The following is a 133,649-nucleotide window of genomic DNA, read 5'->3' as shown; positions in this document are numbered from 1 at the left end:
TCTAGACATAAAGACCAGATCACCAACATCTTTTCTGGGTTTGCGGGACTCCTCGCCATCCTCCTGGTCGTTGCAGTTTTCTGCATCTTGTGGAATTGGAATAAACGGAAGAAGCGTGAGTCCCTTGTTTGTCCTGAGTTGAGACACAGTAGGATTATTAATCTAGCCTGGAATTTAAAGCCAGCTTATTTACCAGGGATAAACTATTGGCCTGGGGAGTCCTCAGTTCTTACCCGATACATTGGCCATTGCCTCACTCAAGATCCTGAACTGTGGCTCCAAAAGCCCAGTGCTGATGGAGTTCCCCTGGGAAAGACATTGCCCTGGTGCCCCGTGTCCAGTTTCCTCTTTACGTTCTGTCCATCAAGTCCCCTATTCCTCTCACTCAAATGAAAAGTCCTGTAGCTTGAGTCTGAAAGGGTATTTTTGTGAGAACTGGCAAGGATGGGGAGCATTTTCAGGGGCCATCTCATTCCCATGAGTCTCTTCACTCTGTGCAGCTGGCCCCCGCCATGACTCCCATCTCTCTCATTACCTTGCAGGACAAGTTCCTTACCTCCGAGTTACTGTCATGCCCTTGCTGACTTTGCCACAAACCAGACAAAGAGCCAAAAATATTTATGACATCTTGCCTTGGCGACAGGAAGACCTGGGTAGGTTTTTCCTTCTAATCTGTGGAGTCCAGATATTCGAACTTCTACTCCCAGAATGTGCCTCTCACCCTCCAGAAGCAATTTTCTTTAAGTTCTCAAACCTGTTTGCCCTTCAGAGAGTATCAGGGAGAATGGGATAGATAGACTGTCAGCTGCAACTCCAGGGGGTTCTGGAGGGCTCCAAAAAGGGAGCAGAGGGTCATCTGGGCTGGGAGTTTTGTTTTTTCTTAATGTTAAGGCAACAGAAGAAAGCCAAGTGTGTCCAGGCATGGGGGAGACACCAAGGAAGAGAACTCGGTGCCAGCATCACAGGCAGAGGATGGGGTGGGGAGGAGGTTCTCACACAGGAGCTTGTTTCTCAGCCTCCCAACCCCTGTGATAGCATCCTCCAGTGCCACAGAAGCTGAGGGGCTTCCGGTTCTCAGAGTGTCATCCCCATAACTCTGACCTCAGAACATGAGAGAACACCAGACCCAAGGCTGGAAATTCCAGACACCACGCAAACCCGCTTCATCCATGATGCAGGGATTATTTGGACTGAAGCACTCAGAGGACTGGCTATCTTCAGGATTTGTTCTCTGTCCTTTCAGGGAGACATGAGTCAAGGAGTATGCGCATTTTCAGTACTGAGAGCCTCCTCTCCAGAAATTCTGAGAGCCCGGAGCATGTGGTAAGAGTCAAGCTTCTTGGGAGAATGACATGTCTCTGGCAGAAGAACTGCAGGGAAAGAGTTATAGGGCTTGGATCTGGTTTCACTGCAAACAAACAGCATGCCCTTTGGCACTCGCCCTGCAGTCCTATTAATAAATTGGGAAGACTAGCCTCAGGATCTCCTATACCCAAAAAGAAAAATTAAGGACGGAGGCAAGTGCTTGGAGTTATAAAAAGGGCACCAGGGTACAGATATTCAAGTGCATAATGTCAGAACTAAAATTGATTGGTATATATATTTCTTTTTCTTTTTTTTTTTTTTTTTGAGATGGAGTCTTGTTCTGTCACCCAGGCTGGAGTGCGGTGGTGCAATCTCGGCTCACTGCAACTTCTGCTTCCCAGATTCAAGCAGTTCTCCTGCCTCAGCCTCCCAAGTAGCTGGGATTACAGGCGTGCGCCACCACGCCCAGCTAATTTTTGTATTTTTAGTAGAGACGGGGTTTCACCATGTTGGCCAGGATGGTCTCAATCTCTTGACCTTTTGATCCACCCACCTTGGCCTCCCAAAGTGCTGAGATTACAGGCATGAGCCACCGTGCGCAGCAATTTTTTTTTCTTTTTTTGCTCACTCCAACCTCTGCTTCCTGGTCTCAAGCAATCCTCCCACCTCATCCCCCCAAGTAGCTGGGACCACAGGCACACACCACCACGCCTGGCTAACTTTCGTATTTTGTGTAGAGATGGGGTTTCACCATATTGCCCAGGCTGGTCTCAAACACCTGAGCTCAAGCAATCTGCCCGCCTTGGCTTCCCAAAGTGCTGAGATTACAGGTGTGAGCCACCATGCCCTGCCAATTGATTGTTTTAACAAAGACATGACAACATGTTTATTGCAATGAATGTTGCTCCCTTCAAAGTGATCACCTCAGGAGGGTATGCAAATATTCCAACAATGCCATTGGTGCTCAAAACACACTTAAAAACCTGCTTTGGATATTACTTCCAGGGCTTATGTCAATTATTTCAATTACTCTCAGGAGCAGAAATATCTGTTAAGTCATTCAGCACTGTAGCTGATATAGAAAGTGTTTGATCAAATGAGGTTGTTATAGGACCAACAGGTTTGTGTGTCTGCTGCCTGGTAACAGAACATACATTGTCGCTACTAAAAATACAAAATATTAGCCGGGCAGTGGTAGGAGGCACCTGTAATCCCAGCTACTCAGGAGGTTGAGGCGGGAGAATCGATTGAACAAGGGAGGCAGAGATTGCAGTGAGCTGAGATCACTCTACTGCACTCCAGCTTGGGCAACAAGAGCGAAACTCCTTCTCAAAAACAAAAATAAAAACAAACTTATGATGTAAATATTATGATAATCTTCATTTTATAAATTAGGAAATGAAGACACCGAGAGATTAGGTCAGGTGCTCATACTCACTTGGCACAAAGTGGTGAGGCTAGGATTTGTACCTTTAGTCTAAGCCTCACCTTTAGCCACTATGTTGTACTGCCTCTCAGTGGGCTCTTCAGTTGATAATATTTTCGTCCCACCCGCACCCCGCCGCCAATTGATTCCCATACTGTGGCCAAAAACTAGTTGCGATTTATCATCACATTTGCACTGTTGCTCTTCTTTTTTTTTCGAACTATGCCAGTGGTATTTTCCAAGAAGAAAGGCTTTGTCCATATTTCTGCTTGCATCTGACCACAGGCTTCCTTTTCTTCTTCATAGCCCTCCCAAGCAGGCAATGCCTTCCAGGAGCATACAGCCCACATCCATGCCACAGAGTACGCGGTGGGTATCTATGACAATGCCATGGTCCCCCAGATGTGTGGGAACCTCACTCCCTCAGCACACTGCATCAATGTCAGAGCTTCCAGAGACTGCGCAAGCATTTCTTCAGAGGATTCGCATGATTATGTCAATGTCCCCACAGCAGAAGAGATTGCTGAGACTCTAGCTTCTACCAAAAGCCCTTCCAGAAATCTCTTTGTTCTTCCCAGTACCCAGAAGCTGGAGTTTACTGAGGAAAGAGATGAGGGCTGTGGAGATGCTGGTGACTGCACCAGTTTGTATTCTCCAGGAGCTGAGGACAGTGATTCACTCAGCAATGGAGAAGGTTCTTCTCAGATCTCAAATGACTATGTCAACATGACAGGGTTGGATCTCAGTGCCATCCAGGAAAGGCAGCTCTGGGTGGCTTTTCAGTGCTGCAGAGACTATGAAAATGTTCCAGCAGCAGATCCCAGTGGAAGCCAGCAGCAGGCTGAGAAAGATGTGCCATCCTCAAACATAGGTCATGTCGAGGACAAGACAGATGATCCCGGGACCCATGTCCAATGTGTCAAAAGGACATTCGTTGCTTCAGGGGATTATGCAGACTTTCAGCCATTCACACAGAGTGAGGACAGTCAGATGAAACATAGAGAAGAGATGTCAAATGAGGACTCCAGTGACTATGAAAATGTGCTAACTGCCAAGTTAGGAGGCAGGGACTCTGAGCAGGGGCCTGGCACTCAGCTCCTTCCTGATGAATGAAGACCCAGGCATCCAGCCGTAAAGCCACATTGAGTAGTCTATCCCATCGGATAGACTACTGCAGAGTCTAGTGCAGACCCGTGATCACCTTAGTGCTTCAGTGGATTCACTGGTTAGATTAAAAAGAGGCTGAGATGAGCATGGAACTAAGAGGCCACACAAAAGCAGAGGTTTGGGAATTCCAGAAGGGAATTCTTCTCAAGCAGAGTGTGGTTATCTCCTGTACCAGCCTAAGAATGTTTGCTGAAACTGCTTCCTAGAACTGTGAAGAAAGCAGGAAAGTAGTGCACAGTAGTCTAAGATTATTACCTTCATTAATACCAACAGGCTGCAAAGAAAGAGTATAGATTATTGTATAATCCAGGCAGAGGTCAAAAGGAAGGAAGAAGTTGGAGTGGAGTGGGGTGGGCAATTTCCATTTTAAAGAGTGTAGGCAGGCCAGGTGCAGTGGCTCATGCCTATAATCCCAGCATTTTGGTAGGCCAAGGAGGGCAGATCACTTGGTGCCAGGAGTTCTAGACCAGCCTGGCCAACATGACCCATCTTTACTAAAAATACAAAAGTTAGCCAGGCGTGGTGGTGTGCCCCTGTAATCCCAGCTACTCAGGAGGCTGAAGCAGGAGAATCGCTTGAACCCGGGAGGTGGAGGTTGCAGCATGCCGAGATTGTGCCACTGTACTCCAGCCTGGTGACAGAGCGAGACTCCCTCTCAAAAAAAACAAAACAAACAAAAAAGAAGTGTGGGCAACCAAATGTAGGTGAGGATGCAGAAGAACAGGAACTCTCACTGGTGGCTGATGGGATTGCAGAGCGTCAGGGCCACTTTGAAAAACTTTTCAGCAGTTTCTTATAAGCATAACTTATCATATGGCCCAGCCATTTCACTACTAGAAATTGACCCAAGTGAACTGAAAACTTATGTTCACACAAAAACTCGCACATGACTGTTTATAGCAGCTTCATTCATAATTACCAAAAACTAGAAATAACCCAGATATCCTTCAACAGGTGATTGGATAAGCTGTTGATATCCATTCCTTGAGTTTATCCATACTCAACAGTAAAAAATGAACTCTTGGTTCACACAATAATATAGACATATCTTAAATCCATTTTGCTAAGTGAAAGAAGCTAGGCCTAAAAGTCTACATGTTGGACGATTCTATTTATATGACATTCTGGAAAAGGCAAAACTATAGGGATGAAGAACAGATCAGTTGTTGCCAGGTTTGGGAAAAGGAGGGAAGTTTGCTACAAAGGGGCTGCAAAGGGAATAGGCTGATGGAGCTGTTCTGTATGGTACTGTGTGGTGGATACATGACAATATCCATTTGCAAACACAAGAACTATACACATGGCCAGGTGCGGTGGCTCACGCCTGTAATCCCAGCACTTTGGGGGGCCGAGACAGGGGAACACAAGGTCAGGAGATCGAGGCTGTCCTGGACAACATGGTGAAACCCTGTCTCTACTGTCTCTAACATTTGTAAACCTGTCTCTAATTTGTAATTTGTAAACCCTGTCTCTCATATTTGTAAAAATACAAAAATTAGCTTGGCATGGTGGTGTGCGCCTGTAGTCCCAGCTACTAGGAGGCTGAGGCAGGAGAATCACTTGAACCAGGAAGGCGGACTGCATTCCAGCCTGGGCAACAGAAAAAGACTCTGTCTCAAAAACAAACAAACAAACAAAAAACAAAAAAACTGTACACTAGTCAAAGGGGTTTTATTGTATGCAAATTTTTAAAAAATGAACAGACTGTCAAGGGAACCCAGGATGGTATGCAAATTGTGGCAAATGAATCTAATTGTATCATAAATGTATGATATCAACTCACTGAAAGGGATGGGGAAAAAAGAACTGACAAAGTTGGAAAACAATGTTTTGACTTATAACTGTAGATAAGGACACAAAGAACTGTATACAAAAACTGCACTCTGGTTGGTAAATTTGTATCTCACAGAGGCATGGCTTAGCAATTCTAAAATGACTTTATATGTATATTTGGGTTAAATAAGTCAATCTATTGTAGATAAGGAGAGACAGGTTAGTGTAAGAATTGAATTGCAGGGCACCCAACTGGTGTCCAGACAGCTGGAAAATTGGTCAGCTGTTGGGGGTTGATAACCCACACATCTGGTGTCAGAAGTGTCGTGAGTGAAAACAGACCATCACTCCACCAAGTGGCCAGCATTTAAATTCATGCCACACAGAGGGAACCATGACAGTCTGGTACTGATGACCAAGCAGGGTTAGCCAGGGCAGCAGCAAGCACATCGAAAGGACAATCCCATAGTCAAGTAAGGAGAAGTTTGTATCATATGTGAGAATGAAGCTTAAATGGACTGAACAAAATCTTAAACATTGGCATGACAGAATTCTCATAACTAAGAGGGGATGAAAAGTTATGGGATCTAAATTAGAAGTTATGAAGACATCTGTCACCCAGTAAGGGTGGGAGGGACAACGTATCAGTTGGGGGCAGGTCCTGGAATAAACTAAGCCAGCTCTTTTTTATTTTTTGAGACGGAGCTTTGGTCTTGTCACCCAGGCTGGAGTGCAATGGCATGATCTCGGCTCACTGCAACCTCCACCTCCCAAGTTCAAGCAATTCTTCTGCCTTCGCCTCCCAAGTAGCTGAGATTACAGGCGCCTGCCACCATGGTAATTTTGTATTTTTAGTAGAGACGGGATTTCACCATGTTGGTTAGGCTGGTCTCGAACTCCTGACCTCAGGTGATCCACCTGCTGTGGCCTCCCAAAGTGCTGGAATTACAGGCGTGAGCCACCACACTGGGCCTTAAGGCAGCTCTTGCTTGTTTACACACCAACAAGCTGGATACCTCAATCAGCCAGTCACACTTACATACTCTCCCAAATCAAGAATGATTAATGCACTGTAGATTGTCTCATATTTAGATACGTAACTTTTCTGTTTATTTCTTGTTTTAAGAAATTTTTGCAAATGAATCAATGAAAAATTTTTTATTGAATGTTAATTTTTTTCTTTCCATTTATGGTTTTGTTTTCTCACATTAGTTGCCAGGAAATGTTGACTAATTGTCTTATCTCATACACTCGATGATGCTAAATATGAGGAAATTTTTTCAAGATTAGGATAGGATGAAAAAGTAGATATAAAGATAACCAAGGCCAGGCACAGTGGCTCACGCCTGTAATCCCAGCTCTGTGGGAGGCCACGGCAGGCAGATGACTTCAGCCCAGGGGTTCAAGACCAGCCTGGGCAACATGGTAAAACCCATCTCTACAAAAAATACAAAAATTAGCTAGACATGGTGGTGCCTGCCTGTAGTTCCAGCTACTCGGGAGGCTGAGGTGGGAGGATCACTTGAGCCCAAGAGGTTGAGGCTGCAGTGAGCCATATTCTTGCCTCTGCATTCCAGCCTGGGTAATAGCAAGACTCTGCCTCAAACAAACAAAGATAACTAACCCATTTTGATTCCTTAATTAGTTAAATAAAATGAATTAATTACCCAAACCTACATTATATTGATTGTGTCTTCATTCAGGATACTGTTTAGTACAAAATACAGAGGTTTGCTAAGTTCCCTCCTTCCCTCTAGAAGCACCCACCCTCTAATGGTGAATGGAAGATGAGGTCTTGCTGTCCCTCTGGCATCTGTTCTCCTTCAGCACCCCCTTACTATGACAGGCTTTATCGTCAATTCTGGGTTTCCTGTGGGCTGAGGGCCTATACTGACTTGCAAATATTTCCAGAAACTCTCAGTCAATAAGCTGGTGTCCTGCTCCCCCGAAGTTAGAGAGAAATGGAAGTAAACAGGCCTCCCCTTCCTCTTACCAATCATTTCCTTCAGCATTCCCAGCTCCAGGCTGGGAAGGTAGATGTCTGTTTCTACCCTGAAGAGTTAGGATCATTTCAGAAGAATATGACAACATAGCCAGAAAACTCTAACCTTTTCTTTTATCGCCGATGCTTCTTTGACTCTCCAGGGGAAATGAAAGGAACCTGAAGCCCTTCACAAGAGCACAATTTCCCACGCAGGGCCAGCTTCCTGGGCGTGCTGCCTAAGCAGTTGCATGGGGCCTGGCACTCCGAAGGGCCCTACACTTGGTTTAATATTGTGATGTTGCCATCTTGAAATTCTTACCTTTGAAAGAAATTCTTATCTTTGAACTCGTGTTTTGTAAATGAAGTCTGTTGGGACAATGGAGAATGCACATGGGAAGAGAAGATACTCATAATATGCATGTCCATCATCCATTGCCTCCCATTTATATATAGTTTTTGCAGTGCCTTATGAGTAAAGAATTCTGGCAGACCCACATTTCATAGAAGTTCAGCATGATTCAGAGTGGGTATGTCAGAGGCATTGGAACCAGAGCGACTCCATCTTAAATGGCAGCTGGGTAAAATGAGGCTGAGACCTGCTGGGCTGCATTCCCAGAAGGTTAGGCATTCTTAGTCACAGAATGAGATAGGAGGTCGGCACAAGATACAGGTCACAAAGACCTTACTGATAAAACAGGCTGCGATTAAGAAGCCAGCCAAAACCCATCGAAACCAAGATGGCGACGAGAGTGACCCCTAGTCATCCTCACTGCTCATTATATGCTCATTAGAATGCATTAGCATGCTAAAAGACACTCCTACCGGCACCATGACAGTTTACAAATGCCATAGCAATGTCTAGAAGTTACCCTCTATGGTCTGAAACGAAGATGAACCTTTAGTTTTGGGAAATCTCCACCCCTTTCCCAGTAAACTAATGAATAATCTGCCCCTTGTTTAGCATATGATCAAGAGATAACCATGAAAGGCCAGGCGTGGTGTCTCATGCCTGTAATCCCAGCACTTTGGGAGGCCGAGGCAGGCAGATCACTTGAGGTCAGGAGTTTGAGACCAGCCTGGCCAGCATGGTGAAACCCCGTCTCTACTAAAAATAGAAAAATTAGCCAGATGTGGTGGCACACACCTGTAATCCCAACTACTTGGGAGGCTGAGGCAGGAGAATCACTTAAACCTGGGAGGCAGAGGTTGCAGTGAGCCAAGATCACTGCACTCTAGCCTGGGTGACAGAGCGAGACTCTATCTCAAGAAAAAATAAATAAGTAAAAAATAAAGCTGGCATTAGGCTGGGCACTGTGGCTCATGCCTGTAATCCCAGCACCTTGAAAGGCAGAGGCAGGCGGATCACCTGAGGTCAGGAGTTCGAGACTAGCCTGGCCAACATGGTGAAACCCCGTCTCTACTAAAAATACAAAAATTAGCCAGGCTTTGTCACGGGCACCTGTAATCCCAGCTACTTGGGAGGCTGAGGCAGGAGAATTGCTTGAACCCAGGAGGTGGAGGTTGTAGTGAGCCGAGATTGCTCCATTGCACTCTAGCCTAGGTAACAAGAGTGAAACTCTGTTTCAAAAAAATAAAAAATAAAAAAATAAAACCATAAAGCTGGCATTGCACGATATAAAGATGAAGTCATGCTAACTATGTTAAATGCTAATTTTCTTGGCTGGGCGTGGTGGCTCATGCCTGCAATCTCAGCACTTTGGGAGGCTGAGGTGGGTGGATCACCTGAACTCAGGAGTTCGAGACCAGCCTGGCCAACATGGTGAAACCCCATCTCTACTAAAAATACAAAAATTAGCTGGGCATGGTGGCGTGTGCCTGTAATCTCACCTACTGAGGAGGCTGAGGCAGGAGAATTGCTTGAACCAGGGAGGCAGAGGTTGCAGTGAGTCGAGATCCCGCCATTGCACTCCAGCCTGGGCAACAAGAGGGAAACTCCGCCTCAAAAAAAAAAAAAAAAAAAAAAAAAGTTAATTTTCTTTACTTAGAATGGCATTAAATAGTAAATTTAAAACACCATGTCAAGAAAGACTAGATAGGCTGGGCGCGATGGCTCACGCCTGTAATCCCAGCACTTTGGGAGGCCGAGACGGGCGGATCACGAGGTCAGGAGATTGAGACCATCCCGGCTAACACGGTGAAACCCTGTCTCTACTAAAAATACAAAAAAAAAAAAAAATTAGCCGGGCGTGGTGGCGGGCACCTGTAGTCCCAGCTACTCGGGAGGCTGAGGCAGGAGAATGGCATGAGCCCGGGAGGCGGAGCTTGCAGTGAGCCCGAGATCGCGCCACTGCACTCCAGCCTGGGCTACAGAGCAAGACTCCGTCTCAAAAAAAAAAAAAAAAAAAGAAAAGAAAAAAGAAAGACTACATATAGGGATGTCCAATCTTTTAGCTTCCCTGGGCCACATTGAAAGAAGAATTGACTGGGCGCAGTGGCTCACGCCTGTAATCCCAGCTCTTTGGGAGGCCGAGGCGAGCGGATTACCTGAGGTCAGGAGTTCGAGATCAGCCTGGGCAACACGGTGAAACTTCATCTGTACTAGAAATACAGAATTAGCCGGGCGTGGTGACACGTGCCTGTAATCCCAGCTACTCGGGAGGCTGAGGTGGGAGAATCGCTTGAACCTGGGAGGCGGAGGATGCGGTGAGCCAACATCACGCCCTTGCACTCCAGCCTGGGCAACAAGAGTAAATCTCCATCTCACCAAAAAAAAAAAAAAAAGAAAGAAAGAAGAAGAATTGTCTTGGACTACACATAAAATATGCTAACACCAATGATAGCTGATAAGCTAAAAAAAAAAAAAAAAAAAACAAAATCTCCAAAAAATCTCATGTTTTAAGAAAGTTTATGAATTTGAATATGTGTTGGGCTATTTTCAAAGCCATCCTGGGCTGCATGGAGCCTGCAGGCTGTGGGTTGAACAAGCTTGGACTAGAAGAAAGGGGAAAGCTTTATATTTTAGCACCTTTAACAGTATGTGTTTTTTTTTTTTTTTGAGACGGAGTCTCGCTCTGTTGCCCAGGCTGGAGTGCAGTGGCGCGATCTCAGCTCACTGCAAGCTCCGCCTCCCGGGTTCACGCCATTCTTCTGCCTCAGCCTCCTGAGTAGCTGGGACTACAGGCGCCTGCCACCACGCCCGGCTAATTTTTTTGTGTTTTTAGTAGAGATGGGGTTTCACCGTGTTAGCTAGGATGGTCTCAATCTCCTGACCTCGTAATCCGCCCGTCTCTGCCTCCCAAAGTGCTGGGATTACAGGTGTGAGCCACCACGCCCGGCCTGTTTTTTTGTTTTTTGTTTTTTTTTTTGAGAGGAGTTTTGCTCTGTCACTGAGACTGGAGTACAATGGCACGATCTCGGCTCACTGCAACCTCTGCCTCCCGGTTTCAAGCTATTCTCCTGCCTCAGCCTCTTGAGTAGCTGGGATTACAGGCATGTGCCACCATGCCCAGCTAATGTTTGTATTTTTAGTAGAGGAGGGGTTTCACCATGTTGGTCAGGCTGGTCTCAAACGCCTGACCTCAGGTGATCTGCCAGCCTTAGCCTCCCACAGTGCTGGGATTGCAGGCGTGAGCCACCATGCCCAGCCAACAGTATTTTTCTTCTATTTTGTGAACAAGTGTTTCCACATTTTCATTTTGCACTGGGCCCTACACATTATGTAGCCAGCCCTGGGCCCACGGGCCTGCCCTCCCTGCCCTCATGCTTATGTGCTTATTTGAGTCTCTTCTCAGGAATGTGGACGTCCCACCTCTCTACTCCAACTGAGGAAAACACATCCTTTCTCACAAAAAGAGCTCCTGCTCTCTTTCCTTCACTCTCCCCAGCACGCTGTGCCCCAAGCCGAGATCACACCACTGCACTCCAGCCTGGGCGACAAGAGTGAGACTCCACCTCAAAAAAAAAAGAGGACTTTGCAGGTATGAGTAAAGGTCTTGAGATGAGGAGACTATCCTGGATATCAGAGTGGGCCCAATGTAATTAGAAGAGACCTCCCAGGTTCAAGCAATTCTCCCACCTCAGCCTCCTAAGTAGCTGGGATTACAGATGCATGCCACTATGCCCGGCTAATTTTTGTATTTTTAGTGGAGACAGAGTTTCACCATGTTGGCCAAGCTGGTATCGAGCTCCTGACCTCAGGTGAGCCGCCCGCCTAGGCCTTCCAGAGTGCTGGGATTACAGGCGTGAGCCACTGCGCCTGGTCTTACAAAATCCTTTTTACCATGCAAGGTAACACAGTCACAGGTTTCAGGGATTAGGATGTGAACATCTTTGTTGGGGGGCATTATTTTATCTACTACAATGACATAATTTAATATGTCTGATGATAGAAGAACATGATAATATCTGAAGCCCTGTGGTCAGATTCAGAGAAGTAAAAAGATATGAGCATATGTAGGCATGCACACAAATCTAGGTTTCTAAAGGAAAAACGAGGGCCGGGGACAGTGGCTCATGCCTGTAATCCCAGAACTTTGGGAGGTCGAGGCGGATGGATCACGAGGTCAGGAGATCGAGACCATCCTGGCAAACACAGTGAAACCCCATCTCTACTAAAAATATAAAAAATTAGCTGGGCATGATGGCACGCACCTGTAGTCCCAGCTACTTGGGAGGCTGAGGCAGGAGAATCGCTTGAACCCAGGAGGCAGAGGTTGCAGTGAGCGTAGAGTGCACCACTGCACTCCAGCCTGGGCGACAGAGCCAGACTCCGTCTCAAAAAAAAACAAACAAAGCGAGAAAAAGAAGAAACGAGGAAGTGGAAAAAAAGGCTGTTGGGCCTGAAACATTTGCTGGTTTCTTGATAAATTAATTTCTTTTTTTTTTTTTTTTGAGACAAGGTCTCGCTCTTGTTGCCCAGTCTGGAGTGCAATGGCACAATCTCAGCTCACTGCAACCTCTGCCTGCCAGGTTCAAGCGATTCTCCCATCTCAGCCTCCCAGATAGCTGGGATTACAGGCGCCTGCCACCATACCCAGCTAATTTTGTATTTGTAGTAGAGATGGGGTTTCATCATGTTGGCCAGGCTGGTCTCAAACTCCTGGCCTCAAGTGATTCGCCCGAGTCAGCCTTCCAAAGTGCTGGGATGAGAGGCATGAGCCACCGCAGATGAACTGTCTTATATTATGTATCAGATACGGCATTCATTTAAGGAAGATGTTTCTTCCCTGGAGCTCATAGCAAACATCAAAGCAGAAGCCAGCCATGTAAAGCCGTCATTGCTCAGAGAGACACCAGGCAGACACATCAGGGGAGGTCTCTACGTGGCTAAATAAATGCTAGGTCCATAAGTAAGCTGTACTCAGAAGCAGAGAATCTCTGACGAAGTTTGAGTTTGCCGCAGGTGTCCTGGAAAACTGACTCTGTAAGAGGGGGAAGCCCATTCTTGACAATCTCAGGTCAAGACATAACTCTCCAAGTTTCTTGTTGGATTTCACATGAAAAGAATGTGTATTCAACTGCTGTTGAGCAAAATGCTTTGAAAACATCAGTGAACTCAAGTTGGTTGACAGTGTTTTCTGTTCAGGTCGTCTATATCTTTACTGATGTTCCATCTACTTGTTCTATCAATTGCTCAGAGAAGAGTGCTGATGGATTCAAATATAATTGTGGATTTCTCTGTTTTTCCTTTCAGTTCTACCTGCGTAAAGCCTTCACGGGTTTTGAAGCCCTATTGTTAGTTGCATGCATATTTAGGATTGCTAATGGCTTCTTGGTGAATTGACTCCTTTGTCATTATTTAATGCCCCTCTTTATTGCTGGTAATATTCCTTGTTCTGAAGTCTATTTATCTGATATTAATATAGCCTCTCCTGCTTGCTTGCTTGCTTGCTTGCTTTGACTTAGAAAATGTTTCAAAGGGCCAGGCATGGTAGCTCACCCCTGTAATCCCAGCACTTTGGGAGGCCAAAGCAGGTGGATCACTTGAGGCCAGGGGTTTGAGAAAAGCCTGAGCAACATGGTGTAACCCCATCTCTATGAAAAAATACAAAAATTAGCCAGACGTGGTGGTGTGCACCTGTATGTAGTCCCAGCTACTCAGGAGGCTGAGGTGGGAGGATCACTTGAGTGCAAAAGGTTGAGGCTGCAGTGAGCCAAGATCACACCACCGCACCCCACCCTAGGCAACAGAGCAAGATCCTGTCTCAACAACAACACCACCACACAGTTAAATGAGGGGAGAAAGAGGAAACTGCCAAGGAACTAGAGAATGAGCAGCCAGAGAGTTTAGGGGAAAAAAAAAACAGGATAGAATTTTGTCTTGGCCAGGCACAATGGCTCACACCTGTAATCCCAGCACTTTGGGAGGCTGAGGCAGGCAGATTACTTGAGACCAGGAGTTTGAGACCAGCCTGGCCAACACAGCAAAACCCTATCTCTACAAAACATACAAAAATTAACCAGGTGTGATGGCAGGCGCCTGTGGTACCAACTACTCAGGGGCTGAGGCATGAGAATCACTTGAATCTGGGAGATGGAGACTGAAGTGAGCTGAGATCATGCCGCTGAACTCCAGCCTGGGTGACAGAGTGATACTCTGTCTCAAAAAAGAAAGAAAGAAAGAAAGAATTTTGTCTTTTAAATGAAGGGAGGGGAGTTTAAAGAAAATGGTGGATGAGGTCAAATTTTTGCATATTGATTTGTAGTTGGACAGACCTGGTTTACAACTTTCCTTTGCCACTTCCCAGCAATGACACTTTTAACAAGTCACTAGAAGTTTATAAACATTTGTAAGAAGAGGTTAATAATCATACTTATTTTATAAAGTTATTGTGTGGATTAAATTAGATAATGTAAATAAAGCTATTAACACAGTGCTGGCACATAATAAACTGTCAATAAATGCTGGCTAATAACATGAAGAAAAATAAAAACTGAAAAGGATCTATTCAATTTAAAACTAATGACTTTACCACAGTAATTTCAGGGACTCCATGAGAACATACACCCAAATGAAACAGATTAAAGAGTGTATGAGAGCCAACAAAGCAGTCAAGGAAATTGGAAGGAAGATAAGATGAGAAATTAGGAGTGCCAGAGGGAAAGGCAAGATTGAGCATAATAGAATAGGATGCATGTATGTTACTAGGCTTTGGGGAACAACTAGAGTGGGATAAATTAAGCTGTGAGAGAAAGAGGGGATAACAGATAGGACCAAGAGGGACCACTCATTGATGCTTTCACTGACTATTGCAGTCACTTCTGCCCAACATCACCACTAGTTCAGTCTTTCTGAAACACAACTTTGCTAATGTCACATCTTCTACCATTTTGTCTCCATTTCAAAGCCTTCCAGGAATTCCTGTTGCCAATGGAGTATGATCCCGATGCCTTCTCAACATTCAAAACCCTCTACAATCTAACTCAAACCTACCTTTACAATGTCCTCTCCTCCTGTAACCTGTGAGCTCTTCTCCATCATCCCTTCAGGGATCTCCGTAATATAATTTCTTTCTTCCTTGAAGTGGTTTGGCTATGTCCCACCCAAATCTCATCTTGTATTTCCACGTGTTGTGGGAGAGACCCATAATTGAATCATGGGGGCAGGTCTTTCCCATGATGTTCTCATGATAGCAAAGTTTTAAACGGATCTGATAGTTTTAAGAAGGGGAGTTTCCCTGCACAAGCTCTCTTCTCTTGTCTCCCGCCATGTGAGATGTGCCTTTCACCTTCTACCATGATTGTGAGGCCTCCCAAGCCACAATTCCCTTATATTGGAGTAAGTCCAATAAACCTCTTTCTTTCTTTTAAAGTGCCCAGTCTCAGGTATGTCTTTATCAGCAGTGTGAAAACACTAATACACTCCTCTTCACTTACCTCTCACCTCTGCCCAGGTTAAGGTTAAGCTCAAGTCTCACCTGCTTCAGAAAGTACTTCCTGAAACACCAGTTTCCAATGACCATCTCCTCCTTTCTAACTCTGCTAGTACTGAAGTAAAGGGTGCACATGCCCATAAAATGATTATTTTGTTGTTCTGTTTGAATTAAGTGCTAAATTTACAAATCAGAAACTTTCACTAAAAATCTGAATTCTTAGCTTTTCTTGAAAAATCAGAAGATGCAGCAACACAGGGACTGATTACCTCTCTTTTTTTTTTTGAGATGGAGTTTCACTCTGTTGCCCAGGCTAGAGTGCAGTGCTCCATCTCAGCTCACTGCAACCTCTGCCTCCCGGGTTCAAGCAATTCCCCTGCCTCAGCCTCCTGAGTAGCTGGGACTACAGGCACACACCACTATGCCCAATTAGTTTTTGCATTTTTTTTTTTTTTTAGTACAGACGAGGTTTCACCATGTTGGCCAGGCTGTTCTCAAATTCCTGACCTCAAATGGTCCAGCTGCCACAGCCTGGGATCACGCCAGCTGCCTCAGTGGTGGCTCACGCCTGTAATCCCAGCACTTTGGGAGGCCAAAGCAGGCGGATCACCTGAGGTCAGGTGTTCGAGACCAGCCTGACCAACATGGAGCACCCCCGTCTCTACTAAAAATACAAAATTAGCTGGGCATGGTGGCTCATGCCTGTAATCCCAGCTACTTGGGAGGCTGAGGCAGGAGAATTGCTTGAACCTGGGAGGCGGAGGTTGTGGTGAGCTGAGTTCCTGCCATTGCACTCCAGCGCAAGCAATAAGAGTGAAACTCCATCTCAAAAAGAAAACTGTAATCCCAGCACTTTGGGAGACCGAGGCAGGCAGATCACTTGAGGTCAGGAGTTCAAAACCAGCCTGGCCAACACGGCGAAACCTCATCTCTACTAAATATACAAAAATTAGCCAGGCGTGGTAGCAGGTGCCTGTAATCCCAGCTACTCGAGAGGGTGAGGCAGGAGAATCACTTGAACCTGGGAGGAGGAGGTTGCAGTAAGCCAAGATCACACCACTGTATTCCAGCCTGGGTGACAGCAAGACTCCGTATCAAAAAAACCCCTACATACAGTAAGGTTCTCATTTAATATTATCAATATGTTCTTGGAAACTTCAACTTTAAGTGAAACAGTGATAGCAAAACCAATTTTACTATAGGCTAACTGATATAAACAAAAGTTGAGTTCCTACAGCATACTTCTGGTCATATAAATGTCCTCAAACATATTTCTTTTAATTTTAATTTTTTTAGAGATGGAGTCTCACTCTGTCACCAAGGCTGGAGTGTAGTATCATGATCATAGCTCATTGCACCCTCAAATTCCTGGGTTCAAGTGATCATCCTGCCTCACTCTCCCAAATAGCTGAGGCGACAGGTGTGCATCACCATGTCCCACTAAATTTTGTATTTTTTTTTGTTTTTTTAAAGACAGGGTCTTGCTGTGTTGCCCAGGCTCAAACTTCTAAATAAAGACCAAAACATTGATCATTAAACATTCAATATTAAACACTGAAATAAATGTGAGTTATAGATACATTTAAGAAAGGTCAGTAGGCCGGGAGCAGTGGCTCATGCCTGTAATCCCAGCACTTTGGGAGGCTCAGGCCAGTGGATCACTTGAGGTCAGGAGTTTGAGACCAGCCTTGGCCAACATGGTGAAACGCCCTTGTATTAGTCAGGGTTCTCTAGAGGGACAGAACTAATGGAATAGACACACATATAAAGGGGAGTTTATTAAGTATTAACTCACACCATCACAAGGTCCCACAATAGGCTGTCTGCGGGCTGAGGAGCAAGGAGAACCAGTCTGAGTCCCAAAACCGAAGAACCTGGAGTCTGATGTTTGAGGGCAGAAAGCATTCAGCAAGGGAGAAAGGTGTAGGCTGGGAGGCTAGGTCAGTCTCTCTTTTCACATTTTTCTGCCTGCTTATATTGTAGCCATGCTGGCAGCTGATTAGATTGTGCCCACCCAGATTAAGGGTGGGTCTGCCCTTTCCCAGGCCAGCACACTGATTCAAATGGTTTTTTTTTTTTTTTTTTTGAGATGGAGTCTCACTCTGTCGCCCAGGCTGGAGTGCAGTGGCACAATCTCGGCTCACTGCAAGCTACGCCTCCCGGGTTCACGCCATTCTCCTGCCTCAGCCTCCCCAGCAGCTGGGACTACAGGTACACGCTGCCACGCCAGGCTAATTTTTGTATTTTTAGTAGAGACGGGTTTCACTGTGTTAGCCAGGATGATCTCGATCTCCTGACCTTGTGATCCACCAGCCTCGGCCTCCCAAAGTGCTGGGATTACAGGCGTGAGTCACCGCGCCCAGCCTCACTGATTCAAATGTTAATGTCCTTTTGCAACACCTTCACAGACACACCCAGGATCAATAGTTTGTATCCTTCAATCCAATCAAGTTGACACTCAGTATTAACCATCACACCCGTCTCTACTAAAAATATAAAAATTAGCTGGGCATGGTGGCAGGCACCTGTAATCCCAGCTACTCAGGAGGCTGAGGCAGGAGAAACACTTGAACCCAGGAGGTGGAGGTTGAGTGAGCTGAGATTGTGCCACCACACTCCAGCCTGGGTAACAGAGCAAGACTCTGTCTAAAAAAAAAAAAAAAATTAGTAAGAACAAGCTAAGTATTTACCCAGTTATTCCAGTATATACCAAATACTTGGTAGCTGGATCTTATCCCAGCAGCTCAGGGAGAAGAGCAGAAACCAAACCTGGACAGGCTGCTGCTATTCCATCACAGGGTACACTCACATCCAGGCTCACTAAGACTGGGATCATTTAGACATACCAGTTCACCTAATTTGCACATCTTTGGGATGTGGGAGGAAACTGGAGTACCTGGAGAAAACTCACGCAGACACGAGGGAAATGTGTAAACTCCACCCAGACAGTGTACTCGGCCTGGAATTGATTTATTTTTTCCTCATCATCGTTTTAATGAAATGACATTGAATGAAACAATGTTATTTGAGGACCAAGTAAAAAATCCTTATGAGGAAATAAAACAGGAAAAGGATGCATTGGAAGCATTGGAAGGGGAAGGCAGGCCTAGAAGTGTTGATTTTTGATGATACCAGTTCAGATCCCACAGTCAGAGAAAGAAGTTTAAACTGTGTCATCCGCAGTTGGTAAGTTATTTGTGACTCCTGTCTAAGGCTTCTCGGTAGAATGCTCTGTTAGTCACTATCTTCTCACACATGTCAGACAGCTGAGACCCAAAGGCAGGGATAAAAAGAGGCAAGATGAGACTGGGTGCGGTGGCTCACACCGGTAATCCCAGCACTTTGGGAGGCCAAGGTGGGCGGATAACCTGAGGTCAGGAGTTCAAGACCAGCCTTGCCAACATGGTGAAACCCCGTCTCTACTGAAAATACAAAAAAAATTAGTTGGGCATGGTGGCAGGTGCCTATAATCTCAACTACTCGGGAGGCTGAGGCAGGAGAATCGCTTGTACCTGCGAGGCAAAGTTCGCAGTGAGCTGAGAGCGCGCCATTGCACTCCAGCCTGGGCAGAAGAGTGAAACTCTGTCTCAAAAACAACAACAATAACAACAACAAAAAGGCAAGATGATGGACAGTGGTGATGAACACTGTGGGGGAAGGGACTAGCTACTCACATGGTGGTTTCTCTCCCACTCCAATCTCTCATGTCGGGTAGTACAAACACAGGGCTACCCTCAGTTTGTAAAGCCCGCAGGGTTGACTAGAGCCTCAGGGTGAAGGCTAGGTCAGCATTTGAATCCAGATTATATGAGAGTCAACACATCCTACTACCGATCTGCTATGCAAATAATGAAGCTTAACCTTCAGGTACCCTTTCTTTCACAAGCTCACCTTCAAGGCTCTGGGCAGGGCCTTAGCAATGCAGTCATTCTAAAACTTGCAGAAGTAAGATTTTAATGACAATGGTTAAAAGCCCTGTTTCTTTTCACTCAGCTGTCCTTTCTAGTACCTTCCCCTTATTGGGCATTTTGGGATCTGGCTAAAAGGGGGTTGGGATGCAATTATTTTGGGTTATATTTATGTGATTTACAGTCACTTTCATGGGGCTAGAAATAGTTTTCAAGAATACCCCTGTTGCCCACTGTAGTGACTCATCTAGCATTATGACCCAATGTTGTAGGGCCAGAGGTCACATTTTGTTTTAAACCTGCCCTGCAGCATCTGGCACTGGAAGAATGTAAATCATTGAGGAGTGACAAGGTTTGAAACATATGGCATCAGAGGCTAGTCTGTGGAAAATTCTTCACACGTCTAAAATTTTTTTTTTTTTTTTGAGATGGAGTCTCGCTCTGTCGCCCAGGCTGCAGTGCAGTGGCGCAACTTGGGCTTACCGCAACCTCTGCTTCCTGGGTTCAAGCAACCTCTGCCTCCTGGGTTCGAGTGATTCTCCTGCCTCAGCCTCCCAAGTAGCTGGGAATACAGATGCATGCCACCACACCTGGCTGATTTTTGTATTTTTAGTAGAGAGGGGGTTTCACCATGTTGGCCAGGCTGGTCTTGAACTCCTGACCTCAGGTGATCCACCTGCTTTGGCCTCCCAAAGTGCTGGGAATACAGGTGTGAGCCACTGCACCTGGCCACACATCTAAAATTTTATTTTTTTTTTATGTTTTTTTCAGAAGGAGTCTTGCTCTGTTGCTCAGGCTGGAGTGCAGTGGCGTGATCTTGGCTCACTGCAACCTCTGCCTCCAGGGTTCCAGCGATTCTCCTGCCTCAGCCTCCTAGGTAGCTGGGATTACAGGCGCATGCCACCACGCCCGGCTAATTTTTGTATTTTTAGTAGAGACGGGGTTTCACCATGTTTGGCAGGCTGGCCTTGAACTCCTGATCAGGTGATCTGCCCGCCTCGGCCTCCCAAAGTGCTGGGATTACAGGCATGAGTCACTGTGCCTGGCCACATCTAAAATTTTAAATGGACGAGTCAGTTATCACTAACAGCTGGCATGGTAGCAAGCCTCCAAGAAAGACCCCAATGATCCCTGGCTCCTGTTATCATGCCCTTGCTTAGTCCCCTCCCACATAATGCCAGTGTTAATCTGTGTGATCAATAGAATACAGAAGAAATGGTGGTATGTAATGCCCAAGGCTAGGTCATAAAAGGCATTGCAGCTTATAGTGTCTATCTTTACTATTTCTCTCGTCATTCACTCTGGGAGGAGCTTGTTGCCTATATCCTGAGCAGCCCTACGGAGAGGCCCTCAGGGTGAGAAACTGAGGTCTCATCTCCTGTTAACAGCTATATGAGTTGACTTGGAAATGTATCTTCTAGCCCCAGTCAAGCCTTCAGATGACTGCAGTCCTGGCCAACTTGATTGCAAACTCATTAGAGACTCTGAGTCAGAACCATCCAGCCAAACTGCTTCTGAATTCCTGACCCACAGACATGTGAAATAACAAATGTTTGTTCCTTAAGCCACTACGTTTTTGGGTGATTTGTTACATAGCAATAAATAATAGATTTAGTAAAAATGGTAGCTCTTGCCTGGTCAAGAGGGTATTAAATAATTCAATAAAGTCTTAGTGCTTATATATATCTAAGAAACTTGATAGAAGCTGTACCAAATTTGACAATAATCATATATATATATTTTTTTCTTTTTTCTTTCTTTTTTTTTTGACTGAGTCTCACTCTGTCGCCCAGGCTGAAGTGCAGTGGTACACAATCTCAGCTCACTGTAATCTCCACCTCCCGGGTTCAAGGGATTCTGCTGCCTCAGCCTCCCAAATAGCTGGGATTACAGGTGCACGCCACAACATCCAGCTAATTTTTGTATTTTTAGTAGACATGGGGTTTTACCATGTTGCCCAGGCTGGTCTTGAATTCCTGGGCTCAAGTGATCCACTGGCCTGGGCCTCCCATAGTGCTGGGATTACTGGCATGAGGCACTGTGCCCAGCCACAGAGTTTTTTTTTTTTTTTAATGTGTAATTTGTTGTGATTTCCTTTTCTAGTCTAAATAAAGATTCTCTTGAACCTAATTTTGTCTCAATAATTTTGCATTTTTTTTCCAAACTTTTGCTCTCAAAGCAAAAACACACTGAACGTCCCAAAAGGTTTTGTCATTCACTGAAGAGGTCTAGAGACTGTTTAAAATCCATTTAGAATTTGAAGGGCAGTATGAATAGGGGGAATCTGGCATTGTGTCCTTGGTTTAGATACTTCACCCCCACTTATAACATACAAAGGGCAAGCCCAGCCCCACCCCTGAGAATTCTGTGTGTATATATGGGGGGGTGGGGAAGGTTGGCATGTGCACTCTCCTGACTCTTAGAGGGTTTCCCAACTAGTTTTCTCTCTCTGCAACAGCCTTAGGCTTTTTCGTCTGCCTTTTTTTTTTTTTTTTTTTTTTTGTGAGACGGGGTCTCTCTCTGTTGCCCAGGTTGGAGTGCAGTGGTGCAATCTTGGCTCACTGCAAACTCTGCCTCCTGGGTTCAGGTGATTCCCTGCCTCAGACTCCTGAGTAGCTGGGATTACAGGCGGGTGCCACCACACCCGGCTAATTTTGTATTTTTAGTAGAGACAGGCTTTCGCCACGTTGGCCAGGCTGGTCTTCACCTCCTGACCTCTAGTGATCTGCTGGCCTGGGCCTCCCAAAGTGCTGGGATTACAGGCGTGAGTCCCTGCCCAGCTTGCCCTCTTCAATGTCCTTATTACCCTATTATTTTTTCTTTCCCCCCCTTGAGAGATACTAATGGAAAATGAAACATGATTGTTTCCATCAATAAGGGACTGGTGAAATAAATTGTAAAAAGAGGCTTACAGAGAGCAGGATGGGAGCTATTAAAAAGAATGTAGGCCGACGTGGGCAGATTACCTGAGGTTAGGAGTTCCAGACCAGCCTGGCCAACATGGAGAAACCCCGTCTCTACTAAAAATACAAAATTAGCCTGGCGTGGTGGTGCACTCCCGTAATCCCAGCTACTCAGGAGGCTGAGGCAGAAGAATAGCTTGAACCCGGAAGGCGGAGGTTACATTGAGCCGAGATTGTGCCATTGCACTCCAGCTTGGGAAACAAGAATGAAACTCCGTCTCAAAAAAAAAAAAAAAAAAAAAAAAGAATATGGTAGGCCTCTAAGTGCTGATGACCATTAAAAGATATTCAAGATATATTGTAAAGTGAAAAAAGCAAATTGCAAAACGGTATGTATAGTTTTAGCCTGTTCATATTTTCATTCATTCTAAGATGTACATCCTTTCCTAGCCTGTCACCTAGGCTGGAGTGCAATGGTGCGATCTCGGCTCACTGCAACCTCCAACTCCCAGGATCAAGCAATTCTCTTGCCTCAGCCTCCAAGTAGCTGGGATTACAGATGCGTGCCACTGTGCTGGGCTAATTTTTGTATTTTTAGTAGAGGCGGGATTTCACCAAGTTGGCCAGGCTAGTCTCGAACTCCTGACCTTGTGGTTCGCCCGCCACAACCTCCCAAAGTGCTGGGATTAGAGGTGTGAGCCACCCTGCCCGGCCGGCCTGTCAGTTTAATTGGCAGTTGTTGGTTTTTTTCTTCCACTTAGAGGCTTGTAAAATAAAAGTGTGTCTTACAATCAATGATACTTTAGGTTTACTGAAATATAACTATAAACTATATATAGCACACTAGTCAGGCCAGGGCTGCATCTTGGAAAGTCCTAGGTTGGAAAACCCTTAAGCTATGTGGAGAGCCCTCTGGTAAATTTTAAAAACCCTAGGTGTCGTGGCACAGACAGAAATTGGTCACCAGTAAGAGTCACACATACCAAAAAAATGAAGACCAAAACAAAAGAAAAAGAAAGAAAAAAAGAAATTGGCTACCAGGAACTTGCTTATTAGGTCTGTTGACATGGGAATGCCAGAGCATTGCCACATAAGGCAGAGATTGGAGCTAAGATTCTAAAGTTGTGGTTCTTACTTTGAAAGGAGATAAAAGCCCAGATATGAGGAGGCTCAGGACCCCTCTGCTCTGATAAATTCCCAGTCTTGGGCTGCCTGGGACTTGCACACCACCAACCCGGCAGCTGGAAGAACAAGCACACGAGGAAATAAAAGGTGCCTGAAGTCCCATCTGCTTTATCATCAAGTGTTTCCTTTCTTAGTAGCATCACTATATCCTTTACCGAAGTTAGGTAAGATGTTGCCACCTAATTAGAGTTCTGCTGAGCCACTACCCCAGGGGGACCTTGGGCTCCTATTATATGTGTAATATATTTAAGTATATTTTCAGTGTAAAAGCCAGAAAGGATATATGGTAAGTTAATGAGAGCTATTTCTCAAGAATGAGATTAATAGAGATTTTAACTTTCTACTCTCTATATTTCTGTATTGTTTCTAAAAAAACTTACGTGTATTAAGTTTTTTACGTGTATTTTTTTTTTTTTTTGAGATGGAGTCTTACTCTGTCGCCAGGTTGGAGTGCAGTGGTGCGATGTCAGCTCAATGCAACCTCTGCCTCCCAGGTTCAAGCGATTCTCCTGCCTCAGCCTCTCGAGTAGTTGGGACTACAGGCGCGTGCCACCACGCCTAGCTAATTTTTGCATTTTTGGTAAAGATGAGGTTTCACCATGTTGACCAGGATGGTCTCGATCTCTTGACCTTGTGATCCGCCTGCCGAGGCCTCCCAAAGTGCTGGAATTACAGTCGTGAGCCACCGCACCGGCCACGTGTATTACTTTTATAACCGGGGGAAAAAGTAAAAACATTCAAAAGGGAAAATAAGGGACAATGTTAATAATGAAGCAGGGATGAGACTGCTGATTGCGACCTCCAACTAACTCTCCTGAATTTTGTCACGAGCATGAATTACTTTTCCAATACACAAATTTGCTTTAAGAAATCAAAGAAGCGCCCCAAAGCCCAATCTCACTTCTTCAAATAAAAATAAACTAACAAATCATTCTACATTGCATGCTTAGGAAAAGTACAGTTTATTTCTAAATTAAATGTATACATGTTTTGGGAGATTTACTCATTAAGCAAACACTTTGGTAAGAATAAATTGAGCGCTTACTGAATGGCAGTCTCAGTTCCTGGGGCCCTCCCGCTTATTACCTCATTTGATTTAAAAACAAAAACAAAACGTTATGAAAGCCGGCTTCGAGGCATTCCTCTGAAGGGAAGGGACCCCCCGACCCAGCGCCTCCCCCGTCACGTGACCCTGTGACCCAGAGCAGCCATCTTAGGCATCGCCTCATAGAGGAACTACATCTTCCAGAATCCTCGCGCCCTGCGTCGTGCTGGCACTTTTACCGGCCGGGCCTTAGAGCGGAGCCTGTAGCCAGGCGCCATCTTTGACGCTGGCAGTCTTGGTTTTCTGCTAGTGCTGCTGCTGCTGGGAGGACGACGGACGGCAGCGGCCAAGCAAGAAGAAAGACGTGGCAGCAAGCGGGAGTCGGGGATAGTGTCATCGGTTCGGTAAAGTTTCTGTTCTCTGGTAACTAGACCCGTTTTTTTGATTCCCGGGTGGCTTGGGGCCGGGGAGGTGGGGGAGAGGGCGAGGGGAGTGGCAGCGGCCTCCCCTCGCCCCTGGGTCGCGGCCTATCCCGGGAAGTCAGAGCGGATCCTTCAGCTTCGCCGTAACGACCCCTCCCCCCCACCTCCCGGTCGCGGCCATCGCCGGGGCTGGCTGGGAGCCCCAGGCTCCCGCTCACTTTTCCCATCCTCCCCACCCCCACCCCGTTCACCCCACCCCCACGGCGCCTGCTCCTTTCCCAGCCAACCTTCCTCCCCTCCCCCACATCCGGTGTTCGCTAATCTCGAGGAGCCCGGAGCAGCCCCCGAAAACCGACTGTTCCCCGAATCCCGAAGAGAGAACTGACACTAGATTGCTTTCTTCGGGGCAACAGTTTCTCTAGTTGAGCGGACCCTCACTGCCTAAATCAATCAGACTGAGTGCCGGGCGCTGAATTTACCTACTCTCATTCCTCTCCAGGGTCCCAGTACTTTGGAGCTTGTCACAAACTCCACATACAGAAAGCCACCGACCTTATTCCGGTATCCTACACCCATTCCCCACTCTCATTACACTCCCACCCCTGGCCCTCAGCGTCGGAGTCAAGAGCAACAGGGACACTTCCGTTCTCCTTGTAGGATTGGTGAAACCGTAATGAAGAACACCCCTAAACTCCCATAATCGGTGCGGATTCCTATGGGGAAGGCCTATATTGTTGACATCTTCCAGGCCTTGGTTCTGGACCTTGAGAAGGAGGCTGTGGAACTAGAGATAGCGATGCTTTTTAGGGTAAATGTGTGTAGGTATTGGGGGAAGGGGAGGGATCAATCGAAAAGAAATGGAAGTGGTTTAAAGTTCATATTTCACTTTTTGCTGTCTCTATAGCGTACAACTTGTGAGTTACTTACAGGCTGTAAAAGCTTCTCCAGTCTAAAAATATCTGAAAACTAAACTTGAATTAACTCTTAATACAAACAGTACTTTGAAAATGCAGCATTTAACCTTGTTTTAAAATTTTTTTCTCAAAGCATTTTTTTCCAGCCACTCGCATTTTAAAAGGTTGTATTACTTTTAGTTAGAACTGAAAGGGCTCAACTAGCATTTGCTGTGACCAGTATGCGGAGTCTGTGTTGGCTTTCCAGAATTGACTTTTTGGGTTGTATTGGCAAATCACAGTCCTAAATGATGAATGTTGAATGATGCACTATGTTTTTGTTTAAATGAGATTTCCTGAAAATAGTTAATTTCAGAATTAAGGGAAATTGATGTCGCTATCATGAGGCATCATAAAAATATGTATTTTACAAGGTGAAGGCATTTCAAGTAGATATAGTTCTTGATGAAGCAGGAAGAACATGGATCTGGGATTTGGAAGACCTGGCTTCTAGCTGCTACTAACCAACTCTGTGACTCTGGGAAAGGGGGACTCAGTTCTTACTTCTGTAACATGAGGACACTGGACTATTTGAATTCAGAACTTAGAAAATTGGAAGGGACCTTAAAGCCCTCTAAGAAAGAGTTCGGGAATGTTCTCCATTGCTGTCAGTTTTCCTCCAAAAATAACCTGGCTTGGAAGTTATTGGTCCAGTGGGAATTTGATTCCCCGTAGAAACTGGAGAAAAGGTAATGCAAGTAGAGAGGAACAGCTGTATTTCTGCTTGAGTAATAAACCCACTAACAGATTCTGGTACGAATTGTGGAGACATAAAGAGAATGAGTGTATGTACTCTAAGTGTACCAGTTTCTTCACTCTCTCCTGGCAGAAGATGCAGCACTTTTAGTGATTCTGGGATTCTGGGATGTGTTCCTATTAATTCTAATACAGATGAAGAAGATGTGGTAGAGGAAAAGATGGTAGCAGAAGGAGTGAATAAAGAGGCAAAACAGCCTGCTAAAAAGAAAAGAAAGAAGGGTTTGCGAATTAAGGGGAAAAGGCGTCGAAAAAAATTGATTCTTGCCAAAAAGTTTAGTAAGGATTTGGGATCTGGGAGGCCTGTTGCAGATGCCCCTGCTTTGTTAGCTTCCAATGACCCTGAGCAGGATGAAGAAAGTCTTTTTGAGAGCAATATAGAAAAACAGATCTATCTACCTAGTACTAGAGCCAAGACCTCCATTGTGTGGCACTTCTTTCATGTTGACCCCCAGTACACCTGGCGGGCCATTTGTAACCTCTGTGAGAAAAGCGTCAGCAGGGGTAAACCAGGTAGCCATCTTGGTACATCTACTCTTCAACGACATCTGCAAGCAAGGCATTCACCTCATTGGACCAGGGCCAACAAGTTTGGAGTTACTAGTGGAGAGGAGGACTTTACCTTGGATGTATCTTTATCTCCCTCTTCTGGAAGCAATGGAAGCTTTGAATATATTCCTACTGATCCATTAGATGATAATAGAATGGGTAAGAAGCATGATAAATCAGCATCTGATGCCCTAAGGGCAGAAAGAGGGAGATTTCTCATCAAAAGTAACATTGTCAAGCATGCTTTAATTCCTGGAACTAGAGCCAAGACATCTGCCGTTTGGAATTTTTTTTACACTGATCCTCAGCACATCTCAAGAGCTGTGTGTAATATATGTAAAAGAAGTGTGAGCCGGGGTAGGCCAGGGTCCCACTTAGGGACTTCAACACTTCAACGACACCTGCAAGCCACACATCCTATCCATTGGGCTGTTGCCAACAAAGACAGTGGTGCTGTTGCAAATGGATTAGATGAAGCTGAGACTGAGAGAAGTGATCTCTTGAGTGATACCTTGCATGGAGAAAAGTCTACAGGCAGCCAAGATTTAACAGCTGAGGACCTTAGTGACTCTGATTCAGATGAACCTATGTTAGAGGTTGAAAACAGATCTGAAAGTCCTATTCCCGTTGCAGAGCAAGGCACTCTGATGCGTGCGCAGGAGAGAGAAACAACATGTTGTGGAAATCCAGTCTCAAGTCACATAAGTCAGGCAATTATCCAAATGATTGTGGAGGATATGCATCCTTACAACTACTTCTCAACCCCAGCCTTTCAGAGGTTCATGCAGATTGTGGCCCCTGATTATAGGTTGCCATCAGAGACTTACTTTTTCACTAAGGCTGTACCTCAGTTATATGATTGTGTCAGAGAAAAAATTTTCTTGACTTTAGAGAATGTTCAAAGCCAAAAGATACACCTGACTGTTGACATATGGACCCATGACCCATCCACTGACTATTTTATTGTGACTGTACACTGGGTTTCTTTGGAAACTGCGTCTTTTCTCAATAATGGCAGGATCCCCGATTTTAGAAAGTGGGCAGTGCTTTGTGTTACAGGTTTGGCTAAAGACTGTTTGATAACCAATATTTTACAAGAATTAAATGACCAGATTGGTCTGTGGCTTTCTCCAAATTTCCTTATCCCTAGCTTCATTGTTTCTGACAATTCCTCTAATGTGGTACATGCAATCAAAGATGGTGGTTTTACCCATGTGCCATGTTTCCTGCATTGTTTAAATATGGTCATTCAGGACTTTTTCTGCGAGCACAAAAGCATTGAGAATATGTTAGTGGCTGCCAGGAAAACTTGTCATCATTTTAGTCATTCGGTCAAGGCCCGTCAGATACTGCAAGAGTTCCAAAATGATCACCAACTTCCATGGAAGAATTTGAAGCAGGACGAAACTGGCCATTGGATTTCTACTTTTTATATGTTAAAATGGCTCTTGGAGCATTGCTACTCAGTTCACCATAGTCTTGGTAGAGCCAGTGGAGTTGTGCTCACCTCCCTTCAGTGGACTCTAATGACTTATGTTTGTGATATTCTTAAGCCATTTGAGGAGGCTACCCAGAAAGTGAGCGTGAAGACCGCAGGATTGAATCAGGTGCTACCCCTAATCCATCATCTACTCCTTTCCCTGCAGAAACTCAGAGAAGATTTTCAAGTCAGAGGTATTACTCAGGCCCTCAATCTGGTGGATAGTTTATCTCTGAAACTTGAAACAGATACCCTACTAAGTGCCATGCTTAAATCCAAGCCCTGTATCTTGGCTACTTTGTTAGATCCTTGCTTTAAAAACAGTTTGGAAGACTTTTTTCCTCAAGGTGCTGATTTGGAAACTTATAAGCAGTTCCTTGCAGAAGAGGTCTGTAATTATATGGAATCTTCACCAGAGAGCTGCCAAATTCCAACTTCAGAAGCTTCTTGTCCCTCAGTTACAGTGGGAGCTGATTCATTTACCTCATCTCTAAAAGAAGGCACCTCCAGTTCAGGTTCTGTTGATAGCTCAGCTGTAGACAATGTTGCCCTTGGAAGCAAAAGCTTCATGTTCCCTTCTGCTGTAGCAGTTGTGGATGAGTACTTCAAAGAGAAGTATTCAGAGCTCTCAGGAGGTGATGACCCTTTAATTTACTGGCAGAGGAAGATAAGCATATGGCCGGCTTTGACCCAGGTTGCCATCCAGTATCTAAGTTGCCCCATGTGTAGTTGGCAATCTGAATGTATCTTTACTAAAAATAGCCACTTTCATCCAAAACAGATCATGAGCCTGGACTTTGACAATATAGAACAACTGATGTTTCTGAAAATGAACTTGAAAAATGTTAACTACGATTATTCTACGTTGGTTCTGAGCTGGGATCCTGAGCAGAATGAAGTTGTTCAAAGCAGTGAAAAAGAAATACTGCCTTAATTTCTTTTTCTCCATTTAAAATGGGCAACTTTTTGCTGTGTTACTGTATCTTAATAGCTGTAGTTGTTAAATATAATCATTATCTTTATAAACACATCTGGGGAAACCTGAAATCACACAAGGGCTGAAAATTCCTCAGAGGCAATATAATTTTGATAAAATGAAGATTAAAGATTTCATAGCTATAACTGTGGCGCTAGCACTTGAAAATTTTGCTTATACCAATGAGAGAGAAGATATTTTTAATTAAAAAAAATATAGTGCAGCATTGAAAGGCCTTAGGCTTTCTTCCTGGTAGATTGAACTAGTAATTGGTTTTAAGTAAAATTTCCCCCACCATGGGAAATTTTATTGCTCTGAAATCAACGAAATGAGAAAAAAGTACACTGGCTGGCATTCTTCCTGCCCCTGTTTTTCTGTTTCCTTAAAAACCCTGATGCTTAATTACAACTTGGCAAAAAGAAAACCCGTGAAATTGTTTTATATTTGGAAATTTCTAATTGCCTCCTCATACTGGTCAGCTTTATAATTTCAAATTGTTGAGTGTGATAGTGTTACCCTTTAGAACTGGATCTTATATAAAAGGGAAATATTAGAAAACAATTAGGAAAATATACTTTTAGTCTTTGAAATGCCTGTTTTAACCTTTATAAAATATTATAAAAATAACGAAGATTGTGTAGGTGCTTTCAAATAATTTATGGGTAAAAACAGACTAAAACGTTTGCAAGAATTGGAAAAGGTTGAATGGGAATTGTAATGAGAGCCCTTTGAACATGCTTGGAAAAACCCAGTAGACATTTCCCAAAGATTGTTTCTGTAATTTTAGGTAATCTTTTTAAAAACATACTTAATGACCCATAATACTGTATTAACTGTGCAGTTGTTTTGGCCACTGAATTCTTAATGAAAACTAAGCAGTCGGTATTTTTATGTGTTAGGAATCATTGGTGAAATGAGTGAATTGATCTCATTTTAAGATCCCTTTCTACTCTGAAAGTATGTTTCTGAGATTGAGTAGGAGGCCAGAAAATGATGACTTTTAGTAAAAGTCTATTAAAAGTTTCAGACTGAATAACTAATGTGAGATCCCAATTTTTCCTTTTTTTCATTTTAGATTTGGGGATATTCCCTGCCCAAAAAATTCCTGGAAAATTGACTAGTATTAAGTGTGAGTAAAAGGTGTCCACTTTTTTTTAAGTTTTGATTTTAGTTTTGTCTTAGATAGTATTTGGCAAGATTTAGCCTAGAAATTATGTAGTATTTATTACATAAGAATCAAAATTGCTTTGTTACTGGGCTGGTTTCAAAGTTTAGAACTCATTTCTATGTATCAAAATCGGGTTTTTTTTTTTGTTTTTGATTTTTTTTTTTTTTAATTCTTAAATGGTAAATATGCCATTGTGAAATGAAATCTCAACTCCAAAAGTTTACCCTTTTACTAACTGGAGTAAATGTATACTTACAAAGTCTTTAGCTGTAGCCGTTAGTAGTAAAGAATTTGGACCTAGGCTGCGTAAGCAAGCCTTTCCAGGGCCACTATTTAATGGCAAACCAGTGATACTGGTGTTGATACAAAATAAGAAATAAATTTTCCCTTAGATAAAGCTTTCTGTGTTTTGACAGTGCCAGTTTAGAATGGCTATAATGCTGCTCTGCCTTCTACAGCTTGCTGCACCACTCTGTAGTTACTCTATTACCATACGTTTCTATCTTTTTTGGTTAAACACTCCCTGATGACGATGATGGATATATATACATACATCCATATTATACATAATGATATATGTGTAAGGATTTACCTTCATCTTTATTTTGTGGGCTGGGCAAAATTTAGTGTAACAATAACTTCATGATACTTTGGTATAAGAGTAAGTTCTTTATTTTTATAATGAATCCAAATCTAAAGTCTTTTATAGTGCATTTTAAAAGGGGAAACTTATCCAAATGTTATATTTCTATACATTTTTATGTATATGTGTGTGTGTGTATAAGCCAGTTAGTATATATCTGTATGTATATTATATACATAAAACACTATATTTTTACATACAAGTATGCTTTTATTATACAGATAATAAAGATGGGGGAAGGTTTCTGTTTTTTTCTTAATAGGTGAAGAAATCTTGAAGACCAGAAATTGGATCTTACTGAAAAACTGATTTTTTTTGTTTTTTTTTAAATTATATTGTTCAGCTATGGAAGATGGATTTTTTTTCATGATCCTTTAACTCTCAAGTTCATCTTTAAATGAACTCTTTTTTTTTTGTTTTTTTTGTTTTGTTTTGTTTTGTTTTTGAGGAGATAACTAACCCTAGCTGTCTCCAGTCTGGCAAAGGTTATTTGAATGGACTTAATCTCCCAGTAGTTGGGAGATGTTTTAAAAACACATGCTGTGTTTGAATTGTGGCTGAGAGGTTTTCTTGGCAATGTGAGGAGGAAAATTTTTTCTGCCTCATTATTATTAATTCATGGATTGAGTGTTGGTTCGACCTACAGGCGTAATAGATTGGAACTCAGTGAAGACACAGACGTTCCTGTTCAGAGCAACCAGCTAATGTAAGTGGGGAAGCAGGCATTTTTGGCATGAAAGGAGTGAACATTCTTGTCATTTAAGGCATAATTTTCATGGATCAGTAAGAAGTTAAAAGGCCATTGTTCAGACATTTTTCTTGTACATAATTGTTTACAAATTTTTAGTTTTGGGATGGAAACATATTTTTTTCTTTCTTTCTTTTCTTTTTTTCTTTTTTGGAGACGGAGTTTTACTCTTGTCCCCTAGGCTGGAGTGCAATGGTGCGATCTTGGCTCACTGCAACCTCCTCCTCCCAGGTTCAAGCAGTTCTTCTGCCTCAGCCTCCTGGGTAGCTGGGATTACAGACGTGCACCACTACACCGGATAATTTTTGTATTATTAGTGGAGATGAAGTTTCACCATCTTGGCCAGGCTGGTCTGGAATTCCTGACCTCAGGTGATCCACCAGCCTCAGCCTCCCAAAGTGCTGGGATTACAGGCATGAGCCACTGCCCCTGGCCCATAGTTTTTCTTTCTTTGTTTTGATAATATATGTACATTGTAAAAAAGGTAAAAACAGCATAGCCAAAGTGAAATCTTCCTGTAATTCCATCTCCTTGGAGAAAAGCACTGGGTTATTTTGTTTCGTTTTGAAACAGGGTCTTGTGCTCTGTCACTGAGGCTGGAGTGCAATGGCATGATCATAGCTCACTGCAACGTCAAACCCCTGGGCTTAAGAGATCCTATTGCCGAAGCCTCCTGAGTAGCTGGAACTACAGGTGTGCCCCACTGTACCTGGCTACTTTTTAAAACCTTTTGTAGAGATGGAGTTGCTCTCTGTTGCCCAGGCTGTTCTCAAACTCCTGGGTTCAAGCAGTCTTCCTGCCTTGGCCAACCAGTGTTGGGATTACAGGTGTGAGCCACCATGCCTGGCCTCCCATTCCTTTTTAAGTAACGATTCTAGATGATTTTATAATCAAGTTCCAGTAATAAACTCTCATTGGGATTTTGACTTGAATTACATTCGATGTGTGCATTATTTTGGGGAGAAGTAATTTCTTTAATCCTCTATTTATTCATTATCCAGGTCTTCTGTGCCTTAGTAGTTTCATAGTTTTTTGGTTTTGTTTTTAATTTAATGTGGGTCTTGCATACTTCTTCATTTTCTTCCTGTATATGTTTTTTTTTTTTTTTTTTTTTTTTTTGAGACAGAGTCTCGCTCTGTCGCCCAGGCTGGAGTGCAGTGGCGTGATCTCGGCTCACTGCAAACTCCGCCTCCCAGGTTCACGCCATTCTCCTGTCTCAGCCTCCCGAGTAGCTGGGACTACAGGCACCCGCCATCTCGCCCGGCTAATTTTTTTGTATTTTTAGTAGAGACGGGGTTTCACCATGTTAGCCAGGATGGTCTCCATCTCCTGACCTCGTGATCCGCCCTCCTCGGCCTCCCAAAGTGCTGGGATTACAAGCATGAACCACCACGCCCGGCCCTTCCTGTATATCTTTTTATTGTGAATGGTCTCTTCCTGTATATCTTTTTACTGTGAGTGGTACTCTGCCATCATCTGAATGATTATTGCTGGTATGAAGGAAATTTACTGCTTCTTGTAGATCTTACATTTTTATTATTTTCAATTTGTTGTAGTTGATAGATTTTCTAGTTTGCAAGCATGTAATCTGCAGGTTCTGGATTTTTTTTTTTGCCTCATCTTTTTTTTTTTTTTTTTTGATATGGAGTATTGCTCTCGTTGCCTGGGCTGGAGTGCAGTGGTGCTGTCTTGGCTCATTGCAACCTCTGCCTCCCAGGTTCAAGTGATTCTTCTGTCTCAGCCTCCCAAGTAGCTGAGATTACAGGCGCATGCCACCATGCCCGGCTAATTTTTGTATTTTTAGTAGAGATGGGGTTTCATCATATTGGCCAGGCTGGTCTCAAACTCCTGACCTCAGGTGATCTGCCCAACTCGGCCTCCTAAAGTGCTGGGATTACAGGCGTGAGCTATTGTGCCCGGCCTGTCTCATCTTTTTAATATATGTTTGTAATTTATGCCTTTTTTTCCTTTTGAAAAAATTGAGTAAATAAATGTCCTATTCATCAAATATCAAGAAATATTCATTATTGATTTCAAGATGTAGTATTAAGGAAACCACAGAATCAAAATACCCACTTCTGATACAGTAGTGATTTTTTTTTTTTTTTTTTGAGACGGAGTCTTGCTCTGTTGCCCAGGCTATGGGGCGATCTTGGCTCACTGGACCTCCGCCTCCTGGGTTCAAGCGATTCTCCTGCTTCAGCCTCCCAAGAGTAGGACTACAGGCGCCTGCCACCACACCCGGCTAATTTTTTGTATTTTTAGTAGAGATGGGGTTTCACCATGTTGGCCAGGCTGGTCTCGAACTTCTGACCTTGTGATCTGCCTGCCTCAGCCTTTCAAAGTGCTGGGATTACAGGTGTGAGCCACCGCGCCCTGCCAGAATCAAGTTTTAGTACAAAGAAAGCATTTCCCAAGCAATGAGTCTCAAAGGAAAAAAATAGAAGAGCAATGTAATTAAGCTTTCCTTCAAAGAAAGGACAGAAACGTATCTGTTATGGTAAATTTGGAAAGATCAGTATTTCATAGTCCCATAATATGTTTTACATGATGTACTTAAATGCAAATGTATGCAGCAGGGATCTGTGGCAATCCAAATTCATCCACCAGAACTCCATCCTTGTTTTTTGTGACAGTGGGAACACCTTCTGGAATTGCAGGTGCAGATGCTGCCTCATCTAAATAGAACTCTTGGTCAGCCACAAGCTCATCACCCAGTGTATCCAACTCTGCTTCTAGGTCGTCTTCATCTAATTCTGGGCCGCCATAACTGCGACTCAGTGCTTCTTGGATTTCATTTGCATCTTCCATCATGTCCACTAGCTGGTCTTGTAAATTCTCAATCTGGTCAGTTTTCACTTGCTTGTCTACCTTCATTTCCTTTGCTCCCAGTTTCATAGCATCAACCGTGGTCTTGGTATCCTTCAATGACTGGATGGTGTAATTGACTTGTTTCATGTTGAATGACTCTTGGGTGCGATTGTCCTGCTGCTGCTCGTACATCCGCTTTTGTTTTAAAACTCGCAAGGCTTTCTGCGTAATCATATTCTTTGTAGGACCCCCTCTCATCTTGATCTGGTCCTTATACTTCACTAGCTCAGCATCCAATCTAGAAATCTTGTCAGTGGATTCTGCCCTGCTGTCCACCATGCCAATGCAGTCATTCAGGCTGGGCAGCGGAGCCTTAATTTCACTTTCCTGAAGAATCAGTTTATCTTGAGTGGCTGTAAAGGAACCCATACACCTTTTTTTCTTTTTCCTTTTTTTTTTTTTGAGACGGAGTCTCGCTCTGTCACTAGGCTGGAGTGCAGTGGCATAATCTTGGCTCACTGCAGCCTCCGCCTTCCGGGTTCAAGCGATTCTCCTGCCTCAGCCTGCTGAGTAGCTGGGATTATAGGCATCTGCCATCATGCCCGGCTAATTTTTGTATTTTTTAATAGAGATTAGGTTTCACCATGTTGGCCAGGCTGGTCTCGAACTCCTGGACTCAAGTGATCAGCCCACCTAGGCCTCCCAAAGTGCTGGGATTATAGGCATGAGCCACCGTGCCCGGCCTAACACCTTTTTTTCTTAATGCATATACTAGAACATCTGGAACAGTGTTGAAAGATGGTGAAGACTGTTGAATGGGTGTCCTTTTTTCATTTATCTTGAGTTAGTTTACCTCTAGTGTTTTACCATATTGCATATGCTGATGATTTCTGGTGATTATGTGCATTTATGCTAGGAAGTACCTTACAATTTACCAAGTTTTTGTTGAGTGGATATTGCACCTCAGGTTCCTTTTTTTTTTTTTTTTTTTTTTGCTATTTTACTTGATAAAGACTACTTCAAGTACTTTTCTTCACTTTTTAACCATTTTTTCTTTTTTGAAGTCTTTCAAAAATTACTACAGGATTTTGTTTTTTGTTTTTTACGCCTTTTACTCTAGTAAATATAATGAGTTTCCTAATGTTAACCCATTCCTAGTCCCAGAATAAACCTTTTTGATTATGTAGTGTTATTTTATTTATTTTATTTCAATTTTTATTTAGAGATGGGGTCTCATTGTGTTGCCCAGGCTGGTCTCAAACTCCTAGCCTCAAGTCAGTAATCCTCCCAAAGCTCCGGGATTACAGGCATGAGCTACCATACCTGACCATGTTACTATTTTAATATACAGCTGGTTCAATTTGCTAATGCTTTATTTAGGATTTTTTATCTGTGTCATAAATCAGATGTCCAAAGCAGCTGTTTTAAACATTTTTAAAATTTTTATTTATTTATTTAGAGACAGTGTCTTGCTCTTTTGCCCAGGTTGGAATACAGTGATGTGATCATAGCTCAGTGCAACCTCAAACTCCTGGGCTCAAGGCTTCCTCCAGCGTCAGCCCCCTGAGTAGCTGGGATTACAAATGTGACTCACTATGCCTGGCTATTGGTAAAAATATTATGACTGTTTTTTGTGTTTGTAATATATGTGGCACAAAGTTGTTTTGTCTTACTATTTTTTTGTTGTTGGTTTTTTAGAGATAGAGTCTCGCTCTGCCTCCCAGGCTGGAGTGCAGTGATGTGATCATAGCTTACTGCAGTCTCAAACTCCTGGGCTCAAGTGATCCTTCCAGCTCAGCCTCCCAAGTAGCTAGGACCACAGATGTATGGACCATGCCCAGCTAAATTTTTTTTTCTTTTCGGAGAGAGACATGGTCTCACTATGTTGCCCAGGCTTAATTTATTTATTTTTTGAGAGAGGGTCTTGCTCTGTTGCGCAGACCAGAGTGCAGTGGGGCAGTCACGGCTCACTGCAGCCTCGACCTCTTGGGCTCAAGCAATCCTTCTGCCTCAGCGTCCCAGGTAGCTGGGAGTAAAGACATGTGCCACCATACCTGGCTAATTTTTTAATTTATTGTAGAAACTAGGTCTCATTATGTTGCCCAGGCTGGTCTTGAACTCCTGGGTTCAAGCAGTCCTCCTGTCTCGGCCTCTCAAAGTGCTGGCATTATGGATGTGAGCCACCATGCCTGGCCTGTTTTGTTTTTTTCCTACTTTTATTGAGTACTTTTTTGTAAATTCTTTTTCTTAAGTTAGAATACTTTCTTGAGTATTTTTCAAAAGTATAAGTACATAGGTGATATACTTTTTGAGAATTTTTGTATCTAAAAACTTCTAAGTTCTGAGCTATCTGTGAAATGTAGTTTGAAATTCTAAACTTAAAGGTCATAATCTCCTTTACATTCTGGATGAATAGCATTTTGTCTTTTGGCATTTAGAGATTCAGATGAGAAGTCTAATAATGTCAAGTCTGATTTTCTTTCCTTTGTTGTCAATCTGATTTTTCCTGAAAGTTTGTATGATTTTGTCTTTACCATTGGAATTCAAAAATTTTACCATGTCTGTGTATAGCAGAGATGTCTTTAAAGAAAAGTTCTGCCTGGCATTTGATGATCCCCTTTAATGTAAAGACTTAAGTCCATCAAATTTAAGGAAATGTTCTTATATTGTTTCTTTCATAATCTCTACAAATTCCATTCCTTTTTAGGATTTCTATTTATAGAAATTGAGTTTTCTGGAATTATTTTCATTTCATATACAATTTCCCTCTTAGTGACATATGTTGGCATTTTTGCTTTGGATTCGTGGAGATGTCGTGCCAGTAATCTCTTGTAATTCAGTTATTATGTTTTTCATCAGTGTTTATTCTGTTGTTTCCTCTACTGAAATCTGTTTTTGAAGGTAGGGGCTGGAAATTTGAGTCTTCATCTTCGTCGTCGTCATCGCCATCTTCTTCTTTTTTTTTTCATTATTATCATTATTTTATTTATTTATTTTTTTGAGAAGGCATTTTTCCGTTGTTGCCCAGGATGGAGTGCAATGGCACAATCGTGGCTCACTGCAACCTCCACCTCCCGGGTTCAGGTGATTCTCCTGCCTCAGCCTCCCAAGTAGCTGGGATTACAGGCATTTGCCACCACGCCCAGCTAATTTTGTATTTTTAGTAGAGACGGGATTTCACCATGTTGGTCAAGCTGGTCTCGAACTCCTGACCTCAGGTGATCCATCTGCCTCGGCCTCCCAAAGTGCTAGGATTACAGGCATGAGCCACCACACCCAGCCTGAGTTTTCTTATTTTTGAAGCTTTGTTTTCTTCCCACTGTTTTTTTTTTTTTTTTTTTTTTTTTTTTTGAGATGGAGTCTTGCTTTGTCTCCCAGGCTGGAGTGCAATGGCATGATCTCGGCTCACTGCAACCTCCGCCTCCAGGGTTCAAGCGATTCTTCTGCCTCAGCCTCCCGAGTAACTGGGACAACAGGCGCACACTACCGTGCCCGGCTAATTTTTTATATTTTTAGTAGAGATGGTGTTTCACCGTATTGGCCAGGCTGGTCTCGAACTCCTGACCTCGTGATCCGCCCATCTCCGAAATCCCAGGTTGCTGGGATTACAGGCCTGAGCCACCGCACCCAGCCCCACTCTTTTTTCATAGTGGTATGTTCATTTGTAGCAATGCTATATCCTTTAAAACTTGCTGAGAGCATGAAGATTTTAAAATAATATGTCCTTTTTCCTACATTAACTTCTAGAGAGTGGGTTGAGAAAGGTCCCATTATTTTTCTTGGCTTCATATTTTCAAACGGTTATTTTCTGTTGAAAAGTAACCAGGTTAACCGGGTGCGGTGGCTCACGCCTGTAATCCTAGCACTTTGTGAGGCTGAGACGGGCAGATCACTTGAGGTCAGGAGTTCGAGACCAATCTGGCCAACATGGTGAAACCCTGTCTCTACTAAAAATACAAAAATTAGCCAGGCATGGTGGCAGGCGCCTGTAATTCCAGCTACTCGGGAGGGTGAGGCAGGAGAATTGCTTGAACCCAGGAGGTGGAGGTTGCAGTAAGTCAAGATCACGCAACTGCACTCCAGGTTGGGCAACAGAGCGAGACTCTCTCAAAAATAACAAAACTAAACAAAAAAAAGTAACTGGGTTTTTCTTGGCAACCTAGATACTTTTTTTTTCCTTTTAAACTTAAGAAATTTATGGATGTGCATCTTTGTTTTGTGTTTTTGCATGGGATAGTATTGATTATAAAGTCATTGGAGCATCATTTAAAAGCTGGAGTGGTGTTTTTTTTGTTTTTGTTTTTTGTTTTTTTTTTAAGAGATGAGGTCTGTCTGTTGCCCAGGCTGTTCTTGAACTCCTGGTCTCAAGTGATCCTCTTGCCTTGGCCTCTCGAAGTGTTAGGGTTATAGGCATGAGCCGCTGCACCTGGCCTTGCCGTTTTCTTGAATGGCAATTATATTTGTTTTTATCCTAGTGAAAGTTACAGAAGCTTAGTGTATAAAGATGATATATAAAGAAACTTTTCTTTTTTTCTTTATCTCTTATTTCCTTTCTCTTGTTTTACATTGTAGCTGTTAGGTTTTTTTTTTTTTGAGACAGTCTCACTCTGTCGCCCAGGCTAGAGTGCAGTGGCGCGATCTCAGCTCACTGCAACCTGCACCTCTGGGGTTCACGCCATTCTCCTGCCTCAGCCTCCAGAGTAGCTGGGACCACAGGCACCCGCCACCACGCCCAGCTAATTTTTTGTATTTTTAGTAGAGATGGGGCTTCACAGTGTCAGCCAGGATGGTCTCGATCTCCTGACCTCGTGATCCACCCGCCTCGGACTCCCAAAATGCAGGGAATACAGGCGTGAGCCAGCGCGCTCAGCCAGCTCTTAGATCTGACGGAGGAGTTTTTTCTGTTGAAACATTAGTAAGGGAGTGTTATCTACTCAGGATTCCATTTCTCCACACTCTGCCCAACTTTGAGGGCTCTTTGCAGAAGCTGATTTGAAAATTAGTTGTGGGCCAGACGCTCACGCCTGTAATCCCAGCACTTTGAGAGGTTGAGGCGGGCAGATGACCTGAGGTCAGGAGTTTCACACCAGCCTGGCCACTATGGTGAAACTCCATCTCTACTAAAAATACAAAAAAAAAAAAAAAAATTAGCAGGGTGTGGTGGTAGGCGCCTGTAATCCCAGTTACTTGGGAGGCTGAGGCAAGAGAATCGCTTGAAACCAGAAGGTGGAGGTTGCAATGAGCCGAGATTGTGCCACTGCACTCCAGCAGCCTGGGTAGAAGAGTGAAACTCTGTCTCAAAAAAAAAAAAGAAAAAAAAAAAAGCCAAGTGTGGTGGTGGGCACCTGTAATTCCAGCTACTTGGGAGGCTGAGGCAGGCGACTCACTTGAACCCAGGAGGTGGAGGTTGCAGTCAGCTGAGGTCGTGCCATTGCAGTTCAGCCTGGGCAACAAGAGCAAAACTCGAAACTCTGTCTCCAGATAAATAAATAAATAAAATTAGTTGCCAAAAAATTGTAAATTCTGCTGTGTCTTTGCATTTCATAGCTACCATTTCATTGTTTCAATTACTTTGTTGCTGGTCTTTCTAAAACCGGTAACAGTTTCAAATATGTTCTTTGGAATGTTGATTATATGAGTGAAATTGACCTCTAAGCCTTTTATTCCCCTTAAAAACTTTTTTTTTTTTTGGAGGCAGAATCTTGCTCTGTTGCCTAGTCTGGAGTGCAGTGGCAAGATCGTGGCTCACTGCAACCTCTGCCCCCTGGATTCAAGCGATTCTTGTACCTTAGTCTCCCGAGTAGCTGGGACTACAGGTGTGGGCTACCACGACTGGCTAATTTTTTGTATTTTCAGTAGAGATGGGGTTTCGCCATGTTGGCCAGGCTGGTCTTGTACTCCTGACCTCAAATGACTTTTTTTATTATTAAACTTTTTCTTTTGTTGCATATATGTCTGAAAAGTATTCAGATAGCTTTGTCTTTTTCTTTTCTTTTTTTTTTAGACAGGTCTCACTGTCACCCAGGCTGGAGTGCAGTAGTGTGATCTTGGTTCACTGCAACCTCCACCTCCTGTGTTCAAGTGATTCTCACACCTCAGCCTCCTGAGTAGCTGGGACTATAGATGTGTGCCACCATGCCTGGCTAATTTTTATATTTTTTGGTAGAGACGAGGTTTCACCATGTTGGCCAGGCTGGTCTTGAACTACTGACCTCAAGTGATCCACCCACCTCGGCCTCCCAAAGTGCTGGGATTACAAGTATGAGTCACCACACTGGGCCTTAACTTTCATTTTAAATTCACGGGTACATGTGCAGGATGTGCAGGTTTGTTACACAGGTAAATGTGTGTTGTGGGGGTTTGTTGTACAGATTATTTCATCACCCAGGTATTAAGCCTAGTATCCATTAGTTGTTTTTCCTGATCCTCTCCCTCCTCCCACCTTCTACCTTCTGATAGGCTCCAGTGTTTGTTGTTCCCCTCTATGTGTCCAAGTGTTCTCAGCATTTAGCTCCCACTTATAAGTGAGAACATGCTGTATTTGGTTTCCTGTTTCTGCATTAGTTTGCTAAGGATAATAGCCTCTGGCTCCATTCATGTCCCTGCAAAGGACATGATTTTGTTCCTTTTTATTGGATGCATACTATTCCATGTTTTGTATTTTTTTCAGACTTCTGTCTTGTTGCTTCCCATCCTCACCAGCATTTAGTGCTTTCAGTATTTTGGATTTTAGCCATTCTAAATTTTTTGGTTTTTTTTTTTTTTTTTTTTTTTGAGACGGAGTCTCACTCTGTTGCCCAGGCTGGAGTATAGTGGCATGATCTCGGCTCACTGCAGCCTCTGCCTCCTAGGTTCAAACGATTTTCCTGTTTCTGCCTCCTGAGTAGCTGGGATTACAGGTGTGTGCTACCACGGCCAGCTAATTTTTGTATTTTTAGTAGAGATGGGGTCTCACCATGTTTGCCAAGCTCGTCTTGAACTCCTGACCTCAGATGACCCACCTGCCTCGGCCTCCCAAAGTGCTGGGATTACAAGTGTGAGCCACTGTGCCCGAATGGATTTTAGCCATTAGAAAAGGAATTTGCAATCCCTAATGATGCATGATGTTGGGCAAGATTTCAAATGCTTATTTTCCATCTGTATACCTTCTTTGGTGAGGTACCTGTTCAGATCTTTTGCCTTTTTGAATTGGGGAGTTGTTTTCTTATTTTTGAGTTTCAAGAGTTATATATTTTGTATATCAGACCTTATCAGTTATGTTTTGCAAATATTTTCTCCCAGCCTGTGGCTTTTTCATTCTTTCTTAAGCTTCTTAACAGAGCTTTCACAGAGCAGACCTTTTTAATTTTAATGAACTCCAATTTAATGTTTTTTTGTTTTTTGTTTTTTGTTTTTTTTCAGATGGAGTTTTGCTCTTGTTGCCTAGGCTGGAGTGTAGTGGCGTGATCTCAGCTCACTGCAACCTCCGCCTCCCGGGTTCAAGCAATTCTCTTGCCTCAGCCTCCTCAGTAGCTGGGATCACAGGCATTCACCACCATGCCTGGCTAAATTTTAATGGTTTTTATTGAAAACCAATTTATTGGTTTTCTTTTGTATTTAAGTTGTTATCCATGTTATGTTTTGTGAGAAGTATAAAGTCTGTGTCTAAAATTATTTTTTTATATGTGGATATCCATTTGTTCCAGTAACATATGTTGAAAAGACTATCCTTTTCCCCTTTGTCAAAGGTCATTTGACTATGCTTGTTATCTGTATTAGTTCCTAGGACTTCCATAACAAAGTATCACAAACTGGGTAGCTACAGAAGTTTGTTGTCTCATAATTCTGAAGGTGAGATGTCTAAAATGTTTTCAGCAGGGCCATTCTCCCTCTGAAGCCTGTAGAGGAATAATCCTTACCCATTCTGGCTTCTGGTGTTTGTTGGCAATCCTTGGCATTCCTTGGTTTGTAGATGCATCACTCCAGCCACATGGTCATCTTCTCCTTGTGTGTCTTCTCATCATGTTCCCTCTGTACATGTCGGTCTGTTTCATTTTAAGCTGGCAACATTTTTTGCTAAGATGGTTGCCTGAATCTAGTCACACACCTAATCTCCAACAAACTGTTGCCCACCCATACCCTTTTCTCTACAGAGCATACATTCTTTTTTTTTTTGCAATATGGATAGAGCGAGAATTTTCTAAATTTTCAAGTTCAGATTCTTTATTCCTTTTTGCTTCATAGTTCTTGCCTCAATATATCTCTCTCCTTGCATTTCACTGTAAGCAGCAGGAAAAGCCCAGGCTGTTCTTCCACACTTTGCTTAGAAATCTCCTCAGCTAAAACCCAAGTTCATTGCTTCCAGGTTCTGCTTTCTGCCCAACACAACCCAATTCTAAGTTCTCTGCCACTTTTTAACAGGAATAACCTTTCCGGCCAGGCGCTGGCTCACACCTGTAATCCCAGCACTTTGGGAGGCCGAGGTGGGAGGATCACCTGAGGTCAGAAGTTCGAGACCAGCCTGGCCAACATGGCGAAACCCTGTCTCTACTAAAAATACAAAAATTAGCCATACGTGGTAGTGCAAGCCTGTAATTCCAGCTACTTGGGAGACTGAGGCGGGAGAATTGCTTGAACCTGGGAGGCAGAGGTTGCAGTGAGCCAAGATGGCACCACTGCATTCCAGCCTGGGTGACAGAGCAAGACTCCATCTCAAAGAAAAAAAAGAAGAATAACCTTTCCTCCAGTTTCCAATAACACGATCCTCATTTCTGACTGAAACCTCACCTTAAGTACCTTTAACGTTCATATGCTTTAGCAGCAGTTTCTTCTAGGCCTTTTCTATCAAGTACCTCAAAAGTCTTCCAGCCTCCACCTATGACCCAATAACAAAGCTGCTTACATATTTTTAGATTTTTTTGTTTTTGGTTTTTTACAACAGCATTCACTTTCTGGTATGAAACTGTAATGGCTGTATATTGTCACATTACGTGAATATACCATAATTTTTTAAAATCATTTGTTTATTTTTGAGATAGAGTCTCACTCTGTTGTCCAGGATGGAGTGCAGTGCGTGATCTCGGCTCACTGCAACCTCCACCTCCCGGGTTCAAGAAGTTTCCCTACCTTAGGCTCCTGAGTAGCTGGGACTACAGGTGTGTGCCACCACACCTGGGTAATTTTTGTATTTTTAGTAGAGATGGGGTTTCGCCATGTTGTCCAGGCTGTTCTCAAACTCCTGACCTCAAGTAATCCACCAGCTTCCACCTCCCAAAGTGCTGGGATTACAGGTGTGAGCCACCGTGCCTGGCCATATATCATAATTTTTAAAAATAGTCTCCTATTTTTGAACAGTTAGGTTTCTAGATGTTATTTCATTATTTTCTTCCTTTTCTTTTCTTTTTCTTTTTTTTTTTTTTTGAGACAGTGTCTCCCTCTGTTGCCCAAGCTGGAGTGCAGTGGCGCAATGTCAGCTCACTGCAACCTCTGCCTCCTGGGTTCAAGTGATTCTTGTGCCTCAGCTCCCCCGTGTAGCTGGGATCACAGGTGTGTGCCACCACACCCAGCTATTTTTTTTTTTTTTTTTAAGAGATGGGGTTTTGCCATGTTGTCCAGGCTGGTCTCGAACTCCTGGACTCAAGTGATCTGCCCACCTTGGCCTCCCAGAGTGCTGGGATTATAGGTATGAGCCACTGCACCCGGCCTATTTCATTATTAAAACAAGATTGTGATAACATTTATTGTGCATTGTTACCTTTAATACTTTTACATATTATAATACATTCTAGAAATGGAATTGTTTGTCGAAGGGTATGTAAACTTTAAACATTTGGGTACATGTTTAGTACCCATGTTCAGTGTCAGACTCTTAATCCAGGGTGTTAACATCAAGGTGACTTTTCATCATGGCATACCATTCTTGCATTAGGAATTATTAGTGGGAGATATGACTGAATTTGATTTAATTGATTTCAAGTTGTAGATCACTATTTCTGAAACCTGATCTTCTGGTATGTACGTTTGTGGAAACCCTTTCCATATTCTCGTATGTGCTCTTGTTATATGCTTTTGTAGAAGCTTGCTTGGACGTTTTAGTGTGGAGATCAGGGTATGCCATGGACTAGGGGAGAAAATATTTGTTGTTTTGTGGAATCACTATTATGGAAAGCCCCAAAGACTACTTTTGCATCTTGTTTGTAATTGGTGTACAGCTCTAGTCGTCTTCATTAACGTAAGCTAGATCGATAGACCTTTTCAGAAGTAATTGTTTTCATCAGTTATTCTAGCTAAACAGGGTTTTCTCACCTAGTTATGATTATATACTTTTGGAATAAAAATGCTTGTGAAAACATTTGAACTTTTTCATTTAGATGAAACATTCTACTTTATCATATTTTGTTCGCAAGTATTTGTGTTAGTAACCTAAGTCCCATTAATAATCTAAAATGTATGTAGTCTTTTGAGACTTTCAAATTAGTAGGCAAAAATACATATATACATACATATATACATATATGTATAATGTAGATCAGGCTGGGCGGGATGGCTCACACCTATAATCCCAGCATTTTGGGAGGCCAAGGGAGGAGGATTGCTTGAGGCAGGAGTTCAAGACCAGACTGAACAACATAGCAAGATCCTGTCTTTACAAAAAATTTTTTAAAAAAATTAGCTGGGCATAGTGGTATGTGCCTGTAGTCCTGGATACTTGAGGGAGGCTGAGGTGGGAGAATCCCTTGAGCCCAGGAGTTCAGTGTTGCTGTGAGCTGTGATCACATCACTGCACTCCAGCCTGGGCAACAGTGAGACACTGTCTCTAAAAAGAGTTAAAAATAAAATGTAGATCTTTAGTTAACAATGCTTATTTACAATGCTGTAACTGTGTAACAAGCATCACAGAGAATATAAAAGAAGGGCATGGCCTTTCTAGTCAAAATTTTACATTGTAGATGGGAAGGTACAGTATTCGCAATCAGTGTGTTTACAAGGCTCTGTATAAGCAAGGTTGTATTAATAAAATTTGATTCTAACAATATGATCTCATTAGCCATGGTGATTTGAAGGAGGAAGAATTTACCTGAAATATTTTAATTCATTGTCTCCTCATTTTAGGATTACAGTTTAAAGACAATTTCTGTGATCAAGTTGTCATTTGGAAGATTAAACCCATTTCACGAGGACTTGGAGCCTGGTCCTTGCTTTGAGGAAGCAGTGGCTTGTTTCAAGAAGCCACTTCTGATCTAAGAATCTACCCAGCATGCCTAATCAAGGAGAAGACTGCTATTTTTTTTTCTATTCCACATGTACCAAAGTAAGAATTGACATCTTTAAATCAGTTCTTTCTACAATTTGCTTAATAGAATTGGATGAGATTTTCCCAACATTTTAAGTTGTTTTTATTATATATATATTTTTTGCCCAACTTTATTATTGGCTGTCAGTTTTTTAAAGGATAATGTATTTAGAGTAATTCAGTGTTTTTTTCTTTTCATTTTATATATAACTAATTTTCGCATCTTGTACAAAAGTGAAAAGGCACGTGGCATGTAGTCATCATTCAGTGTTCAAAATTAATCTGTTCAGGGTGCCTTTGGAAATGGGGCCACTTTGACCTATGCCTTACTAACTTTGATTTTATATACTTCATATTAAATGAGTGAGTGAATAGTTAGTGAATTGTGTTGTACTTCCAGAAACTGTCATGGGTTGAATTTGACTTCTTTCTTCTCCCAGATTTCCTGCTGAGTACTAAGAATATAGAGTCATCATACTAAATATGCTTTTGCAGTTTTTTGGCTTAATCTTTGTCAAAACTTCTGTTTTTCTCCTTGATTCTTTTGCAGCTCTATTTATGTATACCTACTGCTTTCTGTGATTTTATGACTAATTCTGTAAACGTATATGTTAAAAAAATTTGTTCTTCAGTCATCTTGATATTTTTTTTTTTTTTTTTTTTTTGAGACGGAGTCTAGTTCTGTCACCCAGGCTGGAGTGCAGTGGTATGGTCTCGGCTCACTGCAACCTCCGCCTCCCAGGTTCAAGCCATTCTCCTGCCTCAGCCTCCCAAGTAGCTGGGATTTCTGGCGCCTGCCACCACACCCAGCTAACTGTATTTTTAGTAGAGACAGGGTTTCACTGTGTTGGCCAGGCTTGTCTTGAACTCCTGACCTTGTGATCTGCCCGCCTCGGCCTCCCAAAGTGCTGGGATTACAGGCGTGAGCCCCCACGCCCGTTGATATTATGTTTTAAATGATGAGTTTTGAGCAAAGCTGTGATAATTTTGTCTTACCTATAGCAGTTTGCACAACAGTAGCGTTTTATTTCAGATATTACCGTTGCATAAAGTATGCAGTGGAGCACAGTTATATTGTATATATGTTAATTATATTTAAATTGTATTTACTTTCTGATTTTCCATCAAAAGCTAGAGTTACACAAGGCAAGATGTCAGTTTTGAAGATGAACTGTAAAATACACTTGTAAAGAGGACCTAACACTCCTACTTGTCTTTTTCAACTCTTTTTTTCAGCTTGTGTCACTCATGCCAGATCAAACGAAGGGTACTGTCAAGAAATAGGTTATAGGAAATAATTTGTTGCTCTCAGTTTGTTCCTGTCATTCCATGTCCATTGTTTTTTACCTTACCAGTCCTTTCTTACTCATTTGTGCTTGTCTAAATTCCAGGAGCTCTTGTTTTGGATATTTTACCTAGGATGTATTTCAATGCTACAAATAGAGTGTTCTCTATTTGTTTACAGGGCGACAGCTGCCCATTCCGTCACTGTGAAGCTGCACTAGGAAATGAAACTGTTTGCACATTATGGCAAGAAGGGCGCTGTTTTCGACAGGTGTGCAGGTTTCGGCACATGGAGATTGATGTAAGTTTTTTATTTCCGTTATAATAAGTAGTCTGGAGACCTGGTGGGCCAATAAAAAATATAGGGACAAAAGTGACTTTTAAAAAATATATTAAGGCTGAGTGCAGTGGCTCATGCCTGTAGTTCCAGCACTTTGGGAGGCTGAGGCGGGTAGATCATGAGGTCAGGAGATTGAGACCATCCTAGCCAACGTGGTGAAACCCCATCTCTACTAAAAATACAAAAAATTAGCTCGGTGTGGTGGCATGTGTCTGTAATTCCAGCTACTCGGGAGGCTGAGGCAGGAAAATCGCTCGAACCAGGGAGTTGGAGGTTGCAGTGAGCTGAGATCGTACCACTGCACTCCAGCCTGGTGACAGAGCAACACTCCGTCTCAAAAAAATATATATATATACACACACACACACACACACGTGTATATATACATATGTATATGTGTGTATATACACACACGTGTATATATGTGTATATATGTGTGTGTGTATATATATATACACAACTTTCCTCTATGCAATTTTTTTTCTTTCTTTTTTTCTTTTTTTTTTTTTTTGAAACGGAGTCTCACTCTGTCGCCCAGGCTGGAGTGCAGTGGCGCAATCTCTGCTTACTGCAACCTCCACCTCCCAGGTTCAAGCGATTCTCCTGCCTCAGCCTCCTGAGTAGCTGGGATTACAGGCGCCTGCCACCATGGCCGGCTAATTTTTGTATTTTTAGTAGAGACGGGGTTTTACCATGTAGGCCAGGCTGGGCTCGAACTCCTGACTTCAGGTGATTTACCCACTTTGGCCTCCAAAAGTGCTGGGATTAGATGCGTGAGCCACCGTGCCCAGCTGACTCCAATTTTTTTTTTTTTTTTTTTTTTTTTTTGAGACAGAGTTTTGCTCTTGTTGCCCAGGCTGGAGTGCAATAGCACGGGCTCAGCTTAGTGCAACCTCCACCTCCCTAGTTCAAGCGGTTCTCCTGCCTCAGCCTCCTGAGTAGCTAGAATTACAGGCATGCACTACCATGCCTGGCTAATTCTGTATTTTTAGTAGAGATGGGGTTTTGCCATGCTGGTCAGGCTGGTCTCAAACTCCTGATCTCTGGTGATCCACTTGCTTCGGCCTCCCAAAGTGCTGGGATTACAGGCATGAGCCACCTCGCCCAGCCGACTCCAGCAAATTTTTTAAAAAGATTAACATTGATATATTACCGTCATTTAATTCTTTGATCTCACTCAAATTTTGCCAGTTTTATTTTAATATGTTTTATTTTAGAAAGAGCAAGTTCAGGCTGGGCGCAGTGGCTCACGCCTGTAATCCCAGCACTTTACTAGGCTGAGGCGGGTGAATCATGAGATCAGGAGTTCGAGACCAGCCTGACCAACATGGTGAAAGCCCATCTCTACTAAAAATATAAAAATTAGTTGGGTGTGGTGGCACGCGTCTGTAATCCCAGCTATTCAGGAGGCTGAAGCAGGAGAATCGCTTGAACCTGGGAGGCGGAGGTTGCACTGAGCTGAGATTGCGCCACTCCATTCTGGCCTGGGTGACAGGGCGAGACTCCATCTCAAGAAAAAAAAAAAAAAGCAAGTCCAAATTCAAGTGTTGCACATAGTTGTCACGACTCGTTTTGTCTCCTTCTGTTGAGAGCAGTTGCTCAGTCCTGCCTTGCGTTTCATTGCCCTTAACACTTATGGTAGCTATAGGGAAATTGTTTTTAAGAATGTTCTTCAATTTGGGTTTGTTTGTATTCCCCCTCATTACTAAATTAAGATTATATAGCTTTAGCAGGAATATCACAAATTATATGTGTGTGTGTGTGTGTGTGTGTGTGTATTTTTTTTTTTTTTTTTGAGTTGAGACAGAGTATCACTCTGTTACCCAGGCTGGAGTGCAGTGGTGGGATCTCAGCTCACTGCGACCTCTGCCTCCTGAGTTCATGTGATTCTTGTGCCTCAACCTCTCGAGTAGCTGGGACAACGGGCATGCCTCACCACACCCGTCTAGTTTTTTGTGTTTTTTAGTAGACACGAGGTTTCGCGATGTTGGGCAGGCTGGTCTCAAATTGTTGGCCTCAAGTTATTCACCTGCCTCAGCCTCCCAGAGTGCTGAGATTACAGGTGTGAGCCATGCCCGGCGAATGGTATTTTTGTTGCATATCATCCCGTGGCACACAGTTTTAATTTTCTCATTACTGGTGATGTTAACTTTGATCACTTGATTAAGATGGTATCTGCCAGATTGCGTCATTATAAAGGCTTTCTTTTTGTAATTAATAAATATTTTGTGGAGAGGTACTTTTAGACCCTTTACCCCATTTCTCATCAGACTTCAACTTTTTCCCCGTTATTGATGTGAATTAATGCAAACTTGTGGTGATATGGTTTGGCTCTGTATCCTCACCTGAATCTCACCTCTATTGTAATCCCCATGTGTTAAGGGAGGGACCTGATGGGAGGTGATTGGATCATGGGGGCGGTTTCCCCCATGCTATTCTCATGATAGTGAGTGCGTTCTCATGAGATCTGATGGTTTAAAAGTGTGGGACTCCCTTTGCTCGTGCTCTCTTGCTGCCATGTAAGACTTGTTTGTGTCTTGCGTCCTGTTCACCTCATGCCATAATTATAGGTTTCCTGAAGCCTCCCCAGCCATGCAGAACTGTGAGTTAGTTAAACCTTTTTTTTTAAATAAATTTCCCAGTCTCAGATAGTTCTTTATAGCAATGTGAAAATGGACTAATACATGTGGTTTTCTATTTTAATCAGTGTGTCGTACTCTGTTACTATCATTACTTTTATGCTCAGATTGACCCAGATTTGGCCAGTAGGAGCCTTTCAAACTGATTTTTGTGTTCTTTTGATGTTTCCGTCATTCTTTGAGCATCTCTGCTTTTTGGCCTGACAAGATTTTCCAGGCTCATCCTGTACTTTTCCTACTTCAGCCGTGTATTCGGCCATTTATCCAAGGTGCCCTGGTTTCTTTTAGTGAAGAATGGTATATAGAAGTTAAGATTTGGGCTGCTTCTAGAGTGTCATCACTTTCAGGTCCTCTCAGTGGACAGAGCTGAGGAATATATAAATGTATACACTTAACAGACATTTACATCATTATGGTTTTTGGTTTTTGTTTTTTTTTTTGAGACGGAGTCTTGCTCTGTCACCCAGGCTGGAGTGCAGTGGCGCGATCTCCGCTCACTGCAAGCTCCGCCTCATGGGTTCACACCATTCTCCTGTTTCAGTCTCCCGAGTACCTGGGATTACAGGTGCCCGCCACCACGCCTGGCTAATTTTTTGTACTTTTAGTAGAGATGGGGTTTCACCGTGTTAGCCAGGATGGTCTCGATCTGCTGACCTCGTGATCCACCCGCCTTGGCCTCCCAAAGTCCTGGGATTACAGGTGTGAGCCACCGTGCCTGGCCCTATGTATTTAATAATAGATACATAGTATTACAAACTATGAGTTCATATAGATGCTTCCAGTTCATCAGTGCCACAGGACTTAGTCTAGGCTTCTCCTTTTCCATACCTATAACTCTTCTCCAAAAGTGAGAAACTTGGTTTTCATTGTTCATAATACTTTTATTTATTTGATCAGTCTCCTAGTATAAAAACCAATATTGTGTCACAGCTTTTTCCTTCCCCTCAGGCTCTGACATGACACACACAGCTTCTCCACAAGGACACCTTTCTCACCATGTTTCAACTCTAGTACTCTGTGCTAAGCCTCCCTGCTTGCTTTACCATAGGGACCTCTTTCTCACCCTGCTTGGACCCCAACATCCTACTTTTGACCCCCAACGCGATCCCTATAATGGATACTGTTTTCACACCCTTGGGCTGTGATACTTTGTGCTGAGCGGCCCTCACATGTGAGATGCTGTCCTGACCCTGCGCACATACTCCAACTCTGTACCAGGTTCCCTTGGGAATACCCTGCCTTCCTCACCCCACTTGGTCTTTGATGCCATTCTAGACTGACCCTACATGAGTATATATTCTTCATCCTACATTGTGATCTCTTCTGCACAGAGACATTGCTAACCCTGCTCAGGCTCAACACTTGTCAGGGTACCCTTTCATGCACATGTCCTCTTAACCCTCCAACCCTCCGTGGGTTCCAACACCCTATGCCAGTTCCACATGGTCATGTGGATACCTTCCTATTCTCAGTCAGACTCCAATACCCTGCTCTGGGCCACCATGTCCTTCCCTTCTCCCATCTGAATGCCTGTCTCCCTCAACCCCATCTAATGACTTTGGACTGAATTGTTAGAGTGAGACTAAATATGCAGTTCATGTGCCTGGGGTCAGCTACTCTAGTCTGGTTTCGTATTTCTTGTCTCTTAACTACATTCTAAGCTACCTATCTTGCAAATAGCAGCAGATATCAAATAAATTGATAAAGGAGTACTCTGCAACTTTTATATTTTATGTTATAACATGAAAAGTCATGTTGTAACATTTTTAGTGGAGTGTATATTGGCACAGCTCCTATGGAGGGTATGGCAGTGTCTCCAGGAGCATCTCTTCGTTTAGAGATTCTCTAGGATGTATTCAGAGTTGAGATTTATTGCAGCAATAGAGTAAAGACACTGTCAGATCATAAGAGAAAAAGACACTGGAGGAATCTGGAAGAATCCGTGTGCCTGTTTTTTTATGCCCACTCCCTTTAGGGGTGACACAGAGCACACTCTTTTCCTAGTCATGAAAATGCAGCAATGCATGTGTGGTGTTCCTGCCCAGGGAAATCCATTAGAGACTCAGCATCCAGGATTTTCATTGGTGCTAGCCATATAGGCACTCTTTACCAAACATGTACCCAAATTCCAGACTCCCAGAAGGAAGGCAGATGTTCAGCATTAACCATATTGTTTGTACAGTCTAGGCATACTGAGCCTTCTTCCTTCCCCACTTACCAATTAACTTGGAGCGTCTAAAAGCGAAGGTCCCAGATGCTAGCCAAGAGCAAGCCTTGCAAGCAGGCATTTCTAAGGACAGTAGTCTAAGAGCTGCTATGTTAACTCTTTTCTGCACTGAGGCTTATTGGCTGTATTGCTTGAAAGAACTAAATGCTTATACTTTTTACACATAGGTATTTACCTGCAAAATAAGATGTGTGCAGAATTGCTTATTATAGCAATTTGTAATAGTAAAATACTGGGAATAACCTAACTATCCTTCATTTAAAATAAGGTTTTGCTACATTCATACTGTAGAGTGCCAGGTAGCTGTTAATAAAAAATTTTAAAGGGGAAACTAATTTATTGATACGGAAATAATCAGGATATATTGTCAAGTGAAAAACCTAAGGTGAAGAGCAAGATGGGTTAAAAAAGGAGAGGGAAGCCGGGCGCCGTGGCTCATGCCTGTAATCCCAGCACTTTGGGAGGCTGAGGCGGCTGGATCACCTGAGGTCATGAGTTTGAGACCAGCTGGCCAACACAGTGAAACCCCGTCTCTACTCAAATTACAAAAATTAGCCGGGCGTGGTGACGCAGCCATGTAGTCCCAGCTACTCAGGAGGTTGAGGCAGGAGAATCGCTTGAACCTGGGAGGTGGAGATTGCAGTGAGCCGAGATTACACCACTGTACTCCAGCCTGGGCTACACAGTAAGACTCCCATCTCAAAATTAAAAAAGAAAAAAAAGAGGGAAAATAATTTATATTTGTTTTTCACTTGCATATGAATTTTAAAAATCTCTGGAAGTATAAAGGTGAAACTTAACAACAGTGGCTATGGGAAGGTGTCAGGGATGAGAAAGAGTCTTTTTATCATGTACCCCTTCTGTGTGCAATTCATTTTCATTATTCATTGGTTCCATATTTGCGAATTTGCCTACTTGCTAAAATTTATAACCCCCAAATCAGTACTTGGCCATTCGTAGGCATGTTCAGAGCAGCAAAAAATTTGAGTCATCTGACATGTGTCACATTGGTTCACAAATTGAGTCACATTTCCAGGTGAGGTGGAACAGAGCTCTGCCTCCTTCTGATACTGTAAACAAGTGTCCTTTTCATGATCTATTTGGTTCCACGGCTTTTGGTTGGTGGTGGTGCTGCTTAAAATGGCTCCTAGGCCTATTGCTGAAGTGCTTTGTAGTGTTGCTGAGTAGAAGAAAGCTGTGATGTGTCTTATAGAGAAAACAGATTGTTAGGCCGGACACGGTGGCTCACGCCTGTAATCCCAGCACTTTGGGAGGCCGAGGCAGGCAGATCATCTCAGGAGTTTGAGACCAGCCTGGACAATATGGTGAAACCCTGTCTCTACTAAAAATACAAAAAAATTAGCCGGGCATGGTGGCACGTGCCTATAATCCCAGCTACTCGGGAGGCTGAGGCAGGAGAATTGCTTGAACCCGGGAGGTGGAGGTTTCAGTGAGCCAAGATTGTGCCACTGCACTCCAACCTGGGCAACAGAGCAAGACTCCGTCTCAAAAAAAAAAAAGAAAGAAAATAGATGTTAGATAAGCTTTGTTCAAGTGTGAGTTATAGTGCTATTTGTCTTGCGTTTCATATTAATGAATGAACGATATTAAATGCACCCAAAACAAAGTTATGTATTGATTAGTTGATGAAAATGTGACCAGAGGCTCACAGGAACCCAACTCTATTTCCCTTAGGAATAATGGTTTAGTATTTACTAATTCAGTGTTCCCAGTGACTTTATAGAACATAACTACTGCAAATAATGAGAATCAACTGTTTTATCTTTGGATCATGTGCTGTATTACTGTTAAAAATGTGAAGATGGCCGGGCGCGGTGGCTCACGCCTGTAATCCCAGCACTTTGGGAGGCCGAGGCGGGCAGATCACGAGGTCAGGAGATCGAGACCATCCTGGCTAACACGGTGAAACCCCGTCTCTACTAAAAATACAAAAAATTAGCTGGGCGAGGTGGCGGGCGCCTGTAGTCCCAGCTGCGCGGGAGGCTGAGGCAGGAGAATGGCGTGAACCCCCGGGGGCGGAGCCTACAGTGAGCCGAGATCGAGCCACTGCACTCCAGCCTGGGCGACAGCGAGACTCCGTCTCAAAAAAAAAAAAAAAAAAAAATGTGAAGACATAATTATGTAGGAGAAATATTACTGTGGAGGATTTTTTTTTTTTTTTTTTTTTTTTTTTGAGGTGGAGTCTCACTCTGTCACCCAGGCTAGAGTGCAGTGGCTCCATCTCGGCTCACTGAAACCTCCACCTCCCAGGTTCAAGTGATTCTCCTGTCTCAGCCTCCCGCATAGCTGGGACTACAGGCGCCCTCCACCATGCCCAGCTAATTTTTGTATTTTTTAGTAGAGACGGGGTTTCACCATATTGGTCAGGCTCCTGACCTCAGGTGATCAACCCACCTTGGCCTCCCAAAGTGTTGAGATTACAGGCGTGAGCCCCCACGCCTGGCATGTGGAGGATATTACTAAGGAAAAATGTACAGAATTACATGGAATACCTTTCTTTTTAGTATGCATATAGTCACTTGTGATTTTTTTTTTTACAAGTAAAAAGAACTCATACCAAAATAAGTGGTTCTCTGGGTAATAGCATAATTGGCATTTATTTCCATTTTTCAAGTTGTCTTCGTTGCACATATATTACTTTTCAATTAGAAACAAAATCTAGCAAATGTATTAAACAGATCAAATAAATGTCATGTGACTTCTGTGTATAGAAGATACTGTTACAGAAGTCATTCAGTAATTTGAAAATTGCTTCCAGGAAAGATGTAAAATTTAAGTAAAGGTAGGCTTAGGAACAAGGAAGATTGGCATTAGGTTCTGCCTTGAGAAAGGAAGAATTGAATAATTGTTATTCCTGTCTAAAAAACAGTGGTAGCTATTACATCTACCTTTCGGGTGTGACAGAGGACTAATAAATTCTTCCTAGTTCTTTGAAAGTAACGGTATTTGCTGTACTTTTATTTTTACTTTATTTTTACTGCTCCTTGTGGAGCAGGGCTACTCTATACGTAGTGTGCCCACAGTAGCCTATACTTTTAAAAAATATTATACTTTTAGAAAATATCAATAATAATATTAAAATAAATAAATAAATAATATTGATTAATAATAATTCTTTTTAAAAATTATACTTTAAAATATTAATAGGTAATTATGCATATGACATAAACTTAGAACATAGTTTTAAAAAACTGATTTTGCCAAATCACCTTTCAGAGATGTGGAGCAAATTTACATTTCCATTATGTGTTTGAGACTGCCTGATTCTTCCACGTCCCTGAAAACAGTGTATAATTGAATTTTATCAGTCTCTCAATATAGTAGATTTTGACCTTTGCCGTTTTTGATACATTTAAGCATCTTTTTGTAATGGTTATTGTTTCTCTGTCTCTCTTCTCCATATTCTTAAATTTCAATGCTGGTGTTTTTTCCTGGAATTTTAAACCGTAGACTGTTTATGATGATTAGAGATTTGACATAATGCAGTTCATCGGAGGTTAGTTAGTTTTTGGGAGTACTTCTCATATCTTTTTTTCCCCTTTTTTGAACTATTAAAATGTATCTAGAAAAGTGCAAAATCGTAATCTTACAACTTGAAGAATTTTCATAGAGTGATTATACTTATTTGATCAGCACCTAGTTCAAGAAATGGAGTATTAGCAGTAATCTATCTTCCCCTTCATCCCCTTGTTACTAACCGCATCCCCAAAGCTGATCAGCATCCCAACTACTCTACCATGGAGAAGTTTTGACTGTTCTCATCTTTTCATAAACGGAATCGTATAGTATGCACTCTTGTGTCTGGCTTCTTTCATTTCACATCTGTGGCATTGAGTATAGCAATGGTTTATTCCTTCTCATTACTAGATGATATTCTGTTGTATGAATGCTTTACAGTTTCTTTATCCATTCTAGTATTGATGTACACATGGGTTTGCAAAATTATAGAGCTATTGAAAATAATACTGCTGTGAACATTGCTTATACACAGCTGTTGGAGAACTAATGTATATATTTTTCTAGGACATACATCCTATGATTCAGCAGTTTATTCTATTCTAGATGCACAGGTATTCTTTTTTTTTTTTTCTCCCAATTTTCCTTTATGAAAGTAAGGTGACTGGCTGGGTGCGGTGGCTCACACCTGTAATCCCAGCACTTTGAGAGGCTGAGGCAGGCGGATCACGAGGTCAGGAGATCGAGACCATCCTGGATAACATGGTAAAACCCCATATCTACTAAAAATACAAAAAAAATTAGCCGGGCATGGTGGCAGGTACCTGTAGTCCCAGCTACTCTGGAGGCTGAGGCAGGAGAATGGCGTGAACCCGGGAGGCGGAGCTTGCAGTGAGCGGAGATCCCGCCACTGCACTCCAGCCTGGGTGACAGAGCAAGACTCTGTCTCAAAAAAAAAAAAAAAGTAAGGTGACTTGGGAAGGATACCTAACATCCTTAGTGTGTTGTTACAGGTGCCTTACTTTGAGAATTCATGAATGGGAAGAATTTTCTCAAACCCTTGAACTCTCAGCTTCAAGTAATAACTGCAGTTTATTGAGTTTGACCTATGTGCTTAGTGCTTTATATACATTATTTTATGTACTCTTCATAAGAAACCATTTATTCCCATTTTATAGCTAAGGAAAGTGAGGCTTAGAGGCATGAATTATCCAAGGCCACCTGGCCAATAAGTAACATAATAGAGATTCAGACCGTTATCTTTGATTTCATAAACTTAAACTACTGTATCATCCTGCTTCTCTAAATTAAGTGTAGACATTTTAGGGGTTCCAGGATGAGGGTAAAAAGGGAAAGAATAACATAAACTACTCTCCTGCTCCATTCAGCTCTCCATCATGCCTAAGTTATGTTATTTTCAGCAATCTCTCTTCCTTCTAAAAATCATCTCATCTCACATGCCTCGGATTTTTGAACCCTGTGTGAACTTTCTCTAGAAAACAAACTACCACATGAATATACGTATCACTGTTTTATTTGAAAGCAATGTGTTTTTCCCTCTTACAGAAAAAACGCAGTGAAATTCCTTGTTATTGGGAAAATCAGCCAACAGGATGTCAAAAATTAAACTGCGCTTTCCATCACAATAGAGGACGATATGTTGATGGCCTTTTCCTACCTCCGAGCAAAAGTGAGATCAGTTTTTAATTTTAAAAGAATATCAAATGAACACCTATTATGCACACTGTACAACAGTACTTTTCAGACATTGACTCCTTTCAGTCTTGTGAAACAGCAGAATTATTTCCACTTTACAGATAAGTCAACTGAATCTTATTAAGGTTAAATGATTTATCCTTGGCCTTAGAACCATTATATATCTTGGCATGCCATTTAAGTTATTATACTTACTTCATTTCTCATATTCTTATCAGACCCATAAACGTTTTCAAAATAAATTTGATTTTCTAGGTCAAAGGTTGGCAAAACTGGTCCTCTGCCTGTTTTGTAAAATAAGTTTTATTAGAATACAGCCTTGCCCATTCATTTACATATTTTCTATTACCAGTTTTGTGCTAGTGCTATAGAATTGAGTAGTTGAGACAGAAACCATATGGCCCACAAAGCCTAAATTATTAACTGGCTCTTTACAGAAAATATTTGCCAACCCTACTCTAGAATATAATCTAAAATAAAACTAAAAAGCTAGTAGTTATTCCCAAAGTTCATTTTAAAGTAATTTAAAAGTGGAATTGGCCATTTAAAAGCCACAGTTGCTACGTGATTAAAATTTGATGGCTACATCTTTTTACCTCAATTTAAGGGAAAAAAGTAGACTTATTCCTTTCTGGTTTGGTTCAAGTAAGTGTCATATGCTTGGTCTTAGAAGCTACTTCTTTGCTGAGCAAAAAGCCTAGAATTGCACTATTAAAATTAAAAGTCTAGAATTTGTGAACAGGTACTATGCTTCTTCTAGTCTTTGTTTATTCTGTTTTGAGTGCCCACTTTGTGTTTATGTACAGTGGAGAGTTAGTGGAGAGTTAATTAGCTAAAAGCACATCTTTTCCCTCCCTGGGACTTTAGAACTTAAATGAGGAAATTTAGTATAAATGCTCATAAGATAAATACACGATAGTTTTCATAGGTGGTCAGGAATTTTTGGTAAATTGGGGTTGTATCTTCTGTTTTTAATTTATGACTGATTTTGTGCGTTTAGCTGTGTTGCCCACTGTGCCTGAGTCACCAGAAGAGGAAGTGAAGGCTAGCCAACTTTCAGTTCAGCAGAACAAATTGTCTGTCCAGTCCAATCCTTCCCCTCAGCTGCGGAGCGTTATGAAAGTAGAAAGTTCCGAAAATGTTCCTAGCCCCACGCATCCACCAGTTGTAATTAATGCTGCAGATGATGATGAAGATGATGATGGTAAGTTCTGTCTGGCTCCTTCTTTAAGGCAAATAAATAGGGTCTCATAGTGAATTGGGCAGAATCAGGATTAAAGCTATAGGCTTATTTTTAATTGTGAATTTGCCTTAAATCTTGATATATAGATCAGTTTTCTGAGGAAGGTGATGAAACCAAAACACCTACCCTGCAACCAACTCCTGAAGTTCACAATGGATTACGAGTGACTTCTGTCCGGAAACCTGCAGTCAATATAAAGCAAGGTAAGAAGAGGCTAGATTGGTGCCTCTTATAGCACTGTTGAAACTACCTTTGAAATTTAGTTCACAATCATTGACCTCCCTCTTCTTTTTCCCATGCTACACGCATACTTACCTATACTTAGTTTCTGTTGATCATTTATTCAAAAATAAATGCCTGCTATGTACAGATAAAATACAAAGATGAAAAGGCTCCCGTTCCTCATAAAATTTCTATTTGAATTTTCAGGTGAATGTTTGAATTTTGGAATAAAAACTCTTGAGGAAATTAAGTCAAAGAAAATGAAGGAAAAATCTAAGAAGCAAGGTGGTAAGTCATCACGTTTTGGCATGGATAGTTGTATGTTGCTAGGGAAGAATACTAAGGACGCTTCTAGAAGCAACAGCCAAAATGAGCAAATAGATTTTCATTTCCATGGCCTGTTTGAAGTAAAACACAGACTTATTTAAATTGTGGTTGCTTTTAATTCACTGCAGCTGTGTTTCAGTCCCTAACTTTTCAGAGCTGGGTACAATAAAGAATCTGAAAGAACCTGTATATCTTGAAAAATATAGCTCTGAAGAACATCATATAAGAACTATATTAATTCTGTAAGTTCTTATAGTGGTTAAAAAGAAATTATATTAAGAGAAGAAAGGCTGGGCATGGTGGCTCACGCCTGTAATCCCAGCACTTTGGGAGGCCGAGGAGGGCCAATCATGAGGTTGGGAGATCCAGACCATCCTGGCCAACATGGTGAAACCCCGTCTCTACTACTAAAACAAAAAATTAGCCAGGCGTGGTGGCATGCACCTGTAGTCCCAGCTACTCGGGAGGCTGAGGCATGAGAATCGCTTGAACCCAGGAGGCAGAGGTTGCAGTGAGCTGAGATCGCACCATTGTATTCCAGCCTGGCGACAGATCAAGACTCTGTCTCAAAAAAGAAAAAAAAGGAAAAACGTCATTTTCTAGTAGAAGAGTTCTTCCTCAAGAGCTGCTAGGATTTTCTTCTGGAGCTTATGTCAGCCTGATTGCTCTGTATTTCCAACCCCCAATTTTTTTTTTTTTTTTTTTTTTTTTTGAGACAGAGTTTTGCTTTTGTTGCCCAGGCTGGAGTGCAATGGCGCAATCTTTGCTCACCACAACCTCCACCTCCCAGTTCAAGCTATTCTGCTGCCTCAGCCTCCTGAGTAGCTGGGATTACAGGCACGCGCCACCACGTCTGGGTAATTTTGTATTTTTAGTAAAGACAGGGTTTCTCCATGTTGGTTGGGCTGGTCTCGAACTCCCGACCTCAGGTAATCCACCGCACCCAGCCCCCAGCCTTAAAGTTTATGGTGTGAAGTGTAGTATATATAGAGAGAAATGGTTCTAAAAACCTTCTTTTAAGGCTTGCTTTATAGCAACCTTGGAGTTGTGTTTTCAGATGATTAAATAGAATAGGTTGGATTGATACACCTGATGGCTAGTGTACCTCTGAGGTTAATTTTAGAATAATATTAGCCTTATTGGTAAATATTAGCCTTATTGGTAAATAAAAGTAGTTTGGGTGCCTAAGTCACTCAAAATAATTTTATATTTTGTTTTCACATCATGCCCAAGGCTCCCCTCACCACTACTCCGTTTGACTGTAGGCAAACAGATACAGAAAGGCTGATTGGCTTATAGTCATAATATCAGTCTGTATTGGACTTAACTGGTTACAAAAACAAATTTTTTGACTTGCGATAGCATTATTTTCCATAAATTATTTGCTGTTCTTTGACTTGCCTTATTCAGAGGGTTCTTCAGGAGTTTCCAGTCTTTTACTCCACCCTGAGCCCGTTCCAGGTCCTGAGAAAGAAAATGTCAGGACTGTGGTGAGGACAGTAACTCTCTCCACCAAACAAGGTAAGGTATAGATAGGTCTTAGAGTTGTCAAGCCTCTACTTTTATATAATTGGGAATGCAAAATCCTTGGGTATCTTTTACCTTTGATGAATTTTCAGGAATTTGTTAGTATGCTGATGAGATATAAAGATGAAAAGTTGGTACATTCAACTCTAATATTTAAAAGGTTGAAATTCTTTGTCAAGCAGCCCTCACATATATTTTTCCATTTACTGTTTATATCCACTAAATACATTTATTGGCTTCCCATGTGACTAAAGAACTATAATAAAGTTTTTTATTTATTTCTTTGAGACAGAGTTGCACTCCTGTTGCCTAGGCTGGAGTGCAATGGCACGATCTCAGCTCACTGCAGCCTCCGTCTTCTGGGTTCAAGCAATTTTCATGTCTTGGCCTCCCAAGTAGTTGGGATTATAGGCATGTGCCACCAAGCCCAGCTGATTTTTTTTGTATTTTTAGTAGAGACGGGGTTTCAGAGACGGGGTTTCTCCATGTTGGTCTGGCTGGTCTCAAACTCCCGACCTCAGGTGATCCGCCCGCCTCGGCCTCCCGAAGTGCTGGGATTACAGGTGTGAGCCACCATTCTTGGCCATTAATTTTTTTTTTTTTTTTAGATGGAGTCTTGCTCTGTCGCCCAGGCTAAAGTGCAATGGTGCGATCTCCACTCACTGCAACCTCCGCCTCCCAGGTTCAAGTGATTCTCCTGCCTCAGCCTCCCCAGTAGCTGGGATTATAGGCACCCGCCACCACGCCTGGCTAATTTTTGTATTTTTGGTAGAAACGGGGTTTCACCATGTTGGCCACACTGGTCTTGAACTGCTGACCTCAAATCATCTGCCCGCCTCAGCCTCCCAAATTGCTGGGATTATAGGTGTTAGCCACCACACCTGGCCTGTAACGAAGTATTTTCACTTAATAATTTTAAGCCTAATAAGGAATTATAGATATAGATATATTTAAATGTTTGTGCAATTCAAACAACAAAGAATTAGAAGAAAGAGAGCTCACTTCTTCCTGAGGTGATCAGAGATAGTTATATTGGAGAGTTAACATTGGAGTAGAGTACAGTTTCATTCAACATATCAAAGTGCATAAGCAAAAGGATAGTTTCAGCTTTATAACCAATTGGTTAAGAATACAATCTGTCTTATACTCAACTGCTATTAATAATTAGTACTATTCTAGGCTGTGCGCAGTGGCTTACATGTATAATCCCAGCACTTTGGGAGGCCGAGGCGGGCGGATCGCTTGAGGCCAGGAGTTCAAGACCAGCCTGGCCAACATGGTGAAACCCTGTCTCTACTAAAAATACAATAATTAGGCCGGGTGTGGTGGCTCACGCCTGTAATCCCGGGACTTTGGGAGGCCGAGGCGGGCAGATCACAAGGTCAGAAATTCGAGACCAGCCCGACCAACGCAGTGAAACCTTGTCTCTACTAAAAATACAAAATTTAGCCGGGCATGGTGGTGCACGCCTGTAATCCCAGCTACTCAGGCTGAGACAGGAGAATCGTTTGAACCCGGGAGGTGGAGGTTGCAGTGAGCCGAGATCGGGCCACTGCACTCTAGCCTGGGCGACAGAGTGAGACTCTGTCTCAAAAAAGAAAGACAAAAAACAAAAAAAAAACCAGGTGTGGTAGTGTGCGCAGTAGTCCCAGCTACTCGGGAGGCTGAGACAGGAGAATTGCTTGAACCCAGGAGGTGGAGGTTGCAGTGAGCCAAGATGGCACCACTGCACTCCAGCCTGAGTGACAGAGCAAGAGTCTATTATTATCAAAATAATAATAATAATTAGTACTATGCTATTGCTTCTGTTTAGGCTGTATGTTTGGCTGTTTATTATTAATAGGTTTTGGGGTTTTTTTTGTTTGTTTTTTTTGGTTTTTTTTGATATAATGGCCTTCCTTAAGACTGAGACCTGATTTTCAAGAGACTTTCTGGGTGGGTTGACACTAATATCAGAACATACTTTGTACCAATTAGTAGTTACTGAATACAGAAAAATTGACTAAGGATAGAGAAATTCTGCTTTTGCCATTTCAGGAGAAGAACCCTTGGTTAGATTGAGTCTTACTGAGAGACTGGGGAAACGAAAATTTTCAGCAGGTAAGATAAGTTTTGTGTATATCTTTTCTTTTCTGCTTGTTTGTGCATTAACATGATAGCTTCTCCAAACTCTTTTTATACAGATCTTTGTTATTGGTCCCCCTGTATTGGCTGAAAGCACTTATAAATTCCTCATGTTTTCATGAGTGCATTATACCTTTTATTGAAGATACAGAGATTTAAAGTGTTATAATTGAACTAGATTATGACCATGACCAGCATTTTAGAAGGAACTAGATTTTAAAAATGTAAAGAACACCTCTATTTCTCTGAACAAATTTAAATGTGAGTTTTTTAGAGGCGAGAAAAATGATTGGTTAATATAATGTGTGTCTCTTAGAATACAGGAATCCCTAAGAAGAAAGAAGAAAGTATGTATATATAAAATTTGAGTCCTTGAGTCTATTGGTGCTTGCTTATTTATTTATTTATTTAGAGACAAGAGTCTTGTTTTGTTACCCAGGCTGGAGTGCAGTGGTGCAATCTCAGCTCACTGCAACCTCCACCTCCTGGACTCAAGTGATCCTCCTGCCCCAGCCTTTCAAGTAACTGGGACCATAGGCCTACACCACCATACCTGGCTAATTTTTGTATTTTTTATAGTGATAGGGTTTCACCGTGTTGCCCAGGCTGGTCTCCAACTCCTGGGCTCAAGTGATCTGTCGGCCTTGGCCTCCCAAAGTACTGCAATTACAGGCATGAGATACCATGCTTGGCTGCTATTTTATTTTTGGGGGAGTACTTTACCATATTAGTAAATTGTTGTATAACTACCCTAACGTGTCTGACTCCAAAAAATTATTATTATCATTTGAAACGAGAGTCTTGCTCTGTCGCCCACACTGGCGTGCACTGGCACAATCTCAGCTCACTGCAACCTCCACCTCCTGGGTTCAAGTGATTCTCCTGCCTCAGCCTCTCGAGTAGCTGGGATTACAGGCACTACCCCTGGCTAATTTTTGTATTTTTAGTAGAGATGGGGTTTCCACCATGTTGGCCAGGCTGGTCTTGAACTCCTGCCCTCAGGTGATCCACCCGCCTCTGCCTCCCAAAGTGCTGGGATTATAGGCGTGAGCCACTGCTCTGGCCTTCAAAAAATTATTTTGAAAATTTTTTCTGACTTCAGAATTTTCTTCATACTGTTTTAAATGTCCTAAAAAGGAAACCTTATCTATCTCTATTTTATGTTGTCTTTGATGCAGTTCTCACTACCCTATCTTCAGAACCGTTCTGAACTTAGTCACATTTCAAAGTTTCAGACAGTGAGAGATGGGAATGTATTGTTGAATCAGTTATGCACTTTACGCTCTAAGTAATAAAAAACTTTCAGCGATGAGATAATGCCCATGAATGAAATTAATATTTGCTGTGGCTTTGCTGTATATCAAAGAACATTATGTAAATTCTCATCGAATCCTTGGCAACCATGAGTAAACCATGCACAATGCTTGGCACTTGATATCAGTAAATATTTTCTGCACTGAGCTCAAACTCAGGAAGGGTTAAATAACTTGCCTAAGGTTATAGTCAGATGAATACATTACACGTTATACAGTCATTTACGAAAAAAGCTTAGAAGAGACAGAAATGAGGCAGTCTTTAGAAATCTCTTCTAGCTGTAAATCAAGAAACAATAACAGTTGTAGATTTTAAGAGCAGTATTTTATTTTTGTTTATTTATTTATTTACAATAGCGCAAATCCACTTTTACTGACTTTTCATTAGTTTAAACCCTTGTGGTGTACAGCGTCACTCAGATTCTGTGTCCAATAGCATTAGCAGGAAGATTGCTTTGGAATTTGGCATGAACCACACCACTGTTTCCATGGGCTTGAGTTACCTTTCCCCAGATGACTCTGGTTTTGTTTGGTTTGCCACCAGGAGTCACTGTGTTGTTCTTTGCTTTGTATACATAAGCACATCTCTTGCCCAAATAGAATTTTGTTTCATCTGGGGCATAAACACCTTCAATTTTAAGAAAAGCTATGTGCTCCCTTTTTTTCCGGAGACCCCACTTACAGCCAGCAAAAATGCCCTTGGACCACAGCCTTCTAGACATACTTCCTTTAAGAAGTCCTGTTCCCAGGAGGCCTCCACAGGATCCAAGATGGTGGGGAGAGCTAAGAGCAGTATTTTAATATCTTAGCATGTATTTAGAGTACAAACCAAACCAGGGTTCCAAATTAATAGGACTTTCAGCTTGGATAAAGCTGATCCAGAAATTTTAGGTAGAAAAAAATAATACTAAGCCAGGTATGGTGGTGCATGCCTGTCATCCCAGCTGCGTGGGCAGCTGAGGTTAGAGGATCCCTTGAGTCCAGGAGTTTGAGTCCAGTCTGGGCAACATAGCAAGACCCTGTCTCTAAAAATAATAATTAAAAGTTCTTAAAATATAGAAATGAGCTGTTTTAACATCAGCATACCTGTAAACTTTGTGATGGTTTTATATTTAAATTATAAATGAGGGGAGAGAAACAATCATACTCTGTGTAGGGTCTTTTGACGCTTTGGTACCTTGCAAACAATGTAACTTCAGTCAAGCAATCTAAAAAACCGTTTTTAAAAACTGGTGACTTTTAAACAACTTGTATTGAACAGTGTAATAAAACTAGAAGGCTGGGCGCGGTAGCTTACGCCTGTAATCCCAGCACTTTGAGAGGCCGAGGCAGGTGGATCACGAGGTCAGGAGTTCGAGACCGGCCTGATCAACATGGTGAAACTACTAAAAATACAAACATCTCTACTACAAAAAAGTCTACTAAAAATACAAAAATCAGCCAGGCATGGTGGCATGCGCCTGTAATTCCAGCTACTTGGGAGGCTGAGGTAGGAGAATCGCTTGAACCCAGGAGGCGGAGGTGGCAGTGAGCTGAGATCGTGCCCCTGCACTCCAGCCTGGGCGAAAGAATGAGACTCCGTCTCAGAAAGCAGCTGGAATTAGGAAACTTGATTTAGGTCTTGGCTGTATCACTAACTAGTTGATGACTTGGATAAGATACAGAATATTTCAGAACCTTAGATTTCTTTTCTAGAATTGGAGAGAGAGGGGTTATGTGGCTCTTAAAGTCTTCATACTAAAAAACTTAAAATTTAATAATTCTTAACCTGTCTTCCTCATCCTGTATGCATTTACTTAATTCAGCAGCTGACCAGTTAAGATTTTTGTGGGGGCCTGGCATAGTGCTGTAATCCTAGCATTTGGAGGCTGAAGTGGGCAGATCACATGAGCTCAGGAGTTCAAGACCAGCCTGGGCAACATGGCAAACCCTTGTCTCTACTAAAAATACAAAAATTAACCAGGCATGGCATGTGCCTATAGTCCAGCTACTTGGGAGGCTGAGGTGGGAGGATCGCTTGAGCCTAGGAGGTGGAGGTTGCAGTGAGCTGAGATTGCACCACTGCACTCCAGCCTGGGTGACAGAGTGAGATCCTGTCTCAAAAAAAAAAAAAAGAGTTCTTTTGTACGTGAAGATTTTTCACATTTCTAATTCTGAACTTTAATCTCAACCAGGGTTTATGACCTTTCATTTGTAGGTTTAGTCAGTTAATTTATTTGGTAAATGTTTGTGTATTCTAATTTTTTGTTCTTTCCCTTGTCTCTCTCTTTTTTTTTTCTTGAGAATGGGGCCTTGCTGTATCGCCCAGGCTGGAGTGTAGTATTATGATCATAGCTCACTGTAGCCTTTCTACCTCCTGGGCTCAAGTGATCCTCCTGCTTCGGCCTCCTAAGTAGCTGGGACCACAGGTGTGTGCCACCATGCCTGACTATTTTTTATTTTAATTGTTTTAGAGACAAGATCTTGCTGTGTTGCCCAGGCTGGTCTCGAACTCCTGGCCTTAAGTGATCCTCCTGCCTTGACCTCCCAAAGTGCTGAGATTACAGGCCTGAGCCACTGCACCTTGCCTTCCTTACCTCTTCTTTCTACGACATTTTTATGTTTCTAACATTGAACTCTAAGGAAGCTGGTGAACAAACACGCCATATGTATGCAGAACACTTAACAGAATTATGCTATGTTGTCTGTTTTTGTTTGTATTTCTTGACCTTGCTGAAGATTGACTTGAAATCTTAAACTAAGTTCTCCCTCTTTATAGGCGGTGACAGTGATCCTCCATTAAAGCGTAGCCTGGCACAGAGGCTAGGGAAGAAAGTTGAAGCTCCAGAAACTAACATTGACAAAACACCAAAGAAAGGTACCTGTGTTCTTACATACTTTGTGTGTGTATGTAATTATGACACTTGTGTCTTGTAATGCTAACAGCTATGGTTTTTCATTCTTTTGTTCAGGTAAATAGGTTATCTTGTGTTTGTTATATTATTCACTCAACAAACATTTAATCCTTAGTCTGCTAGATTCTGGGTAGACACCATTGAAAAAAACACTGTCACACTCCTCAGGAGCTTATAGTATAAATGGCAGGTAGGAATACTTATAAATGCTTATAAGTATTTATAATACTTATAAATACTTATAAATTTTGTAACAGAGAAAAGTACACAGTGTTATGGTAACACATAGGAGAGGCATCTATTATTACCATCTGTTAGGGGAAGGTTCACAGAAGAAGTTATGTTAAAGTTTAGACCTAAGACATGAGTTAGAAATTAGCCAGGTGAAGTTCGAGAGCCAGAGACTGTGTCTCAGGCAGAGAGAATAACTCCTGCAAAGGCAGAGCTAAGAGTGGTATGCTCAAGGAACTGCATATGGCTGAAACATAGAAATGGGCTGAAGAGTATGGTGACTAGATCATAATATAGTCTTTAAGCCATGTCAGAAAGTTTGGACTTATTCTAAGATAGTAACAACCCATTGAAAGGTTATAAACAGGCCGGGCACGGTAGGTCATGCCTGTAATCCCAGTACTTTGGGAGGCCGAGGTGGGTGGATCACCTGAGGTCAGACATTTGAGACCAGTCTGGCCAACATGGCAAAACCCCATCTTTACTAAAAATACAAAAAAATTAGCTGGGCGGGGTGGCACGCACCTATAATCCCAGCTACTTGGGAGGCTGAGGCAGGAGAATTGTGTGAACCTGGAAGGCAGAGGTTACAGTGAGCCGAGATCAATCACCACTGCACTCCAGCCTGGGTGACCAAGTGAGACTCCATCTCAAAAAAAAAAAAAGAAAGAAAGAAAGGTTATAAACAAGGATCACAGGCTCAAATGTGCATTTTAAAACCATTACCTTGCCTGCAATATGGAGACAGATTAGAAGGGGGCAAGCATGCTGGCCTGGAGATGAGTTGGCAGGCTGTTAAAATAATCTAGGTAAGACGAGGTAGTGGCATAGATTTGGTATTTTGGAAGTTGGTTTGGAGACGTGGACTAAATCAAGAGATAGCTGGGAGTTAGATTTTTGTTTTGTTTTGTTTGTTTAAAGACAAGGTTTCACAGTGTTGCCTAGGCTGGATTCAAATTTCTGGCCTCAAGCCATCCTTCTTCAGCCTCCCAAGTAGCTGGAAGTACAGGAATGCACTATTGCGCCCCTCAGGGAATTAGAATTCTTTATAGTTGAAGGAGAGCAAAAAGCCAAGGTTAGATTTATGTTTTTTCTGCTTGTATGACTTGCAGTGAAACACTGGCGTTAAATTATTAAAGAATAGGTGTTTTTTTCCTTCTCATTGTGTTTGGTTTTAACTTTCTTTGAAATAAGAAACTTCTTTTAATTTTTCCCCTTGCCCAAGGGACTTTGATGAGTAGACGTTCCTGTTTGGAGGTTTTCTTGCGTTCTCAGAGCAAGCAAAAGTTACTTTCTTTGCCACATTGCTTTCTGCCTTGTGTATTGACCATGTTGAAGATTTTCATAACTAAGGAGCATATTTTAAATTTACTTGGAGGAAAAATTATTTCAATGACAATAAGGTTTTAGAAGGCTCTACAATAACAAAATTATTTCCTTTAATTCAGTAGTTTTTGCTTTTCAGATATAAAGTACGTTTTTCTTTGTTTCTTTTGGTATTTTTGTTTTTTGAGACAGTCTCACTCTGTCACCCAGACTGGAATGCAGTAGTGCTATCTCAGCTCACCCCAACCTCCACCTCCCGGGTTCAAACGATTCTCCTGTCTCAGCCTCCAGAGTAGCTGAGATTACAGGCATGTGCCACCACACCCGGCTCATTTTTGTGTTTTTAGTAGAGATGGGGTTTCACCATGTTGGCCAGGCTGGTCTGGAACTCCTCACCTCAGGTGATCTGCCCGCCTCCGGCCTCCCAAAGTGTTGGGATTAGAGGCGTGAGCCACCACCCCTGGCATGTTTTAAGCTTTCCAGAGTACTCTAGGGAATCTATGATTGACATAAATCTGTTCTGTGGAGAAGAAAATTTTAACTTTTCTTTTTTTTAAATACAGAGTCTCTCTCTGTGGCCCAGGCTGGAGTACAGTGGTGCGATCTTGGCTCACTGAAACCTCTGCCTCCCGGGTTCAAGTAATTCTCCTGCCTCAGCCTCCCTAGTAGCTAGAATTACAAGCACATGCCACCATGCCCGGCTAATTTTTGCATTTTTAGTAGAAACGAGGTTTTACCATGTTGGCCAGGCTGGTCTCAAACTCCTGACCTCAGGTTATCCACCTGCCTCGGCCTCCCAAAGTGCTGGGATTACAGATGTATGGCAACATGCGCAACAAACGTGTATTTAACTTGTAAAAAGTTTCTGTTCAACTTTTGATTTTTTAAAATCTTTCTTTTTATTTTTTTGAGATAGAGAGTCTCATTCTTGTCACCCAGGTTGGAGTCCAGTGGCACGATCTCAGCTCATTGCAACCTCTACCTCCCAGGTTCAAGCAATTCTCCTGCCTCAGCCTCCTGAGTAGCTGGGATTACAGGCACCCGCCACCATGCCCAGCTATTTTTTTTTTTTTTTTTGTATTTTTTTTTAGTAGAGATGGGGTTTCACCGTGTTGGCCAGGCTGGTGTTGAACTTCTGACCTCAAGTGATCCACCCACCTCAGCCTCCCAAAGTGCTAGGATTACAAGCGTGAGCCACTGCGCCCAGCTAATTCTTGCATTTTTAGTAGAGATGGGGTTTCACCATGTTGGCCAGGCTGGCCTTGAACTCCTGACCTCAAGTGATCAGCCTGCCTTGGCCTCCCAAAGTTCTGGGATTACAGGTGTATGCCACCATGCCCAGCAAACCTGTATTTAAGCTGTAAAAAGTTTCTGTTCAACTTTTGATTTTTGAAAATCTTTCTTTTCACAGCTCAAGTTTCCAAGTCTCTTAAGGAGCGATTAGGCATGGCAGCTGATCCAAATAATGAGGATGCAACAGGTAAGTAAATCCTAAAACCAGATTCTGATTATTTTTTTCTTTGCTGTAAGAGCCTTTGCTTTTTCTCAGATTTACCTGTTGCTTGCTAGGGCTTTTGATTTTTGTTCTTTTGTAGTTCTGTTTGTTTTTTAAGTAATTGATCAAGTCAGCTCAGACTCAACTGGGATCCCTTTTTTGTGCTTAGAGATGGTAAAATGATTGTTCATCATAGCATTAATAGTAGGAAATTATTTATTTATTTATTTATTTTATTTATTTATTTTTGAGACAGAGTTTTGCTCTTGTTGCCCAGGCTGGAGTTAAATGGCAAGGTCTCAGCTCACTGCAACCTCAACCTCCTGGGTTCAAGCAATTCCCCTGCCTCAGCTTCCCGAGTAGCTAGGATTACAGGCGTACGCCACCATGCCTTGCTAATATTTGTATTTTTAGTAGAGACGGGGTTTCACCATGTTGGTCAGGCTGCTCTCAAACTCCTGACCTTAGGTGATCCACCTGCCTCAGCCTCCCAAAATCCTGGGATTACAGGCACGAGCCACCGCACCTGGCTAAATAGTAGGAAATTAGAAACAACTTAAATATACAACAAAAAGGGTTTAGATAAAATTATGATAGTTATGTGCTAAAATAATTGCTGTCATGAAAAGTCAAATGCTGAACAACAATGATATGGAAAAATCAACTTGCATTGTATCAAGTGAAGAAAGATAACAGAGAGCACATACCACTTTTGACCTCCTGATTTAGGGCAACATAAGAATCTTTTTTTTTTTTAATTTATTTTTATTTTTTTAGTATTTATTGATCGTTCTTGGGTGTTTCTCGGAGAGGGGGATTTGGCAGGGTCATAGGACAATAGTGGAGGGAAGGTCAGCAGATAAACATGTGAACAAGGGTCTGTGGTTTTCCTAGACAGAGGACCCTGCGGCCTTCCGCAGTGTTTGTGTCCCTGGGTACTTGAGATTAGGGAGTGGTGATGACTCTTAACGAGCATGCTGCCTTCAAGCATCTGTTTAACAAAGCACATCTTGCACCGCCCTTAACCCATTTAACCCTGAGTGGACACAGCACATGTTTCAGAGAGCACGGGGTTGGGAGTAAAGTTATAGATTAACAGCATCCCAAGGCAGAAGAATTTTTCTTAGTACAGAACAAAATGGAGTCTTCCATGTCTACTTCTTTCTACACAGACACAGTAACAATCTGATGTCTCTTTCTTTTCCCCACATTTCCCCGTTTTCTATTCGACAAAACCGCCTTCGTCATCATGGCCCGTTCTCAATGAGCTGTTGGGTACACCTCCCAGACGGGGTGGCAGCCGGGCAGAGGGGCTCCTCACTTCCCAGATGGGGCGGCCGGGCAGAGACGCTCCTCACCTCCCAGATGGGGTGGCGGTCAGGCAGAGACACTCCTCAGTTCCCAGACGGGGCCGCGGCCGGGCAGAGGGGCTCCTCACTTCCCAGATGGGGCGGCCGGGCAGAGACGCTCCTCACCTCCCAGATGGGGTGGCGGTCGGGCAGAGACACTCCTCAGTTCCCAGACGGGGCCGCGGCCGGGCAGAAGGGCTCCTCACATCCCAGACGGGGCGGCAGGGCAGAGGCGCTCCCCACATCTCAGACGATGGGCGGCCGGGCAGAGACACTCCTCACTTCCTAGACGGGATGGTGGCCGGGAAGAGGCGCTCCTCACTTCCCAGACTGGGCGGCCGGGCAGAGGGGCTCCTCACATCCCAGACGATGGGCGGCCAGGCAGAGACGCTCCTCACTTCCCAGACGGGATGGCAGCTGGGCAGAGGCTGCAATCTTGGCACTTTGAGAGGCCAAGGCAGGCGGCTGGGAGGTGGAGGTTGTTGCGAGCCGAGATCACGCCACTGCACTCCAGCCTGGGCAACATTGAGCACTGAGTGAGCGAGACTCCGTCTGCAATCCCGGCACCTCGGGAGGCCGAGGCAGGCAGATCACTCGTGGTCAGGAGCTGGAGACCAGCCCGGCCAACACGGCGAAACCCCGTCTCCACCAAAACATGCAAAAACCAGTCAGGTGTGGCAGCGTGCGCCTGCAATCCCAGGCACTCTGCAGGCTGAGGCAGGAGAATCAGGCAGGGAGGTTGCAGTGAGCCGAGATGGCGGCAGTACAGTCCAGCCTTGGCTTTCACAACTTTGGTGGCATCAGAGGGAGACCAGGGAGAGGGGGAGGGGGAGGGGGAATCTTTTTTTTTTTAAGTTTATTTTCTTATTATAGAAACTTATTCTCAGGAGAAACATGCGTATGTATGAGATTATTCTAATTTTGTAAAGATATAAACATATACCTTTAAAAAATCTTCAAAAATACACCAGAATATAAATAAAATTGGTGTCATCTGGGTATTGGGGTTTTCTTTATATTCTTTCTGTGTTATAATTTTTAAATTTTTTTAATTATGAAATATAACTACATAAGTATATATATGTACAGTTTAAGGAATAATAAAATGAACATCCATGTATTCAGCCTTCCATCTTTTTTTTTTTTAATACCTTGCTGAATTCAGTTTGAGGCTTTTAAAAATTTTATATTTTTATATCTCTATTTATGAATGCTGTTAGCCACCTTAGGTTATTTTTTATCCCCCATCCTTATCTGATTTGGATGTTAAAATTATATTAGCATCATAAAAAGGGAGTCCGATGTTGGACATTCTTATTCTGTTGTATGCAACCTGAATTATTCAGAGATTTCTAGGGTTTTATCTCTCCCTAGTATGCTGCAGGTTCACTGTTGTGGATCAAACATGGATCATTTTTGTTCATTCTGCTAAATCAGTATTTATGATAATCAGTATGTATCATAAATACTGATTCAGTAAATACATAAATACTGATTCAGTGGGCCCTTGAATCTAAAGATTTGTCTTTAGCTCTAGAAAACATTAATTTCTTTTGAGTATGACTGCCCCACATTTCTTTTTGTTTTCTCCTTGTGAAATTTGTATTAGATAGATGTTGGAACTTTGGGACATATGCCTGCATGTCTCTTTATACTTTTTGTTTCTTTGTTTTTGGCTAACCTTCTGTGAGCTTTGTTCAACTTTATTTTTTAGACAAGGAATTGACAATTTTTTTCCTGTAAAGGGTCGGATATAAATAACTTTGCAGTCCACAGTATTGCAGCTACCCCACTCTGCCATTGTAGAGTGAAAGCAGCCATATGCATATGTATGCAATATGTAAATGAATGACTGCTGGTGTGTTCTAGCAAAACTTCATTTACAAAATTAGGTGGTGGCCATATGGGCTATATATAGTTTGCCTGTGCCTTTTTAAATGGCTGATTTGGGGCCAGCCTTATCTTTATTATCCAGTCCTTCACATGAATTTATTTTGGCACTTGGTGTTTTTATTTTTCAAGAACTTTCTTTGTTCTCTTATTTTTTTTCTTTATTCTCGGCCTGGGATTTCTTCTTTTTTTTGAGATGGAGTTTCGCTCTTGTTGCCCAGTCTGGAGTGCAATGGTGCGATCTCGGCTCACTGCAACCTCTGCCTCCCAGGTTCAAGTGATTCTCCTGCCTCACCCTTCCAAGTAGCTGGGATTACAGGCATGCGCTACCACGCCCAGCTAATTTTGTATTTTTAGTAGAAACGGGGCTTCTCCATGTTGGTCAGGCTGGTCTCGAACTCCCGACCTCAGATGATCTGCCCACTTTGGCCTCCCAAAGTGCTGGGATTACAGGCGTGAGCCACTGCGCCCGCCTTTATTTTTTATTTTTTATTTTTTTTTTGTTTGAGACAGTCTCACTCTCATCCAGGCTGGAGTGCAGTGGCGTGATCTCAGCTCACTGCAACCTCTGCCTCCCAGGTTAAAGCGATTCTCCTGTCTCAGCCTCCCGAGTAAATGGGATTACAGGCATGTGCAATCACGCCTGGCTAACTTGTATTTTTAGTAGAGACGGGGTTTCACCATGTTGGCCAGGCTAGTCTCCAACTCCTGATCTGCCTCACCTCAAGTGATCTGCCTGCCTCGGCCTCCCAAAGTGCTGGGATTACAGGTGTGAGTCACTGCGCCTGGCCTGCTCTGGGATTTCTAATTCAAATCTTTATTTTTATTTTTAAAAGTTTGTGTATTATTTTGGCTTCTTAACCACTTTTTATTTATTTTGGTTTATCTTAAATGTTGTTGTTTTTCCATAGTTGTAAGTACCTGGCTTGGGTTTCCTTTCATTTTAAAGACCCTTTCCCCAAGTTGTCCTCTCTCCTGACTGGGAGACTCCATTTATGTCTGGCTAAGTGGAGAGGGTGTACTAACAGGCAGCTTGTATGGACTGAAGATGGGAGGTCTGGGGGCTCATACAATTGCCACAGTAAGACTTTATTTTCTGAGTGGAAACAACTTCTTTCCTTTTTCAGATTTGCTGTTTACTTTTATCCTTCCTCCCTCCCCTTTTTCTGCTTGGTACTGTGAAAGCTTGGGATTTTCATGCTCTGCTTCTCTCCAGCCCCAACATCTTCATAATGTGCTCTTCGTGGGCAAACTTGCCTCTTTTTAGGGAGCAGCTCTCAGGAGGAGGTCATGACTGGCCCAACTGTTCTATAGGCAGTCCTTAAATTTCTACCCTAATGGTTATGTCAGATCCCACCGTTGCTTTTAATATTAGTTAACCCAAGTTTGGCAGTTTCCTTTGACTGTATTGGGAGGAACAGAACTCACGCCTATGGTTTTAACTATTATTTTTCCATTTTTCTGTAAATTCAGACATCTGCTTTCTGTTCTAGAAATTCTTCAAGATGTATGCTCTGCCAGTGACATCCTTATTTCTCATTGCTGGTGTGGATTTATTTTATTTTTAATGTTTTATCATTTCAATGAAATTTTGGTAGGGGAGGGAAACAGGGCCTCTTATGTCACCATTCATGTTGTACTTTCTTGGAGTGGTAATTTTGAAATGTTTGCCATCTTGGATTGAAAGAATTTGTGATTTTTTATTAAAGAACTTGAAGAAATAATTCAGTAAGTGAGTGCTTCCTTTGCAATATTGCAGGTACCTAAATATAGTCGTTGTTCTCATGAAGTCTTTAGTGTGGTTGAAGATACAGGCAATTACAGTGTACTGAGTGTTCAGTGCTTTGATCAGAAAAACTAAATTGGAGGGTATCAGGTTTTAAGCTGAATTCAGTTGAAACTAACCAGGCCTGGCGTGGTGGCTCACGCCTGTAATCCCAGCACTTTGGGAGGCCAGGCAGGCAAATCTCTTGAGACCAGGAGTTTTGAGACCAGCCTGGCCAACATGGCAAAACTCTGTCTCTACAAAAAATACAAAAATTAGCCAGGCGTGGTCGTGGGCACCTGTAGGCCCAGCTACTCGGGAGGCTGAGGCAGAGAATCACTTGAACCCAGGAGATGTAGGTTGTGGTCAGTCAAGATGACACCACTGCACACTCCAGCCTGGGCAACAGAGCAAAACTCTGTCTCAAAAAACAAACAAACAAAAAACACAGGTAGCAAGAGAAATGAGATCAGCACGGAATACTCCAAGTAGAGGGAATAGTATACTCAGGAGTTTGGAAAGTGAGACAGAACACAGTATATTTAAGATTTCAGACTGGGTATGGTGGCTCACACCTGTAATCCCAGCACTTTGATTGGCTGAGGCAGAAGGATCACTTGAAGCCAGGAGTTTGGAGACCAGCCTGGGCCACATAACAAGACCTCGTCTCTACCAAAAAAAAAAAAAAGATTTTGAAAGGATATAATTTTTTTTGGGGGGGGGGGGGTTCATTAAAAGCTGTTATTCAGTGATTACATATATATGTGTATGATCTCCAAATTATCATTTATTTCATAGCACTATCTCTTTTCATTATTTATCTTCTTAGCCCTTCAGTAATGAGAATGGTTCTATCTGTCAAGTGTGACATTTGGTCTTCAGTTTAGACAGATATAGAACGATTAATGTATCATTGAAAATAGCTCTTCAGTGGCATGCCAATTTCTGGGCCTTCTGCATTTTTCTTCTATCTTGTCACCTGTTTTACCTTCTTTTTATCCTTTAAATTTAATATCATTTCCTTGTAGACAAGTGTAGGTGTTCTTGCTGTGTCCTTTTATAGCATTATACCTCCCTTATCAAAGCAGTTATCATTACCATACTCTGCTATAGCTTGTTTAATTATTGATCTGTTAGACTGTAAATTACATGTGGACAGAGATTTTATTTTGCTTACCATTGTATTTCTAGCCCAGTGTTCATTACATGTTTATAGCCATAAGTTAATGAAGAATTTATTGCTATTTTTGTTAAGATTTATAATGACAAATTTATCCAACTAGTAAATGGCTTTCAGTTTCTGAAGAATAAGCTTCTGAATAGAAATACAAATCAATTTTTGCCTCCAAAGAGTTTTCCTTGAGGACCACTGCCTGGAACTTGCAGTAATCTAAAATTGAAATAGAAACAATTAGCCGGGCTTGGTGGTGGGTACCTGTAGTCCCAGCTACTTGGGAGGCTGAGGCAGGAGAATCACTTGAACCCTGGGAGGCAGAGGTTGCAGTGAGCTGAGATTATACCACTGCACTCCAGCCTGGGTAACAGAGTGAGACTCTGTCTTAAAAAAAAAAAAAGAAAGAAAAAGAAAAAAAGGAAAAGAAATAAATGTTACCCTTTTGATCCTTTTAATTGCCTGCTTAAATGATAGCTCTCTGTTGGACTGTCTTGATCCAAGAGTAGAGAGATCATAAGTCAGTAAGAGATGAACTTCAAGTATAATGACATGTTTTTCTCCTGTGAAAACAGATAAAGTGAATAAAGTTGGTGAGATCCATGTGAAGACATTAGAAGAAATTCTTCTTGAAAGAGCCAGTCAGAAACGTGGAGAATTGCAAACTAAACTCAAGACAGAAGGACCTTCAAAAACTGATGATTCTACTTCAGGAGCAAGAAGCTCCTCCACTGTCCGTATCAAAACCTTCTCTGAGGTCCTGGCTGAAAAAAAACATCGGCAGCAGGAAGCAGAGAGACAAAAAAGCAAAAAGGATACAACTTGCATCAAGCTAAAGATTGATAGTGAAATTAAAAAAACAGTAGTTTTGCCACCCATTGTTGCCAGCAAAGGACAATCAGAGGAGCCTGCAGGTAAAACAAAGTCTATGCAGGAGGTGCACATCAAGACGCTGGAAGAAATTAAACTGGAGAAGGCACTGAGGGTGCAGCAGAGCTCTGAGAGCAGCACCAGCTCCCTGTCTCAACATGAGGCCACTCCAGGGGCAAGGCGGCTGCTGCGAATCACCAAAAGAACAGGTAACAAGAGAACTTGGTCTCTAGTACCATGTCCCCACATAATATTCCAGAGGAGTGTTCCATGGGATCTTCCTAGGAGTTGTTTGACAACCTTTCTTTACTCAGATAACGTTGAAAACACTGAATTAGATGAAGTTTTTCAGTAGTGCTATGTAGACCTTTGCTATTTTGTTTTATTTCTGAGACAGAGTCTCACTCTGTCACCCAGGCTGCAGTGCAGTGGCGTGACCTTGGCTCACTCTAGCTTCCACCTCCTAGGTTCAAGTGATTCTCCTGCCTCATCCTCCCAAGTAGCTGGGGCTACAGACATGTGCCACCACACCCCGCTAATTTTTGTATTTTTAATAGAGTTGGGGTTTCAGCATGTTGGCCAGGCTGGTCTCAAACTCCTCACCTCAAGTGTGATCTGCTTGCTTCAGTCTCCCAAAGTGCTGGGGTTACAGGTGTGAGCCACCATGCCCGGCCAACCTTTGCTATTTTAATGTGTATTTTGAGACTTTAGGAGCACAGATGGGCTTTATCTGTAATTTTATTTGTCCTGTCTTACTACTTTCATTAAATAAAGTTTTTTGTTTAACATATCTATCATGAAGTTGCAGCTTAAATAAAATAACTAATGATGTCTTTAATGTGAATACAGGGATGAAAGAAGAGAAGAACCTTCAGGAAGGAAATGAAGTTGATTCTCAGAGCAGTATTAGAACAGAAGCTAAAGAGGTAAATTTAAGATCATTGTATGGTTTTGTTCATGGCAAACAAAGGCTAGATAATTGGTAGTTTTACCTTACAGTAAATTTCTAAGTACTTCATTCATATATTAGGTAAACAGTCTTTCTTTTTACTTATAATTTCTTATGAGAATTTTCTATAGTTCTATGTATATCAGTATTCGCTGCCCTTTTAAAGTTTTTTGTTTGCTGGGCGCGGTGGCTCACACCTGTAATCCCAGCACTTTGGGAGGCTGAGGCGGGCGAATCACGAGGTCAGGAGATCGAGACCATCCTGGCTAACACGGTGAAACCCCGTCTCTACTAAAAATACAAAAAATAAAGTTTTTTGTTTAATTGGCCATTAATTTTTTTAACTGAGTTTTTTCTAATGCTATGTATGCATCATACAAAAGTTGGATATTTTATTTTTTTAAAAACTGAACAAACCCTAAAAATATACAACTCAGATGTAACCATCATTATCTTTTCCATGGATTTCTTCGAGCTTTTTCAGTCTTGCTCTGTTGCCCAGGCTGGAGTGCAGTGGCATGATCTCGGTTCACTGCATCCTTTGCCTCCTGGGTTCAAGCGATTCTTGTGCCTCAGCCTCCCATGTAGCTGGGATCAAAGGCATGCACCACCAAGCCTGACTAATTTTTGTATTTTTAGTAGAGACAGGGTTTCTCCATGTTGTCTAGAGTGGTCTCGAACTTCTGGCTTGAAGTGATCTGCCTGCCTTGGCCTCCCAACGTGTTGGGATTACATGTGTGAGCCACCACACTTGGCCTTCTTCGACCTTTTTGTTTATATATGCATGCATGTTAATTTGTTTAATGTTAAACCCATGTTTAGAACATAATGGAGAACTCTACAGTGTATCATTTTACAGCCTGCTTTAACTTTACCATGTTAATAATTCTTCAAGAAGTTTGTTTTTACTGACCACATGATTCTCCATTATACAAATACAGTCTTTTTCTGGACATTCAGATTTTGTTTTACACAATTTAAAATAATATCTTTGTACATAAATCTTTGTGCAAGTATTTGATTATTTAGGAATCATTAGTATTTGACTTAGAGTCATGGTTGTCTAGCCTGTGGAATCTGGGTTTTTTTATTATTCCTTACATCTGTAATTCTAATCTTTCATCTTTAACAGGGTATTGTCTATTTAACATCAAATAAAGAGCTTTTCTCTCAGATTCTGGATCATGTGAGATTCTGCTTAACTTAGATGTTAGCCTGGTACTTACATCATACAGGTTATTAGAGGTACCAGATTTTAATTCTGTCATTCAAATTTATCCGCAGGCTTCAGGTGAGACCACAGGAGTTGACATCACTAAAATTCAAGTCAAGAGATGTGAGACCATGAGAGAGAAGCACATGCAGAAACAGCAGGAGAGGGAAAAATCAGTCTTGACACCTCTTCGGGGAGATGTAGCCTCTTGCAATACCCAAGTGGCAGAGAAACCAGTGCTCACTGCTGTGCCAGGAATCACACGGCACCTGACCAAGCGGCTTCCCACAAAGTCATCCCAGAAAGTGGAGGTAGAAACCTCAGGCATTGGAGACTCATTATTGAATGTGAAATGTGCAGCACAGACCTTGGAAAAAAGGGGTAAAGGCAAGTATTTCTATACTGTGTATTGCTTTAGGTTATCAAAATTACCAAATTCAACCCAACTGTTGCCAGTAACTTCCTGGCAACAATTGGGTTGAATTTCATTTGCTTCTATCCACAGGTAGATAGTAATATTTCTGATATTTTTATACAAAGGCAAAACGAGATGAATTCTTTTCTCAGAATTTAAAATTGCTATTTAAAAAGCTTTGTGTAAAACTTTCTATGGTGCATCTTTCCTCTGGTATTGAATAAAAAACAAGGAATAGAGGAATGGTAACAAATTTAAGTGGTATTATATCTACATGGTGACCACCTGTAGTGACCACCATGTGACCACAAATTGCCTTTGAATCATTTTCAGTCTCTTTTTTAATAAATTATTTGTGGTATTTCTAGTACTGAAGGAGTTTTGATATTTTATTCTGAATTATTCTCCATTTAAAAGAGTTTATTCTCACTGCTTATCAGATATTTTCTGCCCTTTGTAGCTAAACCCAAAGTGAACGTGAAGCCATCTGTGGTTAAAGTTGTGTCATCCCCCAAATTGGCCCCAAAACGTAAGGCAGTGGAGATGCACGGTGCTGTCATTGCCGCTGTGAAGCCACTCAGCTCCAGCAGTGTCCTACAGGAACCCCCAGCCAAAAAGGCAGCTGTGGTAAGAAGTATATTCACTTTGTGGTGCTTTATTCTGTGTGGTAGGAAAGCAGGAAAGACTAACTCTCCACTAGCATTCTATCTTGTGTATATCACTTCCTGGCATTTCCTAGCATTTTAGTAATTTGGGTTACTACTGTATTTTATACTTACAGTTTGATATTTGTGAAGTAGCAGGACAGGATTTTTTAAAAGCTAATTTTTAGGTGGCAAGATATTTTGCTTATTTATATACTCAACCTTTAGATTATCGATTCTTAGATTCACAGGCTTAAAGAATCATAGCCACAATTCTAAGAAGGCAGCAAAAGAAAATGAATATGCTCAAATTAAAAAGCCTGACTCTCACTGAATTACCTGACTCTTCCTTTTGTAGGCTGTTGTCCCGCTTGTCTCTGAGGACAAATCAGTCACTGTGCCTGAAGCAGAAAATCCTAGAGACAGGTAATACTTTGTAATTCTTCCTAAACAAACTCCAGGCCCCTGTTACGTTTAGGCTCTCTAGAGAATAACACTGATAAATAACTTTAGCAGCATTCAAATAAATCTGTTGCACTTCAAATTAATTGCAAGAAAGTATGAAAATCTAGGCTTGCTGTTCTTCTTTGGTGCCATTGTTTACATTTTGCTATATTACCTAAAAGATGTTTTTTTGTTTTTTTTGTTTGAGGCAGCGTCTCACTGTGTCACCCAGACTGGAGTGCAGTGGCACAATCTCTGCTCACTGCAACCTCCACTTCCCGAGTTCAAGCAATTCTCCTGCCTCAGCCTCCCAAGTAGCTGGGATTACAGGTGCCTGCCACAAGGCCTAGCTAATTTTTGTATTTTTAGTAGTGACAGGGTTTTGCCACGTTGTCCAGGGTGGTCTCAAACTCCTGACCTCAAGTGATTCACCTTCCTCGTCTTCTCAAAGTGCTGGGATTACAGGCATGAGCTGCCATGCCCGGCCCCTGAAAGATGTCTTTAACACCTACTTTGAGTTATAAAAATGCTTGGTGCTGGCCAGGCAAGGCGGCTTATACCTGTAATCCCAACACTTTGGGAGACTGGGGCTGGAGAATCACTTGAGCTCAGGAGTTCAAGACCAGCCTGGACAACATAGTGAGGTCTTGTCTCTAATAAAAATCAAAGAAATTAAAAAAAAAAAAAATCACATGGTGACACACACCTGTAGACCCAGCTACTTGGGAGGCAGAGGCAGAATGATCGCTTGAGCCCAGGAGGTCGAGGCTGCAGTGAGCCATGATTGTACCACTACACTCCAGCCTGGGTGACAAAGGGAGACTCTGCCTCAAAAAAAAAAAAAAAAAAAAAAAAAAAAAAAAAAAGCTTGATCCCAAATCAGTAAAAGAATTATTTCTTTATGTATGTTCTTAAAAACAAATTTTTGCTCACTTTGTGTCCATGAGACTAGGTGATTCAGCCAACTATTGAAAAAAGGGCAGTTTTCTAATAATCTTTTTTTTCTTACAGTCTTGTGCTGCCTCCAACCCAGTCCTCTTCAGATTCCTCACCCCCGGAGGTGTCTGGCCCTTCCTCATCCCAAATGAGCATGAAAACTCGCCGACTCAGCTCTGCCTCAACAGGAAAGCCCCCACTCTCTGTGGAGGATGATTTTGAGAAACTAATATGGGAGATTTCAGGAGGCAAATTGGAAGCTGAGATTGACCTGGATCCTGGGAAAGATGAAGATGACCTTCTGCTTGAGCTATCAGAAATGATTGATAGCTGAAGGTGGTAGTGAGGACACTTTAAAAAAAAAAAATCGCCAAAAAACTGGACTTAGTTTCATCTATTGTAACATTTATCTGAGATGATCATTTCTTTAGTCTAGAATTTGCCCCAAATCAGAAGTATACCTCTGAATTATCTGTATATGTCCTGGATTCCTTGGGGTCAGATTTTTAAAGTTACTTTATAACCATTTTGTCCATTTGATGCCATTGTTTATCATCTTTTGAGAAAAAAGTTCTGTCATACCCTTCTCTCCACAAAAAAGAGACTGAGAGGGAGATCAAGTGAAAGGGTGCAAGCGAACTTAGTGACTCCTTGAGGTGTTTGTCAGTTTTGGCTTTTTTCTCCTTTGTTGTATTCTTTATGTATTGTCTTGATGTACTTAATATTACCTGAGTTTGAAATGGATGAAGACAGCTGCTACCATTAAGGACCAAATTTTATGCTACCACTAAACAAAAATACCCACTCAGTCTGTGTTAAATTGTATGTCTTTTTAAAGGTATTTAGAGATTCAACTAAGCTTTAAAGAGGGCTGAGCAGCTCAGGAAGCCTGTAATGTGGGCATAACTCTTTGGACCTGATCTTGATGCTTCTGCTGCTCTGTTAGCCTCTGAAGAGCAATATCTAATTTATTATTACTGTAATTTTTTAAAAGGCTTTAAAGTGCCTCAGGGGTCCCCTGAAACTAATTTTCTATTTCTGGGATTCCCTGGATTCATTATGTGAGATGGTGACATGATTAGAGGAATTCTTTTTTAGTATGAAAATTGTCCCTTCTTCAGTACTTGCCTCCTTGCTGGCATTGAATTAACACAGGGACAAAATTTGGTTAATTTTTTATTTCTAACTCTCCCAACAAACCCCTGTTGCCCAGTATTTGTTTGGTGGCCTTTAACCACCTGAGGGAAAAAATGAGCTTATTCAAGCTGCCAATATTTATCTATGGGCTGTAGCAGTACACTGAATTGTACTGTGCCAGGGATATTGAGATGCTCTGGGGGTGTATTGTATACCTGCCAGTTTTCTTCATTTCTGAATTGAGTTTTCTTTTCTTGATGTTGGTTTCCTTCATATCACCTCAAGGTTTAGATTTGTGAAGGAATAAGCATGATGGAAATAATAGTCTTGAAAGGAGATATGTTGTATATAATCAGGAGGAAGAGGAAGGAAGGACTTACCCATTTTGATATTTTGCTGTAGGTGGCCAGTTTTGTTTCTCATAGGGAAATCTGACCCACCTGTCATGTTGGCTCCTAAGGAACTGCTGTTGTAAGCGGCTCATCAAGAGTTGAACTTCACGTAGCCTTGTTGGGAATATGGAAAAGGAAGAAAGCCACAGGACTGCCCATTCAGTCTTGGGAAGATTGGAATGATTCTGCACAAGCAAAAATGACTGAAATTTATGTATCGACACACCTCTACCAATCCATCTTCAGCTGACTGAATGTTGTATGATAGCCCTTCTCCAAAGCAGGGGTAGAATGTTCAGGTTTCACCATGGATCTTCTACTTATTTCGTTTTTGGAATCAGCTTACAGATTCCAGGTCCCTTTTGTATATATTCTTTATTCTTTTGCTTTTTTAAAAAATAATTTGGTTTCATATTTAAAGCACTTGTATTAGTCAATGTTTCGTGTTCCGCATTATTTGAACCATTTGCCCTTACAGAAAGAGAAATACTTGTTTGTGTTTTAAATAAAACTGATGTAGGAAAGTCTTGATGTTGTGAGCTAAGTAATTTTACATCATCATATCAGCCTAGGATCCATCTTGACAAGAGACCCCAAACAGAATGCTATTGGCCTTTCGTGTAAGTGCCCGAATTTCAGTTATTATTTGGCTTAGAAACCTTTCATCTGGATATATTGCCAAATTTACAAGTGTGCTCAATTTTAGCTGCATATGCTTTAGGTAAGAATTTATATTATTATAATGTGAGGATTTTTTTTCTGACACAGATACTTACTCCTTAGTGTTGTAACTCAAGCAATGCCATTAAGTTTTTAAAAGGAGGGAGTGTTTAAAAGTGATCTTACGGAGTCTCTCTGGGCCTACTCTGGCTCAAGAGGCTGATAAAAAATAAATAAATGAATAAACTTGATCTTTAGAGTCAACGATTTAGAATTTTCAAGCATGAAGGTGCAGCAGATAAGAAATTTAATTTATGGAAGTCCAGGTTTCTTAATATGTGTGCCAATTTTTAAAATTGTAGGAAAGCATATGTTTGTTAACTACCAAAGAACATAGATTTTTCCTATTAGTCTAAAAGTCGTCCCAACAAGTTGAATCAACTTTTCACAAAAAGCAAAAGACTATAGTTTTGAATGATAGTTTTTCATTTTAACAGTAAGAAAAGGGCCCAAATATTCCAGTTTGGTTATAGCCAGAAATAAGATAGTTTTATGTTTCATGTATTTTATCTCAAGATAATAATTCCTAAAGTTCTAGCCTTAACCCTAAATCTCAGTGGTTCTTCTTTAAAGCTAGAACATAGTGTGTTTTCATCTTGATCAGTATTTGAAAGATAAGACTGATGTTTACTAATTACAATTGCAGTAACAAAGCTTGATCTATTAATATATTGATCAGAGTTCCATGATCCTTTTCTAAAATGGTGGCTTTATTTTGCCAGAATAATTCTGCAGGGTGTTTTTTTTAAGACAGAGTCTCACTCTGTTGCCCAGGATAGAATGCAGAGTGGCACAATCTTGGCTCACTGCAACTCTTGCCTCCCAGTTTCAAGCGATTCTCCTGCCTCAGCCTCCTCAGTAGTTGGGATTACAGGGGTGCACCACCACACCTGGCTAATTTTTATATTTTTAGTAGAGACAGGATTTCACCATGTTGGCCAGGCTGGTCTGGAACCCCTGACCTCAAGTGATATGCCTTCCTCGGCCTTCCAAAGTGCTGGGATTACAGGTGTGAGCCACCACGCCCAGCCAACAGTTCTGCAGTTCTGTAAAGTATTTGATTGCTTTGAATTTGGCTGTAGCACAGGAAATATATGGTCTCCAGTTGTAACTGCTTAATAGGTAACACTTAAATTAGCTAACATTTATTGAGTACTTACTGTGTATCTTTAATTCACGTACTCATTTTGACACTAAATTATACAGTACATTAAAGATGACTATTCCCGCACTGAAGTTTCAGGGTCAGTATGTTTATATATTATGTGCCATTGGGTTTGATTAGTAGATCTTTTCAAGAGTGTTATTTAAAATCTTGACTTTATGAAGCTGCTCAGTAACTCTTTGAAAGTTCCTACAACCCAGACATTTAACTGCATTAATAATTAAGACTCCAAACCGCAATTTATTTTGAATTTGCAAAAAGATATTAGTTAAGGGGCATGAGCACAATTAAAATCCTTGACCATTCTCTTAAGTTTGTTCAATAAAGTGGGCAAAAAATAAGTAATGACCACAAATAAGAACAGCAATCCAGAATTTAGTTTTACATTTAAAAAAAGTAATTTTGGCTGGGCACGGTGGCTCACGCCTGTAATCCCAGCACTTTGGGAGGCCGAGGTGGGTGGATCATCTGAGGTCAGAAGTTTGAGACCAGCCTGGCCAACATGGCAAAACCCCATCTTTACTGAAAGTACAAAAAAATTAGCCAGGCGGGGTGGCATGCACCTATAATCCCAGCTACTTGGGAGGCTGAGGCAGGAGAATTGTGTGAACCTGGAAGGCGGAGGTTACAGTGAGCCGAGATCAATCACCACTGCACTCCAGCCTGAGCAACAGGGCAAGACTCCATCTCAAAAAAAATTTTTTTGGATTTATATTTACTGAGGGTCTGTTACTAAGGTATTTAGATTTGGTTGGATTTAACTGCTAAAATGTTGTAGAGTCTGAATCTATGGCATGGTAAAGAATAATCACAGCCATTCAGCAAGTTGTGAAGCTTCTGGTTGGGATGAAAGAAACTTCAAGCTGAGAGGAAGAATGTTCTGAAATATTTGGGAGGTTTGGCAGACTCCTTTCTCAGGGGTATGTTCATTTGGGCCAGTGATTCTGAAGCCCACTTTGCAGATATCTTAGGTGTGTCATGAAGTTTTACAAGAACATTGTGAGTAGTTGCAATAACAAAAGGAAACAAATGTTTCATATTACTTTCCATTATCTGTGTCTCAGGTATTCTTCCAGAGATACTTTAGCCATGTGTAAGTGAATACACTTCCATACAATATCATGCGTAAAACACATGACATTCTGAACCCTGCCTTTTTTATTAAAGAAAATTTCAAATGTATTTAGAATTAAAGTATAATAAACTCCACATAGTCACCCAGTTTCAACAATTGCAGATTCATGGCCAATCCTCTCTTCTTTACCTTACCAACTATCCATCACCCCCTATTGTGACCTACTTGACTGGGCTGAGGGTGAGGCAAGCAAGGTATGGGGCACAATTTAAGGAGGCACTCACTTTTCAAGGCTTGTATTTGCACATGTGATTGTGATTCCTACAATTATGCTCAATCCTTAGCCTTGCCTTATCTGAGATCTGGCCCTGCTGGCTCCACTGAGTTATTTTGAAGTAAATCTCAAGCATATTATACCTTGCTTTTTTTTCATCATGTATATTGGATGTCATTTCATATCGGGACACAAAGACCTTTAATCTTAGTAACAGTTGCATAGAATTGCACCCTATGAAGATGCAGTAATTTATAATAGTCCCTATTGATAGACATTTAGGTTGCTTCCCATCTTGGTATTTTAAACAATGTTGTGATGATTACATTATACCACACATGTAAGTTTGTATGGAGGATAAGTACCTAGAAATAGAGCTTAATAATTTACAGTACCACTGTTTTTTCATCATTTCCAATCTAATAAGAGAAATAGTACTTCAGTGTAGTTTGGTGTGCCTTTGTTTTTTTTCTTTTGTGACAGACATTCTGAATGTAGCCTTTCTGTTATGAGTGAAGCTGGGCATCTTTTCATGTTTAAAGACCATTCTTATATCCTTTGCTACAAACTGATGCTCACATCCATTGCCAATTTTAATTTTGGGTCTTTTTTTGTTTTGAGACAGAGTCTTGCTCTGTCACCCAGGCTGGAGTGCAATGGCGTGATCTCCACTCACTGCAACCTCCGCCTCCTGGGTTCAAGCAATTCTGCCTCAGCCTCCTGAGTAGCTGGGATCACAGGCGCCCGCCACCACACCCAGTTAATTTTTGTATTTTTAGTAGAGATGGTGTTTCGCCATGTTGGCCAGGCTGGTCTTGAACTCCTGACCTCAGGTAATCCGCTGGCCTCAGCCTCCCAAAGTGCTGGGATTACAAGAGTGAGCCACCGTGCCTGGCCCAGGCTTGGCTTTTAAAAGTGCTGGTAGAGCAGCTGGGCGCAGTGGTTCACACCTGTAATCCCAGCACTTTGGGAGGCCAAGGCAGGTGGATCAAGAGGTCAGGAGATCAAGACCATCCTGGCCAACATGGTGAAACCCTGTCTCTACTAAAAATACAAAAATTAGCTGGGCGTGGTGGCACACGCCTGTAATCCCTGCTACTCGGGAGCCTGAGGCAGGAGAATCGCTTGAAGCCAGGAATCAGAGGTTGCAGTGAGCCAAGGTTGTGCCACTGCACTCCAGCCTGGTGACAGAATGAGACTCCGTCTCAAAAAAAAAAAAAAAAGTGCTGGTAGCTTCAACCTTGGTTTCCTAGACCCCTAATCCCCCATATAAGAAAGCGTACCACCCTTCTAGAGAAACCGTGTGGTGAGGGCTGAGACTACATAGAGATAGGGACCCAGCTGAGGCCAGTCTTCCAAAGATACACACCAAAGCCGTAGATATGTCTTGTGGAGCAGAAGAATCACCCAGCTGAGAACCTGCCCAAATTCCTGACCCATGAAGTCATGAATTATAACAAAATGGTTGTTGTTTTAAGCTACTAAGTTTTGGAATATTTCTTACACATCAATAAAGACCAGAATAGCATTCTTTTCCAGGAACTCTACATATTAGTAAAATTAATCATTTTTCAGATGTAATGCAAACATATTTTTCCTAGATGTTTTGACTTTGTTTATTGTTTCCCTTTTTAGTCATGCATAATTTTATTTTTATGTAGTTGCATTTATCATTCTTTTTTCCCCCTAAAAACCAGGTAGAGCATACAATTGAGGAAAAGATAGAATTTTTAAGAAGAAGAGAGATGAAATAGCTAAGGTTGAACTTAAGAAATCACAAGGTCTATATGAAGACAACCAAAAACTTTTGAAAGATTCAAAGGAAAGTTTGAACAAATAAAAAGACATCATGTACTTGGATTTAAAAAAGTAATCCTGGCCAGGTTCAGCTAACACGTGTAATCCTAGCACTTTGGGAGGCCAAGGCAGGAGAATCACTTGAGGCCGGGAGTTCAAGACCAGCCTGGTCAATATAGCAAAATCCCGTCTCTACTAAAAATACAAAAAGTTAGCCAGGTGTGGTGGTGCACACCTGTGGTCCTAGCTATTCCAGAGGCTGAGGTGGGAGGATCGCATGAGCCCTGGTGGGGAGGTTGCAGTGAGCCGAGATTGTACCACTGCATGTCAGCCTGTGCCATATCAGGAGATCGTGTCTAAAAAAAAAAGTGGGGGAGGGCGGTGGGGAAAAATAAATAAACACGCTGTCTTAAAGTCAGACAACATGACACTCTATTGGGTTTGGGTGGGGGGATGATTTTTTTAAAGACTGGGTCTCACTATGTTGCCCAGGCTGGAGTGTAGTGGCTATTTATAGGTGCCATTGCAGCTCACTGCACTCTTGAACTCCTAGGCTCAAGCAGTCCTACTACGTCAGCCTCCCCTAGTTCTTGGGAATACAGGCCATGCCACAAAACCCAGCTAGGGAATCTTTTTTTTTTGACAGGGCCTGGCTCTGTTGCTCAGGCTGGAGTGCAGTGGCATGATCTCTGCTCACTGCAACCTCTGCCTCCCGGGTTCAAGAGATTCTCCTGCTTCAGCCTCCAGAGTAGCTGGGACTACAGGCACGCACCATCAGGCTTGGCTAATTTTTAAATTTTTTTGTAGAGCTAAGGTCTCATTATGTTGCTCAGGCTGGTCTTGAACTCCTGGGCTCGAGCAAGCCTCCTGCTTCTGCTTCTCAAAATGCTGGGATTACAGGCATGAGCTAGCGCACCTGGCTGAAATTTTTTTTTTTTTTTTGAGACAGAGTCTTGCTCTGTCACCCAGGCTGGAGTGCAGTGGCGTGATCTTGGCTCACTGCAACCTCTGCCTCCCAGATTCAAGCAATTCTCCTGCCTCAGCCTCCTGAGTAGATGGGACTACAGGCGCCTACCAGTACGCCCAGCTAATTTTTGTATTTTTAATAGAGACGGGGTTTCACCATATTGGCCAGGCTGGTCTCAAACTCCTGACCTTGTGATCTGCCCCCCTCAGCCTCCCAAAGTGCTGGGATTTACAGGCATGAGCCACTGTGCCCAGCCCTGGCTGAAATTTTTTAAAGGAAATAGTTATCCCATGCATTTGCTAGCTTTGTGTAGTTTATTTATTTATTCTTATTTATTTTTTTGAGACAGAGTCCCGCTCTGTCACCAAGGCTGGAGTGCAGTGGCATGATCTCGGCTCACTGCAACCTCTGCCTCCTGGGTTCAAGCGATTCTCCTGTCTCAGTCTCCCAAGTAGCTGGGATTACAGGCATGTGCTACCATACATGGCTAATTTTTGTATTTTTAGTAGAGACAAGGTTTCACCATGTTGCCCAGGCTGGTCTCGAACTCCTGACCTCAGTTGATCCACCTGCCTCGGCCTCCCAAAATGCTGGGATTACAGGCGTGAGCCTGGCCGCTTTGTGTAGTTTAAAAATCACTTTCAACTCAACTCGACTTTCTGAAGTCGTCATTACTATTATCCCCATTAAACAGAAGCCCTCAGAAAAGCTAATTTTGATTCTGCCATTTGCCCTAATCCGTGTTCCCTTAGGCAAGTCCTTTCAAAAGTCTAAACTTCAGTTTCCTCCTCTATAACATGTGTATGCCAATTAAATGAAATCTCTGCCAGGCCACAAGCCATGACACAATGGAAAGGTAAGTGGACTTTGGGGTCAGGCACACCTACAAATTCCAGCTGCTCCACTTAGTAGCTGTGTTATCCAGGGAAGGACATGTTCTGACACTGGCTGACGCCTAACTGTGTGCACACATAGACAATTATTTCATTGAATCTTCAAACCCCTGAGTAAAGTTAATCTTTACTATAATCTCCGTTTTGGAAACTAAGCCAAGACATGGCGAGGCTGAGTAATTTATCCTTGGTCACCCAACTCTAAAAGAGCTGGATTTGCGCCCAGCATGTGGATTTCAGCGTCTTCCTGGTAAATCGCCACCCTCAGTTGCCACCTGAACAGTAACTCTCCACGAAATGGATGAGAGTTGAATCCGTAACTGGAGGGAACCAGGCGTCTGGCTTTGGAATGCAGACCGCCCCTGGCCGACTGCCAGAGGTGGGAGGCCTGAAGTTTGGGCTTCTTGCCGCCCTACCCTTTCCACCACAACGCTGCTATCAAGCCTAAACTCCAGCAAAATAGGCTTTAGGAAAGGCACGAAATTAACTCATTTTACACATAGAGATACACACTGGGACGATTTTGGCTTTTCAAGCTAACTCAGAAAATGGAGATACAGGCCGGGCGCGGTGGCTCACGCCTGTAATCCCAGCACTTTGGGAGGCCGAGGCGGGCGGATCATGAGGTCAGGAGATCGAGACCATCCTGGCCAACATGGTGAAACCCCGTCTCTACTAAAAACACAAAAAAATTAGTCGGACGTGGTGGCAGGCGCCTGTAGTCCCAGCTACTCGGGAGGGTGAGGCAGGAGAATCGCTTGAACCCTGGAAGCTGAGGTTGCAGTGAGCTGAAATCGCGCCACTGCACTCCAGCCTGGGCGACAGAGCGAGACTTCGCCTCAAAAAAAAAAAAAAGAAAAGAAATTGGAGACAGGACGGCACTCCTCCTACCACGGCCACCATACAACCGAAGGCACCTCCTCCCGCCTCCCTCCAGGTGGCGCTGTAGGACCGGCCCACCTTCCACAGCGCAGACGCCTCAGTTTGGCCTCCCTCGGAGGCCATGCAGCGGAGAAACGTGACTTCATGGCTAGAGGGGCATTTCCCAGGAGCCGCCCATGCCGCCGCATGACCTTCACACACTTCCGCTTCCGGTTCTTTATTCCGGAAGTTGCTCTCAGAGGCGGCGTGCGGGTGTGCTCTTTGTGAAATTCCACCATGGCGTACCGTGGCCAGGGCCAGAAAGTGCAGAAGGTTATGGTGCAGCCCATCGTATCCTACGCAGGATGTCAGGACTAGGAGGTTTGGGTCAGAATACGGGGTGCGAAGGCGCAGGCTGAAAGCAGGCCTGGGATAGCGGAGTACGGATCCACATCCCATGAGCCCCCGGGGCTACCAAGACTGGAAGGAAGCGCGGGTAGTTGAACCGTGATGGTGGGGAGGTGGTCTTGGGTGGACCCCTGCAGTGGGGAATGCAGGAATGGACGCGGCAAAAGGAGGGAGGAGAACTTTAGGTGCGGAGTGAAAACGGGAGTTAACGGTTTTGGGAAACTCCAGGGGAATGAAAGTGGAATGGATGTTCTTTAGTCTTTAGAAGACACCTAATGAATGCCCAGCTGGGCACTTGTTGTTTGCGTAAGCACCAGACCTCGCGTTTAGTAAACAAAGGTGAGACGGGAACAGGGACGTCCAGTTGTTTCAGGAAGCAGAGTCTATGCTGCTTTTGTCTATTTTTTCCTTAGCCACTGTGGTGCAGAACCTCATCTTCAGATACTTACAAAATGTACGTAAGTTGTTTGTTTCGTAACTACTTTTTAAATAAGAGGTGAACTGATTTAGTTTTTTGTGTTAACCTGAGCGATCGCTGTGTTCTAGAATTTAAAAATAGATGTAACTGGAGATTGCAGGGTAATTGAGGGGAAGGAGTACTTAGAAAGCACTAATGTGATGAAGTGGTGTGTATCCATGCCACTTCCCAACATGCAAAGAATTGTATCCATTACTTTACAAGATCCAAAATACTTTTTAATTCCAAAAAGTATTATTAGCAGACTTGACCATGGTATTTGGGCATCAGTAGTTTTGTTAGTAGCGATTATGGCTAGAACATTGGAACGTCTCCCCTTTAGGATGAAACATTGGAAGAAAAACCCAGCCAACTTAAACCATGTCAAGAGGTGGTGTGTTTAATACCTGTGGGAAAACTTAAAGACGATAAAAGGAAGAGAGAAGGGGTAGCTTCAGCAGAGTTTAGTGGCAGCTGCTTTCCTTTGAGGGAAATTTTAGCAACTTAAATTTTATAGTGTGACAACACAACTGAAAAACACTAATTTCAGGTGATAATAATTTTTAACCACCTGAATTGAGGGCTCCTGTCCTGGTTGTTAGGTGTGTGACATGAGAAAGCTTTGTTTTGGAACTGGATTTTGCTGCAGGAGATAAGTCCTTGGTCATTAGAAATTACTGCTTTGTGCTATGCTGTCAAAAACTTTCACTCTAAATAGATTGAGACCAGAAGCAGTAAGAAATATTTAGTCCCAAAATCACGGGAAAATTATTAGCTTATACAGTTCCAATATAGAACTTATTAAATGAAAATTCTCTTTGAGGTTATTATTATTGGTGAATAATTCTTAGATATGGGCTAGTTAAAACTTTTGACTTACATTCATTACAATTTTTTTAGGAGCCATATTTCTCTTGTGGTTTGACCAAAATGGTTAGGTTTTGTATACTTCAATTTTTGGGGGGGGTTGGGGGCGGGGAGATCTTGCTTAATGTTGCGCAGGCTTATATTGAACACCTGGCCACAAAGCGAATTATTCCGCTTTGGCATCCCAAAGTATGGGAACGGTGTGAATCGAGGCACCTGGCCTGTTTTCCTTTTCTTTTTTTTGAGACGAAGTCTCACTGTGCCCAGGCTGGAGTGCAGTGGCGCGATCTCAGCTCACTGCAACCTCTGCCTCCCGGGTTCAAACGATTCTCCTGCTTCAGCGTCCCGAGTAGCTGGGACTACAGGCGTGCGCCACCACGCCCAGCTAATTTTTTTTGTATTTTTAGTAGAGATGGGGTTTCACCATGTTAACGAGGATGGTCTCTATCTCTTGACCTTGTGATCCACCTGCCTCGGCCTCCGAAAGTGCTGGGATTACAGGCGTGAGCCACCGCGCCCGGCCCTATTTTTCTTTTTTTTAACGTTTCCACTTTTATGATTATTTCAGAGATCGCGGATTCAGGTGTGGCTCTATGAGCAGGTGAATATGCGGATAGAAGGCTGTATCATTGTGAGTATCCAGGCGATTTCATCTCATAGCAGTTCGGTCGTAGAAAAAGACTTAACAGAAAGTGTCTAGCCAGAACAGTGTATAAAAAGTTAAAGATCCAACCTAAGGAAAGTTTTTCAGGTGCTGCTGTTTAGCCTTTTTTCATTGTTGATAGATAAGGATTGGGTAGTTTTTAATAGGGAAAATAACTTTTAATTCATTTTCTTTTCTCTGTCTATGTTGAGAAGAAAATTTGTATTTGATTTTTGAGAAAGGGCCTTGTTCTATTGCTTAGGCTGGAGTGCAGTGGCACAATCATGGCTCGTTGCAGCCTCAACCTCCCGGGCTCAAGTAGTCCTCTTGCCTCAGCCTCCCAAGTAGCTAGGATCAGAAGCATGCACCATCACAGCCTGCTAAATTTTTATTGTTTATAGAGATGATGTCTCACTGTGTTGCCCAGGCTGGTCTCAAACTCCTAGGCTCAAGTGATTCTCCCACCTCAGCCTCTCAAAGTCTTGGGATTACAGGCATGAGCCACAACGCCTGGCTGAAAATTAACTTTTAAAAATTATTCGAAAAAAAAATATTGAGTGACAATGTTAGTATGGAGAGGGGGGACAAAATAAATGAAATTAGGGAGGGTGGGGTTATTTGTTGTGGGTTAGGTGATACCTGAATAGAGAGCTCAGTGGGGTTAGTTAAATAAGGCTTCTGGGATAGCAGGCTACCCTAAATTTTTTTTTTTAAGTTGGGGTCCGGCTCTGTCACCCAGGTGCTCTCAGCTCACTGCAATCTTGAACTCCTTGGCTCAAGTGATTTTTCCACCTCAGCCTCTAGTAGCTGGGAACTATAGGCATACACCACCATGTCCAGCTAATTTTTAAATATTTTGCTGGGCAAGGTGGCTCATGCCTGTAATCCTAGCACTTAGGGAGGCCGAGCATGATGAATCACTTTAGCTCCAGAGTTCGAGACCTGCCTGGGCAACATGATGAAACCCTGTTTCTACCAAAAATACAAAAAGTAGCCAAGCATGGTGGTGCGCCCTGTAGTTTCAGCTACTTGGCGGGGGCTGAGGCAGAAGAATTGCTTGAACCCAGGAGGTCCAGCTGCAGTAAGCTGAGGTCACACCACTGCACTCTAGCCTGGAAGACAAAGTGAGATCCTTTCTCAAAGAAAAAAAAAAACAAACTTTGGGTGGAAGGTGGGGTGGGGCTTGAGAAGAGTGAATCTTTGAAGTTAGTTGGAGTTTTTATCTGCATAGGTATACTCATTTAAAATGGTTTGAATGTGATTTTCTTTGAAGGTAACAGTTTGTTTATTTTTCTAGGGTTTTGATGAGTATATGAACCTTGTATTAGATGATGCAGAAGAGATTCATTCTAAAACAAAGTCAAGAAAACAACTGGGTAAGGATAAAAGTGGTCTTACAAAATTCTAGAAATATTTTATTCACTTGCAGAATTCAGTGACCTGCAACTCAGTTCATGTTTGAATTTATTTTGCATTTGAGAAGTTATTATTCAGAGTAGTAGTACACTTTAGAAATCATCCTCTACTACTCACTCCTCACCACACTCCATTTTGGCTTCTCCACCCAGAGAGCTCTCACCAAGGGAACCAAAGACTAGTGGTATTAAATCTAATGATCAGTACTAATCCTCATTTTATTAAACTCTCAACAGCATTTGGCACTGTTGGCTGCTCCCTCCTTAAAGCGCTTTGTTCCCTTGTCTGAGTGGCGGGAAAAACCCAAGTAGATTTTTCTGTTTCCTCAGTTGACAATAATTAACACAGAAGACTTCTGTGACCAGATGTGTGGGCATATTTCCCCACACACCAAGCAAGCAATCAATTCGGCAGTGGACATCAGCTCGGAGTCGTCAAGTTCAGTTCAGTTCTAACACTATCTACCTGAGATAGCGTCAGTTCCCAGAGGTTGAGGGCTCAATCCCCAAGATTGCCTTCCATGCCCCTCAGTCCTCCACCAGATGCTAATTGTCAGCTCCAGATTGTTTTACCTGTGCTTCTTACTGACTGGCTATAAACTGGGTCCCATGACCCCTCCGTTGGTTTGATTAATTTGCTAGAGCAGCTCACAGAACTCGGGGAAACACTTATATTTACTGGTCTATTATAAAGGATATTACAAAAAGTACAGATGAAGAGATGCGTAGGGCAAGGCATATAGGAAGGGATGCAAAGCTTTTGTGCCCTCTGCAAGCTCACCACTCTGGGAACCTCCACATGTTGAGCTATCAGAACCCCATTGTTTTCAGTTTTTATGTAAGCTTCATTATGTAGGCATGACTGATTAAATTGGCCGTTGGTGATCAGCTTAACCTTCAGCTCCTTTCCTCCTCCCCACGTGGGAGGGTGGGGCTGAAAGTCCGACATCACTAGTGCCTTGGTCCTTTCAGTGAGCAGCTCCCATGCTGAAACGTTGTAGGGGCTGCTGGCCATCAGTCAGTCATTAGCATACGAAAAGGCAACATCTTAGAGATTCTAAGGATTTTAGGAGTTGTATGGGATTGAAGACCAAATAAATATTTTGCAGTATCACACCTTGGCTCTACGATATTATACTTGGGTTTTTATTTTTCACTTCTGGCTATTTTTCAGACTTATATATTCATTCTTGGGACCCAGTCACTAAATGAGTTGCTCCAGGCTTGGTTCTAGGCCCTCCTGTCATTCAGTATTGTCTGCCTAGGCACTGGAGTACAGCTTCAGTTACCATCTATATATACTGACTCCCAAATTTGTTTGTCTGGGCCTATTCACCATTTCTACTTGAATGTTTCAAAGGCTTCTTAAAGTCAGCATATCAGAAAGCAAACTCAATTCCAACTCACACTGTTTAGAACTATTGTATTATTATTTCCCGCCTTATTGAATGGCACCAGTTTCCAGTTCAGCTTACTAATTGATTTCTCTGCAGCTACCTCCAGTTTGCTTTCCAGGCCTCACTCATCTTTTAAAAACACCAGTCTGAACATGTGTCATCCCTTTGCTTGAAATACTGCAATGACTTCCTGTTGCTGTTAGGATAAAAATCTAATGATTCTGCAAATCTAATGATCTTCATGATCTAGTCTTATCTCCCTCTGCTCATCTCGTATCACTGCCTCACTTTCTGAGCTTTAGGAACACTTGTCTTATTTCAGTTCTTTGAATCTGCAGATTTGCCCAACTATTAATCTTTGTATATGATATTCCTTGTGTCTGTAGAGCTCAGATCAAATATCACTTCTTTTAAGACAGCGGTCCCCTAGGCCAGGTGCGGTGGCTCACACCTGTAATCCCAGCACTTTGGGAGGCCGAGGCGGGTGGATTACGAGGTCAGGAATTCAAGACCATCCTGGCTAACGTGGTGAAACCCTGTCTTTCCTGAAAAAAAAAAAAAAATTAGCTGGGCATGGTGGCGGGTGCCTGTAGTTCCAGCTACTCGGGAGGCTGAGGCAGGAGAATGGTGCGAACCTGGGAGGCGGAGCTTGCAGTGAGCTGAGATCACGCCACTGCGCTCCAGCCTGGGCGACACAGCGAGACTCTGTCTCAAAAAAAAAAAAAAAAAAAAGCAGCGTACCCCAACCATTTTGGCACCAGGGACCGGTTTTGTGGAAGACAATTTTTCTGTGGACTGGGGTGTGGGGGATGGTTTTTGGATGATTCAAGCACATTACATTTATAGTGCACTTTATTATTATTACATTGTAATATATAATGAAATAATTATACAACTCACCATCATGTAGAATCAGTGGGAGCCCTGAGCCTGTTTTCCCACAACTAGACAGTCCCATCTGGGGGTGATGGGAGACAGTGACAGATCATCAGGCATTAGGTTCTCATAAGGAGTGCGCAACCTAGATCCCTCTTTGCCCGGTTCACAGTAGGTTTCGCGCTCATATGAGAATCTAAGGCCTCCACTGATATGACAGGAGGCAGATCCCAGGTGGGAATACTAGTGATGGGGAGTGGCTGTAAATACAGATGAAGCTCCGCCACCTCGCCCACTGCTCACCTCTTGCTGTGTGACCCAGTTTCTAACAGGGACCAGGACTGGTACTGGTCTGTGGCCCAGGGGTTAGGAAGCCCTGCTCTAAAAAGTTCAGAGTTTAATTTGGTTTTGCTGGGGATGGGGGAAGGCGGGATTATGTGCTCCCTGAGTTTGTAGTAAAACCTTTATTATTGAAATTATTTTATTAGTGTCTCTCCTGTTATCAGATGCTTCACCGTAAGTGCATGAGTCATGCCTTTTTTGATCCCAGTGTGCTCAGTACCTAACTCAATGCCTGGCACATAATAGAAACTAAAAAATATTTGAACAATGAATGGTATTTGTTTCTTTTGTTTTTGGAGACAGAGTCTCACTCTGTCGCTCAGGCTGGAGTGTAATGACGTGATTTTGGCTAACTGCAACCTCTGCCTCCCAGGTTCAAGCAATTCTCCTGCCTCAGACTCCCAAGTAGCTGGGACTACAGGCGTGTACCACCACACCTGGCTGATTTTTTGTGTTTTAGTAAAGACGGGGTTTCACTTTGTTGCTCAGGCTGGTCTCTAACTTCTGAGCTCAGGCAATCCGCCTGCCTCGGCCTCCCAAATGCTGGGATTACATGTGTGAGCCACTAAGCCTGGCAATGAATGGTATTTCTTAACCCAGTTAATGAATGGTCTTAGGATTCATGGTTTCATCAAGACACATTGAATCATTTCTATTAACATCCCATTCACTTGAGGTTTATTTAGGCATTTTGTCTTTATTTGTTAAATGTTCACTAATACTTTTATCAGTGGTGGGTTTCAGGTGTCTCTCTTTCAGACCCTTAGGATTCTCTTTAACCTGAACTAGATATGTAGAAAGTAGATTCTGAGAAGCAGTATGGTGTTTCGCTGGCTGCTTCCTGCTTAGACTATTTTTATGAAAGCCTGGGTTTTTTAGATTTATTGTTATTTATTTATTTTTTTTTTTGGAGACGGAGTCTCACTCTGTCTCCCAGGCTTGAGTGCCATGGCACAATCTCAGCTCACTGCAACCTCCACCTCCTGGGTTCAAGTGATTCTCCTGCCTCAGCCTCCCAAGTAACTGGGATTACAGGTGCATGCCACCACACCTGGCTAATTTTTTGTATTTTAGTAGAAGACGGGGTGTCACCGTGTTGTCCAGGCTGGTCTCGAATCCTAAGCTCAGGCATTCCACCCACCTTGGCCTCCCAAAGTGCTGGGATTATAGGTGTGAGCCACCATACCCAGCCGGGTTTTTTAGATTTAAAGATGTCTTGCCAGGACGGGCAAGCTTAGCCTTACTGAGGTCATATTATTCATAAATTATTTACCAACTGTTGAATTCCCATGGTAGTATTTATCCTGTAGAATAGAATGTTATTAATACCTGCAGAAGCCTGGGAAAGTAGAACAGTTTAATTACTGTTGGAGTTGATCAACGTGTCTCAAACCGTTCTACCAGTGAACACCAGTGTTCCTGAAGATGTTTATAAATTTCTCAGAAAAGTATTGTCTTAAATAACCTTAGGAAATTTTGGGTAAAACAGGTTTGGTTATAGGATGGAGTCTTTTTTTTTTTTTTTTTTTTTTGGAGATGAATTTTGCTCTTGTTGCCCAGGCTGGAGTGCAATGGTGCCATCTTGGCTCACTGCAACCTCTGCCTCCCGGATTCAAGCAATTCTCCTGCCTCAGCCTCCCAAGTAGCTGGGATTACAGGCACGCGCCACCAGGCTCTGCTAATTTTGTATTTTTAGTAGAGATAGGGTGGAGTCTTTAATATACTAACAGCTTTAAGAATGGAGTTATAATATGCTGTATTTCCCAAACTTGACATACGACTCATTTCCAAACTTTTATTACAAATTCAGCATTGGGAAATGTTGTATGAGGCCTATTGAGTTGACTTAGTCCGTAGAAATGATATTTGTCATGAAATGTCATCTACCTATGTTAGTCTCTTGAAAAGATAAATGTATTCTAATGGAGCCAGAAAGCCTTTCACTATATGGACACTTGAAAATGTTCACATATTTTTATAAGAAAGCATTTTCAAAATATTGTTCAAAAACTGGATACAAAATTCTGAGAGTAAAACATCTGAGTGTGTGGCTATTAATAGCTTTTTGTTGTTTTTGTGTTGCAGGTCGGATCATGCTAAAAGGAGATAATATTACTCTGCTACAAAGTGTCTCCAACTAGAAATGACCAATGAAGTGAGAAATTGTTGAGAAGGATACAGTTTGTTTTTAGATGTCCTTTGTCCAATGTGAACATTTATTCATATTGTTTTGATTACCCTTGTGTTACTACAAGATGGCAATAAATACTATGGGATTGTTTGTATTAAAAAATTTACATTGCTTCTTACTATTCAGCAGTAGAGACTTTTTACACAGTAACACCATTCGTTGTTGGTATTTAGTTTTCTGAAGGGTCGCAGTTGCCTTGAGCACTTGGTATTCGCAGAGCTTGGACCTGTAGATTTTGAGGCAGATTAGGAATTCTGCCTGACGGGTAAGCTTCCAGTATTGGGAGGTGGAGAAGGGGAGGGTTCAGAAAAATAAATAAGGGTTATTGCACTAACAAATGTCTTCATCACTTGTAGTTCTGGATGCTGGAATACCAGAGTTTCTAACCTAAATACGTTGGGTACATTATTTAATGGGGTCAGTATTGCTCAACACTCTCATTGAGTCACTGTGAGGTCTTTGTGAATTTTATCGCTAAGATCAGAATGTGAGAAGTATTTGGATATAGGGAAAGAATGAAGTGCCTTTCAAGTACATTAAAAATCAGTTAAGAGTTTACAGGAAAGAGACTGAGATTGGTAATCTGAAAAGGACCACAAGCATAGCTGGTAGGTAAATTGTTAGGCAGAATAATGGTATGTTGGAGAAATACACCTGTCTCTTATCTCTTAAGAATTTTGGTTCTTCCCCCAGTGATTGCTGGTTGAATTCTTATGTGGACAGGTTTCCCTTCCCCCAGTATCACACATGGTTCTAGTTAGAATTCTGTTAGATAGTGAGCATCTGCTGTTAGCTAGACACTGTTGAATCAATACAGTGAAACAGACTGGTAAACAGGTGGTTTTAATGCCTCATTCTAAGTGCTATTTAAATTGGATCTTGAAAGATGAGTAAGGCCTGCCTTAAGTTCTGCTAAAGGCAATGTTATTAAGGACGGGTGAGGAAGGACCAAGAAGTCTGGCTCCTGCTTTTCTACATGCCTGTGAAGGAGACTTTTCATTGCAACTGAATAAAAGAAATCCTTTCTGAGATAGAGGAGATTTGTCGGTCAATGCAGAAGTGTATCCAGCTGTGAACCGTGAATTCCATCTATATTCCTCCTGTCTGAACTCATGCTCTTTTGATTATGTTTTGAAATAAAGGGCTGCATTAGTTCTTTTAACATTTGAGTTTGAAATTAATTAAACTGATCACAACATGCAAAGAAAACATTGGGCAGCAGAGGGAGTTAAAGCCCTGAGACTGCTTCAGCCCTGCTGGTGAGAAGATTGAATTGAAGCTTTTTCAGAGCAGAGCAAAGACCTCCCTGCAGCTTTCTTGGCACCAGAATAGCTGGGAAGAAGGATAAAAGCCCAGAGGAGTATAATCTCTAAGAAAACCTGCTGGCTGCCTTTTCCATTTCCCTGTGTGGCCTTTCTGACCTGGCTGCCCTGTGGAAGCAGAGCTGTGCCTGCTGTGGCTTATTCTGAATGGATCAAGACATGGAAGGTTCTATTTTTGACAGAGCAAATGATGATAGTGAGAATTAAGGTACAGTGAACTCTTACAATTGAGCTCTGTATTTAGAAATCTCTGCTTGCTTTCCTGCTCTACTGGAGCCTGTGGTGTTTGCTTTTTAAGTTGTACTTTTCCACCATCTCTAGATTGTTTCTTCCAACCAGAATTTACGAGAGGCGTTGCTCTCTGCCTCATTAAGGTTACTAACATCCTGCTGGGAAGCTGCTCTTGTTGGCAGCCCTGGGTTATGTCAGCTTTTCTGGAACGGCTGTTGGTTGCTGAGGGGGTCTTGATAGACACCCCTAACCCTCATAGCATTCTTGAAGTAGGGGGTGGGAGGAATAGAGAATCAGGCTCTGAAAGAAAAGTGCTGATGTGGACCTGCTGTTCAATTAGTAGCAGGTAGGCAGAAGGAAAAGTTTGAAAATCATAGGATATTGTGCTTTGGGGTGCCAACTCTTGTCATATCACACTTGTCAACAGTTTCAGGATTAGAGAGTGTACCTCTAATTTGGATTAAGGCATTATGGGCTGGGAAGTGTCATGGTGGGGTAAGCCTAATAGCATCTCAGGTTAACTGGATAACACAGGCATTTTCCTTAACTAAACTATCTACTCATTCATGCTTTTGTGAGGAAATGCTTGTTAGAACTTTATTGTTGAGACAGAGTCTTGCTCTGTTGCCCAGGCTGGAGTGCGGTGGCACAATCACAGTTCACTGTGACCTTGACCTCCTGGGCTCAAGTGATTCTCCCACTTAAGTGCCCCGAGTAGCTGGGACCACAGGCACACAGCACCAAGCCTGGCAGTTTTTTTTTTTTTTTTTTTTTTTTAATGGCAGAGGTAGTTGAGGCTTTATTTTGGAAAAAACAAAAAACAAATTGTTTTATAGCTGGAGTCATGGGCCAGGGGGGTACCCCAGGCAATAAACTCCCTCCATGAGTGGGCTGAGAGCTAGGACTGAGCCTCACCTATGTTCACTTCTGTTCCCTATGCTCGCCTGCACAGTGGCCTCTTCCACAGGCTCTGGGGCATCCACAGGAAGGGATGGGCTGGGAGGGGCTGCCGTGGCCATTTACTTGGGCAGGACATCAGAGGACTTGGACACCAGCTTCCCATCTCGTGTCTCTATTTTCTTTACAACCACGGCACCTGGAGGAACCCTGGAGAAGCTGGTGGGGCTGAAGGAGCTAGAGCCCCTGCCAGAGCCAAAGCTGGAGCCTAGCCATAGATGAGGCCAGGGCTTGTGAGGCCCCATAGGCCAAGCTCAGTGCACCTGAGCAGCTATTGGTGGTCTTTATATATATACTTATGTTCTGCATCCCAGACTCCAGCCTGCTCTTGTTGCCCTTCAGCAGCTTCATGTAGGTGGCAACCTCTGTGTCCAGGGCCAGCTTGACATTCCTCAGCTCCTAGTACGCCTGCTTGGGGGTGGTGTCTTTTAAAAAAAAATTATTTTTAAATTTTTATTTATTTTTTTGAGACTGGGTTATAAGACTAGCTAATTTTTGTATTTTTGTTAGAGGACTTTGCTATGTTGCCCAGGCTGGTCTCGAACTCCTGGCCTCAAACAGTCCATCTGCCTCAGCCTCCCAAGGTACTGGGATTAACAGAGGTGAGCCACTGCAGCCAGCCGCATTGCTGTCCTTAATGGCGGCTCCCACGCTGCTTGGCATTCGTGATGGCAGCCTCCAGGGAAGTCTTCTGGCCTTTGAGGCTCTCAGTCTCAGCCTGGAGCCAGCTGATGTTCTGGTTCATTTCAGAGATTTTCGTCTTTGTGCGACACATCATCCTCATGCTTCCCAGCCAGTGTCTGCAGTTCCTCGTACTTGATCTGGTATGTGTTCTCAGCCTGGCCCAGCTGTGGTTGGCAATCTCGTACTGGTCCTTGACCTCAGTGGTGATGCTGTCTGTGTCCGTGGAGTGGCTGTTGTCCATGGACAGGACCACAGATGTGTCCAAGATCTGGGACTGCAGCTCCTGGATCTCCTCTTCATACAGCTGCCTGATGAAATTGATCTCGTCAGTCAGCCCTTCCATGCAAGACTCCAGCTCTACATTCTTCATGTAAGCTTTGTCCGTAAACTTCTTGATGAAGACAAATTCATTGTCCATCTCTGTACACTTATTGATCTCATCCTCACGCTTATTCTTGAAGTCCTCCAACAGCCCCTCCATGTTGCCAAGCTCTGCCTCCAGCTTCAGCTGCTCCTGGCCCAGAATGTACAGCTGCTGCTGAAGGTTGTTGATGTAGCTCTCGAGCATGTTGTCCATGTTGCTCTGTGTCGTCTTCTGCTGCTACTGGAGGCTACACTTGCTCTGCAGCATCTTGTTCTGCTGCTCCAGGAGCTGTATTGTGTCAGTGATGCAGGCACACTTACTGTCAAGAGTCTTGATCTGCTCCTTCTCCTGGGTACACATGGCCTGGATGTTCGGTTACACCTCCAGCGTAAGGGGGCTCAGCAGGCTCTGGTTCATCATGATGGCTGTGATGCTCCCCATTACCACTGGCCCTGCTATAGCCTCCACTCAGACCCAGGCCACCCCAGAAGCACTGCTGCTACCCACTTGGGAGAGCCTTGAGGAGCTAATGCAGCATTGGGCCTATTCATTTAGAAGCAGCTGCTGAAGACCCAGGGACCAGAGGTGGATACCTTGTAGGACTTCTGGGTCACCCTGATGAACATGGTAGAGGCAAGAGTGGAGGCAGATGGTCCAAACCAGGCAGAGATTTGAGAGGGAGTAGAGAAGCTACATCTAGGTATAATTTTTAATTTTTTTTTTTTGTAAAGATGGGATCGCACCATGTTGCCCAGGCTAGTCTCAAACTCCTGAGGTCAAGCAATCCTCCTGCTTCGGCTTCCCAAAGTGCTGGGATTACAGGTGTGAGCCACTGCGCTCAGCAAAACTTTAAGGTAGCTTGAGAACTTAAGTCTATTAGTACCTGGAGATTAACTTGAAAGTTATATCCAATGGAATTATTAAAAATTTAAAAGTATTAGCTTAGTACATTTTTATGATCAAAATCCAAACAGTATATAGAAATAGAAAAAAAATTGCTCCTTTTTCTACTAGTATTCTCCTTAGATGACCACTGTTAAGAGTTAGATACTTATCCTTCTAAACTTCATACTAATAGGTATAGGTTGTTCTGTTTATCATTTTGGTATTTTATTCCTTTTTTAAAAAATTAGTTTTACGTTGAGTGCAGTGGCTTACACCTGTAATTCCAGCACTTTGGGAGGCTGAGGCAGGAGGATCACATGAGTTTAGGAGTTCGAGACCAGCCTAGGCAACATGGTGAGACCCCATTTCTTTTTTTCTTTTTATTTTTGAGACGGAGTTTCGCTCTCTTTGCCCAGGCTGGAGTGCAATGGCACGATCTCGGCTCACCACAACCTCCACCTCCAGGGTTCAAGCAATTCTCCTGCCTCAGCCTCCCAAGTAGCTGGGATTACAGGCATGCACCACCACGCCTGGCTAAATTTTTTTGTAATTTTAATAGAGATGGGGTTTCTCCATGTTGGTCAGGCTGGTCTCGAACTCCCAACCTCAGGTGGTCCACTGCCTCGGCCTCCTAAAAAGTGCTGGGATTACAGGTGTGAGCCACTGCGCCTGGCCTTTGAAACCCCATTTCTATAAAAAATAAATTTTAAAAAAGCCAGTTATGGCTGTGGTCCCAGCTACTTCAGAGGTTGAGGCAGGAGGATTACTTGTGCCTAGGAGGTTGATAGAGGCTACAGTGAGCTACGTTTATGCCACTGCATTCCAGCCTGGGTGACAGACCCTGACTCAAAAGAATAAAAAATTGTTTTGAATTGTGGTAAAGTACACATGTATTTACCATCTTAACCGTTTTTAAGTGTACAGTTCAGTAGTGTTAAGTATATTCACATTGTGCAACCAGTCGCCAGAACTTTTCATTTTGCAGGACTGAAACTCCGTACCTGTTAACTCTACATTTTCCCTAATCCCCTGGCAATCACCATTCTTCTTCCTTTCTGTCTCTATGATTTTTTCTGTTCTAAGTACTTAATGTAATAGGATCATGCAGTATTTGTCTCTTTGTGACTGGCTTATTTTATTTAGCATAATGTCCTCAAGCTTCATTCATGTTATAGAAAATGTCAGAATTTTTTTTTTCCGTTTTTTTGGGGGGCCATGGGATGAAGACAGAGTCTCGCTCCGTCACCCAGGCTGGAGTGCAGTGATGCGATCTCGGTTCACTGCAACTTCCACCTCCCAGGTTGAAGTGATTCTCATGCCTCAGCCTCCTGTGTAGCTTGGACTACAGGTGTGTGCCACCATGCCTGGCTAATTTTTTCATACATTTAGTAGAGGCAAGGTTTCACTGTGTTAGCCAGGCTGGTCTTGGAACTCCTGGCCTCAAGTGATCCACCCGCCTCAGCCTTCCAAGTGCTGGGATTACAGGCATAAGGCACCATGCCCAGCCTCTTTCTTTCTTTTTAAGGCTGAATAATATTCCATTGTATCCACATTTCACATTTTGTTTATTCGTCCATTGATGCACCATCTGGGTTGCTTCCATCTTTGCCTATAGTGAATAATATTGCTATGACCATGGGTATACAAACATCTCTTTGAGAACATGCTTTCAGTTCTTTTGGATATATACCTAGAAGTAGAATTGCTAGATCATATGCTAATTTTGTTTTTAAATTTTTGAGGAACTGCCCTACTATTTTTCATAGCAGTTTCACCATTTCACATTTTCACTAGCAGTGGATAAGGGTTCTAGTTTCACCATATTTTTGCTGACACTTTCCTGGTTGTTTTGATAGCCACCATTCTAATGGGTATGAAATGGTATCATTGTGATTTTGATTTGTATTTCCCTAACAATTAATTGATGTTAAGTATCTTTTCATGTTTATTGGCTATTCAGATGGAGAAGTGTCTATTCAAATCCTTTGCCCATTTTAAAACAGGTTATTTAGCTTTTTGTTGTTGAGTTGTAGGAGTTCTTTGTATATTTGGGATATTAACCTCTTATCAGATATGGGATGTTTTCTCCCATTCCATAGATAGCCTTTTTTCCCTCCATTGATTGGGTCCTTTGATGCAAAGAAGTTTTTTAATTTTGATGTTCATTTTATCTATTTTTACCTCTATTGCCTTTTTGGTGTCTTAGGTATTTTTACTTTGGAGAGGGTTTTTCTTTTTTTCTTGTTTTTACAGTTGAGTATCCCAAATCCAAAATCTGACATGCTCCAAAATCTGAAGTTTTTTTGAGAGCCGACATGACACTCAAAGGAAATGCTCATTGGAGAATTCTGGATTTTGGATTTTCAGATTTGGGATGATTAATGGGTAAGTATAATGCAAATATTTCAAAATCTGAAAAAACCTGAAGTCTGAAACACTTCTGGTCCAAAACATTTTGGGTAAAGGATACTCAAACTGTAGTTTTTGTTATAAGTAGACAGTTTATAATAGTACTTTTTTTTTTTTTTTTTTTGAGACAGAGTCTCGCTCTTGCCCAGACTGGAGTGCAATGGCAAGATCTCTGCTCACTGCAGCCGCCATCCCTTGGGTTCAAGCAATTCTCATGTCTCAGCCTCCCTAGTAGCTGGGATTACAGGCGCCCACCACCACGCCCAACTAATTTTCATATTTTTATTAGAGATGGGGTTTCGCCACGATGGCCAGGCTGGTTTCAAACTCCTAACCTCAAGTGATCTGCCCGCCTCAGCCTCTGAAAGTGCTGGGATTACAGGCATGAGCCGTCGCATCCGGCCTTAAAATAGTACTTATTTATGGAGCACAAAGTGATGTTACATTTATGAATACAATGTAAAATAATTAAATCAAGCTAATTAACATATTCATCACTTCAAACACCTTTTTTTATGGTGAGAACATTCGAAAGTTAGCAATTTTGAAATGTTCGATACACTGTTATGAACTACATTTGTAATGATGTATGATAGGTATCAAAGACTTACTTCTTATTTCTCTGTCTCATATCTTTTGTTTGTTTGTTTGAGACAGAGTCTCACTCTGTCACCCAGGCTGGAGTGCAGTGGTGCAATCTCAGCTCACTGCAACCTCCGCCTCCCGTGTTCAAGTGATTGTCCTGCCTCAGCCTCCCGAGTAGCTGGGATTACAGGTGTGCACCACCACATCCAGCTAATTTTTGTAATTTCAGGGTTTTGCCGTGTTGGCCAGACTGGTCTCAAAGCCCTGACCTCAAGTAATCACCCCGCCTCGGCCTTCCAAAGTGCTGGGATTATAGGCCTGAACCACTGCACACAGCCGTCTGACATCTTTTTAAAGAGACCGGTTCTCACTATATTGCCCACTGCGCCTGGCTTAACTGAGATTTTGTACCCATTTACTGTTACCACACCATTCTGCTCACTCTCCAGCCTTTGAAACCACTGTTCTCAGCCTCTATGAGTTCAATGGTTTTAAATTTCACTTGTGAGAATTTGTCTTCCTGTGCCTGGCTTATTTTTTCGTGCATAATGTTCTCCAATTCCTTCACATTGTTTCAAGTGGCAGAATTTCCTTTTTTAAGGCTGAGTATTATTTCATCATGTATATATAACACATTTTCTTTATCCATTCATCTGTTGTTTGTTTGCTTGTTTGAGACAGGGTCTTACTCTTGCCAAGGCTGTAGTGCAGTGGCATGACTACAGCTAACTGCAGCCTCAAACTCCTGGGCTCAGATGTTCCTTCCACCTCAGCCTTCTGAGTAGCTGGGACTACAGGTGTGTACACCACACCTGGCTAATTTTCTTTTTGTATTTTTTATAGAGACAGGGTTTTGACATGTTGCCCAGACTGGTCCTCCAAACTCCTGGGATCAAGCCATCCTCCTGCCTTGGCCTCCCAAAATGTTGGGATTACAGGTGTGAGCCACTGCACCAGCCATTGATTCCTCTGTTGATGAGCACTTAGGTTGATTCCATAACTTGGCTATTGTGAATAGTGTTGCAATAAACATGGGAGTGTTGATATGTCTTTAACAAACTGACTTCAGATCTCCATACAGGTTTTTCATAATGGCTATTCTAATTTACATTACCACCAATTATACATATGTTTTCTGTTTTCTCCACATCTTCTGCAACACTTACCTTTTTTTGATAATAGCCATTCTGGCAAGTGTGAGATAATATCTCATTGTGGTTTTATGTTTCCCTAATGATTAGCAATATTATACATTTTTTCTTTTCTTTTTTTTTGATACAGGGTCTCACTTTGTCACTCAGGCTGGAGTGCAGTGGCACCACCTTGGCTCACTGCAGCCTCGACCTCCTGGGGTCAAGTGATTCTCCTGCCTCAGCCCTGAACAGGTAGTCTAGCTGTGTCATTATCCCCACTGTTCCTTTTGAGGTAGGACTAGGTTGGACTTCTGAGAAGCACTTCAGAATGCTAGGGAAGCGGTGTGACTGCCTTCAGCCCTCTTTCTCCTGTAGAAACCATGGGCCCAAGGAAATTCTCTCCCCCTGGTGATGTGCTAGCTTGGGGAAGGGGTGGCATGGTCGAAGTGAGACTGTATCTCCCTACCCCTCTAATTCAATTTTCAATCAGTCCTTTGGACCACACATGTGTTTTAGGCTTGTTTCCAAATATTGGGGTTTTCAAAACGATATTCTAGTCTGTGGATAGTTGCTAGTTGAACTTTCTGGAGGTGTCAGGGACTGGAGTCTGAGACTTCCTATTCTGCCATCTTGCTGGATGTCACTCCCCACATTTTTACTCTTTATACGCACATACTGTCTGCAGCTTGGCTCTTGCCAGTAAAACTTGGACATAATTCCATGTTAAATAGCTGTGACATTCTCCATTGTATGCTCTCCCAATTTAAGTAATCAGCCCCGTATTTATGGATATTCTAGGGTCTTTCCAATTTCTTGCTGTTACAAAGAGTTTTTGTAATGTACATCTTTATATCTGTTTGTGTCTATTTACATGTTTCTGTGAGATGAATTGTTGCAAGTGGAATTGCTAAATCAAAGGATATGTACATTTAAAAAAATTCTGTAGGTACTTCTAAATTGCCTTCTAAAGAACATATGAGAAAATTGTTTTCCTTATACCAGCCAACCATCAGGCAGCAGTTTTAATAAAAATGAAAGTCTCAATCAGGGGCCATGGCTCACACCTGTAATCCTAGCACTTTGGAGGCAGGTGGATCATCTGAGATCAGGAGTTCGAGACTAGCCTAACATGGTGAAACCCCATCTCTACTAAAACTATAAAAAATTAGCCAGGCATGGTGGTGCACGCCTGTAGTCTCAGTTACTCGGGAGGCTGAGGCAGGAGAATCGCTTGAACCCAGGAGGCAGAGGTTGCAGTGAGCTAACATTGCTCTACTGTACTCCAGCCTGGGTGACAGAGTGAGACTCTGTCTCAAAAAAAAAAAAAAAGAAAAGAAAAGAAAAGCCTGAAAGGCTCATTGCGATGCTAGTATGAAAGAATTGCCAACATCCTAAGGATGCTGGAGTAGAAAAAAAAACAAAACAACCCTATTCTTTAGGGACTATTAAACCACTGAATTTATCAATACCGGAACTGCCTTAACAACAAACTTATTATGCAAGATAATAAATTTTCCTGTTGTTTAAACCAGCTTGGGTTGAGTTGTGTTACTTACAGACTAATGCATTATAACTATTACAGCTTCAGACCAGGAGTCCCTCTCTTCAGTACCTTTTAATCTTAGAAGGGGATCATGTGTCCAATGAAGAATTGTTAAATGCTAAATCCTTGAAAAAGTTGGCAGTTGAAGTGATAATCTTGGACTGTATGGGGAAATACAAATGAAGAAGTGATGCAACTGATTTTACTCAGTAAACCAGTAAATATTACTCCCTCCTCTAATTAAGAAAATAATTCGGCCAGACACAATGGCTCACGCCTATAATCCCAGCACTTTGGGAGGCTGGGGCAAGCAGATCACGAGGTCAGGAGTTCCAGACCAGCCTGACCAACATGGTGAAACCCTGTCTCTACTAAAAATACAAAAATTAGCTGGGCATGGTGGTGGGCACCTGTAATCCCAGCTACTCAGGAGGCTGAGGCAGGAGAATCGCTTGAACCCAGGAGGCAGAGGTTGCCGTGAGCCGAGATCACGCCACCATTGCACTCCAGCCTGGGTGACAGAGCAAGACTCCGTCTCAAAAAAAAAAAGAATTCCTGGGAAAGATGATCTGGATTTTCATTTCATGTCCATAGAAACTGCTGTCTCTGGAGTGCTAAGAGATTAGCTGTGTCCCCAGGGCCATCCTGAGATAAAGGTGTTTTGCTGGGCAGGGAAATTGTAGAGGGGAACTGGGAAGAAAGAACAAATGAATACTTCTTCCTGATGAACTGATTGCTAAATCAGAGATATGGTAGACAGTAGGAATGGAATGGGTGACGGAGTATTTTCTTTAGAAAAGCCAACTTCTTTAGATTCTGAACTTGATAGGGGACTCAGTTTTTGTGGATATATTTTAGTTCTCACTATTGTTGGCTTTTATTGGATATTATTATATGCTGGGCACAATGAAGAACATAAAATTCAGTCTGTCTTTGGAGATTTGGTGGTACAGTACAGTACAGAGGGAAAGATGACATTGAGACATTTAAACCCAGTCCAACATACCTGGGTTTAAATCCCAACTTTATAATTACCCATACCTCTCAACCTCAGTTTCATAGAGCTGTTGGAATAACTTAATGAGATAGTACATATAAAGGACCTTATCAGGCCCCAAAAATGAAAATGATTTACAGTTTAAATGATTTATCTAGGAATATGTGTGGGGAAAAGGTAAACTCAAACTTCTGTTCCACATAGAGCAAGATAAGAAATTACAATTTTGAGGATCAGTTTTGTTTATTTAGGCAAGCTTATTAAGGTATAATTTATAGGTACCAAAACTCATGCTTTTTACCTGTATACTTTGATGATTTCTGACAAGTGTATACAGTCATGTAACCGTTACCACAGTCAAAATATACAGTATTTCTATGATCTCAAATGTTGCCCTAGGCCCCTTTACAGTCAACCTGTCTCACTCACCCACAGCTCCTAGTAACCACTGACCTGATTTCCGACTCTATAGTATTATATTTTTCCAAATTTATATAAATGAAATCTTATATCTAGCATCCTTCATACAATTTTTTTTTTTTTTTTTTGACAGAGTCTCACTCTGTTTCCCAGGCTGGAGTGCAGTGATGCAGTCTCGGCTCACTGAAACCTCCGCCTCCCAGGTTCAAGCAATTCTCCTGCCTCAGCCTCCTGAGGAGCTAGGATCACAGGCACATGCCACCACATCAGGCTGATTTTTGTATTTTTAGTAAAGATGGGGGTTTCACCATGTTGGCCAGGCTGGTCTTGAAATCTTGACCTCTAGTGATCCACCTGCCTCAGCCTTCCAAAGTGCTGGGATTATAGGCATGAGCCACCACGCTCGGCCCATACAGTGCTTTTGAGATTTATTAATTTCTTGCATGTATCAATAGTTTGTTCCATTTAGTTACTGATTAATATTTCTTTGTATGGATGTACTTTTGTTGATTAAGTATTAATAGTTGACATTAGGCTGGGCACTGTGGCTCATACCTGTAAATCCTAGCACATTCTAGGAGGCTAAGGCAGGTGGATCACTTGAGGTCAGGAGTTCAAAACCAGCCTGGCCAACATGGTGAAACCCTGTCTCAACTAAAAAAAAAAAAAAAAGTAGCTGGACGTGGTGGTGGGTGGCTGTAATCCCAGCTACTTGGGAGGCTGAGGCAGGAGAATCACTTGAACTGGGGAGGCGGTGGTTGCAGTGAGCTAAGATCGTGCCACTGCACTCCAGCCTGGGGGTAACAGAGCAAGACTCCATCTCAAAAAAAAAAAAAAAGTTGACATTAAGGATGTTTACAGCTTAGGGCAATTTTGCATAAAGTAAAATTTATGTGTAGGCCTTTTGTAAACATTTGAACTTTTTTGGATGAATATCTAGGAATGTGATGGTTAGGTCAAATGATTAGTTGTGTTTAACTTTGTGAGAGGTTCTCAGACTGTTTTTGAAAGTGGTGGCACCATTTTGCATGCCCACTAGCAATGTTTAAGAGTTCTGGTTGCGGCTAGGCACCGTGGCTCACACTGGTAATCCCAGCACTTTGTGAGGCCAAGATGGGCAGATCATGAGGTCAGGAGATCGAGACCACCTGGCTAACACACTGAAACCCCGTCTCTACTAAAAATTAGCTGGGTGTGGTGGCATGTACCTATAGTCCCAGCTACTTGGCTTGGGAGGCTGAGGCAGGAGAATCACTTGAACCTGGGAGGCAGAGGTTTCAGTGAGCTGAGATCATGCCACTGCATTTAACCTGGCAACAAAGTGAGACTCCGTCTCCAAAAAAAAAAAAAAAAGTTCTAGTTGCTCTGTATCCTCACCAACACTTGATATTGTCAGATTTATTTTTTGTTTTTGTTTTTTTCTCCATGCTAATAGATGAACAGCAGTATCTCATTGTTTTAATTGTCATTTTCCTGTGACAAATGATTTTGTGTGTCTTTTCATGTGCTTATTTGATATCACATATTTCTTTGAAGTATCTCTTAAGACTTTTTGCTGATTTTTAAAAATTGGGTTGTTTGATTTCCTTTTTTATGTGTGTGTTGGGAGGGTTCTTCTGGATGAAAAGTTCCTTATCAAGTGTTTTGCAAATATTTTCTGCTGGTCTGTGGCTTGTCTTCATTTCTCTATAATATCTTTAAAGAACACAAGTTTTAGCCTGGACAACATGGTGAAACCCCATCTCTACAAAATTTAGCTGGCTGGGCGTGGTGGTGCACACCTGTAGTCCCAGCTACCTGGGGGACTGAAGTCTGGGGGGCTGAGGTGGGAGATCATTTGAACCTGGAAAGTCGAGGCTACAGTGAGCTGAGATCATGCCACTGCACTCCAGCCTTAGAAACAGAGTGAGAACCTGTCTCAAAAAAAAAAGAACACACGTTTTATGTTTTTATTTATTTATTTATTTATTTATTTATTTATTTTTGGAGACAGAGTCTTGGTCTGTCACCCAGGCTGGAGTGCAGTGGCGCAATTTCAGCTCACTGCAACTTCCACCTCCCTGGTTCAAGCAATTCTCCTGCCTCAGCCTCCCGAGTAGCTGGGACTACAGGTACACGCTGCCACACCTGGCTAATTTTTTATATTTTAGTAGAGACGGAGTTTTACCGTGTTGCCCAGGCTGGTCTCAAACTCCTAAGCTCAGGCAATCCGCCCGCATCGGCCTCCCAAAATGCTAAGATTACAGGCGTGAGCCACCACACCTGGCCTCTTTTAAAATTCTTATATTTTTACATTTATGATATATTTTGGGTTAACTTTTAAAATAATGGTGTGAGTTATGGATTATGGTTCATTTTTTTTCATATGGATGATCAGTTATTCAAGAACCATTTGTTTAAGGCTATTGGTTTTCAATGAATTGCCTTAGTACCTTTTTTCAAAACCAATTGACCATATATGTGGGTATTTTTCTGAATTCTCTTATTGTTTCGTTGACCTATAGGTCTGTTGTTTTAATGATACCACATTGTCTTGATTACTTTAGCTTTATAGTAAACTTTGGCCTCGGGTAATTTGAATCCTCCAATTGTGTTCTTCCTTTTCAAAGTATTTTGGCTATTCTAGGGTCTTTACCTTTCCATTTAGATTTTAGAATCAGTTTATTGATTTCTTTAAAAAAAACAACAACCTGGGATTTTGGTTGAGATTGATTAACTCTATTAAGCATTTTGGGGTAAATTGTCATCCTAACAATATTGTTGGCCGGGCGCAGTGGCTCATGCCTGTAATCCCAGCACTTTGGGAGGCTGAGGCGGGTGGATCACCTGAGGTCAGGAGTTCAAGACCAGCCTGGCCAACATGGTGAAACCCCATCTCTACTAAAAATACAAAAAAATTAGTCAGGTGTGGTGGTGGTGGTGTGTGCCTGTAATCCCAGCTACTCGGGAGGCTGAGACAGGAGAATTGCTTGAAACTGGGAGGTGGAGGTTGCAGTGAGCCGAAATCGAGCTACTGCACTCCAGCCTGGGCAACAAGAGCGAAAGTCTGTCTCAAAGCAAACAAATGAAAAACAATATTGTCTTCCAGTGGTGAATATGGTATATCTCCCCATTTATTTGGATTTTTCTTCTGTTTCTCTCATCAGTATTTTGTAGTTTTCAGCTTTACCACATTTTGTTAGGTTTATCCCTTCATGAGTATTTCTCTTTTTTTCTTTTTTTGAGACAGTGTCGCTCTTGTTGACCAGGCTGGAGTGCAGAGGTGGGGTCATGGCGCACTGCAGCCTTGACTTCTCAGGCTCAGGTGATTCTCCTATCTCAGCCTCCCAAGTAGCTGGGACTACAGCTGCATGCCACCATGCCCAGCTAATTTTTTGTATTTTTAGTAGAGGAAGGATTTCACCATGTTGCCCAGGCTGGTCTCAAACTTCTGGGCTCAAGTGATTACCCTGCCTTGGCCTCCCAAACTGTTGGGATTGCAGGCATGAGCCACTGTACCTGGCTGTTTTATATTTTTGATGCCACTATAAATGGTACTGTTTTTATAATTTTGACTTCCAATTGTTTTTATTGACCTTGTATCCTATGACCTTACTAAACTCAGTTCTTTGTTGTAGTAGGTGTTTTTTTGTAGATTGCTTGGGATTTTCTTTTTTTAAGTTGTCTATAAGGTATACAACACTGAAATAATTACTACAGTCAGGCAAATTAACCTGTCACCTTCCATAGTTACCTGTTTTTTTGTCTGGTAAGAGTACTTAAAATCTATGGTCTTAGCAAATTTTTCATATATAATACAGTATTATTAACCATTTTCCTCATGCTGCCCATTAGGTCTCTAGACCTGCTCATCGTACACAACTGCCAGTTTTTGCCCTTTAATCTACCATTCCCCATTTCTCCCCCTCCCTGCCCCTGGTAACTGCTGTTCTCCTCTGTTTCTATGTACAGATGATCTCTAACTTACAATTTTTCAACTTTTGGATGGTGAGAAAATAATATACATTTAGTACACTCCTCGACTTACTATGGGGCTATAGCCAGATAAACCCATTGTAAGTTTAATATATAATAAGTAAAAAACAAAAGTTTCTTTTTTTTTTTTCCAGATGGAGTCTCACTCTGTCACCCAGGCTGGAGTGCAGTGGTGCCATTGTGGCTCACTGCAACCTCTGCCTACCAGGTTCAAGTGATTCTCATGCCTCATCCTCTTGAGTAGTTGGGATTATAGGTACCTGCCACCATGCCCAGTTAATTTTTGTATTTTTTGTTTTAGTAGAGACAGGGTTTCACCACGTTGGCCACGCTGGTCTCAAACTCCTGACCTCAAGTGATCCACCTGTCTCGCCTCCCAAAGTGCTGGGATTACACGCATGAGCCACTACACTTGGCCTTATTTTTTCTTTTTGAGACGGAGTCTCGCTCTTTCTTGTAGGCTGGAGTGCAGTGGTGCGATCTTGGCTCACTGCAACCTCCACCTCCAGGGCTCAAGCGGTTCTCCTGCCTCAACCTCCCAAGTAGCTGGGATTACAGCAGTGAGCCACTGTGCCCAGCCCTTATTTTCAGTTTATGATATTTTCAATTTAGAATGGCTTTATTAGGACATGACCCCTTCATAAGTCAAGGAGCATCTATATTTGACTTTTTTAGAGAGTCTACATATAAATGAGATTATGCAGTACATTTCTCTTTTTTTTTTTCCTGAGACAAGAGTTTTGCTCTTGTTGCCCAGGCTGGAGTACAATAGCGAGATCTTGGCTTACTGCAACCTCTGCCTCCCGGGTTCAAGCGATTCTTCTGCCTCAGTCGCCCAAGTAGCTGGGATTACAGGCGCCTGCCACCACGCCCAGCTAATTTTTTGTATTTTTAGTACAGACAGGGTTTCGCCATGTTGGCCAGGTTGATCTCGAACTCCTGACCTCAGGTGATCCGCCCACCTCGGCCTCCTAAAGTGCTGGGAGCACACAGTGAAAACGACATTTGCCTGTGCAATAGAAATTAAAATCCTTAGCATGACTTTCAGTGTTTTCTATAATCGGCCTTCAACCTGCCCTTCACCCTTATCTCGCAGGACTACCCTATATAAGAATACTCTGTATTCCAAACAGATACTCCAACTCCCTCCCCCTAAGTTTACCAATCTCCATGGTTTGTTTTTATGGCTTTAAATATGAATTCAATTACTTTAATAGATCTAGGACTATCCAGGTTATCTACTTCCATTTGAGTGAACTTTGAGAGTTGTGTTTTTATTCTATTGCTCCTTGCAGAGCAGAGGTACCCCATAGGCAGTGTGCCCAGAATAGCCCAGGGGAGCTGGAGTTGTGTTTTTTAAGGGATTTGTCCATTTCATCTAAGCTATTAAATTTATTGGCACAAAGTAGTTCACAATATTCCCTTATCCTTTTAATGCCTGTAGGATCTGTAGAGGTATCTTTACTTTCATTCTTCATCTATTCTGTTCTTTATTATTTCTATGTATCTCTTTATTTGGGTTTAATTTGATCTTTTTCTAGTTTCTTAAGGCAGAAGCTTTGGTTACTGATTGAAAACATGCCTTATTTAAAAAAAAATTTTTTTTATTATTTTTTTTGAGATGGAATTTCGCTGTGTTGCCTAGGCTGAAGGGCAGTGGCGTGATCTCGGCTCACTGCAACCTCCCCTTCCCAGGTTCAAGTGATTCTCCTGCCTCAGCCTCCCAAGTAGGTGGGATTACAGGCGTGTACCACCAGAGCATGGAGCAGACATCACATAAAAAATTTGGTTCCTCAAATTCAAGGTTTTTCTGCTCATAACACAACCCATTGCATGTGAGTATCATTTGGCCATCCTTGCATTGCCTTTGAGAATTAGGATTTGGGGAACTGGTAAGAAAATGCTGATACATTGGATATTGTCCTTGATAAGAGTAATAAACTGTCCTCTGACTCACATTTCACGTGTCTTCTACCAGCACCCATGAAACCATGCGGGGAGGGGGGCTTGCTTAGCCTGCAAGTAGGGTAAAACTAAGGATACTTAATGGTTCTTTACATCACCTTACTTGTTTTTTGTTTGTCCCATCCCCATCTCTTTTTTTCCTCAAAATTTTTGCTTTCCTTTGGATGATTTTTATGATTTCATTTTATATCTACTGTTAACTTATTAGCTATACTCCATTTTTTAAAAGACTTTTACTTGATTACCTAGGGATTACAGTATACATCTTTCTTACTACAGTTTACTTTCAGTAGCTTTTTTTGTTTTGTTTTTGTTTTTGTTTTTGAGATGGAGTTTTGCTCTTGTCGCCCAGGCTGGAGTGCAGTGGCACGATCCAACTCACTGCGACTTCTGCCTCCCAGGTTCAAACGATTCTCCTGCCTCAGCCTCCTGAGTAGCTGGGATTACAGGTGTCCACCACCACGCCCAGCTAATTTTTGTATTTTTGGTAGAGATGGGGTTTCACCATGTTGGCTAGGCTGGTCTTGAACTGCTGACCTCAGATGATACACCTGCCTTGGCCTCCCAAAGTGTTGGGATTACAGGCATGAGCCACCGTGTCCAGTCTGCTTTCAGTAGTATTTTAACAGTCCATGTATGCTATGAGAACCTTATACCTCCAATTCCTCCCTTCATTGTGCGTTTTTGTTGTTGTTGTTGTTGTTGTTTGTTTAAGAGACAGGATCTTGTTCTGTCTCCTAGGCTGGAGTGCAATGGCACAATCATAGCTCAGTGCAGCCTTGAACTCCTGACTCAAGTGATCCTCCTGCCTTGGCCTCCCCTATAGCTAGGACTACAGGGATGCACCACCATGCCTAGCTAATTGTTTTGTTTTTTGGGTTTTTTTTTTTTTTTTGCATGTGTAGAGATGGGGTCTCTCTGTGTTTTCCAGGTTGGTCTCAATCTCCTGGGCTCAAGTGATCCTCCTGCCTCAGCCTCCCAAAGTATTGAGATTACAGGCATGAGCCACTGTGCCCAGCCCTCTTTGTGCTCTTTTCGTCATACTTTTAGTTCTCAGTCCCATAATACATTGTTACTATCTTTGCTTTAGGCAGTTATTGAGATTCACATCATGTGCCTGAATATTGGGTTGGGAAGTCCCATATTTTCTCTTATGAATTTTTAAAATTTTAACAAAATTTTGGACTAGAAATAATTTTTTGGGTCATTCTTTTTGAAAAGGTGTATGGTTTTTTGCTAAGTGGATCTTTCCTTGGCTTCTAGTTGAGACCTTTCCACACATAACTTTCCCACCCCCTCTTGAGGAAACCTGAAGCCTGATTCCATTTATGTATAGGATCCTTCTAAAGTCTTGGCTGGAGTTCAGTTTCAGGGAATTAGCAGCAGGAAAGGCTGGAGGGAAGGTCAGTGAGGGCATTTTATTTTCTTCTCTTATTGTTAATTTCCTTAAGACACCTAAAGAAAAGAAAAAGTACTTTCTACTCCAATCTTTCTACTTTGTTTTAACTCTAGGGTGTTCCTTTTTTTCCCCATTCCATTGTTAAGACAGGACATCAGGGTTTTTTACAATATATCACCCATAATCATGCTTTCTACAATAGTCATTTCCTGTTGCCCTCTAAGCTTTGTTCATGGTATTCCATTGAGTTGACAAATCATAATTTATAATACATTTCCTTGTGAAGCTCAGCTTTTTCATTATTACAAATTATGCCACAGTAAACATCTTTGTGCATCTTTTATACCTCATGAAGTGTATTTCTATGAGCAGGTATCTATATTTTATAACAGCATTTTTATAGTTATTACATATTATAAATAAGATTTAGAAAAAGAAGGACATTGGGAATGTATATACCCTGGGGGAAAAGGTCTTATGACTTTGCCTAGAGAAAAATAAATAGATTGAATTGATTATAGACTTGTTGGAGACAGGTTATTGAGAGGGAAATGTCAAAAATTTGGCTATGAATTTCAACTATGCTTTTTTCAGAGATTAGTATTTGAGGTTTAAATACCTCTTAACTGTTTTTTAAAATCAGTATGTTGAGTCCATTCCTGAGTTGAAATTTTGACATACTTCTTCCTGTTGTGAAATCTGCTTACAAAGATTTAGGCAATGTTTTAATATATATGTATGTGTGTGTGCTTGTGTGTTGTGTAGGAATAAAGCACAATCACCATGGAAATGAGGTATTCTATAACTCTTCATAAAGGACCTATGCCTATGCTGTTTAATATAGTTGTCACTAACCATATGTGGCTATTGAGCACTTAAAATGTGGCTACTAAGGCTAAGGAACGTACTTTTTGGTTTAGAAAACCTTTAAGTATGTTTGGAACAACATGTGTACGACAGTCTACTTTTTAAACTAGACATTTGGCCAGGCACGGTGACTCACGGCTGTAACCCAGCACTTTGGGAGGCCGAGGCGGGTGGATCACCTGAAGTCAGGAGTTCCACATCAGCCTGGCCAACGTGGTAAAACCCCGTCTCTACTAAAAATACGAAATTAGCCAGGCGTTGTGGTTTATGCCTGTAATCCCAGCTACTCGGGAGGCTGAGGCAGCAGAATTGCTGCTCAGAATGAGCTGAGATCGCACCATTGCACTCCAGCCTGGGCAACAAGAACAAAACTCCATGTCAACAAATATATCTATTTATATATGTTATATTATATTATGTTATATTAGTATTATATTACATAATATATATTTATATATTATATGTATTTCTATAATATATATTTATATGTTATATTATTTATATATATATATATATATATATATTTTTTTTTTTTTTTTTTCCCTGAGATGGAGTCTGGCTCTGTCTCTCAGGCTGGAGTGCAGTGGCATGATCTCGGCTTACTGCAACCTCCGCCTCTCGGGTTCAAGCGATTGTCCTGCCTCAGCCTCCCCAGTAGCTGGGATTACAGGCATGTGCCACCACACCCAGCTAATTTTGTATTTTTAGTAGAGACGGGGTTTCTCCACGTTGGTCAGGCTGGTCTCGAACTCCCGACCTCAAGTGATCTACCTGCCTCAGCCTCCCAAAGTGCTGGGATTACAGGCATGAGCCACCGCACCCAGCCAATAATAATTTTTTATGTTTGTAACATTGAAATCGTTATATTTTAGACATAATGGATTACGTAAAACAAAATTAATTCCACCAATTACTTTTTTTTGATATTGCTTCTTTTTTGAGACAGGGTCTGGCTCTGTCAACCAGGCTGGAGTGCAGTGGCTTGATTTCAGCTCACTGGAACTTCTGCCTCCCAGGCTCAAGCCATCCTCCCACCTCAGCCTCCTGAGTAGCTGGGACTACAGGTGCAGGCCACCACGCCTGGCTAATTTTTGTATTTTTTTGTAGAAGTGGAGTCTCACTTTGTTGTCTAGTCTTGTCTCCAACTGCTGATTTCAAGTGATCTGCTGCTCACCTCGGCCTTCCAAAGTGCTGGGATTATAGGAGTAAGCCACCGAGCCTGGCCAATGTGGATATTAGGGAATTTAGAATTACATATGTGGCTTGTATTTCTGTTGGACAACACTGGCCTACATTGTAGGTGACATGAGTGAAGAAAACCACTGTTTTCACAGCTTCAAAATGTTGTGACTGGGCACAGTAGCTCTCGTGCCTGTAATCCTGGCACTTTGGGAAGCCAAAGTAGGAAGATCACTAAAGCTCAGGAGTTTCAGACCAGCCTGGGCAACATGGCAAAACTTTGTCTCTACAAAAAATACAAACATTAGCCAGGCATGGTGGCATACGCCTGTAGTCCCAGCTACTAGGGAGACTGAGGCAGGAGGATTGCTTGAACCTGGGAGGTTGAGGACGCAGTGAGTTGTGATTGCATCACTGCACTTCACCCTGGGTGACAAAGTGAAACCCTGTCTCAAAAAAACAATAAATAAATAAATAAAACATTGCAAACACAGACAACTCACTGTCTAAAGGAAGATCTGAGTTACTGAGAGTAGAGTTTTCAATGTTTAGGTTGTAGAAAGGAGAGCAAGGAAGGCCAATGCAGGTCGACTGGTTATAGGTAAAGGGCGGGCATTGTCAGGGTTTACTGCTTAAAAGCAACTAGTGTCCCATTTAAAGTATGGGCTGACTACACAGTTATTACTGCATGACCCTGCTTTCTGTCTTCAGTGTGTAATACAAGAAGTAGTGAAACCCTATCTCTACTAAAAATACAAAATTAGCCCAGCTTGGTGGCACGTGCCTGTAATCCCAGCTACTTGGGAGGCTGAGGCAGGTGTCGCTTGAACCCAGGAGGTGGAGGTTGTGGTGAGCTGACATCACGCCATTGCACTCCAGCCTGGGCAACAAGAGCAAAACTCCGTCTGGAAAAAAAGAAAAAAAAAAAGTAAACATGAGGCTAGACATGGTGCCACATGCCTGTAATCCCAGGACTTTGGAAGGCTGAGGTGGGTGGGTGGAGCCCAGGAGTTCAAGACCAGCCTGGGTAATATGGCAAAAGCCTGTCTCTACAAAAAATACAAAAATTAGCCAGATGTGGTGGTGCATGCCTGTATTCCCAGCTACTCGGGAAGCTGAGGTGGGAGGATCACTTCAGCCTGGAAGGTCAAGGCTGCTGTGAGCCAAGATCGTACCACTGCACTCCAGCGTGGGGGACAGAGTGAGATCCTGTCTCAAAAAAAAAAAAAAAAAACTTAAAAAGACAAAAAGGTAAACATGATGGTTAAGGAACAAGAAAAGGACAAAATTGATGAGCAAAGTGATTAAATACTAAAATGAAAGGAACAGAAGGGTAGAATTAACAGAAAGCCAACTCAAGAAAATTCAAAAGAAAAAGAAAAAACAAGAATTCTAAGTGTTGGATCCGTGAGCCCTTCATACCAGATACAGGAGCCAATGAACCTACCTGAAATTACATTTAAAATAACAAGGAATGTTCATTTATGAGGGGAATGTGGTCAGTAGCTTTCATTAAATTCATAGAGGAGTTCATGTCTTTCCTCCACAACAGGCTTGTAATCATAGCTGCAACAAATAAAACAGTAGGCTTCTAGTCAAAATGGAGTAAGAGGGATCAGATTTAACAGAAACAAGTAAAAATCTGGGGCTGGGTGCAGTGGCTCGTGCCTGTAATCCCAGCACTTTGGGAGGCTAAGGCGGGCAGATCACCTGAAGTCAGGAGTTCAAGACCGGCCTGACCAACATGGAGAAACCCCATCTCTACTAAAAATACAAAATTAGCTGGGCAAGGTGGCGCATGCCTGTAGTCCCAGCTACTCAGGAGGCTGAGGCAAGAGAATCACTTGAACCCGGGAGGCGGAGGTTGTGGTGAGCCAAGATCGCACCATTGCACTCCAGTCTAGGTGACAAGAATGAAGCTCCGTCTCAAAAAAAAAAAAATTGAATAAGAAATATGAAACAATTAAATTTCAGACAGTAGGACACCAGGCATTCCAGGACGGTGGTTGTTCTCTCAGGTAACCATATGAAGTGAGCCTTACAATTCATCAAACTTAACATCTAAGGAGATTTTCTCAAGCCTCAGTACAGTGGGTAGGAACCTGGGTGGAACACAGGGGAGTCTCCCTGAGTTGAGATGGGATTGGGAATCTACAGCAACCCAAGGAAATAAAGTTTTCAGGGAAGAGTTCTGGAGAGGAGAGAATTGGAGATGTGCAGAGTTTCCACCTCAAGTCTTCAGAGGGTTGACCAGCACATACATGTGAGGTAACAACCCAGGCAAGGGAAGTAAACATCAAAAAGAAGCAGAATAAACACTTCTTTTCATGCATTTTGCAAAGGACTGGGAAAAGATTTTATTCCTGCCAGCTACAGAGGAAAGACCTCATACCTCAAAAGGGGTCAGAAAGAATATTTAAAAGGACATTGCAGGCTGGGTACGGTGGTTCACACCTGTAATCCTAGCACTTTGGGAGGCCAAGGCATGCAGATCACTTGAGCCTGGGAGTTGGAGACCAGCCTGGGCAACATGGTGAAATCCTTTCTCTACAAAAAAATACAAAAATTAGCCAGGTGTAGTGGCATGCACCTGTAGTCACAGCTACTCAGGAGGCTGAGGTGGAAGGATCACCTGAACTCAGGGAAGTCAAGGCTGCAATGATCTGTGATTGTGCCACTGTACTCCAGCCTGGGCAACAGAGTGAGACCCTGTCTGAAAAATAAGTAGAAGAACATTGCATTAATAGTGGAAGAAAATTAGTCCTAGACTAAGCTTGCTTTGGTGTTACCTAACGAAGCTTAAATGTGAGTTTTGAGAGAAACTGGGACAAAGCTTAAGAATATTATGATATTATGCAAAAATATCTGGCACCCAACAAGGTGAAATTCAATGTCTGGTATCCAGTTGAAAATTATCAATCATGCAATAAAGCAGAAAATGCAACCACAACAAGAAAAATACAAACACCTGGAAATGACACAAATGATAGAATTAATTGACAAGGATATTGAAACTAGTTAAAAGTATATTCTGTATGTTAAAGAAAGTAGAGGAATGCTTGAAACATTGAAAGATTGAAAAGACTGGCATCAGGCTGGGCGCGGTGGCTCATGCCTGTAATCCCAGCACTTTGGGAGGCTGAGGCAGGTGGATCACTTGAGGTCAGGAGTTTGAGACCAGCCTGGCCAACATGGTGAAACCCCATCTCTACTAAAAATACAAAAGTTAGGTATGGTGTAGGGGTCGGGGCAGGGGGGCACCTGTAATCCCAGCTATTCGGGAAGCTGAGGCATGAGAATTGCTTGAACCCAGGAGACAGAGGTTGCAGTGAGCCAAGATTGTGCCACTGCACTCCAGCCTGGGTGACACAGTGAGACTTCATCTCAAAAAAAAAAAAAAAAAAGACCAGTATAAAATTTCTGAAAATGCAAACTTTAGTGTGTGATATGAAAAACACACTTGTTAGAATCAACAGCACATTAGAGAGTGTAGAATAAAAGATTAGTAAACTTGAACACATAGCACAGAAGTTATTCAAAATTAAAGAAAAAAGGCTGAAGAAAATGAATAGCATATCAGTAAACTGTGGGAGAACCTCTAGCGGTCTAATTTGTGTGTAATTGGAGTCTCCAAAGGAGAGGGGAGGAGAGAAAAAGGATTTGAAAAAATAATGGCTGAAAAATGTTCAAATTTGATGAAAACTATAAGCCCTTCACAGGTCTAATGGATCTCAAGCACAAGGAAGACAAGGAAAACAATATCATGACACATAACACTTGAAAAATTGTTCAAACCAGAAATTGAGAGGAAATATTAAAGGCAGTAGGAACCAGACGTGTTACAGATAGAGAAACCAAAGGATGACAGCATATTTCTCATCAGATACAATGCAGGTGTGAAAACAATGGAGTTACATCTTTAAAGTACTGAAACAAACAAAAAATCAATGTTGAATTCTATACCCAGCCAAAATATCTCTTGAAAACAAAGGTGAGCCGGGTATGGTGGCTCATGCCTGTAATCCCAGCACTTTGGGAGGCTGAGGTGGGCAGATCACAAGGTCAGGAGTTTGAGACCAGCCTGATCAACATGGTGAAACCCTGTCTCTACTAAAAATATAAAAAATTAGCCGGGCATGGTGACGCATGGCTGTAATCCCAGCTACTCAGGAGGCTGAGGCAGGGGAATTGCTTGAACCTGGAGGAAGAGGTTGCAGTGAGCCGAGATCACACCACTGCACTCTAGCCTGGGTGACAGAGTGAGACTCCATCTCAAAAAAAAAAAAAAGGAAAAGAAAGGTGAAATAAAGACTATTTCAGAAATACAAAAGCTGAAAGAATTCATCACCAGCAGACTTATACTATAAGAAGTATTAAGTCCTTCAGGGACAAGGAAAAAGGTACCAGATAGAAGTCTGGATCTACAAAAAAAAATGAAGAACAAAAAGCAATTTTTTTTTTTTGGTAAAACAGTTACTGCTTAAAGGAAAAAGTACTACAATTAATCATGGGCTTTATTTTACATATATATATATAGAAGTAAAATACATGACCACAATAGAATAAGGCCAAGATGCGGGAAGTGAAATCTTACTGCTGTAAGATTTTTTTTTTTTTTTTTTTTTTGGAGAGATGGGGTCTTACCATGTTGCCCAGGCTACTCTCAAGCTCCTGGCCTCAAGAAAGCCTCCCACATCAGCCTCTCAAAGTGCTGGAATTTCAGACATGAGTTACTGCACCTGGCATGCTGTAAGATTTTCACCTTGTACATGATAAATCCTGAAGTAATCACAAGAAAAACAGAAAAGCTAATAAGTCAACCAAGGAGATTTAATGGAGTCATTAAAAATTCTTAGTCTAAGCCAGGTGCGGTGGCTCATGCCTGTAATTCCAGCACTTTTGGAAGCTGAGGTGGGTGGATCATCTGAGGTCAGGAGTTTGAGACCAGCCTGGCTAACATGATGAAACCCCATCTCTATTAAAAATACAAAAAATAGCTGGGTATGGTGGTACACACCTGTAATCCCAGCTACTCGGGAGGCTGAGGCAGGAGAATTGCTTGAACCCAGGAGACAGAGGTTGCAGTGAGCCAAGATTGTGCCACAGCACTCCAGCCTGGGTGACAGAGTGAGACTCTGTCTCCAAAACACACACACACACACACACACACACACACACACACACAGTCTCTTCAATCTAAAAGACTGAAAAGAAGGCAAGGAAAAAGGAAAAAAAGCTGGGACAAACAAGACAAACAGCAAGATGGTACATTTAAAACCGACCTTTTCAATAGTTATACTCAGAATTGTCCCAACACCCCAATTAGCATCACAGACCCTACTGCATGCTGCTTGCAAAACAACCACTCTAAATATAAAGACAATCGGTTAAATGCAAATGGATATTAAATGATATGCCTGTAATAAAAAGAAATCTGATGAAACTATATTAGTATCAGACAAAGTAGATCTCAGAACATAGCATATTGCCAGGGAAAAGGGGATATTTTATGAGATCATAGGGTCAATTCAATAAGAAGTCATAACAATTCTACATGTTCATTTGCCTAAATGACAGCTTCAAAATACATAAGGAAAAACCTGATGGAACTGTGAGGAAAAACAATTTTCACAATTACAGTCAGATTTTAGCACCTCTCAATAATTGCTAAGTAGAAAATTAATAAGAATGTAAAAGACTTGAACCACATTATCAACCAACTTGATGTAACAGATGTTTACAGAGTACCTAGCAGCAAAAATAAATTATATTAAAAATGCGGGTGCAGCACACCAGCATGGCACATGTATACATATGTAACTAACCGGCACATTGTGCACATGTACCCTAAAACTTAAAGTATAATAATAATAAAAAAATTATATTAAAAATGCTTCTTAAAATAGGGGATTTGATAAACATTTTTAAAAATAAAAACTATACAGTACTCAGCATCAACAGAAAACTTTTTTTCAAGTGCACAAGGGACTTTATCAAGATAGGCTAAGTTCTGGGCAGCAAGTATCAATGCATTTAAAAGGATTAAAATCATTCAAAGTGTGACCTCATAGCCGGGCGCAGTGGCGCACACCTGTAATCCCAGCACTTTGGGAGGTCAAGGCGGGTGGATCACCTGAGGTCAGGAGTTCACGACCAGCCTGACTAACATGGTGAAACTAAATACAAAAAAATTAGCGGGGCATGGTGGCACATGCCTGTAATCCGAGCTACTTGGGAGGCTGAGACAGGAGAATCACTTGAACCCGGGAGGTGGAGGTTGCGGTGAGCCAAGATTGCGCCATTGCACTCCAGCCTGGGCAACAAGAACGAAACTCCATCTCAAAAAAAAAAAAAAAAAAAAAAAATCATTCAACGTGTGACCTCAATAAAGTTAGAAATAACCAATCTCTGGGAAATTAACAAATATTTAGAAACTAAATAATATCCTTCTATGCAGTCCATGTACCAACAAAGAAACCAAAAGGGAAGTTGGGACTCATTTTGAACTGAATGAAAAATGAAAGCACACGTATCAAAATTTGTAGGATATAGTTAAAGCATGATTCAGAGCAAAATTTGTAGCATAAATACATACATTTGAAAAGAAGGAAGATCTTAAATCAATGACCTCAGCTTCTACCTTAAGAAACTAGAAAATAAAGAGCAAATAAATCACGCCTGTAATCCCAGCACTTTGGGAGGCAGAGGAGGGCGGATCACGAGGTCAGGAGATCGAGACCACGGTGAAACCCCGTCTCTACTAAAAATACAAAAAATCAGCTGGGCGTGGTGGCAGGCGCCTGTAGTCCCAGCTACTAGGGAGGCTGAGGCAGGAGAATGGCGTGAACCCGGGAGGCGGAGCTTGCAGTGAGCCGAGATGGTGCCTCTGCACTCCAGCCTGGGCAACAGAGCGCGACTCCATCTCAAAAAAAAAAAAAAAAAAAGCAAATAAAGTAAGCAGAAAAAAGGAAATAATAAAAGATGAGGGTGGAAATCAATGAGGTATAAAACAAAAGTATAAACTCAGTAGAAACGAAAGGGCTTTTTTAAATTAGAAGATCAATGACATTGATAAACCTCTGGCAGGATTGATCAGGAAAAAATAGAGGTGACACAAATTACATGAGAGAAGTGACATAACTACAGATATTACGTATATTAAGAGGCAATAAGGCAATATTATGAGCAATTTTATGCCGATAAATCAGACCATTTAGAAGAAATACCTTGAAAGACAAACTTACCAAAATTTACTCGAGAAAGTAGTTAACTTCAATAGCTATATAACTTATAAATAATTTGGATTTGTAGCTAGAAACCCCACAAAGACAACACCAGGCCCAGATAGCTTTATTATTATATTCTACCATACATTTAAGGAAGAAAAGCAAATACAAATTCCCCACAAAGTCTTGCTGAAAGTTAAAGAGAACAGAACATTCCCCAACTCACTCTAGGCCAATCAATGCAATTTTCCACATTAACAGCATATAAAAGAAAAAAACAACAACTATGATCTCAACACTTACAAAACATAAGTAAACTCTCAGCAAATTAAGGTTAGTTATTTATGAAAAACCTACATCGATATCGTGTTAAATGTTGAAAGATTTAATGCTTTCCCTATACAATCAGGAAGAAGGCAATGATGTCTGCTCTCACCTATTCAGTGTTATACCGAGTGATTTAACTGCTGCAATGATGAAACAAGAAAAAGAAGCCAAGATAAAGTAAGTAATAGGAAATGGATTTACCCTTTTGACTGAAACAACTGGAAAACTAGACTAAGTATATGAAACAATGGTTTTTAAGATATTGGACATTAGGCTACTGAGTACAGTGAACCCTGATGAATGGGAAAGAAACAGAGCTCTACAATTGGCCCAGCTTACTGCCTGAAAATACTTGCTAGAATGAAGAGAGTGGGAACCTAGGTGTAACCTAAACATCTCCCTGCATTGAAGGGATGGAACTGGATTACTGGGAGGCCATGGCAACTAGAGTTCTCAGGGTAGAGTGTCAAATAGGAGAGATGCATACAAAGGCAGGACTCAAGACCAGTTGAGCACATTCTTCTAAAGAAAAAAAAATTAAGGCTAGGTGCAGTGGCTCACGCCTGTAATCCCAGCACTTTGGGAGGCCGATGTGGGTGGATCACCTGAGGTCAGGAGTTAAAGACCAGCCTGGCCAACATGGTGAAATATCTCTACTAAAACAAAAATTACCCGGGCGTGGTGGCACGCGCCAGTAGTCCCAGCTACTTGGGAGGCTGAGGCAGAAGAATTGCTTGAACCCAGGAGGCGGAGTTTGCAGTAAGCCGAGATTGCTCCATTGCACTTCAGCCTGGGTGATAGAGTGAGATTCTATCTCAAAAAAAAAAAAAAGAAAGAAAAAAATTTTAAATTTAGAAATAAGCAAAAGAAAGTATAGCTTGTCTTTTCAATGTCTTGCTAGAGCACTGTTTAACAGGCCCATCCGAAGATTGTTGACTTCTTTAGAATGTGTGTTTGACTTTACTATTTACCATCTGTTACAGCCCAAATCTGTGAAGTTAAATGTTAACTTTTAGATTTCTGTCCAGTGGAAAAGATAACCCCAAAGGTTATAGTTTTATTGCCCTGGAACTCATTTACCAGTTTTGTATCTAACCTAGCAATCTTAATCCAGCATTCTTTTTAAAAATAACATGTCTATAAATATAAACTTCCTCCAATACTCTTGGAACTACTTTCATTAGTTTTGTGGTCCTATCATTAATAAGTTAATGTATTTTTGACATGGGTTCATCCTATTATTTCTGTAAAAGACATATTTTAAACCTTTTAAATATTATACTTTGATTGTTATGGAAGTTCCAAATGGACACTTACCTGAAACAAGTAAGGAGTTTTGCCCTTGAAGTGCGCCTTATAGAATATTTAAGCACAGGCATACCATTTTATTGGTCCCTGGAATGAATCCCAGGTGGAAATATAACTTTAGTCTCCATCTCTTTCTTTATTCCTACCCTGCGTTGTTATTTTTGTTTTTGGTTCTTTGCTAAACTTGGTTCTATTTCTGATTTGCAGACAGTTTACAAGCTGTTCTCAATTGATCATAGTGAGAGGTGACAGCATGCTGGCAAGCCCTCGCAGCCCTCGCTCGCTCTTGGTGCCTTCTCGGCCTCAGCACCCATTCTGGCCGCACTTGAGGAGCCCTTCAACCCGCCGCTGCACCGTGGGAGCCCTTCTCTGGGCTGGCCGAGGCCGGAGCCGGTTCCCTCGGCTTGTGGGGAGGTGTGGAGGGTGAGGCACGGGCGGGAACTGGGGCTGCGTGCAGCGCTTGCAGGCCAGCTAGAGTTCCGGGTGGGCGTGGGCTTGGCGGGCCCTGCACTCGGAGCGGCCGGCCGGCCCGCCGGCCCGAGCACTGAGGGGCTTAGCACCCGGGCCAGCAGCTGCAAAGGGTGAGCTGGGTCCCCCAGCAGTGCTGGCCACCGGCGCTGTGCTCGATTTCTCACCGGGCCTTAGCTGCCTCCCCAGCAGGGCTCGGACCTGCAGCCTGCCATGCCTGAACTTCCCCACCCCCCTCCACCCGCCGTGGGCTCCTGCACAGCCTGAGCCTCCCCAAGGAGTGCCGCCCCCTGCTCCACGGCACCCGATCCCATCGACCACCCAAGGGCTGAGGAGTGCGAGCGCACGGGACGGGAAGGGCAGGCAGCTCCACCTGTGGCCCCAGTGGTGTATCCACTTGGTGAAGCCAGCTGGGCTTCTGAGTCTAGTGGGGACTTGGAGAACATTTATGTCTACCTAAGGGATTGTAAATACACCAATCAGCACTCTCTCTAGCTCAAGGTTTGTAAACACACCAATCAGCACCCTGTGTCTGGCTCACGGTTTGGGGATGCACCAATCGGTACTCTGTATCTAGCTAATGTGGTGGGGACTTGGAGAATCTTTATGTCTAGCTCAGGGATTGTAAACGCACCAATCAGCACCCTGTCAAAACGGACCAATCAGCTCTCCGTAAAACAGACCAATTGGCTCTCTGTAAAATGGACCAATCAGCAGGATGTGGGTGGGGCCAGATAGGAATAAAAGCAGGCTGCCTAGCTAACAGTGGCAACCCATTGGGGTCCTACTTCGGGGTTGTGGTGGTTTTGTTCTGCTACTCTTTGCAATAAATCTTGCTGCTGTTCGCTGTTTGGGTCCACGCTGCCTTTGTGAGCTATAACACTCACCGCAAAGGTCTGCGGTTTCACTCCTGAGCCAGCAAGACCACGAATCCACTAGAAGGAAAAAATTCTGAACACATGGGAACACCAGAAGGAACAAACTCTGGACACGTGGCCTTTAAGAACTGTAACACTCACTGCGAGGGTCCGTGGCCTCATTCTTGAGATCAGTGAGACCAAGAACCACCAATTCCGGACACAATAGCAACAATTGGGGGTCTGATATTATGGTTTGCCCATTTGGTTACAGATGTCAATGTGATGGGAGTTTAAATACTTTGTCAGCTAAAAGATGATAGAATATGTTTTGTGACTCTTTTTTTCTTTTTGTGAAACTTCGCCTATGTGTTAGTTCAAGTCAAATAAGAAAATGTTTTGTGGCCGGACGCCGGTGGCTCACGCCTATAATCCCAGCACTTTGGGAAGACGAGGCAGGCGGATCACAAGTTCAAGAGATTGAGACCATCCTGGGCAACATTGTGAAACCCTGTCTACTAAAAGTATGAGAATTAGCTGGCTGTGGTGGCGCACACCTGTAGTCCTAGCTACTCGGGATGGTGAGGCAGGAAAATCACTTGAACCCGGGAGGTGGAGGTTGCGGTGAGCGAAGATTGTGCCGCTGCATTCCAGCCTGGGCAACAGTGCGAGACTGCCAACAAAAAAGAAAAAAAATTGTGCACACTGGACAGGAAAATCTATTTGAGATCAGAACTAGTGAGATTTTTATGTTCTGTGTTTACTTTGATCCATGACTGAAGTTGTAGAACTGAAGCTGCAAACTCCGAGTCTGTGTGTATGAAAAAATTCTTCATCTCTCATTGTATGAATTTGTCATCTTTTCCTGTCTCTGAGTATGTTAATTGCACTCTTCATTGACACAGTACAAAGTTATCACACTTGATAATTCCTTTTTATTTTGTCACTTCTGATGCCTTTAAGATTATTGTGTGTGTGGGTGTGTATGTGGCTATGTATGTATATGTTTGTGTTTGGTGTATAGCTACTATTTTCAGTGGGAGGGGTTACGGTTGCCAGGTAAATACAGGACACCAATTAAATCTGGATTTCAGTAAACAATGAATTATTTTTTAAAATAAGTATGTCTGAAATTCAAATTTATCTGGGGGTCCTGTATTTTTTCAATTTTTTTTTTTTTTTTTTTTTTGAGACGGAGTTTCACTCTTGTTGCCCAGGCTGGACCGCAATGGCGTGATCTTGGCTCACTGCAACCTCTGCCTTTTGGATTCAAGTGATTCTCCTGCCTCAGCCTCCCAAGTAACTGGGCTTATAGGCACTTGCCACCATGCCTGGCTAATTTTGTACTTTTAGTAGAGATAGGGTTTCTCCATGTTGGTCAGGCTGGTCTCGAACTCCCAACTTCAGGTGATCCGCCTGCCTCGGCCTCTCAAAGTGCTGGGATTACAGGTGTGAGCCACCGCGCCTGGCCAAATTCTTTAATTGTAATAAGGTATCCATAACATAAAATGTACTGTCTTAACCATTTTTATGTATACAGTTCAGCAGTGTTAAATACATTTATAATGTTGTGCATCTTCATAATTCTTTTCATCTTGTAAAATTGAAACTCTGTACCCTTTAAACAACTTCCCATTCTTCTCTCCCCTTCACCCTTTGGCAAACACCATTCTACTTTCTGTCTGTGTGATTTTGACTACTCTGCCTCAAATAAGTAGAATCATACAGCATTTGTCTTTATGTGACTGACATTTCACTTAGGATAATGTTCTTAGGGTTCATTCATTTTGTAGCATGTCAGAATTTCCTTTCTTTTTAAGGCTGTGTAATATTTCACTGTATGTATATACCACATTGTGTTTATCCATTCCTCTGTCAGTGGACATTTGGGGTTGCTTCTATGTTTTAGATAGTGTGAATAATGCTGCTATGAACATGGGTGTGCAGATGTCTCTTTGAGACCTGCTTTCAATTATTTTGAATACACCTCAAGTAGAATTGCTACGGTAATTTTTTTTTTTTTTGAGAAACCACCACAATTTTTTTCGTAGTGGCTGCACCATTTTACACAGCCACCTTGGCTGATTTTCATTTGCATCTTTTCTCTGTAAGAAACCGTAACCACGAGCATAATACCTTTCAGTGAGCTCTGTGAGTCTTGTGAATTATCAAAGAAGGTAGTTTTTGGACCCCTCCAAATTTGTAGTTTGTATCAGAAGTGAGGATAGTCTTGTGGGAACTGTTCCCTCAAACTTTGTAGTTTGGTTAACTCTAGGTAAAATATATCTGTACTTTGTATTTTTATTTTTCCGCCCCAACATGATGTGCAAAAAT

At 42.3% G+C, this 133,649-nt stretch overlaps 7 protein-coding genes and 1 pseudogene across 10 annotated transcripts in view; 5 read left to right on the top strand and 3 right to left on the bottom strand.

Annotated features, from left to right (window-relative positions):
* LAX1 (lymphocyte transmembrane adaptor 1) overlaps nt 1-5,520 on the top strand; it is an 11,115-nt gene extending 5,595 nt beyond the window's left edge. For both annotated transcript variants that reach the window (XM_004028196.5, XM_004028195.5), the window contains exons 2-5: nt 6-115; nt 543-653; nt 1,244-1,323; nt 3,038-5,520. In XM_004028196.5, coding sequence (XP_004028245.4) covers nt 6-115; nt 543-653; nt 1,244-1,323; nt 3,038-3,844 — 1,108 coding nt within the window. In that variant the 3' untranslated portion in view covers nt 3,845-5,520. The remainder of the gene's footprint in view (nt 1-5; nt 116-542; nt 654-1,243; nt 1,324-3,037) is intronic.
* Nucleotides 5,521-24,793: 19,273 nt separating this feature from the next.
* On the top strand, nt 24,794-84,393 carry ZC3H11A (zinc finger CCCH-type containing 11A). The gene is made up of 18 exons (XM_063709441.1): nt 24,794-24,951; nt 30,740-32,181; nt 46,126-46,324; nt 47,772-47,891; nt 57,840-57,963; nt 58,990-59,193; nt 59,319-59,435; nt 59,662-59,742; nt 61,192-61,302; nt 63,346-63,408; nt 67,504-67,602; nt 70,608-70,676; nt 77,442-77,945; nt 78,586-78,662; nt 79,970-80,285; nt 80,774-80,940; nt 81,316-81,383; nt 82,413-84,393. The coding sequence occupies exons 3-18, from the start codon at nt 46,271-46,273 to the stop codon at nt 82,669-82,671; spliced, it is 2,433 nt and encodes an 810-aa protein (XP_063565511.1). The 5' UTR covers nt 24,794-24,951; nt 30,740-32,181; nt 46,126-46,270; the 3' UTR covers nt 82,672-84,393.
* ZBED6 (zinc finger BED-type containing 6) lies at nt 26,532-29,847 on the top strand. Its single transcript, XM_004028198.5, has one exon. It carries the CDS (start codon nt 26,683-26,685, stop codon nt 29,620-29,622), a length of 2,940 nt encoding a protein of 979 aa, XP_004028247.4. The 5' UTR covers nt 26,532-26,682; the 3' UTR covers nt 29,623-29,847.
* LOC129528484 (uncharacterized) lies at nt 31,261-31,359 on the top strand. The gene has a single exon (XM_055368880.1). It carries the CDS (start codon nt 31,261-31,263, stop codon nt 31,357-31,359), a length of 99 nt encoding a protein of 32 aa, XP_055224855.1.
* On the bottom strand, nt 33,323-35,453 carry LOC129528483 (charged multivesicular body protein 5-like). The gene has a single exon (XM_063709446.1). It carries the CDS (start codon nt 35,371-35,373, stop codon nt 34,780-34,782), a length of 594 nt encoding a protein of 197 aa, XP_063565516.1. The 5' UTR covers nt 35,374-35,453; the 3' UTR covers nt 33,323-34,779.
* On the bottom strand, nt 65,162-65,467 carry LOC101148362 (large ribosomal subunit protein eL33-like). Its single transcript, XM_055368878.2, has one exon. The coding sequence runs from the start codon at nt 65,465-65,467 to the stop codon at nt 65,162-65,164; it is 306 nt and encodes a 101-aa protein (XP_055224853.2).
* Nucleotides 84,394-91,841: 7,448 nt separating the features above from the next.
* SNRPE (small nuclear ribonucleoprotein polypeptide E) lies at nt 91,842-100,332 on the top strand. Of its 3 annotated transcripts, none has more exons than XM_004028199.5 (5): nt 91,842-91,969; nt 92,454-92,480; nt 93,919-93,981; nt 95,291-95,369; nt 100,109-100,332. In XM_004028199.5, exons 1-5 carry the CDS (start codon nt 91,916-91,918, stop codon nt 100,162-100,164), a joined length of 279 nt encoding a protein of 92 aa, XP_004028248.1. In that variant the 5' UTR covers nt 91,842-91,915; the 3' UTR covers nt 100,165-100,332. The 3 variants fall into 3 exon arrangements, with proteins under 3 accessions (XP_004028248.1, XP_018884671.1, XP_055224857.2); XM_019029126.4 differs by having other exon boundaries at nt 91,855-91,999; nt 92,440-92,480; XM_055368882.2 differs by lacking the exon at nt 91,842-91,969 and adding an exon at nt 91,979-92,211 and having other exon boundaries at nt 92,440-92,480.
* A 2,454-nt stretch (nt 100,333-102,786) lies between these two features.
* On the bottom strand, nt 102,787-104,398 carry LOC101127561 (keratin, type II cytoskeletal 8-like; annotated as a pseudogene).
* Nucleotides 104,399-133,649: the final 29,251 nt, after the last annotated feature.

Source organism: Gorilla gorilla, chromosome 1 (assembly GCF_029281585.2).
Source record: "Gorilla gorilla gorilla isolate KB3781 chromosome 1, NHGRI_mGorGor1-v2.1_pri, whole genome shotgun sequence".
Taxonomy (NCBI): Eukaryota; Metazoa; Chordata; class Mammalia; order Primates; family Hominidae; genus Gorilla; species Gorilla gorilla.
Note: the sequence above shows the minus strand (reverse complement) of the source record. Positions and strands in the feature narration are given on the sequence as shown.

Bases quoted from the DNA above. Each gene is read 5' to 3' on its own strand.
- ZBED6 (XM_004028198.5), top strand. From the start codon at position 26,683: ATGAGTGTATGTACTCTAAGTGTACCAGTTTCTTCACTCTCTCCTGGC.
- LOC129528484 (XM_055368880.1), top strand. From the start codon at position 31,261: ATGGCTATAATGCTGCTCTGCCTTCTACAGCTTGCTGCACCACTCTGT.
- LOC129528483 (XM_063709446.1), bottom strand. From the start codon at position 35,373: ATGGTGGACAGCAGGGCAGAATCCACTGACAAGATTTCTAGATTGGAT.
- ZC3H11A (XM_063709441.1), top strand. From the start codon at position 46,271: ATGCCTAATCAAGGAGAAGACTGCTATTTTTTTTTCTATTCCACATGT. The intron at 63,409-67,503 runs GTAAGATAAGTT...CCCTCTTTATAG, and splicing joins GAAACGAAAATTTTCAGCAG to GCGGTGACAGTGATCCTCCA. The intron at 67,603-70,607 runs GTACCTGTGTTC...TTCTTTTCACAG, and splicing joins TGACAAAACACCAAAGAAAG to CTCAAGTTTCCAAGTCTCTT.
- LOC101148362 (XM_055368878.2), bottom strand. From the start codon at position 65,467: ATGTCTAGAAGGCTGTGGTCCAAGGGCATTTTTGCTGGCTGTAAGTGG.
- SNRPE (XM_004028199.5), top strand. From the start codon at position 91,916: ATGGCGTACCGTGGCCAGGGCCAGAAAGTGCAGAAGGTTATGGTGCAG. The intron at 92,481-93,918 runs GTACGTAAGTTG...TGATTATTTCAG, and splicing joins TCTTCAGATACTTACAAAAT to AGATCGCGGATTCAGGTGTG. The intron at 93,982-95,290 runs GTGAGTATCCAG...TTATTTTTCTAG, and splicing joins GGATAGAAGGCTGTATCATT to GGTTTTGATGAGTATATGAA.